The 114,607-nt window shown below is 34.7% G+C and overlaps 3 protein-coding genes and 2 long non-coding RNA genes across 5 annotated transcripts; 2 read left to right on the top strand and 3 right to left on the bottom strand.

Annotated features, from left to right (window-relative positions):
• Nucleotides 1-1,718: 1,718 nt before the first annotated feature.
• LOC100377456 (inositol polyphosphate 5-phosphatase OCRL-like) lies at nt 1,719-42,438 on the top strand. Its single transcript, XM_085504955.1, has 23 exons — nt 1,719-2,133; nt 5,092-5,171; nt 5,592-5,692; nt 6,502-6,639; nt 9,116-9,298; nt 10,072-10,128; nt 11,413-11,560; nt 16,972-17,130; nt 18,572-18,788; nt 20,077-20,193; nt 21,510-21,688; nt 24,533-24,644; nt 26,102-26,211; nt 28,686-28,821; nt 31,270-31,380; nt 32,394-32,559; nt 32,912-33,033; nt 33,264-33,374; nt 34,478-34,585; nt 35,075-35,159; nt 38,197-38,324; nt 39,040-39,151; nt 39,471-42,438. The coding sequence occupies exons 1-23, from the start codon at nt 2,077-2,079 to the stop codon at nt 39,620-39,622; spliced, it is 2,889 nt and encodes a 962-aa protein (XP_085361081.1). The 5' UTR covers nt 1,719-2,076; the 3' UTR covers nt 39,623-42,438.
• Nucleotides 7,897-8,750, bottom strand: LOC146736252 (uncharacterized). Its single transcript, XR_014930921.1, has 2 exons — nt 8,524-8,750; nt 7,897-8,036 (listed from the first exon to the last, which is right to left on the bottom strand). It is a non-coding gene; the product is annotated as an uncharacterized LOC146736252 (long non-coding RNA).
• LOC100377606 (pyridoxal kinase-like) lies at nt 42,439-71,431 on the bottom strand. The gene is made up of 7 exons (XM_006812076.3): nt 71,272-71,431; nt 60,030-60,189; nt 58,764-58,971; nt 56,947-57,095; nt 55,077-55,198; nt 54,450-54,516; nt 42,439-46,652 (listed from the first exon to the last, which is right to left on the bottom strand). The coding sequence occupies exons 1-7, from the start codon at nt 71,359-71,361 to the stop codon at nt 46,534-46,536; spliced, it is 915 nt and encodes a 304-aa protein (XP_006812139.1). The 5' UTR covers nt 71,362-71,431; the 3' UTR covers nt 42,439-46,533.
• A 20,309-nt stretch (nt 71,432-91,740) lies between these two features.
• On the top strand, nt 91,741-98,030 carry LOC144357819 (beta-1,4 N-acetylgalactosaminyltransferase 1-like). The gene is made up of 2 exons (XM_078011845.1): nt 91,741-91,788; nt 96,496-98,030. Exon 2 carries the CDS (start codon nt 96,510-96,512, stop codon nt 98,028-98,030), a length of 1,521 nt encoding a protein of 506 aa, XP_077867971.1. The 5' UTR covers nt 91,741-91,788; nt 96,496-96,509.
• Nucleotides 98,031-105,178: 7,148 nt separating this feature from the next.
• LOC144357855 (uncharacterized) lies at nt 105,179-109,762 on the bottom strand. Its single transcript, XR_013421737.1, has 4 exons — nt 109,557-109,762; nt 107,037-107,102; nt 106,236-106,366; nt 105,179-105,371 (listed from the first exon to the last, which is right to left on the bottom strand). It is a non-coding gene; the product is annotated as an uncharacterized LOC144357855 (long non-coding RNA).
• Nucleotides 109,763-114,607: the final 4,845 nt, after the last annotated feature.

The following is a 114,607-nucleotide window of genomic DNA, read 5'->3' as shown; positions in this document are numbered from 1 at the left end:
GAATTTGACAGTCAATTCTTTGATTTTAGATCAATAATTCAAATGTATTTCAATGAAATTTTGGTCATACCGGTATGTTGGCAAACAATACGTGATAAGCATTCAGGATACACGTCTTTTCAAGATTTTTGTGATTTCATCTGTATATATTCTTGGAAACACTGGTCATCTTACATATCTATATACCAATTTTGCTTTGGCATAAAATAGGAAAAATCGAGTACTCTAAAATGTTTGGTTAGGAAAGTACACAAGATGTTTCTATTTTTTCAGTGTTTCTAAATTGTTCATTTCACATGGGGCAGTCAGTCAAAATGCAGCCAATGCACACTCACCTTCTGTAATGGTCGTAAGATATCAATAAACTTAATCGGAATTTTATAAAAACATCTGCGTTTGTTGTGTTTTTAGTCCATGTTTGAAACAATGGTGAATTATACTGTAGATTCACTTCTGTTTTTCACAAGCCGGAGTTTATGACGAAAAATGCCAACAGGTCCATGAGATAAGTCACACATCTGACAAATACCTTTTTACATTTAAGAATGTGATAAAAGACTGTGGGTATATACCTGTAAACTTACACTTTTAGTGAGCATTTCTGTCTTGTATTCCAATCTGTTGCATTGCCACTCCACAGTGCTGAATGTATGTTAATTTACATAGAAGTACCTTAAAATCTGTATTAGAAGCCGCATCCCTAGTAGAAGTCGCACCCATTCTTTTTGAACAATTTGGAACCAAAAATTCATCTTTTCTCATATGTGTATATGCTCTAATAGAAGCCGCTCCCCTCTGTTGCATTGTACCATTTCAATAAAAGTCGCGGCTTTTAATACAGATTTTACAGTATTGTGCAATATTGTCATTTGCTCATGAATAATTCATTGCATAACACTTGACATTGACATGGTCCTTTCCCAGTTCTTTCCCAGAAACTAGCTCCATTGGAAATCCACTTTTCTCAGTTGTTACAGGCTATACCTGCTGTGGTTGATGTGGGTTCAAATCCCTTTCCGTTGCCAAAACACTTTGAAAATGTTTCTTTTGCAGCACACTTAAATGGCAATAGATGTCTCGCCACGCATGCATGAAATATATGGGTCTTGTATAACAAAGATGGAGACTAAATTGACTATTGCACAGATCAAAAAGTATAAACTGGGTTGGGTATTGGGTATTTTTTTGGGGTGATTGGAAGGTATTGAATAAATATAAAAATTGGGAACTATTAAAGAGTGGTGTTAAGAAAAATAAAAATGTGCAGACAAGACACTGCAGAAATTGCATTTGTTTTACTCTTACAGCCACCTCAAATGATTTTGAATGGTAGACCCGCTGATGCTGTCTTTTTACACCCCTAACCCTGCAGGTGGGGGATATTGTGGTTACTAGTGTCTTGCACACAAGATCTGATCAACATTTAATAATATATATGGTCATATGGCTCCATTAAAATGCATAAATATCATATTTGGTGCATTATTGCAGATATTCAACCCAACTATCATTTCTGGAACACAGTTGCAGATATAGACATTCAACCAGTGCTTGTAAAAAAGGTGCCAGGGGACCTGCTATTTCTGACAAAAAAAAAAATTCTTGTACGTCTATAAAGCAGACTGCAAACCACGCAAAATTGTGAACAGCGCCACTCTGATCTGATTGTGAAACAGCGCCCCCATGTGTCCTTTATGAGATGATTAATTACAACAACATGGCTGCCAACGAGTACACGACAACAAAATGCCACTCCTCCCCCTCTAAACTGTAGCTGTATTCGCGTCTAAAAGGGTAATTGTAACCTGAATCCATCCATGACTACATGTATAACACCCGGAAGATATAGCCAAAAAGTATATGTTTATCGATCTAGGATAAAAAAGTGTCAGCGGCAAAGACAAGACAGCTGCTTCCGGAGTCTATTTCAACTTGAATCGTCCCATCTTTGTCGTTATCATGTCATATCAATGTCGTTATCGGAATAATTGAGTGACACTTGGCAGATCTATAGTAGTTATTTCGGAAAAGTTGACTCTACTGTTGTCGTCGTAACTGGAAGAACAAGTTAACAGAATGGACGCCTCGTCGGCGGTTCAAGATAATTTGAGTGGGAATGAGCGTTGCCTGGCTATATCCTTTTTAAACTTGAATACTACATTACCGTTACTAGGAAAGAGTTCCTTTTGTACCCCTAACCCGCACTCGAGCCCCCCAATTCAATTGTATATGTCCTCTCTACATAATTATAGGTGTACTTAGAAGGGGTATACATAGATACAATTAAATTGGAAAGTGCTGGAGTGTAGGGGCAGTTAGTGTTAGAGGTTGGGGTAAATAAGAAACTCTTCAATATCACTATATGCAATTGTAGCATAACGATGTACAAGTTACTTACTGTTTGATATTTAAATCTTATTTAATTCTACTTGATATTGGTATCATTATATCACTTATTAACCTTCTTTTTTATACCGCAATATAAATAGAAGTACAGGTATTATTGCAGGTTCACATTTTATTAATAGTCATGTTACTGTAAAATACTTTATTTTCGCTTGGAATTAATTTTCGCTATTTTCACTGAAGAAATGATTCAGTGAAAATAAAATCCAGTGAATATACTTTTTTTCCTATATCTTACCTTCAACTTGTCAAAAATCAGTGAAAATAAATTCCATACAAAAGACCCAAAAAGTCATTTCAGCAAAAATAAATTCCATCGAAAATAAAGTCTTTTACAGTATTTGTTGAGATGTGAACTGTGTGGTAATCACATCCATCTTTAGCAATCACTCTAAAGTTTATATTCTACATGAGAATGTATGTCTTCTATAAATATTACCCAGGGACATCTAAATGCTCAACTTTTAAATTTCACCACAAGGCGTTGATTTGTTCATGTAACTTTATTGTGAGGACAACATTTCACGAATGTCATGTCCTGCTGTTTTAAAAACTTTTACTAGTTGGGTGAAATGTTCACCAAATTTTGCAATTGTCCTTGCTTAACATAATTACTATAAAGAGGTTTACCGGTACTATATTTTCAATTGCTCATAGACTACTCATTTAACATCATTATTGGACTACATGTGGAGTGACTTCACAAATAAACATGCATGCAATATGCACTTGTAAACACATATGAAATTTGACTCAGATTTCATCCAATTAGCAGCTTGATTAAAATTAACTAGTCAAAGATTATTATCAGAATCATGATGCGTGAGTTGTTGCCACCAACTTATAATGAAATAGATGAAGGTTGAAATACGAGACGATTGTAATGAATTTCTTTTTTTTTTGCAAGCTCTTGAGTGAGTTGAGCTGTAAGCAGTATCATGAAATGTTGTACCTTTCACTAAATTTCATTCTCACATTTCACATTTCATTCTGTGGGGTAAATTCAATGGTAAATTCCCTCCAAGTCCAAGACTTGTAAACTCGGATGATATTCACTGTTCGATAACCCCTAACCCTAACACCTGGTCTACGGTTGTCAATCATTGATGTGAACCAATCAATAACCAACTTTATGAAATAAGTCCCTGTATGCTTGCATTTAGAGGATTAAGTTTGTTCTGTTACAATGTAGTATTAGAAAACAGTATATTACAAATATCCAGAAAATCTTGTAGGCGAAATTTTGTTGTGTGAATCTAAAATTTATAGAATTAATTAATTAATTTGATGCGTTCCTTTTTGTAAGAATTGCTCACTAATACTAGGAGCTGAAAATTGCAATAAAATTAATAAATTATGTCAAACTAATAAGTACTTATTAATCATTAAAATTCATAATTTTATTAAATTTGTATTTAATTATTTATTAATTTATCATCCGTGGGTTATAGTTTTTTTTAAAAGTTTGATCTGTTTTTATTTTACAAAAACTTAGCAGTTTGGTATGCCTACAAATCTTAATAGGTTGGAGACAGAATCAATTAAGGTTATACTTGTAGCATGTTAACCTGTTGACCTACATTTAATCGCTGCTGTGTGTATTCACATTCTCATCGTTATCAGTATTCTGCCTGTCTCTATGTCTGACTATTTTATCTGCTTCGACTAGCTGAACAAAAAATACTTTTTGTAAAATTAGTCGTAATAATTATTCCTGTAGTATAAAGCTTACTGGGTTGAAATTTTTTAATTTAATATCCACTGATTAGTGAAATCTATTAAAATAATTTGATGTGAATAAGTAAAATTGAACTTTTGTTTTCCTAGCATATGTGTGAAATTAAAACCTAGTGAATATTCTCAAAATACTGTAAAATGACAAATTTTCGCTGGGTTTAAATTTCGCTGATTTGCCATTTTGATTTGATTTTAAATTCACGGTTTTATCATTTACCGGTAAATAATGTTTCCTATGCTAAATTTTACATATTCACTGGGTTTTAATTGAGCGCATTTTCCAGTCAGCGAAATAAGCAAAATTAAAACCCAGTGAATAATTAACACTTTTACAGTAGTGAAATTAAAAACCGGTGAAAATAAATGTTTTTACAGTATGCTATTAGTTGTTACAGTTTAATAATTTGACTGTAGTGATAGAAAACTTTGTGATCGCCTTGATTCTAGTGAAATGATTACTACCATGTTTCCATGAATTACGAAAGCTAATATCTCAGCAAATTTGCTTCTTATTTGCATTCGCTCAAAAGGTCAGTTTTGATTGGTTTACATCCATAATTGACAATTGTACACATGGATTTATGGTGAGGAGATTTGTTTCTTTAGAGTATACCGTAAAATCTGTATTCAAAACCGCATCCCTTAATAGCAGTCACACCTATTCTTTTTTAATAATTGAAATTAAAAAAATCACAATTTCTCATATGTTTAGATGCTCTAATAGAAGCCGCTCCCCTCTGTTGCATGGTACCATTTTAATAGAAGCCGCGGCTTTACTACAGATTTTATAGTACTCGTATAATATTTACAAAATAACAATTCTATATTAATATTTTATTGAATTGTCTTACGGAGCAGTGAATCTTGACAAGTTGTATTTTTGGGATTATTAATTGTACAATTCTGTCCTCGTTTGACTTTGTTATGTTCTTGACTGTATGACATCACTGTGTCGAAGGTATCCTCGTACAGGATTGGGTAAGAAGTAGTCGGTTGCTCGCTTTGATAGATTGTGAGGAAGATAAAGCGTAAGTACCGGAATTGTACATCAGTTTATTTTCCATGTGAATAGTTGCAGACGTCACTGTTAAAAATAGTGAACTGAGTCAATGTCACTTTTAAACTAAAATCTATGTGAACATAGCGCCCTCTATCAGGCATGTTTGTCTGTTATACATGTACTAGTAGTATTTGCTATATGATGATATTTAAAAAAAGCAAATGATCTGGAAAACAAGTATAGTAAATTTTTCGTAAAAAAAACAAACAAAACAGCTAATAAAAGTGAACATTTAAAATAAAACTCAGCAAAAAATAAATATTTTTTTCAACTCCTTTTAGCAAATCTTAAATATCAGATATTCTTTTGCTTGAAAAATAATTTTTGGGCGGAGAATTCATACTTGGTAAATCATTCTGTGTTCATTTTCTTTTCGTTTCTTTCTCAGCTTATTCATTTACACATGTAACAAAACGCCTGTCATTTGTGCCGATGATATCACATTAGAAGCAGCCCTCCCGATCAAAGGCGATTTTATTTGTAACATCGGTGAGTATGAACTTTGACCTACTAACCTTATCTGAGTGACTACATGTAACTTATAATGAAAACAGATATTTTTTATTTAAGTATTCAAGCTTCGGTTAGTGTTTAGCTCAGTTTTGGTCTTATTTTGACAAAAATTGTTGTGTAAAGGCTCAGAACATTGCCACACTTATTGAATTAACTCAATATCACGTGGTCACTCATTGAAGATCCCCCTAACTATTTTATTTTTGCAAAATTCTGGGGTAATTATAAAATAATTTAACAATAACAATTTTATTGAGGTCAAGGTGATGAATGCACGTAAAACATCAAACCATAACAATTGTGTGCACAGTACTAGTATTACATTTCTTTTCTCAGTCACCAGAGGGCATACATCATTCACATTTGTCTTATTTTATATATTTTCTCAAAATAAAGTACCTGTATACAAATTTTGAGTATTTATGTTATATTATAAAAACTACTTTTTTGTTTTGAACTTTGTCCATTAAATATTGTAATTCTACACTCATCATCTTAACCTTATATTGATATTGGTCATACTGTTAGGAATGGCCTGAATGCACGGGACATGAAAGCATAAAAGGCGGGTGTTCATCGCGAATAAATCCTAAGGGGAATACATTGCAATTAACTTTGTGTGTAAATACAGTGTTGATGCTGCTCTATGATGATGAAATCTCAATCACAGACGAATCTACAAAAATGATTTGTAATATGGCACGTACTACTTCCTACATCAATCTGATAATACGACCGATCGCCACAGATTGTTGACATTATTGTTTCTCCTCCAATATTTCTAGAATCAGAGTCATCAATGGCATTACCCGGTGCCGATGTACCTGTTAGGATTACGACTAACGAGACAGACGTTTTGTTCGAATTGCCATTTGGTTCTAAGACAAGTCATTTCTTCAGTCAAATCAAACAAGCTATAGGAAGTAAGTAACAAACACATTTTTGTGTTTGACCTTTCACCTTTTGTAGAATATTACACATTACATTATTTAGAATAACGTACTTGCTGTAAAGACATGATTTAAAGATTTTTTTTGTCCAAACTCTCAAGTACTGTTAAACCATTTATTTTCACTGTTTTTATGTTTGGAGCATATTCACTGTTTCTGGAGTTTGAGTTATATTGTTATTTTACATGTTCACATAGATTTAATTTATTTTACTTATCAGCGAAAATAGCTAAATTAAAACCCAGAAAATAATTAATGTATTTATTTGTACATCAAATCTGGCAGGAGAAAAAAAAAAATGATTTGTTTCTTGTCAGCATGTGGTCATGAAAAAAAAAAAAAACTTAACTCACTGAAGACCATTTATTTTCACTGTTTTTATGTTTGGAGCATATTAACTGTTTCTCAAGTTTGAGTTATGTTGTTATTTTACATGTTCACATAGATTTAATTTATTTTACTTATCAGCGAAAATAGCTAAATTAAAACCCAGAAAATAATTAATGTATTTATTTGTACATCAAATCTGGCAGGAGAAAAAAAAAATGATTTGTTTCTTGTCAGCATGTGGTCATGAAAAAAAAAAAAACTTAACTCACTGAAGACCAGATACAAATGTTCTGTACCCATCCAAGGCGTGCAATGTTAGCAATTCTAGTTGGTTTTACTTGTATGCGTTTGATCTTCATAAAAGTAGGTATGCCTGCCCCTTATTTCAACTGAAGAATAACATTGAAGTGGAAGTTACTAGAGAAACTGACTGTGGTGGAAATAATTGATGTTATTTTTTGTTTCTTTGTCATGTTGTTCTACTCTTCCCATGTTAATCCAAAAGAGTGTCAAATGACAGTATTTCTACCTTATAAAAGTCAAGTCAAAATGACTTACAAGATTGTTCCTGATTGGCTACACTACCCTCAATCTGATTAAAATCTGATGTAGTGTACGGGCTTTAATTATTTTAGCTATGAAGTTATTTTAAATTTATTTTTCATTACTTTTGTTATTAATGCCCCTTTTATTTTATTATTTTACTTTGATTTGTTTTTAAATTCCGCCCTACCTACATCTGATCCGACGCCTATGTAAGTCCCGTTCAAATCTCGCGTAAGTAACAGCCAATCACAGACGCCCTTTTATACAGGCTGTCGGTTGCTTATTTTTCAGTGTATACGGGCAATCTTTCTGTACATTATATTTTGCCCACTTGAATAAACCATTAATAGAAAATTGCTAGTATATTTTTATTTGCAAAAGGAATTCCACAGCATTTTACAATTTTTGTCATTACATTGAATATTTTTTTCACTTCCAACAAATGTGTACACTTTCAGTCATCGCTTCAATTTTACATCACTGAGCATAATTATCTAGAATGGAAGCAAAACAATAAGTAAATCGTAATGATTAGAACACTGTAAACAGCTATAGAAAACATGCAAACTGATTTTAAATTGTATAACGGCCCACGGCATCGACGCAGACAAGTGGAGCAAAATAATATTTCCTGATCAATTGCGATGTGTTCCAAATAAAAAAAATATTTTATTCCAGTCCAAATCAGCTCAATTACTTTAATAAAGAGTTATTGTATAATGTACAAAACATTGATACAAGTTGATGAATATTTACAGCTACGGCTTCAATACCGTAGACGATTTTGGCCCGATCGTCAACAAAACATCACCCGTCTCCAGGGCAGGCGACTGGAAAAAGACACCGGTATGGTCGAACCGGTGGAAACAAAATCGTCACTCCCAGAATAACTATGTAAAATAACGATCTAAAGTCGAACCATTCGAGCCACAATATTAACATAAAAATGACTTTCGTTGCATTTGACAATGATAAACTTACCGAAAAGCCGTGTCATTCTCGGTCGCTAACGTCGGTATAATCTGCCATTTTATTTGAGTCTGTTTGTTACCTGACTCTGCCCGGTGACGTCATCATGTACGCTATAGAAGGAGGTCTGTGATTCGTTGACTAAAATCGTCGATAGTGGGTCTCGTTGAAATCTCGTTACATAGGCATCGGCTCAGATGTAGGTAGGGCGGAATTAAAAAAAATCACAAAATCAAAATCAAAGTAAAATAATAAAATAAAAGGGCATTAATAACAAATATACTAAAAAATAAAATTAAAATAAGTTTATAGCCAAAATAATTAAAGCCCGTACACTACATCAGATTTTAATCAGATTGCACTACCCTTAACACCTTAAAGTTGAGCCAATCAGGAAGCAGCTTATTTGTTGACAGGCTCATTGAACAAATTAAATCATGTCTTATGTAAATGCATTTATGCATCTATCCTTTCTATTTATGATGTCCTGGAAAAATGTTGTACATTTCCGTTTGTAGTTTTACAGTAAAGTAAGTTGATAGACTTGTAATTAAGCACATGATAGCAATTTTGATGCAAGAAATCTTATTTTCACTTTTTACAGATTTTCTGCAGCAGACCAGTCAAGGACGGCCATTGTCTTTCCAGTGGGTTGAGAGATATAGACTTTGTATAGAAGAATCACAGCAGTCTGGGACCAATGATCTCTTTGGGTTCGATAAATTCCAGCCTGCAAGCACTGCACAACCACACACAGTGGAAAAAACTCCACCACCAGCACAACAAGGTAGTTTTTCTTTCGTTATCATTTTTTGCCAAAATATTCCCCGAATGTAGAATCTAAAGTCACCTGCAGTGATAGACTTATTGGTTATTCTGTACAGGTTATGGACTAGTATCATGGGATATTCTTGATGTTATGAATATGCATGAATTGCTGAACATATTGAGAATCAGCTTCTTTCTGAATTAACCAAGACTTATAGGAGATATGATTCTTCATTTCACATACATTGGAATCATAAGCACTGATAAAAAAAATTGAAACTCTGCCAAAAATCAACAGGAGCTGAAACAATTTTCTACATTGTTTGACTATTAATAACATATTTTGTGCATATTGATATCATCAGTAAATATTCCAAAACACAATTAAACTTGAAAATGGCTCCGCAGAGTACAACTTTGAGCACTGTTCAACTTTTCTGTAATTTTCACTGAATTCAATCTTAATTTTTGACCAAACAGACAAAATGTTTTGATCAAACGTTTGAGATTTCATGTGAAAAAAAACCCAGATATTAATAGAATTTTTTTGTGGAGGGGTCAATACAACTCCAAAATGTCAGTTGACAAATTTTGCATTGTGGGAAATATTTTAATAAAAATTACTTTTATCTGTATTTTCAAGTATAGAAGCACTATTACGATAATTGCATCCTAAATAATAATAATTTAAATAATCAATAATATTGTCTACTTTAGATTTTAATCTCTTCGACCTTCGACCTTTGACCTCTGCATCCTTGTTTTATTTCCTATCTGTGGGTCCTATTACAGATTGGCCGTGGTCTAATATTATCTCACTGAATACTGACGCCGTTACTCCTGTTGTTTGTAAGTGGTTGTTCTCTACTAATTCTGTGTTTTAATGATAGTAAGCTTTACTCGCACTAATCCTAAAATCTGCTTCTAGTTTTAATATATATACGTGTATTCACTATCTATTCACTATATATATTTGCATTTCTCATTTGCTTTGTTTTTTAAATGCATTGTCTCTTCCTGCTAGACTAAATGTTGTCAACCTTAGTCAAATGAATTCCTTAAACAAAAACTAGCAGGTCTTCCCATCTGTCCATTTGTCCGTCTGTCCATTCATCCATCTGTCCGTATATTTGTGTATCTTACTCAGAGATGAATTAATACCTGAATTAACATCCAGTGTTCCTCCTAGGTAAATGTCCAAGCATGGCAGCTAATTTGCATATGTATTTTTAACCATATAAATAATTAATAAATCACTAACTATTCCTTTTCAAGCATGGCATTTCAGTGGCCAAGCATGGTACTGTTAAATACTTTATTTTAGCTAGAATTAATTTTCGCTGAACTGATTTTTGATGAGTTGAAATAGGAAATAAGGTATCTTCACTAGATTTTATTTTTACTGAATCATTACTCCAGCGCAAATAGTGGTATCAAGTATTTTACAGTAAACTGATAAGCACCATACTTAAAAGTCCTAGGAGACCATTGATGTCATTTAATAATGCACAATGTGCGGGACATAACATAGTTCTACATTTCTCACATTACCTCTTCTTGAGTCGGAAGATGTGGCCTGGTGATTGTGATTGTGGTGGTTATATATTTTTGAAAACTGTGTAAACTGAACAGTTCACAGAAGTGTAGCGCACATTTACCATATCATTAAATACAATAGATGAGGACAAAAAACGTTATTTACAGAGGCTGTTTCATACCAGGAAATATATTACCCATGTTGGTATCGGTATTGTCGACACAATAACTTGCAGTACAAGTTTAGATGTATTATTTCATGCTGGGTAAATAAAATTTGCATATTTATCCTATTTATAGAACATCATTATTAGATACATACAGTACAGTACAGTACAGTTGGAGCGTAACTTAATATTTAGCTAGCTGTTAGTTGGCTTGCGTTCAAAGTCAATGTATATCTAAATTGTACAGTGTATCTGCCTAATTATGTCTAATATTTGTAACTTAGGTAAATACTTAAAAGAATAAGTTAAAATTACTGATGACAATAATACTCGATTTTATTGTTTTTATGAAACGCAAAGCCAGCACATCGCCAACTTAGGAGTTTATATACTCAAATGGTATGGTATGTGACTGTACGATTCATTTCAGATCCTGATGATCTCGCTTTTGAGGATAACTTTGCCGATCTTCGTGTCAGTCAGATCGACAGTGGCTCAGAAGGTCCACCGGGTCTATCTCCTGGCATGAGAGAAAGTCAAGGATCAAGTTATGGATCAAGAGAAAGTTTTACAACATCGTAAGTTGGACAGTTCAATTCAGTTCATTGTGTATTGCGTTGTGTCAGTCATCAGTAAAAGCATAGTTCCTATTCTAATCACCTGATGTTGTAGTTTAATTAATTAATATGCATCCCTTGTTGTTCCTAAATATATATGAAGACCCAAGTTGTCTTTTCGGTCAAAACATAAATTATAAAAATTATAAAAAAATTTAAATATTATTTAGGAGGAAATTATAATATATTTCTGTGATCTCTGGTTGCATGACTCAGGATGTCAATTTCCCTGGGTTTTATATCCAGACAAAACAATTCTCAACTCAATTTCCTGGTAAATCATTCCATTCGTGTTAGCAATACCAAGGAAATGTCGATACTAAAGACAGCAAATAGTGAGTTAGTACTATTTTACGTGAATCCATCAGTGACATTTGATAAAAATTAATAAAATCTTGTTTCGATGTCCAGAAATTTCTTGTTTATAGAGAAAATGGTATTTCGTTTATATTTTTGTTTATAGAGAAAATGGTATTTCGATTATATTTTTGGTTATAAGTTAGCAGACTTTTTCGAGACAATCAACATTTTTAAAATGTTGGGGTTAATAAAAAAAAATGCGATCTTTTTATTTTCTAAAATTAATGTCCGCAGATTTTTTGTTCTGAAATACATGTGGTCAGAAATTTCTCTTTAATTTTTTGACAAATATGCAGTGACCAAAAATATGAAATTTTATTTCAGTGCATTCAAATTTTGTTCTGTTCTTTGGACCAGAGATTCACAGTACTTTGTGACACGCAATCAAACTACCAACAGTTATTTGTAGAAAATTGAAGGTTTTACTGGCTGACCTTGCAGGTGTCTATTCTTTACTACATGCCATTATGTATCTGTGGGTCACAGTTTCACACCCAGTCTAACTCATAATGTGTGCATTATATGAATAATTAGTAAAGGTATATTTAGACTACATTCGTACAAATGACAGGGTACTACAATATTCTTAATATATTTATTTTGGAAAGCCCATTTACAGGCTCCATACATGCACAACATACTGCAATATTATACATTAAAGTGGCATTCAGCCTTCGTAATGTTGTTGTGTGGATTAAACCTTTGATGCTTACTGAATTAAAGAATTAAATTACTATATATATCAAATTCTGAGTGAGTACGCAATAAATTATTGAAATATGCATCTGACCAGTGGAGAAATTTAATTATATTATTACGGCAGCACGGCAAACAATATGAAGAGGTAAACTGTAATGTATGATTTAGTAAAAATGTAACTTTGATAAAATGATGAACTATTTACACATATAAGAATAACATATCTATAAACAATTCTAATACAGTGTTAAAAACCCCAAATAAGCACATCATGTTGAGTATTTATCAAAATCATATTTGGGTGCTATCGATAGCGCGGATATTTGAACAAATTTTGCTGTACTGTTTTAATTGAGTTTATGTCACGGATTCCACTAAACTGATCATTAATCCAAACCTTGAAGTACTAATTATTTTAAAAAGTTTATTAATTGGCTTAATAAAGCCAAGCATTCCAAGAGAATTTTTACAATATTATCAATACAATCATTAAACGTCAAAAATACACCAAGGTCATTGACCGCATCAACCCTAGAAAATAGTACTATATGTATTTCATATCTGTCTGCATTCAGAGATATTGTTAATTTTAAATATTTTAGCATCATTTGCATATAGCAAGCTTAATAATAATAATATAATAATAATAATATTTATTGCATCTTTAGAAATATAGTACTTCTATCAGTACAGTAGCAATAAATGTATAACAGTATAATGTACTTGTTGTATTTCATGTTTGTTTGTCATAATTGACATATTGTAACCTTAATCGAAGCAAACAAAATTTTGTCAAAGAAATTTGTGCAAAGCTTAGTTCTTAAATCACTTATAATTGTGATTAATTATTCATGAAGATCGAACAAAGAAAGAAGTAATGAAAACATAGAATATAGACAACCATATTTGTCACTGTAATGCTCAGTTGAAATATTTGTTTTTTGAAAGTGCTTTGTTCAGGTAGTACATGACCCTGGGACTTGTCAGGGCAAGAGTTCCTTTTGTACCCCCCATCCCTAACCTTAACTCTAACACTCACTTCCAGTTACCCAATGTATTTGTATATGCCCCTTCTCCTCTAGATAACTATAGATGTCCTTAGGAGGGGCATGTACAATTAAATGGGGAGTTCTGGAGGGTAGGGTAGGGTTAAGGTTAAGGTTGGGGTTAGGGATGCGGGGTACAAAAGAAATTCTTTTCCTCGCCGCAAAGTGACGCAAAACCGTTTCAAAACATGTTCACATTTGATCAGTTTTTGATGATGTTCTGCAGTCATGACATTTCTATTTTAGGTGAATAAGTAATTGTTGTGAATGATATTCTATTAGTTGCGGGTATTCATGTAACTAATGAAACTGTCAGGACTACACGTTTTTTTTTTGACGTATGTCTCAGGAATTAAGAGCGGTTTGCAAATTAAGAAGATTAAATAAAGCTTCAATTTGTTTATATTTTAATGACAAATGAGTTCCTGTAAAATACTTTATTTTTGTTTGGAATTAATTTTTGCTATTTTCGTTGAAGAATAATTCAGTGAAAATAAAATCTAGTGAATATACCTTTTTTCCTATATTTTACATTAAACTTGTCAAAAATCAGTAAAAAAAAATTCCATACAAAATACCCAAAATGTCTTTTTAGCGAAAATTAATTCCAGCTAAAATAAAGTATTATACAGTATGTCAATCATATTACAAAATGCATTTAAAAAGCATACACTAGTTTCTTTCCATGGAGATGTTATGAAGTATCCACTGTGTACCTCATAAACAACCATTTTTATAGAGAACTAATTTTTTTTTTTCCAGATTTTCTGAACATAATGTTATGACCCCTAAAATAGTTTTAATGTGTTAGTGTTCTTATGTTTTTATGCTCATGTGATAGAAAGAAGAAGTGTTTTCTCAACTTTTATTGTTCCATCACTTTCTGAAAAAAATGTTACAGAAGTGTTCTTATGTTTTTATGCTCATGTGATAGAAAGAAGAAGTGTTTTCTCAACTTTTATTGTTCCATCACTTTCTGAAAAAAATTTAAAAAATGGGCAGGACACAAACAATAGGCTAAAAACAAAATAAAAGGGGCTAGTAGTAGTCAACACTACTAGTAAAATATAACCAAAATAAAAAATAAAACAGGACTTAGCTTAAAAAAGGGTGAACACGACGTTTCAAATGGGCAAGCCAATTCTTCTCCAGGTGAAAGAAAGGAGAACAAGAAGAATTGCAGAATTCAAATAAAGTTTCTATAATTTTAAACTTTATGATTTTAGTACAAATTGAATGTACCAGTATTTAAATTATAATAAGACCTTCTATCTCTGATCTCATTATTAGAAATGTATTTTAAAGAATATAAATTTATTCTCCCTTACATATGGATATAATGTTTGTGTCGTCAAAATATGTACTTAGTTTAACATTAGCCACTTAGAATCTAGAGTTTTGTACAATAATTTTGGGTGGGAAAGTATCAATGACTCTTTGTGAGTGAACGGTGCAGGGTTTGATATGTAAATATATGTCACTGTGTGTGTGATATGTGAAGTAGGTAATTTATTAACCGCTGGTCGTTTGATATGCTAATTAAACCGCATACATTATAAATGGCATTTGTGAATCATTGTCATGTTGTTAATATCGCACAAGCTTTTGGACGTTGGTCATTCCTATCTTCAAATTTGTTGGATGTTGGCTTTGATGCGTGTCAACTGTACATATAGCACAGGTATTTGTCGTATGTCGTGTATGATGTGAAGTGCGGGAACTGTTTCTCGGCCAGTGTAATGTTTGATTTTGATGTAAATACCAGCGTGTCTCTGAATCAAAACTCAATTCCGTATGATAAACAAGTACATGTAATAACAAATGCATGAGAATAAGGATGCCAAATATGTCCATTAATAATAAGACAAAGATTGGTTTGTCAAATTTTTAAAAGTGTTCATTACCTCAAAATTGTAACATTTCATATTCGTGTCATTTTATAATGCACATGTGTGTTTTTCTGTTCTTTATAAAATCTGCATTTCAATGAACAGAGTACTGTAGAATACTTTATTTTCACTTGGAATTAATTTTCACTATTTTCACTGAAGGAATGATTCAGTGAAAATAAAATCCAGCAAATATATCCCTTTTCCTATATTTTAAATTAAAATTGTCAAAAATCAGTAAAAAAATAAATTCAGCTAAAATATAGTATTTACAGTACCGTATACGATATGTTATTACTTACTTTAAATATATATAAGCGATGGGCATTGGAAAGTCATTTGTTAACAATGTAACAGTCAATAGTAATAATACAGAATAATACAAACAAGAATTTCAAGTACCAGTCAATTATTTGCTCTTCCACTTGTATAAACATTATTTATATTTTTTATTCTTTGACCTTTCCCTCTTAACTTGAATGACAGGTGTTTTGATTTATCTTAAAGGGTAACCTTCCAAGCCTAGGGATTGCACCAAAGAATCATGGGACACTATTGTTTATGTTGTTTACAAAGTTAATCTATCTTTTGTTATCCATTGTAATTTTAATCCAGAAAGTAAATTTGTTGTGAGATTAGGCTTAACTGGAAGTGCCCCTTTAAATAATAATGATAGCTTTATTACAATGATAATCACACAGTCTACACAAAGACATAACAGTATAGGTCAATGTAACATCTATTTTTCTGATCCAGCCCCTGTGTGTATGGATTCCTAGAACTGCACACTCAGGTGAACATAAGTTCCTCATTATGAACTTTTTTTGCCTGCTCTCTTGGAGATATCTCATAATCATTCCACATTTGAAAATTCTTGTTTCTAATATAAATATAATAGAAAATAATAAAAAAAAAAACATGCTCAGTATTAATATTAAAATATGTGTAATTTATGTTATTTTCTGCCATTGATTTTGGTATGTCTGTGGGGGCTTGCGGCAGACGATGTATTCTCGGGCAGTGGTTGTCCTGACGTGTTGTGTTCCATACAGGTCAAACCGTCCGTAAAATGCATTGAACATATGCTGCTTGGCGACCTTCCTTTAAACCAGTGATATTATAACCCCTGGAAAAAACATAAAAAAATTGACATTATTGCCTTTATTTTGAAATCTTTGTGAAATTTGAAAGTAGCAAATTTGTTACAGGGCCAAAACTGTATTGTTTCATGTCTTTCGTGACAAATTTACATATTTTGTAATTCTATTATTAGTGATATAATTAGCATATCAATAACTTTAATTTGAGTGTGGAGATACTACTGTACTTAAATGACCCCTATTGACCTAAGCAAATATTTTTTTATATTTCCAAATAGGAGTACAGAAGAAAACCTTGTTGACGTCGGTAGTGGCAGCGTAACAGGCGTGATGAAAACGATGGGATCAGCTGTAAGGCCTGTTGGCGTTCGGGACGGTATTGTCAAACTACACATGTCAAAACGAGAATCGGAATTCACTGTTTTGAAACCATTCAGGTCAGTAAGATTCTAGTCATTGCCATGGTAATCAAATGACATGACTGGGTCAGAAATGAGTGCAGGGGTGTATGGGAGTGAGGTGGGGGAGAGGGGGGGGGGGGTTGGTGTTGGAGGTGTGGTTGAGGGTTTTTGTATTTATGTTGCAATATGATGCAGTAAATGCTGGAGTGTACTATATTGCTGAAAAATAACACACTATAACCAAATTTAACAAAAACAATATTAAATGCATACCTAATTTGCATATCAATATTAAACTGGTGTCGTCTATCATAAATTTTATTTTTCATATCTATGACAATATTATAAAAGAAATGTTGAACAAAACTGTAATCCATGGATTTGGTCAAAAGAAAGAGAAATCAGAGCAAATTACACAAACTAAGAACAAATATCTGTTATTGGGAATACAAAATCTTCTACTGATGAAAGAATTTGACCCCTTGAGTGCAAAATTAAAAAAATTAATTGTTTCCATTTACAAATTTTAAACCAAATTTTTTTATAATTTTTCGAATATTTTGATCAATACTTGTAGCCAACAGGAAATTATCGAAAGAATTTAGAAAATAACATAAAAATAGGCAAAATGTAGCATCAAATTTTGCAGAGAAAAATGACAGCACTTGAAGGGTTGAAAGTTATTTTGTGCTCAAAGTATGTGTCCAAGTTTAGATCATTAGTAAAATATTCTAAATGCTAAATACAGTGTATTTATGCCTATCGTGCAATACTGTAAAAGGGTTAATTATTCACTGGGTTTTAATTTTGCTTATTTCGCTGAATGAAAAATGCGCTAAATTAAAACCCAGTGAATATGTAAAATTTAGCATAGAACACATTATCTAAATGATGAAACTATGAATTTAAAACCCACTGAATATGCCTGAAATGGTAAATCAGTGAAATTTAAATCCAATGAAAATTAGGGACGACGTCAAAAGATCGATGTCGGATGAAAAACTTATTTCCTTTAGTTTGGGGGTGGGGGGTTTTGACCTCAAAAAGTTTCCATTCTACAAAAACGATTTTATTTTTTAATGAAGTCAAAAAAATCTTGGAGTGTTTGTAGTTTTTTTTTTTTCTATCCGATCATGGACAGAAATAACCGAAAAGGGAAAAAAACACAGAAAAATGGTTTGGTTCGAGTGTAAATCTGCGTCAAACGAGGTGCATTTGTAAAATCTTTTTACACCCACCCGACAACCAACTGCTATGCTATACTACTGTCCAATTATCAATTTGTATTTAATGGTGAATGTAGTCTGACGCCATGACCAATATTTATCAATTAAGTTTTAGTGGGGGGTAGGGGGGTTTGGAAAAAAACTAAAGGAATTAAGTTTTTTATCCGACATCGATCTTTTGACGTCTTCCCTTAGTCATTTTACAGTAGTCCCAAACCAATGATTACTTCATAAAGTACACTACATTGTAGGATTTTTATCGGCACATGGAATGTAAATGGTAAGTCATGTGCAGAGGATCTTGGTCCGTGGCTGGCTTGTGATGCAGAGCCACCTGATATCTACGCTGTGGGGTTTCAGGAACTAGATCTGAGTAAAGAAGCGTTTCTATTCAACGACTCGCCTCGAGAGGAGGAGTGGCTCCGAGGAGTTTACAAAGCACTGCACCCAAGGGCCAATTATAAGAAGGTGAGTGATAACAGGCGGTATTTCTGAATAAGATTCAAATGGTATTGAAAAGAATGTAGATTTAAATTTGACTTGGAATTGTAATTTTGATGGAGAATTGAAATTATAAAAAAAAATCACTTTTTGCAAATACCTTTTCAGTTGAAATAAGCTGTACATAACACTTCAAATTAATTGAATAGTAACGAATCAAGCAAGTTGTTTGGAAGGGAATAGCATAAGTTCATGAATGACGACACTGAGCATTATATCATGTAATTAATTATTCATGAAGCTGTTCAAGTCCGACAAACAAATAATTAAGCAAAGACGAATAATGGCAGATGTATTTATAACTTTTGTGGAATAATTTAACATGGTCTTTATTCAAAACAAATCACATCAAAGCTACATTGGGATTGAAAATATCTATATTGTCTGCACATGGTGTTCACATGTCATCTGTTTCATGCACTGAAGTTGTTTTTTTAGGAAGAACTTCCTCATGAAATAAATGGAAATGATTATTATTAGCTTGCTCGTAATGAAGGGAATGGTATATAAGGGGAAAATGTCTGTGTCAGTATTGTTGTTGTCCCCGACGTTAACTTGTTTCTTGTGGTCACAATCATTTTTAAACTTGGATATCATAATAGTGACGATAAAATCTTGTTCATTCATTTAAAGGATGGTGATCCTTGCGCCACACATTGGCAAGATATGGACGCCATATTAAAAAATTGGTAACTTGGAGTTGGGAAAATCACTGTTTGTAACAATGTCGCAATCATAATGTAAACAGTAAAATCAAATTTGTTGTTGTCAATTTTTATTTAAAGACCAGCGATCGCCGTGCATGTGCAACATTTGTGTTGATAAACGTTGATTTTCCCACAATCCAATGTGCTCCAATGGAAATCACAAGTATGAAGTTATCACCTTGGCACGCCATGCACTAATTACCATCGATGACTCCTTTGATACCTTCTAATCACCAAAGAAATTACCTAGTTAAAGCTTAGTAATGTATCAGTTTTTACTCATTGATCTGCACAACAGTCAAAGTCGCCATCTTTGTTTATATGAGACCCATATATTGGACATGCATGACGCGACAACCACTGCCTTTTGAAATATAAGCAATATGATCGTCCTTTTAAAAATTAATAACAGTTTGCGCTATATATTATTGCACATCAGATTGCAAAGTTTAATTTAACTTGAACTTGAGAATTTATTACTGTAATTATTTTTAACTATGAATCCAAATTTGTCATTCTTTCTCTTTTTGTATTTGCTATTCTTTTAGATAAAACTTATTCGTTTAGTTGGGATGATGTTGATTGTATTTGCTAAACATGAACTAGCTTCCTATATCACTGACGTTGCAGCGGAGACAGTTGGAACTGGAATTATGGGTAAAATGGTGAGTAAAATAATGAAAAAGAATTGCATAATTTAACACACTGACTAATGTGATAATGTACTTTCTATTACTGTGAAATACTTTATTTTAGCTGGAATTAATTTTCGCTGAAAATACTTTTTGGGTGTTTTGTATGGAATTTATTTTCACTGATTTTTTGACAAGTTGAATGTAAAATATAGGAAAAAAAGTTTAAATGGATTTTATTTTCACTGAATCATTCCTTCAACAAAAATAAGGTAGAGATAATTAATTCCAAGCGAAAATAAAGTATTTTACAGTATATTTTGTATTTTTATTCCCTGATCAGATGAAGCCAGAAACAGGGATCTACATTTTCACTTCTGTGTGTCTCGCATCTGTATCTCAATCTTGCCTTAATCAAACTTTACACATAACATGTACATCTTAGGATACATATGCATGTGTATTAATTATGTAATCTGATTCAAGATGGCCGATTGATGACTATTATATTGCTAAAAATTCATCATAAAAAAATGGCATTTCTATCATTTTCAAACTAGATCTTGGTCATGCATTGAAGGATTTCACTCAAACTTTGTACATACATTGGACATTGTTTTACAGATTGTATTCTGACTGGCGGTCATTTTGTGTTAATGAGTGCTTTTTCAGAGCCATATCTCTGACAAGCTTTACACATGCTTCGTACATCATGTAACACAAAAATACATGCATGTTTCTCAATCTAATTCATAATGGCCGTGTGGTGGACATTTTAATATTTAAAACTCTTTCAAGTCAAGTACTGTAAAACTATTTATTTTCACTGACATATAATTTCACTATTTTGATGTTTTTAGCATATTCACTGTTTTAATTTCACGAATTTGTCAAGGAAACAAGGAGTTTTAAAAATTTTACTTATCAGAGAAAATAGCTAAATTAAAACCCAGTGCAATGCATTTACAGTATTTCCACCATTCAGTAACTTTGTTGTGAATAGACAAATATTGTTCAAACTTTGTGTATACATTGAATATACCAGTAATAGTACATTGGTGCATTTCATTTTGTAATTTGCACATACAAAAAAAAAATCAGGAGAGACAACAGTGATGCTCAATGATCAGAACTGTTGCCTGGCACAAAAAAATATTTAAAAAAAAAAAAAATATTAAACATTCTTTGGTGTATTTACTTTTAATTACCAAATGATGTCTTATTGTTTTAAAAAACAAATTCTGAGTATCGGCAGAGAGACAAGTAAAGATAATACAACTATAATGACTTGTGTGTTCTCACACATGTATAAGCAGTATTTGTAATGTTGTTGCTTTCATTGTCCGCAGGGTAACAAAGGCGGTGTGGGTGTACGACTTGTCTTTCACAACACCACGTTTGTGTTTATCAATTCGCATCTCGCCGCTCATGTGGAAGAATACGAACGACGAAATCAAGATTACAACGACATTTGCTCGAGAATGTTATTTAAAGACTTTGGATCACCACTACATATATCACAACATGAGTAAGTGTCATCAACGCCTTCAAAACATAAATATATAGTTTTCTTTCTACTGGTATTCCACTGACATGATAGTGTGTGAGTGAGTATAAACACAATCATTTTGTAGACTTTATGAGGATTTAACAATTAAATTCTAATCGTATATAATATTAACAGCTATGTGTTGAAGTCTATCTCAGTGTATCTGTATAATGTGTTCATACCTAGGTGTGCTACAGTGGCAATGGTCATTATTGCTTCAGGGGCAGTGTTTGGTTCAATCCTACAGCTGACTTCATTCATTTTGGGAGCATAACTTGGTTAAATAAACAGGGAAGTGTTGGATTTATGGAGTGTGTTTTGTCACCAGATGTAGCAAGTTAACGGTCTCTAAGTAGTAGAAGACTGCCAATTTGTAACTAGTAGCAAGATGTGTGCCCAGTTTTAGCATTTCAAGTGATTTTACAACATAGGTTCACACATTAGTATAAAAATGTGTACACTATGTGTATGATATTTTATTTTTGACTCCCGTGTGCGAAGCACAAAAAGGGAGTCGTTGCAGTTAGTTTGTCTGTATGTGTGTGTGTGTCCGTCTGTTCCACTGATATCTCAAGAACCATACATCAGTTTTTGATGAAACTTGGTGCATAGATGCTCTGGACCAATGCGCAGATTTGATTAGGTTTTGGTAAAAATCCATGCATATTAATTACCTAATTTGCATGATAATTAGCTGATTTTTGGCTGTTTCATGACTGTTCCACTGATATCTAAAGAACCACTCATTGGATTTTGATGAAACTTGGCACACAGATGCTCCAAACTAATGCGCAGATTTGATTAGTTTTGGGTAAAAATCTGTGCAATATTAATTACCTAATTTGCATAATGATTAATCAATTTTTGGCTTTTCCACTGATATCTCAAGTACTAATCATCACATTTCAATAAAACTTGGTACATAGATGTCATAGGACACTGCACAAACCTGAAAGTTTTTAGAGTAATATCAGTAGATATTAATTACCTAATTAGCATAATTAATTAATTTTCAGCTTTTGATATTTCAAGTAGTAATTGTCACATTTCAATGAAACTTGGTACATAGATGTCATAGGACACTGCACAGACCTGATAGTTTTTAGGGTAATATGAGTACATATTAATTACCTAATTTGCATAATTAATTAATTTTCAGCTTTTGATATTTCAAGTACTAATCATCACATTTCAATGACACTTAGTACATAGATGTCATAGGACACTGCACAGACCTGATAGTTTTTAGGGTAATACGAGTACATATTAATTACCTAATTAGCATAATTAATTATATTTCAGCTTTTGATATTTCAAGTAGTAATCATCACATTTCAATGAAATTTGGTACATAGATGTCATAGGACACTGCACAGACCTGATAGTTTTTTGGGTAATATCAGTAGATATTAATTACCTAATTAGCATAATTAATTAATTTTCAGCTTTTGATATTTCAAGTAGTAATCATCACATTTCAATGAAACTTGGTACATAGATGTCATAGGACACTGCACAGACCTGATAGTTTTTAAGGTAATATGAGTACATATTAATTACCTAATTTCCATAATTAATTAATTTTCAGCTTTTGATATTTCAAGTAGTAATCATCACATTTCAATGACACTTGGTACATAGATGTCATAGGACACTGCACAGACCTGATAGTTTTTAAGGTAATACGAGTACATATTAATTACCTAATTTGCATAATTAATTAATTTTCAGCTTCTGATATTTCAAGTAGTAATCATCACATTTCAATGAAATTTGGTACATAGACATCATAGGACACTGCACAGACCTGATAGTTTTAGGCTAATATCAGTATATATTAATTAGCTAATTTGCATAATTAATTAATTTTCAGCTTTTGATATTTCAAGTAGTAATCATCACATTTCAATGACACTTAGTACATATATGTCATAGGACACTGCACAAACCTGATAGTTTTTAGGGTAATATGAGTACATATTAATTATCTAATTTGCATAATTAATTAATTTTCAGCTTTTGATATATCAAGTAGTAATCATCATATTTCAATGAGACTTGCTACATAGATCTTCTAGGATTATGCAGAGACCTAATTAGTTTTAATTGGATATTAATTACCTAATTTGCATAATGTTCCACTGATATATAAAGAACCACAAATTGGATTTTAATGAAACTTTTAAAGAGAACTATGCAGAAACCCAATTAGTTTTTGGTAAATATTTATGCTTATTAATCTCCTAATTAACATAATTAATTAACACTGATATCTCAATTACTGATCATCACATTTGAATAAAATTTGGTACATAAATGCTCTAGGACAATAGACAGGCCTGATTAATTTTGGGTTAAAATTTGTTCATATTAATTCTCTAATTAGCATAATAATTCATAATTTTTTTGTTCTGTTCTGTTCATATTAGTTACCTGATGTACATAATTAGTTTTCAGCTTTTCTATCAATATCTCATGTACAAGTAATTTTGAATTAATTTTTAATGTGTCTTCAATACTCTCAGCACACGGGAGTTCTTTCTAAGCTTTCTTTGATTGAAAAACTGGCTTCCTATCAAATAGAATAATAAAAACTATTGGTCCTGTGTGCTTTTCTGTCCTAGACATTCTCAAGAATAAGTTCATCAAGATTTGCAACTCGCTAGTATAAAAATGTGAACATTATGCACAAACCACCATGTCTATAATAGTTTACGTTTGAAACATCCGCCCTCTGTTTAAACAAGAAAGGAGTCATCAAGATTTGCAGCTTGGTGAAAATCTATGAAATTCATAATTTTGTTGATTTCATTTGTTCATCAGTGCAATTTTCTGGCTTGGAGATTTGAACTACCGAATTAGTGAGCTATCGGCAGATGAGGTTAAAGGTTTCATACGAAAGGACATGCTGAGAGATGTATATGAATATGATCAGGTAACAGACACAGATAACATTTGCCCATTCCGAATATCTGAAAATTAAATTCTTGATTACAGTGATATTTCCGTGGATGCCGGCAGTTGAGATTAGTCAGCTGTGGGGATTAGTTAGCTATGCAGATTAGTTGACTGTGTGGATTAGTCTGCTTTTGCGGCTTGTCTACAGCAATCCAGCTGACACATATTATGATACGCATGTTGGTACGTAGTAATATTGAATCCCTGTATGACCTTTCAGGCTTAACCTTTTCACCACCAGACTTTCTCGCCCAAATTTGTCAGCCCTTTTTTCCCCTATATTATTCAATATTTCTAAAAAAAACGAACCTTAAATTTGGAGCTAATAGACAAAATTTGCGTAAATTTTCAGTTTTTACTCCAAATATTTAAACTATAAACGGGACTCTTTTGTGAATTTATAATGAAAAGATGGAAATAGTGGTGAAGAGGTAAATTTACACTCATCTATATGATAATAAGGTGCTGCAAAATTACCATGGTTACCATGGTTTCTTTAACGATGTCCTGATTGGTGATATGGTGATACCTGGTACTTAAATTAAATACTGTTGGCTTTCCAATATTTCAGACTACCGGTACTGTAAAATACTTTATTTTCGCTAAAGGAATGATTCAGTGAAAATAAAATCCAGCGAATATACCTTTTTTCCTATATTTTACATTCGACAAGTCAAAAAATCAGTGAAAATTTATTCCATACAAGACACCCAAAAAGTCTTTTCTGCAAAAAATAATTCCAGCTAAAATAAAGTATTTTACAGTAAATGATTGTTTTGCCTACTTATATTTATTTATCTATGTATTAATATACAGAATAATGATTAAAATATAGGTGATATGCCAGGTCACTTTCTGCAATACCGTCTGCTTTTCAGTAGCATGTGCTTAATAATTAAATGACAGTGGTGTGTCTATGATAAACACATTGAAGGTGATAGAATCCTGTGCGAATAGCCAATATAAATAGGAAAAATGGAGCTGGTGATACGTTAAAATAAACAATATTATAATGGTCTAGTATACAGGGATTTCATTTGACAAAACACACACTCCTGTCATTTCTTAAGCATGTGTTACTACAGCTCTTTCAACATCAGCATCTGAAATTGCAGTCCTGACTGAGATAAAGTCTGATAAGAGTTGCTAGTAGAATACACAAAACCAGTAAACACCAACGTGTACTCAAGTGACTTGTGTGTTTTAATCATAGATGCGTTTACATAAGTTCAGTTATCTCAGACAAAACAAACCTCACTTGGTGCCACAGTGGTAACACCTCCCTTGTTGTAGATGTAATCTACATAATTAGATACATAGTGTCAACATCAAAGTGTGAACTGTCTTGGCTGCAATATGGATCCTGTTGCTGAAAGAGCTGTAATATGGTAGTTTGTTAACAGACTCTTAATTCTCTCACTCATTCATATACAGCTAAACAGACAAATGAGAATACAGAAAGCATTTATTGGATTCACCGAAGGAGAAATTAATTTTTTACCGACATATAAATATGATAGCGGCACAGATTCATGGGATTCAAGGTATGATATGATCTGTTTACCACACAAATAGAACCATATGACCTATTTACCACACAAATATCACCATATGACCTGTTTACCACACAAATAGAACCATATGACCTATTTACCACACAAATAGAACCATATGACCTGTTAACCACACAAATAGAACCATATGACCTGTTTGCCACACAAATAAAACCATATGACCTGTTTATCACTCAGATATCACCATATGACCTGTTTACCACTCAGATATCACCATATGACCTGTTTACCACACAAATAGAACCATATGACCTGTTTACCACACAAATAGAACAATATGACCTGTTAACCACACAAATAGAACCATATGACCTGTTTACCACACATATATCATCATATGACCTGTTAACCACACAAATATCACCATATGACCTGTTAACCACACAAATAAAACCATATGACCTGTTAACCACACAAATAAAACCGTATGACCTGTTTACCACACAAATATCACCATATGACCTGTTTACCACACATATATCACCATATGACCTGTTAACCACACAAATAAAACCATATGACCTGTTTACCACACAAATATCACCATATGACCTGTTTACCACACAAATAGAACCATATGACCTGTTTACCACACAAATAGAACAATATGACCTGTTAACTACACAAATAGAACCATATGACCTGTTTACCACACAAATATCACCATATGATCTGTTAACCACACAAATAAAACCATATGACCTGTTAACCACACAAATATCACCATATGACCTGTTTACCACACATATATCACCATATGACCTGTTTACCACACAAATATCACCATATGACCTGTTTACCACTCAGATATCACCATATGACCTGTTTACCACACAAATAGAACCATATGACCTGTTTACCACACAAATAGAACAATATGACCTGTTAACCACACAAATAGAACCATATGACCTGTTTACCACACAAATATCACCATATGACCTGTTAACCACACAAATAAAACCATATGACCTGTTAACCACACAAATAAAACCGTATGACCTGTTTACCACACAAATATCACCATATGACCTGTTTACCACACAAATATCACCATATGACCTGTTAACCACACAAATAAAACCATATGACCTGTTTACCACTCAGATATCACCATATGACCTGTTTACCACACAAATATCACCATATGACCTGTTTACCACACAAATATCACCATATGACCTGTTTACCACACAAATATCACCATATGACCTGTTTACCACACAGATATCACCATATGACCTGTTTACCACACGTATATCACCATATGACCTGTTTACCACACATATATCACCATATGACATGTTTACCACACATATATCACCATATGACCTGTTTACCACACATATATCACCATATGACCAGTTTACCACACATATCACCATATGACCTGTTTACCACACAAATATCACCATATGACATGTTTACCACACGTATATCACCATATGACCTGTTTACCACACGTATATCACCATATGACCTGTTTACCACACAAATATCACCATATGACCTGTTTATCAAACACAGAACCATATGACCTGTTTACCACACAAATATCACCACATGATCTGTTTACCACACAAATAGAACCATATGACCTTTTTACCACTCAGGTATCACCATATGACCTGTTTACCACACACATAAAACCATATGACCTGTTTACCACACATATAAAACCATATGACCTGTTTACCACTCAGATATCACCATATGACCTGTTTACCACACAAATATCACCATATGATCTGTTTACTACACAAATATCACCATACGACCTGTTTACCACACAAATATCACCATATGACCTGTTTATCAAACACAGAACCATATGACCTGTTTACCACACAAATATCACCACATGATCTGTTTACCACACACATAAAACCATATGACCTGTTTACCACACATATAAAACCATATGACCTGTTTACCACACAGATATCACCATATGATCTGTTTACTACACAAATATCACCATACGACCTGTTTACCACACAGATATCACCATATGACCTGTTTACCACACATATATCACCATATGACCTGTTTACCACACAAATATCACCATATGACCTGTTTACCACACAAATACCAGTATAACTTGTTCTATAATTTGTGAATGCCATAACTTTCAGATTTGTATTTTGACCAAACTACTAAAAATTTAGAAGGCTTTCAGCTATGTGTTGCCAACGATACAATTTTATTATTCAGGACATTAGACCAACATGAAGACTTCAGTTTTGGATAATTGCAAGAAATTGAGTAATGTCACTAACCTACAATGCTGATTTTTTGATTAACAACATTTTTAATATCAGCTGTAAAGTGGTATGTCCCTTTAATCAACATCTTCCAAACCAGCTTGATACTCTCTCAACCTTACCACATAAGTGTAAGGTTTGTATTATAATGTTTTTTTTTATTTTTCATCGTTACAGCGAAAAGAACCGAGCACCGGCATGGTGTGATAGAATCTTGTATCGAGGTGAGAGTATTCGACAGTTGAAATATAGAGGTCACATGGCGCTTAAGATCAGTGACCATAAACCTGTTAGTAGTATATTCGATGTACAGGTGAGTTTATTCTTATGTGTTTGAAATTTACACTTCATTTTGTTAAATAGCTGATAAATGGTTGTTGTCAGCAGAAATGCTGTAAACTTATAGCATTGAAAATTTCTTAGTGACTTCTGCATAATTTTGTTTTCATGTATTACAATAGTTTGAACTTGGCCCTCTAATATGTAGATCTGTTTTAGGAACGAACCACTATAATCCCCTGGCATGTTGCTGACTGGGGATATAGCGGTTACCAGTGTCTACTGCAGATAAAAACATTCACACAGTGTTGTATTTAAGACATTGCACACTAGATCTGATTAACATAATTAATAACCCTATATGGTCATATAATCTAACTAAAAATGCGTAAACATCATATCTGATCGTAATTGCAGATAGACATTCAATCAGTGCTGTATTGAAGACATTGCACACTAGATCTGACCAAGATAATTATTAACCATATATGGTCATGCGATCTAATTAAAAATGCGTAAATATCATATCTGATCATAATTGCAGATAGACATTCAATCAGTGCTGTATTGAAGACATTGCACACTAGATCTGACCAAGATAATTAATAACCATATATGGTCATGCGATCTAATTAAAAATGCGTAAATATCATATCTGATCATAATTGCAGATAGACATTCAATCAGTGCTTTATTGAAGACATTGCACACTAGATCTGACCAAGATAATTAATAACCATATATGGTCATGCGATCTAATTACAAATGCGTAAATATCATATCTGATCATAATTGCAGATAGACATTCAATCAGTGCTGTATTGAAGACATTGCACACTAGATCTGACCAAGATAATTAATAACCATATATGGTCATGCGATCTAATTAAAAATGCATAAATATCATATCTGATCATAATTGCAGATAGACATTCAATCAGTGCTTTATTGAAGACATTGCACACTAGATCTGACCAAGATAATTAATAACCATTCATGGTCATGCGATCTAATTAAAAATGCATAAATATCATATCTGATCATAATTGCAGATAGACATTCAATCAGTGCTGTATTGAAGACATTGCACACTAGATCTGACCAAGATAATTAATAACCATATATGGTCATGCGATCTAATTAAAAATGCATAAATATCATATCTGATCATAATTGCAGATAGGCATTCAATCAGTGCTTTATTGAAGACATTGCACACTAGATCTGACCAAGATAATTAATAACCATATATGGTCATGCGATCTAATTAAAAATGCATAAATATCATATCTGATCATAATTGCAGATAGACATTCAATCAGTGCTGTATTGAAGACATTGCACACTAGATCTGACCAAGATAATTAATAACCATGTATGGTCATATAATCTAATTAAAAATGCGTAAATATCATATCTGATCATAATTGCAGATAGACATTCAATCAGTGCTGTATTGAAGACATTGCACACTAGATCTGACCAAGATAATTAATAACCATATATGGTCATGCGATCTAATTAAAAATGCATAAATATCATATCTGATCATAATTGCAGATAGACATTCAATCAGTGCTTTATTGAAGACATTGCACACTAGATCTGACCAAGATAATTAATAACCATTCATGGTCATGCGATCTAATTAAAAATGCATAAATATCATATCTGATCATAATTGCAGATAGACATTCAATCAGTGCTGTATTGAAGACATTGCACACTAGATCTGACCAAGATAATTAATAACCATATATGGTCATGCGATCTAATTAAAAATGCATAAATATCATATCTGATCATAATTGCAGATAGGCATTCAATCAGTGCTTTATTGAAGACATTGCACACTAGATCTGACCAAGATAATTAATAACCATATATGGTCATGCGATCTAATTAAAAATGCATAAATATCATATCTGATCATAATTGCAGATAGGCATTCAATCAGTGCTTTATTGAAGACATTGCACACTAGATCTGACCAAGATAATTAATAACCATATATGGTCATGCGATCTAATTAAAAATGCATAAATATCATATCTGATCATAATTGCAGATAGACATTCAATCAGTGCTGTATTGAAGACATTGCACACTAGATCTGACCAAGATAATTAATAACCATGTATGGTCATATAATCTAATTAAAAATGCGTAAATATCATATCTGATCATAATTGCAGATAGACATTCAATCAGTGCTGTATTGAAGATATTGAGCTCATATATTGGCTACAAGTATCTCTACACACTAGTTCACAGGTTTCATTAGCTTTAGATACAATACACATTTAGGATATTAATCAGGTTAATTAATTGCCTCATTTTGCATATTTTAGTCTGAAGTAACAATTGTAGTGTAATAATAATTAATACTAAGTACTTCCTAATTAGACTCATCTGTCTAAAACCTGAATACATGTATGTTATTTAATGTGTGACTCCTAAATCATTTTGATGTCTTTTCTAGGTGAAAACAATTGATGAGAAGAGATACAAGAAAGTGTATGAAGATGTGATAAGACAATTAGATCGTCTAGAAAACGAATTCTTGCCACAAGTCAGTCTCAGTAAGCTGGAGGTATGTCATTAGTTGTGTGCAGTGTAGTTTCTATACAGTGAAACCTGCCTAAGCTGAACACAAAAAAAAGAGTGAGAATTCGATCACTTTACAGAGGTGTTCGGTTTATAGAGTTTTTGTACACAATGAAAGCTGTCTAAAATGGACACCAAAAGGAACTGAGAACATTGTAAAAGTGTTCAGTTTACAGAGGAGTTCAGTTTAGAGAGTGTTCACTTTACGGAGGAGTTCAGTTTAGATTGTTCAGTTTAGTGTTCAGTTTACTGGGGAGTTAAGTTTAGAGAGTGTTCAGTTTACAGAGGAGTTCAATTTAGAGGAGTTCAACTGGACAGTGTTCAGTTTACAGAGGAGTTCAGTTTAGAGTGTTCAGTTTACAGAGGAGTTCAATTTAGAGAGTATTCAGCTTACAGAGAAGTTCAATTTAGAGAGTGTTCAGTTTACAGAGGAGTTCAATTTAGAGTGTTCAGTTTACAGAAGAGTTCAATTTAGAGAGTGTTCAGTTTACAGAGGAGTTCAATTTAGAGTGTTCAGTTTACAGAGGAGTTCAATTTAGAGAGTGTTCAGTTTACAGAGGAGTTCAATTTAGAGTGTTCAGTTTACAGAGGAGTTCAATTAAGAGTGTTCAGTTTACAGAGTTGTTCAATTTAGAGAGTGTTCAGTTTATGGGGTCATGTATGCTTTTTGCATGTGTGTAATCTTGAAAATAGTAAATTAAATGTAAAAATGTACACAGGCGTAGGAGCAGTGTAGAGGTGTATTAAGTTGTTCTTAAATGTGTATAGTTTTGAGAATGAATACAAAGTATGTGCTTTGGTCATTTTATAAGTGACGATGATTATGAATAGGAAATTTATACTACCATGTTTTTCTAAAATATTGCCCTGGGCGATCATTCCAATAATGGGTTATATTTTGCTCCAGAACCAAAATCTTTGGCTCTTTTTTTCCACAACCTTGTTTTGTAAAATGCTTATTAATTTGACATTTACTTTGTCTTTTGCATCTCCCCCCAGTTTGTCTTCAGCAACGTTATGTACAAGGAAGAACAGCAACAGTCACTGTCTGTGACAAACTCAGGACAAGTTCCTGTCCAGTTTGAATTTATTAATAAATTAGATGAAAATAAGTATTGTAAACCGTGGTTGGAAGCAGAGCCCTCTATGTGTTTTATTATGCCAGGTAAGTTAAAATTGCATTCTGGGGGTGTTTTTTGTGGCATTGTATTTGTATTCCACTTACTTACCTACCATCTACTTTAACTTAAAAAATCATGATTTTTAGGGGTTTGCAGGGCTTGAACTTCAAAGCCAAAATTTATAAAATGGCCTTAGCACTTACAAGAATAATAGATGAAATATCAAAAGTGACAAAGTCAACTCACTGTGAATTATGGGAATTGGCTTTGGTGCCTCTATGAAGTTCAAGCACAGGGTCGGTTCTTAGTCAATCACGCCCCTTAAAAAATTAATTAAAATGACTATATCCACACACCATGTTAAACTCAAACATTTTTGTTTGTTTGTATTTACAGGGGACAAGGTAGAAGTCAAGTTCATAGTTCTCGTTGACAAGATGTCTGCTTCATCCCTTAATGCTGGAGAGAAATTGGAAGATATACTAATACTTCACTTAGATGGCGGAAAAGATTTCTTCATATCCTTTTAAGTTTACCTGTCAAAAAAAAAAAGAGAAAGAAACACACACACAATTTCTTTGACATTCATTTTGGATATTTATATCACTTCAAATTGCATTTCCAATTTTATTTTTAATTGTAGGATATTTCATTTTTTTTTTAAATTTATTTTTGCTCAAAACATCATTTTTCAATGTGTATGTTTGTAACCATGGCTACCATGTTTTTTATCCTTAACTTTGCAAACATCTCAATATCAGGAAACTACATACCCAGTAGTTTTGGCGCTTCTATTGAAGCCTTGGTTAGAATGCATGGACCAATCAGAGAAATACCGATAGAGTTACTGTTTCAAATGGTAATGGGAACACTTTTTACATAATTTAAGTTATAATATGTGGAGATTAGTACTGATAAATGGACAGTATGTGATGTATTTTATTTACTGGCAAAGCTACGTCACAGAACGTTCTACATTGCCAAAATAAGCACCAGTGTACCATGTATTTCTATGGTCTCTGTGCAAGCTGCTGTGGAACACCGGTCAAGTCGAGAAAACAGCACAAACTCAACTTTGAAGTAATCCTGAGCAACCAAATTTATATACATTACACATGTAGGGATAATCTAGTTACGCTGTTAGGAGAGTCTCAGCAACTATCCCAAAATACAGTTTTCTAGGAGTTTTCGATCTTTGTTTTCACCATGATGGTTGCTAAGCGATGAAAAAGTCCGCCCTCAAGAATAGTGGAATATTTGTTGTAAAACCTTTGTTTTTATACAGATTGTTATTTTACTTTAGCTAATTTATAAAAAAACAAACAATTTTTTGCTTGCCTGTAATGAATTAAAAGGAAAGTTTTAGTATTTAAATTTGTCCAGTGTTGGCATTGTGGTCATAAACTTTATGAACGTGATAACTTAATATTCAGCCGATTACTATCAAAATATATGGTTAATCTGCAGGGGTGTATAGTTGGCCTGTATAGATTTTTGAGTTGATCTTCCAAAAATTGTATTTTGGGTCATTTACAACTATTTTATAGTTAAATAAATACTGTCAAAAATGCATTTTTAGACAGATTTTACCTAAGCTAATTTATGAAAAAATATATATTTTTTTGAAATTGCTAAGATTTCAGTCAATCTTCACCAGCCAAAGTTAATTTATGTAGACCACCACGCTACTGTGAATCAATTTCTGATGAAACTTACCTGGTGTACCAGATAAAATTGTACTACCATTACCGGTACCAATTTTTTGTGTAACTCACAATATGGATAAAGTATTCAGTCAAATGAATCAAAGCTTTGACAAACCGTTGCCATGACAAAATTCCATCATAATGTTCTGATAAAAAATGGAATACCGGTACAAAGGATTATGTGTATATAAAACATGCTTGACTGTTATTTGACTGATCACCACTGACTGGAAAACTTTCTTATTTTTCATGACAGGAGAGTGACCCGTCTAATTCCCAACAAGTAGAACCATTCCAGGCTTTTGATATTCCCAAGGAAGTCTGGATGCTGGTTGATCATCTCTTTCGAAACGGAACCAAAGTCGTAAGTTGACCTATCTGTCAGTCTCAAGATTCAAACCTATTTTTTTGCGTTTCAATCGTGTTCATAAAATCCACAAAAACTGCCTGAACCAAGAAAAAGGCTGACCAAGTTTAAATAATTTTGGGGCTGTCAAGCAGCATTTAGAGAATATTATATAACAGTTTTTGAAGTTTGAATGTTTCTCTGTCTCACATTAAATAATTTGAGAAAGATCCTACCTCACTCATATTGTACATTTACTGACACGTATAGAGAATATTACAACCTTTTGGATGTCTCATTTTGAATACAATTCATAGTCAGATTTTTTTTGCCTGTTGATTTTTTCTTCTCTTAATTTATGCATGAGTCAAGTTTGATCTGTCCAAATTAATTTAAAATGAGATTTTCGAATGTTCTTAGTTTTCAGAATGATGTTTTAAAAATAAGATTTGTGACAATGATACATTAAAACTATATGAAATAAATTTTTCTCTCCATATTTTCCAGGCACATTTGTTTGACCAGGGTGGACTGCATCCAGAGTTCATACAGATCAGAGACTGTCTGGATACCAGTGTACCGGATGAAATGCGTATCCTTTAACTTCAAAATTCAGTCAATGAAATGAATCCAAGGACCCAAGTCATATAACCCTATTTAAATGACCAGAATCTTGGAACTCCCTAATTAAATCATCAGAATCCTGGAACCTTGACCAGAATCCTGGAACCCCCTCGTTAAGTGACCAGAATCCTGAAACCCCCTTGTTAAATGACCAGAATCCTGGAACCCCCCTAGTTAAATGACCAGAATCATGGAACCCCCTCGTTAAATGACCAGAATCATGGAACCCCCTCGTTAAATGACCAGAATCATGGAACCCCCCTCGTTAAATGACCAGAATCCTGGAAACCCCCCTAGTTAAATGACCAGAATCCTGGAAACCCCCCTAGTTAAATGACCAGAATCCTGGAAACCCCCCTAGTTAAATGACCAGAATCCTGGAAACCCCCCTAGTTAAATGACCAGAATCCTGGAAACCCCCCTAGTTAAATGACCAGAATCCTGGAAACCCCCCTAGTTAAATGACCAGAATCCTGAAAACCCCCTCGTTAAATGACCAGAATCCTGGAACCCCCTCGTTAAATGACCAGAATCCTGGAACCCCCCTCGTTAAATGACCAGAATCCTGGAAACCCCCCTAGTTAAATGACCAGAATCCTGGAAACCCCCCTAGCTAAATGACCAGAATCCTGGAAACCCCCCTAGCTAAATGACCAGAATCCTGGAAACCCCCCTAGTTAAATGACCAGAATCCTGGAAACCCCCTCGTTAAATGACCAGAATCCTGGAAACCCCCTCGTTAAATGACCAGAATCCTGGAAACCCCCCTAGTTAAATGATCAGAATCCTGGAAACCCCCTAGCTAAATGACCAGAATCCTGGAAACCCCCCTAGTTAAATGACCAGAATCCTGGAAACCCCCCTAGTTAAATGACCAGAATCCTGGAAACCCCCCTAGTTAAATGATCAGAATCCTGGAAACCCCCCTAGCTAAATGACCAGAATCCTGGAAACCCCCCTAGTTAAATGACCAGAATCCTGGAAACCCCCCTAGTTAAATGACCAGAATCCTGGAAACCCCCCTAGTTAAATGATCAGAATCCTGGAAACCCCCCTAGCTAAATGACCAGAATCCTGGAACCCCCTAGTTAAATGATCAGAATCCTGGTACCCCCCTAGTTAAATGATCAGAATCCTGGAACCCCCTAGTTAAATGACCAGAATCCTGGAAACCCCCCTAGTTAAATGACCAGAATCCTGGAAACCCCCCTAGTTAAATGACCAGAATCCTGGAAACCCCCCTAGTTAAATGACCAGAATCCTGGAACCCCCCTAGTTAAATGACCAGAATTCTGGAACCCCCTAGTTAAATGACCAGAATCCTGGAAACCCCCCTAGTTAAATGACCAGAATCCTGGAAACCCCCCTAGTTAAATGACCAGAATCCTGGAAACCCCCTAGTTAAATGATCAGAATCCTGGAAACCCCCCTAGCTAAATGACCAGAATCCTGGAACCCCCTAGTTAAATGATCAGAATCCTGGTACCCCCCTAGTTAAATGATCAGAATCCTGGAACCCCCTAGTTAAATGACCAGAATCCTGGAAACCCCCCTAGTTAAATGACCAGAATCCTGGAACCCCCCTAGTTAAATGACCAGAATCCTGGAAACCCCCCTAGTTAAATGACCAGAATCCTGGAAACCCCCCTAGTTAAATGACCAGAATCCTGGAAACCCCCCTAGTTAAATGACCAGAATCCTGGAAACCCCCCTAGTTAAATGACCAGAATCCTGGAAACCCCCCTAGTTAAATGACCAGAATCCTGGAAACCCCCCTAGTTAAATGACCAGAATCCTGGAAACCCCCCTAGTTAAATGACCAGAATCCTGGAAACCCCCCTAGTTAAATGACCAGAATCCTGGAAACCCCCCTAGTTAAATGACCAGAATCCTGGAAACCCCCTCGTTAAATGACCAGAATCCTGGAACCCCCTCGTTAAATGACCAGAATCCTGGAACCCCCCTCGTTAAATGACCAGAATCCTGGAAACCCCCCTAGTTAAATGACCAGAATCCTGGAAACCCCCCTAGCTAAATGACCAGAATCCTGGAAACCCCCCTAGTTAAATGACCAGAATCCTGGAAACCCCCTCGTTAAATGACCAGAATCCTGGAAACCCCCCTAGTTAAATGATCAGAATCCTGGAAACCCCCTAGCTAAATGACCAGAATCCTGGAAACCCCCCTAGTTAAATGACCAGAATCCTGGAAACCCCCCTAGTTAAATGACCAGAATCCTGGAAACCCCCCTAGTTAAATGATCAGAATCCTGGAAACCCCCCTAGCTAAATGACCAGAATCCTGGAAACCCCCCTAGTTAAATGACCAGAATCCTGGAAACCCCCCTAGTTAAATGACCAGAAACCTGGAAACCCCCCTAGTTAAATGATCAGAATCCTGGAAACCCCCCTAGCTAAATGACCAGAATCCTGGAACCCCCTAGTTAAATGATCAGAATCCTGGTACCCCCCTAGTTAAATGATCAGAATCCTGGAACCCCCTAGTTAAATGACCAGAATCCTGGAAACCCCCCTAGTTAAATGACCAGAATCCTGGAAACCCCCCTAGTTAAATGACCAGAATCCTGGAACCCCCCTAGTTAAATGACCAGAATTCTGGAAACCCCCCTAGTTAAATGACCAGAATCCTTGAACATTGTGCAGAATTACAGCTGCAACTAAACAAGGGTTTTGTCCTATTTGAATTTTATATTCATGTTTCAGTCATATTATAATAAAACTATTGAGTGTTTACCAAATCAGGGGGATAGTGTAGCAAGCAACACTCACATGACATTCACATGGCAATCTGTGTCTGAAACAAGAATACGTGCTTACTTACTTGTGTCTCTGCCTTCCTCTGTTGGTTCAACCCAGCAGGTGAAAGCAACACATTGTATTTTGATTGCATACCTCTGTTACATTGTATCTTTTTCCATTGGATTTGAAGAAAGAATTTCTTTGTTGATCACGCCTGTATTCACCTTAACCTTCATCGCTTTATAGCCGGTAGCATTCATTCTGTTGCGGAAGCTTTATTGGAGTTCATTGCGGCGTTACGAGAGCCAGTCATACCATATGTGTATTACCAGAAATGTCTGGATTGTTCCAATAACTTTGTACTTTGTAAACAGGTCAGTGTTTTCTCTGCTACTACAATGTATATACATTTAAATGACAGGTTTGAGACGTAATTGTAACTGTTGTACATTTCTGAGCTTTGTTGACTTTACTGGTGTGATCTGTTTGATACTATTTATAATGACACCATTTTATTTCACGACCAGTTGTACAAGATATTAACTTACCGTTCGTAACATGTGCTGAGCTTAGTAAAACTGTTTTTTATGAATATGCAAATGTGCCAGGGGCGGATCCAGCAAAATGTATTGGGGGGGGGGGGGGGTCCAAGCTTCGCTTAAAATTTATGAAGCGTAAATGGCAGAGAAGCTATGCGTAATCCAGATGCATTTTCATGCGTGGTTGGGGGGGGGGGGGTCATGCAATGTTAATATGTTAAAGTGTGGTGCACTCTGTGCGAGATATGGGTCTCATATAAACAAAGATGGCGACTGTTGCACAGACAAATGAGTACAAGCTGAGACATTACCAAGCTTTACTTCGGTAATTTCTTTCGTGGCTGGAAGGTATTGAACGAGTCACCAAAGATAATTAGTTGACGTCGCACACATATCAAAAACTTGTGATTTCCATGAGAAGAGCACACTTGATTGTGGGAGAGTCAATGTTTATCAGCATAAATGATACACATGCAGGGTTTGACGACCACCACCCTTTAACATTCTGACATTAAGAACCACGCCTCTGAATCTACCTTTTTGATGACAGGTGCTATCACAGATTCCTAGGAGCCATCGGAATGTTTTTAAATATTTAACAGCATTTGCCAGGGAGTTACTGCTATATAAGGAAGAGAGCAAACTGCATGAGAAAACACTTGGTGAGTATAATTTGAATTTAGTGTAAATGATGACAATGATGATGATGATAATATTGATGATGAGGTGGTGATGATGATGATGATGATAATGATGATGATGATGATGATGATGATGATGATGACAGTGATAATGATGACAGTGATAATGATGATGATAATATTGATGATGACTGCAAAAATTATGGGGCACTAATTTATATCTTCATGAATCTGAGAATATGATGATAATAAATTATGAATACATTAATGAGATGATAAAAAGTTGAGAAATGATTCAGCTATTTAAACTAAATATACTATTCTTTGGTTTTTCTTGTAGCTACATTGCTAGGTGAATTGTTCTTGAGACCACCACCGGGAAAGGAAGTTCTCCAAGTACCCCCCAACAGAAGACAAGCAGCTATACAACAAATTGCCAGGAAAAAGGCATCATTTGTTTATAACTTCATTGTTAACGAATATGACGAGTAACATTACTACAGTGCCCTCACAGGTTGATTGTTTAAATTATGCAATTCACCACTTAGTGGCGCTTTTTATATAAAGGTGAAACGGCCAAAACTTATAACCTGAATAATTCTCAGATTCATGAAGATATAAATATGTAAATATAATAAATCTTATCTACAAATCAATAATTAACAAATTCTAGTTGTCATGGAAACCAGAAATAAAAGTTAGTGACAGACACATTAACAATACAGAACATTTTTTAGGGACTTTTTTTTTTTTTTTTTTTTTACTCCAACTCATCTATTGGTTGTGTCCAGTTTTGCAGACATCCAGTACTGATCTAGAAAGAAATATGAAAAATAAATAATCAAGTTTAAATTTGTAATTCTGGGTCAATTATCAAATAGCTGAGTGTCAAATATTGATATTCAACAAAACTGTAGTAGTCGTTTTTAATTTTAAAGCAAGAATAATCCTTTCATCAGATTATGTACATTTCAAAAAATAACTCTTTATCCTGACATTAATTTACTATTTCTGGAGTGCTATAATAATTTTTTTTTATAAAAAAAAAAACTTAATTACTCACCAGGTGTATACAATTAATAATTCAAAAGAATTTAAATTTTATATTTATGCATTTTTTGCCGCTGCTGTTGTGTGTGCAGAGCACAAAATAGGGGCTAATGTCATGATGACATCTGTATGCATGTTTGTATTATTTGTATGCTCAAATTTGGTCCACTGATTTCTCAAGAATCTGGGCTCGACTAATATGATATACAGTACTACTGTAGATTATTGAATTGTTGCTTGGTGTAATTCGGTGAATACAATGCAAGCAAAGTAAATACTGTAAAAGACTTTATTTTCACTATTTTTGCTGTCACTATTTTTGATTCAGTGAAAATAATATTCAGTGAATATACCTTCTTTTTTTTTTATATTTCACATTCAACTCGTCAAATATCAGTGAAAATACCATAATTCCATACAAGACCAAAAACTCAATTTAGTGAAAATTAATTCCAGCTAAAATAATTATTTTGCATCTCAGAAACCTACTAGAAATTTCATGTCATATGTCAAATTGCTTTTCAGGAATATCAATTTCTGTGCCAGTAAATGATTTCATAGTTTATAATGGCCAGTCAGATTAGTTTTATTAGTTTTCTTATATACTAGGTAATTGTATCACTAAAACTATATCTCAGTTTCAACTTAATTTGCATTACTGAAATCTCCATGAGTTTGTATTCATGTCATATGTTAATTTATTTGATAATTAATTCAGTTTTATGGCTATTCCCAACAATGCTTTCATATCTATCATCAAGATATCTTAGATGTGGTTTATTTACATTTGTTTGCACCCATGGTGATTGTTTTCATTCATTTTGTATTTTTCTGTTATTAGAGTGAATGCATAGTAAAATTAATGTACCAGAAAATATTCGGCATAGCAAGTTTCTAATTTGCATATCTGTCATTTGAATATACAATCAAATAATGGTGGTTTTCTTTATATTCGTAAATCGTTATTTTTACTAAAACAATTGTGATTGTATGTTACGTACCATAGAGTGTACGATATGGGACTCGTAACATATGTAAAATACATTGTTTGTTTAAATGCAATTCGAACATGTGCTGTGTGACAACCACAACCCTTTAATTTTATTTTTGCTTATTGCTGCATGGAGTACAATCACCGCCATTTTGTTTCGGGCATTCTAAACAAAGTTGTTGACTGGTTTGCCATGCGCGTCTCAACATTGTTGCATGATTAGAACTCAAAAGGCTCATAAGTTGTGTATCATGTGGGTGTAAAATAATAAATGTTAATTTTTTTTTTTTTTAAATTGATTAATTAAAATATTAATTAGCTTGAGACATGATCAAGGTGATCTTAGAATTAACAATAATCTACATGTATGGCGCTTGCTGGTCACTCAAAAAAAATCAGTTCTATTTAGTCAGATTTTTCTTTTGATATAATCTTTTTATTTATTGCTTTCACTCATTTATTTTATCGGTGAATCTCAACTTTGTTTTTATCAATATCAATATACATGCTTCATTTCATGCCTTGACAACTAGTAAATACACTTCAGTTATAATATTTTGTATTAATTATTGAAGTTGCTTTACCATTTATGTTGCACCATATAAGGAATGGCTTTGCACACTTCATGATTATAAACTTGATATGACTGGTTCATCTGCATAATGTTACCTTATAAGGATGTGCATGACCATATAAGGAATGGCTTTGCACACTTCATGATTATAAACTTGATATGACTGGTTCATCTGCATAATGTTACCTTATAAGGATGTGCATGACCATATAAGGAATGGCTTTGCACACTTCATGATTATAAACTTGATATGACTGGTTCATCTGCATAATGTTACCTTATAAGGATGTGCATGACCATATAAGGAATGGCTTTGCACACTTCATGATTATAAACTTGATGACTGGTTCATCTGCATAATGTTACCTTATAAGGATGTGCATGAGCATACAAGGATAATTTTGTACAGCACTCGAAAACACGAGCTGACATGGTTATCAACTTCAGAACCACTTTTTTTTTTTCATATTTATGATTCATAAAATTACTCCATAATTTCAGAATTATGTATCCTGTATCCAAGAACTTGTGCTTACATTACGTAAACATTTAGAATATTTTTTAAATTCTGTATGTGCAGTGTAACAACTTATCTGTTGTAAATAATTTTCCTTTAAAGTCCATAAATAAGTTTCTTGTAATTACATTCATGGAATCTGTTTACGAGTGGCAATAAAATGTACACAAAATCAATGGTTTTAGAATTCATTTATTCACATACTTAATAAAAACAAATACTATTATTCATCATGCAAGCACTTGAGGGCACTGTCAGATTTACTATGTACACAAGTTAAAACATGAAGCTGATAATTTGCAGAGAAAAGCTGACATTATTTCAATTTTTTATCATTTCAAACCAGGCAATTATTGCTTTAGAAAAGTTTTGTAATTTAAAAACATTTGATTTGACAAAAATTAGCATCCCGTATGCCACTTCCAGCACCTACAATGCTGCATGATGTGACTTCCAGTACCCACAATGCTGCATGATGTGACTTCCAGTACCCACAATGCTGCATGATGGCACTTCCAGTACTCATAATGCTGCATGATGGCACTTCCAGTACCCACAATGCTGCATGATGGCACTTCCAGTACCCACAATGCTGCATGATGGCACTTCCAGTACCCACAATGCTGCACGATGTCACTTCCAGTACCCACAATGCAGCATGTCATTTCCAGTACCCACAATGCTGCATGATGTCACTTCCAGTACCCACAATGCTGCATACCACATAATTATACGATACACTACATTCATTTTGATAAACCAACAGGAAAGTGTTAAGATATGAATACAGCAAGGCGGCCATTACTTTGTGGATGTAGATGACTGCACCTCAATACTTTTAAATACTTTATTTTCATTGGAATTAATTTTCGCTGAAGGAATGATTCAGTCAAAATAAAATCAAACGAATATTTTACTATATTTTACATTCAACTCGTCAAAATCAGTGAAAATAAATTCCATACACCCAAAAGTCTTTTCAACAAAAATAAATTCCAGCTAAAATAAAGTATTTTTACAGTAATAAAACTAGTACAAACATCTCAAGTTACTTATTACAGCAGATGTTGAAATAAACTTCTAAGGAAAATATAACCTTCAATCTCCTGCAAAATTAATAGAAACATGATCAATGATGCCCTAAAATGTGGTCAATCCATCATGGTTCGAAATTCTGACTAACTATTTTCTGTGGTGGACAAGTATTAGAAGATACATCATGAAATAACTTTGCTTATAAAGTGATATCTTGAGATCTTTGCAAAAATTTTAGTTTGTCAATTTAGGGTGTAATCTGAGAAGTCCCTCACAAAAAGAAATTGGTACCCAGTAATTTGTAAAAGCTTCTGAACAAGTGTTGCAAAAATGTCACTCATTTTTAAGAGTGAGAACAGAAGTACACCATATTTGCATTTTACGATTATATATCGTGTTGTATCATGCATTCACATTCTACAGTGGTTTTTGCAACAGAATAGAATCCTTAGAAAAAATATTTCCTTGTTTATTTCACAAAAACTCCCCGTTATCGTGTTTTCCTACATTCACTTTTACAAAAATACATTTTGATTTCTAGAAATACTGTAAAATACTTTATTTTTGATTTTTTGCTTGGAATTAATTTTTGCTATTTTCGCTGAAGGAATGATTCAGTGAAAATTAAATCCAGCGAATATACCATTTTTCCTATATTTTACATTCAACTTGTCAAAAATCAGTGAAAATAAATTCCATGCAAAACATGCAGAAAGTCTTTTCAGCGAAAATTAAATCCAGGTAAAATAAAAGTATTTTACAGTAGACAACTCCGGAACATAGCCCATTCTATTCCGACTACATAGGTAAGGATGTGTACCAACTATTTTTGTGAGGTATGGGTTGTGATATTGGTACATAAGGGACGATGTCAAAAGATCGATGTCGGATAAAAAACTTAATTCTTTTAGTTTTTTCCCCAAACCCCCTACCTCCCACTGAAACTTAATTGATAAATATTGATCATGGCGTCAGACTACATTCACCATTAAATACAAATTGATAATCGGACAGTAGTATGGCATAGCAGTTGGTTGTAATAATGAAGCGAAATATACGCATGCGCAAACTACTTTCTGGGTTCTGCGGATGCTCTAGGTCTGCCCTGAAATTGATTTCATTTGACGCACATATTTACACTCGGGCCAAACCGTTTTCTCGTCTTGGGTGTTTTTTTTTCACTTTCTGTTATTTTTGTCTATGATTGAACAGAAAAAAACGAACTATAAATACTCCAAGTTTTTTTTGACTTCATTAAAAAATAAAATCGTTTTTGTAGGATGGAAACCTTTTGAGGCCAACCCCCCCCCCCCCACCCCCAAACTAAAGCAAATAAGTTTTTTATCCGACATCGATCTTTTGACGTCGTCCCTAACGCATATAACACATTGTTTATGCAAATTACGTAGCTACCATTGCTTTATAAATGTTATTCAGACTGACCATCTATACTGAAGGAGAACATTAATCTGAGTGTGCATAAATTAACTTAAAATGTGCATTAAAAATAATTATACAACAAAAATAGTCTTCTAGCAAATAATTACTCACACCTAATTGCAGGGAATACAAAAAGCAAATTACCGGTATATTAAAAACACAGTTTTCCAATGAGTAGCATCAGCCTACTTGGAACTTGAAGGCTTAAAATTTGATCAGTTCCAATTTTATGCATATACCGGTACCGGTACTGACAATTTTACTATTTTGAGGTTTTGAAAATATTCACTGTGTTCTAAGTTCACGAATTTGCCAGGGGAAACAATGATTGTTATTTTACATGTACCTGTAGATTTAATTTATTGGATTTTACTTATCAGTAAAAATAGCAAAATTAAAACCCAGTGAATAATTAATGCATGTACAGTATTCACTCAAATTTGATGCGTATCAGTTTCAATGCGATATATAATAGCGACATAAATAGATACATATTGAAAACAATTTCATATATAATGACTCAAATTTGAATAATATTATAAATATATCATTTTTATACTTATCGGTTCTGCAAAAATAAATGTAACAGACAAACTATTTGGGACAGAAAAGCACAACACTGTACTTGTTACTGTATCCATTTGAATTGTTCAGTGCTGTGTCCACTTTTCGTAAAATTGACACAAGTCCATGTGTCCGTTACAATACTTATAAACAGATAAATGACAAGCGCTACCGATGTACTCCTGAGATATGCTTCAACGAAGGAAATCCAAAAAACACACACAACAAATAACTTTTCTTGCATTACTGGAAATACCATACATCAACAAGACTGAGAAATTGTTCAGAATAAAGTGTTTTGTTTATAGAGTTTCATTTGACATAAAACAAGTCCATAGTCCACTTGTGTTCTATTGTTCTCTACTATAGGTGTTTTAGGGTAGGTCAAGTTGTATTTTACCGGTATACATAGATATGTGGACAAGAACTTATGAGATAAGGGCATGTGATTGGTGGTATAAGATGATGATTCACTGTATTCAAATTAAAGATGTAACACAAATTTGCAAGGCAAATATACATTTAAAAAAATAAAAATTCATTTTTGAATCTTAACGATAATCTCATCTTTTTCTTTTGTCACACCATCAGTTCAAATACTGGAAAAGGAATAATTTTGACTGGGTTTTAATTTTGCTTATTTCGCTGACTGGAAAATGCGCTAAATTAAAACCCAGTGAATATGTAAAATTTAGCATAGAACACATTATCTAAATGACGAAACCGTGAATTTAAACCCGCTGAATATGCCTGAAATGGTAAATCAGCGAAATACAAACCCAGTGAAAATTAGTCATTTTACAGTATATTTGATTGCAGCAAATACTGGAAAAACTCATCTACTTTAAAAATTCAACCACCTAATTATTTGGCGAATTTTTGTAATTTATTTGTAATTTTATTGAAAATCCCAACAGTTTTCCAAAAGGAAATATTTAAAAGTGGTCGAAATTTTAGAGTTTTTACGGTGCATAGAACTTCTCAGATCATACCTCTTGAGATCATTATTGCAACATACGTGAATATTAAATTTACATACCGTTATTTCATAAATTTCTGGCCTGGCTCATGCCTCACTCTTTCAATGCATTTTTTTAAACTTTGATGTGTGATCCATTGTGGTTCTGTTTTTCTAAAGTCCTGAATAACTAAATGATCATATACACGTATGTATACAAGTCTATTGTAATATGTATTGCCATGATTGTAATAATTCAGTGGTAATGAGGGCGCTATACTTCCATCACTGTAGCTTTCACGTTATTCCCCGGATGCTCAATATCATCTTTACAACTAATGAGTCTTAATTCAATCTGTCCTACGGTTGGTTTATTGCCGGGACCAGCTCGCTCTAGAAAAAAAAAAAGTCAAATAAATCAGTAAAACACTACTGGTGTCACAGACAAAAAAAAAACAATTTACTGCAAAGAACAAAAAAAATGGCTGCTAGTCAGCCATCCTCAATTGGATCACAGAAAAACAGATACATGTAGGTTCTATACCACTAAGTAGATTTTTCATAGCATTTGAACCAGTTTCAACCCCAAAACCAGGTTTTAAAGATCAAAATACTGTTTTAATTTTGTTGAAACTACATGTGTGTGATAAAATTCTAGCCAGAAAACAAATATGTTTTTTCAGTTCAAACTTCTACAAAATTGATATAAACAAGTGATTGTTCCTATTTTGGACTTTCCATGATGGAGACTAACAAAACACAGATTTGCAGAAAAAACATTTTGCCATGTTTAGTCAACACTTTGTCTTCACACTGACATGATTGAAATGCGCCCTCATACATTGCATTTCAGATAAAACACCGGGAATAAAAAGTCCATTGACTAGCGACCATATGATTTATGAGGACTGATATGCAACTGTTAATCAATATGTAATGTACGTAAAGTCATCAATTTTAGATATTTTGAAGATGTTGTGTGAGCGCCACCTATAGGTCAGAGGAGTTAATCTTTTGTTTAAGTTAGAAGCCATAGGAATGGCGCCAGAGACTGTATCAAATCCCCAGTGTTGTTACAACCGTGTTTGTGCAAGGTACGTGATTTAGGGAGTAAAGTCAGAATAAACAAGCCAAGGCATGATTTGAGTTGTTACGACCGTGTTTGTGCGAGGTACGTGATTTAGGGAGTAAAGTCAGAATAAACAAGCCAAGGCGTGATTTGAGTTGTTACGACCGTGTTTGTGCAAGGTACGTGATTTAGGGAGTAAAGTCAGAATAAACAAGCCAAGGCGTGATTTGAGTTGTTACGACCGTGTTTGTGCAAGGTACGTGATTTAGGGAGTAAAGTCAGAATAAACAAGCCAAGGCGTGATTTGAGTTGTTACGACCGTGTTTGTGCAAGGTACGTGATTTAGGGAGTAAAGTCAGAATAAACAAGCCAAGGCGTGATTTGAGTTGTTACGACCGTGTTTGTGCAAGGTACGTGATTTAGGGAGTAAAGTCAGAATAAACAAGCCAAGGCGTGATTTGAGTTGTTACGACCGTGTTTGTGCAAGGTACGTGATTTAGGGAGTAAAGTCAGAATAAACAAGCCAAGGCGTGATTTGAGTTATTACAACCGTGTTTGTGCAAGGTACGTGATTTAGGGAGTAAAGTCAGAATAAACAAGCCAAGGCGTGATTTGAGTTGTTACGACCGTGTTTGTGCAAGGTACGTGATTTAGGGAGTAAAGTCAGAATAAACAAGCCAAGGCGTGATTTGAGTTGTTACGACCGTGTTTGTGCAAGGTACGTGATTTAGGGAGTAAAGTCAGAATAAACAAGCCAAGGCGTGATTTGAGTTGTTCACTTTTGGTCTTTTCTCTTTTTGACTCCATATCTAGCTCACAAGCAATGACCTGCAAACCTATATCTTTTTGGAGAACTGTGGAAATATTTTTTATATGGTTAAAACTCTTGGCCACAAGTAGAATAGATAACCCAATCAATGATTGTTGCAAAGTACCAAGTGCGTCCATTGAAGCCACACAGTGTAAAAGTTGTTAGACATCTCTTGGTTCAATATTTCCCTGTGCTGAGTCTTCACGGTTAAGGTTGGCTGTTTGTGGCTTTACATAATAATACAGCATAGCATAGATTATTAACAAAAGGTAAAATAACTCAAGATGGCAGACAGCGATTGTCACGTGTGGAAGGGCCAAGCAGTCTGACACGTGACTCGCAAGTCACTAAAGTACACGACCGAATAGAAACGGTATGGTCGCAACCACACAAAACAGAATTTCACCTGCACTACTCAGGAATTTTCTACAAACCTTATTAAACTGTCAGACCTGCCAGATTCTTACCACCCGTGTGCGTGAATTCTTTCAGCATATATATATATAAAAGGACTGGAATAGGCACAGATCTAGAAGCAGTACCTACACACGAATTGGTGACGTCATAAAATACATGACCTTCAATCGGGGTCGTTTCCTCGGTATATACGAATTGGTATATACAAATTACAATAAAGATACTTAAAGGCCCAATTCACTTGCCCCGGGCAAGTGTGAATTGGAGGTGTGGCTATTCTAATGCATGGTAGTAAACACTTGCATAGCCTATGACGCATCCTGTTCCAGCGGTCCAACATCACGTGACTTTGATTGACAATAGTAATTATTCAAGATTAGTCGCGCATCCCTTTCCCCGGTTCATGTTTTTTACTTTTATCCGCCAAAATCTCAGCTCGTACACTATTTATTGTCATAAATACTACACACAGTCACTGCTGTGATATTCATAGTCACATGCATCCACTTTGGCACGACATAATAGACATGTAAGTTCGAGAAAACGCGTTTTTACTGGAGCTTGGCTGGAGCTGTTTACTACAGCGTAACAAGCAAGGAAATAATCCCTATTGTTTAGGAGCGTATTTATAGTATACCTGGGCCTTTAAGACATTACACATAAGGTAAAAAAAATCGCGTGACAATATAATGATAATAACGGTAATAAATCCTAGCTTAACAGTTGAACAGAACGCTCATATAGTCAGTCGGGTGACGCCGAGGGTCACTAACTGTGTTGCAAAATGGCTGTGTGGTTGAAACTGGGTCATGGCGTGACGGGTGAGGAAGACATCATTAAACACTCAAAATCACAATAAAACGGGGAAGTGGTTGCATATTACGGCGTAGCCAACATGGGAAATAAAAAAACGCCCAATACAAACGACATGGGTTCGAATCACACTAGATACACACTCACCAGAACCGAAGCAATCAGAAACCAGCAATCGTTTTGGCTTTTCCGTTCAACTCATCGGAACACTGGAGTAGTTAGAAAAATGAACACCACTTAACGACCAACGTCGTGGCGTGGTACACAAGCGTGCCATCAAAATAAAACAAAATTAGCTTGAAAAGACAGTGGGTTCGAGTCCCGCTCAGAGCTACCGTAAAAACGTAAATCAAATAAACTGAAATCTCTCAAACTGTAAACAAGTAAACAAAGAACGTCGCAAAAAAATAATAAACCTCACAAAACTCCACCATACAAAATTGAATGAATAAATAATAAAATAACTAACGTCTTAAACTGGACGACGCGCGATTTGTTCAACAGTTTCCAGATTGTGACAAGAGATAAACAAGACCCAAGTCAAGGTAAGTTTTGTTAAAGTGTCGATGGCGTTCCCTATATTACGAAAACAATTCAGGCAACAGACGAATATCTTCTGTGGTGTTGTTGAATTTATACTGTGTCTGCGGAATTGTTGATTGAGGGTTCGAAGCCAGCAGTTAACATTTTGTTAGAAAGTTTCACAATTAAATCAAATATCCAATGATACCAGTATATTTATTTCATTATTTTAACAACTTGCAATGGTGGAAGTTGGTCAAACACGAGTTCTTACACCTAAATAAGTATCAAATATTTGTCGACACATTTATTCTCTCAACCTTGTAGAGGTGGAAATTAATTAAACAACAGGTATTTACTCACAAATATAATGGTCAATATTTGTCCATACATTCATTCTGTCAATTTAAGAACTTGTAATTGTGGGAATTAATCAAACGCGAGTTGTTTACACCAAAATAAGTCTCAAATATTAGTCCATACATTTATTCTCTCAATTTAACAACTTGTAATTGTGGGAATTAATCAAACGAGAGCTGTCTACACCAAAATAAGTCTCAAATATTAGTCCATACATTTATTCTCTCAATTTAACAACTTGTAATGGTGTAAAATAATTAAACGAGAGCTGTCTACACCAAAATAAGTCTCAAATATTAGTCCATAAATTTATTCTCTCAATTTAACAACTTGTAATGGTGTAAAATAATTAAACGAGAGCTGTCTACACCAAAATAAGTCTAAAATATTTGTCCGCACATTTATTCTCTCAATTTAACAACATGTAATTGTGGGAATTAATCAAACGAGAGATGTCTACACAAAAATAAGTCTAAAATATTTGTCCGCACATTTATTCTCTCAATTTAACAACTTGTAATTGTGGGAATTAATCAAACGAGAGCTGTCTACACTAAAATAAGTCTAAAATATTTGTCCGCACATTTATTCTTTCAATTTAACAACCTGTAATTGTGGGAATTAATCAAACGTGAGTTGTTTAACATCAAACTAAGTATTAAATATTAGTCCATACATTTATTCTCTCAATTTAACAACTTGTAATGGTGTAAAATAATTAAACGAGAGTTGTCTACACCAAAATTAATCTCAAATATTTGTCCACACATTTATTGTCACAATTTAACCACTTGTTAATAGTGGAAATTACTTAAACGCGACTTGTTTAATCAGTTGACATCAATGCAACTTACCCGCAGACAGTGCACAACAGAGTATCATTATTGAGCAATTATAAACAGGAACGTGTCTTGGCATTAGGATTAGGGTCGGGTCAGGTATGGGCAACGGAATTATTAACAGGAACGTGTCTTGGCATTAGGGTTAGGGTCGGGTCAGGTATGGGCAACGCAAATGGTAAACACCCAATTGGCAAGATGTACACTAACGGGTTATGGCATGCATATAGTTTACACAAGTAAAAACACAAAATTGGCAATTTTTTGGACAATTGTAACTCAATAATAGAAATATGTTGTATTTCTATATATATACACACTATATAGTCTTATCAAATGCAAACACATCCAGTCAATCCATTGTGGTCTTGTGGGTCAGTTCTCTACATAGTGATCAGGAGGACCTGGGTTCAATTCCCTTGCCTGCCCATCTTTTTCTCGCAAACACCATTTGGCAATAAAGCTAAATATGACAACAAATTATTTAATTTGCATGACTACCCACATAGCTCAGTTGATTTGTACTATGTCTGCAATGTGAGCGATGGCTGGTTCGAATCCAGTATGTTTAGTTAGATTTTTGAATGCTAGTGAAGACAGTGCTCCTATGAATAGGACTTAAATCCTAACTCCTGTGTGAAGACACTCGTGGTACAGTGGACAAGACAGTGCGCTGGGAACTCAAAGATCGCAAGTTCGAATCACGGATTGGACACTTCTACAAAAGACATGAAAGACGTTAAACTCATAAACAGCGGATTCAAAAACTCAAGTCAGGAAAACAGAACACAAGAATACTACCCCACATGGAAGCCAGTCGAAGTCGTCGTCGAAGAACGAACACAGTCGAAGAACGAACACAGTTGACAGCTGTAGGTCACGTGCAACAACAGACACGAGGAGCATGGCTGCTCTCCAAATGGGTCCCTTATTTTTGTATTGACCCCCTAAGGATTGCTAATCCCCCTTTCTAACTCTTCCCCCCAAAATAATATATCGCCCCTTTTAAAATGTATTGACCCACAAATTAATGAATATTCATGAGCACAGAAACTGCCACGTCATGAATAAATATAAATTAGCATAATTTTAAAAAATTTGCATAAAGTGTAGGTACTCCTTCTGGAGCTCTGCCTAAATAAGAGTTGAGCTGCACCTAGCAACAACCAATACATGATAAATTACAAACAATGAAATAATGTACTTTCAAATAAATGGCTTCCAAATTAATGCACACAAGGTCCACAATAATATAAATTGTCCCGTAACTTTAACCAACCTAGTAACTTCCCGAGTGCACTCACAGTTCCCGACCTTCACAGCGCTGGACCATCTGTGTTTACGCGAATCTTCTGACTTCTACTCGAATCACGACGAAGTTGTCCTTTTTGTTGCAGATAACCGCATACAGCAAAGTTCCGACTCAATGTCCAACTTCACGGAACATTGTTTTCTGTTGACTTGACATCTCCCGGTGTGGCACTTATGTAGAGTCTTAGCATGTTCGTTTCCACATCACGCAACAGGCCCACTTTACATACCAGAACAGGAACAGTTCATAAACCAATGTTCACATAAACTCAGGAATTGAAGCAAAAGCACAGGACCCTGCCTCACTTGTGCAAACCAAAACGAAATGGGAAAAAAGGAAGCACATGGCTAAGGTGTGACTGCCTTTTATACCCATACCCAGGTGTACATAATCGCATAGTTAAATTCAGCCAATCATGGTTTGCCACTAGCCACACTTTGGATAATGGCGCATCCATTTTAAATACGAGGGTGGCCCACTCTCCTACACTGTGATAGCACCACCATTGTTATGCAAATATACATGACTGCACTGTGTACCACTATATAGATATATACAAAAAAAAGACAACTAAAGATTGACCTTGTGACAGCGATAAAAAGGACAATGTGGTACACTCAAAAGGCCTGACGGCATTTGTTAATGTACAAGTGATCTAAAACATGCCTTTGTTAAAACAGAGAAGATTGAAGAGCATGAGTATAATGCTCTAAGGGCGAGAAGGTAAAGTTACCATGGTGACAATTCTTATTAATGAAAGAAATATGTTAACTGATGATCCCAGTACCAGTCCAGTTGTGAGAAGCAAACTGAAAGAATGTGTGTGAACTCAAAAAAGATTTACTGTAGCTGATAACAATTACCAGGATTCATAGACAGAGGTCAAAATCAGCAAGACTTTAGTGAGTGGATCATGCTATGCATGACTACACTTGATGAGTTTATAAATCAAATTGATGTTTGGTTAATAGAAAATGGTGTACAGGACACAACACTACCTGAAGCTATACTTTGATTAAGTGTTGGCGTGTCAGACACTGGCAGCAGACTTGAAAAAAGTCATCAATGTCAATCACGTGCCCCAACAGCCATTGAAAAGGCAGGGCTTTTGGCGTGAAGCAAGTGCTAGAGGAACGGAAGATGCAAATACAAGTAAAACAGAAAAAAGTTGCAAATGCAGCAAATGGAAGGACAATTTAAAATATAAACTTGTGCTGGACGAAATCCGTAAACAGTAGCAAATAATAGCCTTTAAAACCAAATCCGCTGAAAAGATGCAAAATAGTAACTGTAGTATACTAGTAGTATGAATCCTTGACAGATGATCAGTCAAAACCTGTTTTTATGGTTGCATAAAATAGTTTGTTCGTTTTATGGCGTAGTAAATCATCACAAAAACTTGCATATGTTAGTATAGTATACAAACTGCCATGGAGAATGAGAGAAAGGTGGCATACAAAAACATACAACAAACTACGAAACAGACCCGTACGATTTCAAGACTTGGTGAATTTTGTGGATAGGGAGGTCAAAGTAATGAGTCAGTCAGTTATTTGGTAAGCTGAATGAACATTTCACTTTCCATTACAGCATATACAGAAAATACTCGTGAGTTACCAAACTGTAAATGATTTGGTGCCAAGATATATTCAAATACTTTTTTGTTCACATTGGACCAGGGGCAGGCAGCAGAAGCGTTATATAAGGGAAATAGAATCCTGCTACTGAGACAAATATTCGCACACTTTTTGTTTGTCATTTCAGGTTGCTATCGCTCATTAAATTAGTATTTAAAAGAGGAAAATGATGTCACAAGGATACCACAAAGTATTCACTCAGGCAATATGGGAACACATCGCTGTACTTCCTTTATGCATATTTGTGCAGTACAAAACATTTTTTGTAGTCATTTTGGTTGTTTTAAAAGGAGAAAAAGATGTCATGAGAATACCGCAATGTATACAGTCAGGCAGTATGGCATTGCATCAACATACTGCCTTGATGTATACTTGCACTATTCTCATGTTTAACCTTATATGACACTTACTTTTCGCCACTTCTAATGTTTTCTTCAACACACTCTGCATTGTTGCTATAGTTTTCTCACACGCTAACTGAAAAAAAAGAAGAAAGAATATCAAGGTCAGGGTAACCTACCATTAAAATTAAAGGGCCATCATAGTGATATTACCGGTAGTCTGTTGGTTTTTGCCAATTTTTATCACATTTTTGTAATCCCTATGAACATGTCTCAAGTAGTAAGCATGATATTAGGTAAGTAATATGGAATGAATAATAATAATAACAGCATTCATAAATGAGTTTTTCCTCTTACATTGTATTCTATTGTAATTCGACATCCATATGACTTTTTTTAACATTTATGGGTTCTGTATTTGCGCTACTAGTAGTGCATGTGCTTACGTAAATTACAGAGGTGTATCGATGGTCAAAATAATTTTAATGATTCACTATATAACAAATGTGCATATCAGCAAATCACTTCAATCGGAGATGCACTTTTAGAGCAAATCCAATACTTTGCATACAATTAGAAACAATTCCAATGTTCAATTTGCTTGAATATTTAATGCAAAATCTTTTCTATCAATTATTGTTTTATTTAGTTATTTGTTTAATTCTGTAACTCATTAAATTAATTCCAAAAACTTACTGCTAAATTATCAGGATGTGTATGGCTCCACACAAGCAGCAGCGCAGTAAATAAATCACCCGTACCGGTGAAATGAGCATCAAATTTATGCATTGTTAGACGCAGTCTTTTATTTTTCTCACCTATGATAAATAGAAAGAAAACAAAAAAAACATAAACTGTATGAGACAACATTATCACTGAAAAAAGAATAATATGAGGTTATCGTAAAAAACGTATACTCGAGGGTAGTACAGCTATCTTATTGACCAATGCGTCTAATTTAAATGTTTGAATGTCAAATTCATAACTTTGAACGCAACTATGTTTGTGACAGAGATTTTACCCTATATACCGGGCAATTCAAAGTGCTGATACGATGAGGTTATTACGAGGATACTGCAAAGTATGCACTAAGATTGTACAGTGGGAGTAACGAGCGACGCACAGCGGAGGTCGATGCGACAGCGTACTGTCTGAGTGCATACTTTGGTATCTTCGTAATAACCTTATTATTATACATCTTTTCCTACCAAGGATACATCATGGGAATGCCGAAATCCAAAAAGCTTAGAAAAGAATCAGAGAACTTCTTCGTATGGAGTCCGGTCAAATCCTGGTGGCAGCCATGTCTGTTTTTCTTATTAGAGGACGCTTAGGCGCGTAATCATTCCATATTTGGAATTCACATTTCCTAATACGGTAGGATGAAAATACCCCGTAAAATATCGCAAAATTACCGCATGCTGTAACTCATGGCGTTACGATGACAGATGTATAATAATAATGTATACCGGTAAATATTTTTAACTTAAAAGATGATCATAGAACATTGTCATCAGGAAGTGCACAGTTAGGCAGAGATAATAACATACATGAAGTTTTTTTGTCTCAGCTTTATTACACATTCTTATATATATGTTATATACTATAGACACAACAAACCCATTTCGGTAATTTTTATAAATATTTATGAATTCAAACTGAAACAAAAGGTTTCTATTAGTGATGGAATAACAGTGGAACAATATTTAATGACATCAATGCACACGAACCTTTTTAATTGCAAGGTTGGATTCAACTGCCGATGAAATTTTCAAATATTTATCAAAATAAAAGGAATAGGTTTGTTGTGTCAATAGTATAAATTTTGATATATATATATATTTTCTAATATACCGATGCAGCAGGACAGTATATTCTGTATTTGTACATTCCATTCTCACTGACAAGTAAATCTATGAAATCAATGGGAGCTGTGAAAACTGGTGAACTGGCCATGTTAAACAAGAGAACTTTAATAAAAGTTTACCGGTGGCGAGCTGACAGACATGAACTATTGATCTATTATTGCAGTTAAACTTGCATCTTTGCCTAACTCTGAGTTGCCTAACTATATATCATCATCTGACTATTCCTCCATGTAATGAGATCACATTTGCCTAACTTTGCACATCAGCTGCCAAACATCATTTTCACCTACATAGTGTCTGCCTAACTGTGTAAAAATATATATATTTATGGTTTTCCCTACAATGTCATATATTCACATTTTTGTCAATCAGCATGTAAATGTTTAATAACAAATTTCGCTCACTGATCGGTGCTACCTTTAGATCTGCTTTGACAACAGTGACTGTATCGTTAATTTGTTTTATTAACAGGGACACACACTTGAATATTTAATGACAACAGCAGCGAACAACGCCATTATATAACTTTGGGTGCTAGTACTAGCTTTTAGCAGCCAGTCACAGTGCATGTATATGCACACGACACGTGAACAAATACGACGACCTATAGAGGTTTATCGTATCTCTGTAACCTTGCTCAGGCATTGCAAGTACATTAATCTCTGCCTAACTGTGTATGTATTTATTGCTCTCCCTACCTGTCAATGAACTGCCTAACAACACAAGTGTATCATCTTTGCCTAACTCTGTACTGCTTATGACAATGTTTTTACAACCACTGCAATGCATGAGCTCCATCGCTTTAAACGCATCCTCTTCAGTTTTGATGGTTATACCAGTTAATTCCCTGCAGAAAAAAACAACAACATTTTATTTGAAGGATTTAAAAAATTAAACAAGAAGTCGAAAATATCACTTTTTACCAAAAATTACAAAAATATTCACCAAAATTAGAAAATTGAAGATATCACCATGAAATGAACAAATCTGAGAGATGTCCACCTGACGTACCTATATGTATAATATCAAAGCAATTGGACTTGCGGTTTTCAACAAGAAGTCAAAAATTCCACTTTTTACCAAAAATGACAAAAATATTCACCAAAATTAGAAAATTGAAGATATCACTATGAAATGAACAAATCTGAGAGACGTCCACCTAAGGTACCTTTATGTATAATATCAAAGCAATTGGACTTGCAGCTTTCAAAAAGTAGTCGAAAATATTACTTTTTACCAAAAATTACAAAAATATTTCCCAAAATTTGAGAATTAAAGATATCATCATGAAATGAACAAATTTAAGAGAGGCCTACCGAAGGTACATATTCACCAAGTATCAAAGCATTCAGGCTTGTAGTTTTCAAGAAGAAGTTGAAAAAGTAAAACATTGACACGAACGATGACGACGACGGACAATCACTCATATGATAAGCTCCGTTTGACAAAGTCGACAGAGGATGTACAGTCACCTTGCCATACAAATTCAAACCACAATGTTGTAGGGATCCTATATTACAGTGGGTGACGAATTAAACTGATCAGACAAACTGCTACATCTATCTTCCTAACAATCTTCCTAGCAACATTACAGTATTATTAAACCATTGGAACATTGCCAGAGTGTTTATTTTCACTTTGGCAAGCCAAACATTCTTGGAAAACAAATCATTTTTTATGATAGATATGTACCGTATATTAAACTAGAATGCAGAGAAAGTGAGTGGATGAAATGTAATCTCAAAAGGGATTTGGATTGGAAATGAAATTAAGATTGTGTAGAAAAGAGTCCTGTGAAATATAAAAATGATGAATTATTAAATTTATAGCAACTAAAATTAACTGCTGATAATTGTGACAAATGATGATGGTTTAGCCACAAACTTGTAAGGAAATGAAAAAAAAAAACATTTCAAAATCCGAAAAAGCGTTTGTAATCATTACAGATTTTTACTAAAAACATGACTGACATAACCATAATTACAGAAAACGAATTAAATGTGAACATTTTCAACCTCAATTGCACCATCCCAAGAAAATTGATTGACCTAACACAGTATTTGGGAAATAATTTTAAGACTTATAAATTCTAAATTTGTCTTTCTTTATTTAACTTTTTGGTTACTCATTAGTTTGTCCAAATCAAATGTCTACATGCATAATTAGGCATATTATGTAAATAAAGGTAAGATTATTGAAAACAAATGTTATTTATTATAATTCTACCACAAAATAAGGAGTCATCCAGCGAAGAAAAGTACAAGTAAGTAAGAAAAGTTTCACTGATAGGCAGTAATGATTAGAAACAGAATTAGCTGGGTGTCGACTAAAATAAATTTCTCGCTTTCTCTATGCACCGGAAGACTGTGAAAAATTAGTAAGCTAGGAAGACATTCCACACAGTTTGCTCTAAGTACACACTCATTCAATACAATCCAAATTATTAAATAAACAGGATACCGCCGTACCATATTTAATATTTCAGAAACACATACATGTACACGGTTTTACTTACTCTGCTTCAAACTGGTTAGGCGTGATAAGGTCAGCAAGCGGTAACAACTTCTCCCTGTATATTGGCGTCAATTCTTTTGGCACATAGTAACCAACGCCAAAGTCACCGAGTACTGGGTCACATACAAACAGCATATTTGGATTTCTGGCTTTTAGTTCTTTTATGACATTGACGACTTCTAATAAAAATGATTCTGAACCGACAAAACCTGTGAGTAAGAACAATACAAGATTGTGTAATGCGAGACATCTAAAATGGGAGACAAAGTTGAAATGACAAATTAATTACAAATGAAAGACCCAGATGGGATTTCAGAATTTTAAATTAGTGGATTTGGTGTAAATAACATGCATCTATAGAATATGCAAGGTCATTATCCAAATTTTGAATGGAATGGAATTCACAATAGTGCAGAGAACGTGAAATAGAGAAATGATCACGAGAAAACAAACTACTTGTATTCAATGCAAAGTTTGAGGCATCTATTTGGAATCAAATCACAATACAATCTGACGTGCATCAGTAACCAATCATGTGCGATGTTCATACTACTGTAAGTTTAGATAAAATTGGCCAGTGTCCAGCAATTAGCTAAATTTCATGAAAATTAGAAAATAAGTAAACTGTAGAAAACAGTCAACCAATTATATCTTCAGATCAATTTTGAACTAAATTTGTTTAAGAGAGCATGTTTGTACATATACGCTACAATACAATTGAATATAGTGAATCTATTTCCACAAAACTTTAGTTTTGTGTGTCCCTCAAATACTCAGTTTGATATTTTCTTTTAATGTTGGTTTAACCCAACTAGGTCAAATCTTGGTTGCGTTTAAAAGTGCCTGAGCATTTCTCTATTTAATAAACAAATCATTTTTCACGCTGAGGTAACTTGCATGTGTAACAAAAATGGCGGAAGATTTCCCATTTTGTGCTATTGAAACATACCCAATGTACAGTGTACTGTAAAATATTTGATTTATATTTTATATTTATAAATTTTATTTATAGTTGGAATTAATCTTCGCTGAAAAGACATTTTCGTTGTTTTGTTTGAAATTTATTTTCACTGATTTTTGAGTTGAGTTGAGTTGGAAAGTAAACTATAGAAAACAATGTCATTTTCATAGGATTTTTTCCACTGACTTGTCTCTTCAGCAATAAATTAGTGAAAATAAAATACTTAACAGCAGTCAGCAACTTAGCTCGCAATGTTAATGTTTTGGTGTCTGAAATATAGCGGTAATGTAGGAAATACACTCGTACCTGTGAGTACATGCGAATAATGATCTATGTCGTTTTCTTTTAATGCACTGTACAGCGTCTGGAGTTCAGTTGAGTTTAAAACTTGACCTTTGCATACATTGTAACCAGTATGGTTTGAAAACTGAACAGAATTGATAGCGTCTACTTCAAAACCAAGTACCTAGAAAAAACAAGGCATTATTTTTATTAACGTTGAAATCTAATCATGAAAAAACAAGCATTGACAAAGCACATCCCCATTTGGTATTACCATTAATCAATCTCAATGTTCATTACAAGTTACACACACGTGAGTAAACATATTTAAGATGTACCCATGCATCCTGTGTATATTAACATTGAACACAATTCCACAGAAACTAGCATGGATACCATAAAAAAACAAGCAGCCTGTCGGCTGAGATAGCTCCGCTGTTAGCAATGCACATGGCAATTAAAGAACAGAAGATATCATTAGAAAATGAACAAATCTGAGAGAGGACCACATGTAGTACCTATATGTATAATATATCAAAGCAATTGGACTTGCGGTTTTCAACAAGAAGTCGAAAATATCACTTTTTACCAAAAATTACAAAAATATTCACCAAAATTAGAGAATTGAAGATATCATCACGAAATGAACAAATCTGAGAGAGGTCCACATGTACCGTAAAATCTGTATTAGAAGCCGCATCCCTAATAAAAGTCGCACCTATTCATTTTGAACAATTGAGAACCAAAAATTCATCATTTCTCATACGTGTAGATGCTTTAATAGAAGCCGCATCCCCTCTGTTGCATTGTACCATTTTAATAGAAGCTGCAGCTTTTAATACAGATTTTACAGTAGTACCTATATATGTAATATCAAAGCAATCGGACTTGCGGTTTTCAACAAGAAGTCGAAAATATCACTTTTTACCAAAAATGACAAAAATATTCACCAAAATTAGAGAATTAAAGATATCATTACAAAATGAACAAATCTGAGAGAGGTCCACATGTAGTACCTATATATGTAATATCAAAGCAATTGGACTTGCGGTTTTTAACAAGAAGTTGAAAATATCACTTTTTACCAAAAATGACAAAAATATTCACCAAAATTAGAGAATTGAAGACATCATCACAAAATGAACAAATCTGAGAGAGGTCCACATGTAGTACCTATATATGTAATATCAAAGCAATCGGACTTGCGGTTTTTAACAAGAAGTCGAAAATATCACTTTTTACCAAAAATTACAAAAATATTCACCAAAATTAGAGAATTGAAGATATCATCACGAAATGAACAAATCTGAGAGAGGTCCACATGTAGTACCTATATATGTAGTATCAAAGCAATTGGACTTGCGGTTTTTAACAAGAAGTCAAAAATATCACTTTTTACCAAAAATGACAAAAATAATCACCAAAATTAGAGAATTAAAGATATCATTACAAAATGAACAAATCTGAGAGAGGTCCACATGTAGTACCTATATATGTAATATCAAAGCAATTGCACTTGCGTTTTTAACAAGAAGTCGAAAATATCACTTTTTACCAAAAATGACAAAAATATTCACCAAAATTAGAGAATTAAAGATATCAACATGAAATGAACAAACCTAAGAGAGGTCTACCCAAGGTACATATACACCAAGTATCAAAGCATTCAGGCTTGTAGTTATCAAGAAGAAGTCGAAAAAGTAAAACATTGACACGGACGACGACGGACAATCACTCATATGATAAGCTCCGCTCGACAAAGTCGACAGCGGAGCTAAAAAGGTTGATTTTGTCTGAACCTCAAAAAATATTATGCGTACCTGTAACCAGTTTTTACTTTTTTTTTTTATAAACAGGGTCAAAAAATACCCAACATGTACCTTTTTTCAAAAAATTATACCCCTGGTTAATGAAAGGATAATGAAATAAGAAAAATATTTTTAAAGAAAAAAAAATATTTCAATAAACAACAACCATTTTCGTAGTATTACAAAATTGTTTGCGTCATATTTGGTGCCTCAGGTGGAAATATTATTAGGATACATACATGTACAAGGTGTCACAAGAATACAGCTATACATGCACAAAGACAGTATAGTGGGCAAATTGACTTACTCATAGCAACAAGTGATGTAATATTACCATATACTGCCTGAGTACATACGCTGCTGTATTTCTTGGGATAACCTTATACATCTTTTTCTTGCTTGTAGGTTTAATTTAACGAAAGAATTAGAAATGAAAAACGTTTTGTGCAGTGCAAACTTTTGTTCTCAGTTTCTTTTTCTGTCCCATGCAGTAGTATTTCTGCATCCAAGGTAAACAAAGTGCTTGAATGTTAACCCAATATAAAAGGAAAATTTGAACATAGAGAAATGTTTTGAAATGTATGCAGACTTTATCCGGCTTTTCATAAAACAGTAAATTCTATTATTTTCAGAGCTACGTACATATACGGTAGATGTATAATAATATGCCATCTTTCACATTGTTTACTAGTAACACAGAATGGAACAAATTGTATACCAGGATTTATGACCAAGCAATAAAAAAAAATATTATATTTAATAATTTGCTATTAATAGGTATTGTTATATATCAAATGTAGTAGGCTTCTACTATACTTTATTTTAGCTGAAATCAATCAAGTTTTTAGGTGTTTTGTATAGAATTTATTTTCATTGAATTTTAGCGAGTTGAATGTAAAATACAGGAAAAATAGTATATTCGCTGGATTTTATTTACACTGAATCATTACTTCAGCGTAAATTAAATCAAAGCGAAAATAAAGTATTTTACAGTATGTTTTAACATTTACATACATGTATGTACAATAAAAATAATGCATGCTTTTGTAAGAGCGATAACAATGCAGAGGAGTCCGGATTGGCATTAAATGTTTGCATAAATTATTGATAACTCTTGCAAATAATTCTACAATCTATGTGATCTAGAATTCCCTATTGACTTTGGAGTGAAGCGCATACTTGGCAGTATTCTAGCAGGGTCCATAGTACCAAGAGCCAAATGATTTCCAAGACTTTTCCAGACCTTTCCCAAACTTTCTTGCATTTTTCTAAGACATCTTCACCAAGGCTCATCAAAGTTCTGAGGATATGGTAGTTCCCTGGAGAAAATGGGCCTTTCAAAAATGAATTAATAACTTTGAAGAAATTTAAAGACTTCACATTTTTTTTTTATTGTTCCTGTAATTTAAAGACAACTCAAAGAATTTCCAACACCTCAACAAATCCAAAGACTTTCAAAGGATTTTCCCAACACTATGGACCCTGTCTAGTGATAATCTTATTATTATACATATGTATCCTGTTTGTAGTAATAATTTACTAATATTTTGCACTGTGTGAATGTTTTCGTGAGTGACGGGTTCTATTTCCATTGAGCTAAAGTGTTTCTGCATCTAATGTAAATAGAAGAAAGTATCTGAATGTGACCTCAATATCCAGTCAATGTTGGTAATGTAGTCCACCCCATATAAGGAAACAAGCAGCCACTCGGCTGAGATAGCTCCGCTGTTAGCAATAAACATTTCAATTAGAGAATTGAAGATATCATCATGAAATGAACAAATCTGAGAAAGATCCACCTGTAGCACCTATATGCCAGGTGGCCTCAGTCACGTGGGTTTGTGACGTAAGGGTAAAAGAATCTTGAGGTCATGGGGCTTCCCCTGACCTAGATTCTATCTCTCCGTCACCGGCAGAATCGCTGATTAATGCCTACAGTTCAAAATAGTCATTTTGACTGACCAGAGTCTATGGTGGGTAATTGAACGTAGTGAATATATCACTTTTTACCAAAAATATTCACCAAAATTAGAAAATTGAAGATATTTTCACAAAATGAACAAATCTAAAAGAGGCCTACCCAAGGAACATATACACCAAGTATCAAAGCAATCAGACTAGCAGTTTTCAAGATGAAGTCCGAAAAGTGTAAAAAGTTGACGCGGACGACAATCACTCATAAATGTATCACTCGATATTTGAATACTGAATCTGTATAGTATGTTCAAATGAATGCTGAGATGGCAAATTCTATTGTTTCCGGTGCTAGGTATACATGTACCATGTTTGCATGTATTGAATTTTCTGCTTCTTAGGGTGTCATCGGTGTTTAAAATGCTGTTTTCATATAATCGAAGTGCGATTTATCATTGTTTCAACAGTAATGATTTAATCATATTGGAGGCGGACATCTTAGATTTACAACAAGCAGCCTATCGGCTGAGATAGCTCCGCTATTAGCAATGCACATTTCAATTAAAGAACTGAAGACATGATTAGAAAATGAACAATATGAATAGTATCAAAGCAATCAGACTTACAGTTTTTAACAAGAAGTCGAAAATATCACTTTTTACCAAAAAATTACAAAAATATTCACCAAAAATAAATTAATTAGAGAATTGAAGATATCATCACAAAACGATCAAATCTGAGAGAGGTCCACATGTAGTACCTATATATGTAATATCAAAGCAATCGGACTTACAGTTTTCAACAAGAAGTCGAAAATATCACTTTTTACCAAAAATGACAAAAATATTCACCAAAATTAGAGAACTGAAGATATCATCACAAAATGAACAAATCTGAGAAAGGTCTACATGTAGTATCTATATATGTAATATCAAAGCAATTGAACTATTGGTTTTTAACAAGAAGTCGAAAATATCACTTTTTACCAAAAATTACAAAAATATTCACCAAAATTAGAGAATTGAAGATATCATCACAAAATAAACAAATCTGAGAGAGGTCCACATGTAGTACCTATATATGTAATATCAAAGCAATCGGACTTGCGTTTTTTAACAAGAAGTCGAAAATATCACGAAATGAACAAATCTGAGAGAGGTCCACATGTAGTACCTATATATGTAGTATCAAAGCAATTGGACTTGCGGTTTTTAACAAGAAGTCGAAAATATCACTTTTTACCAAAAATGACAAAAATATTCACCAAAATTAGAGAATTAAAGATATCATTACAAAATGAACAAATCTGAGAGAGGTCCACATGTAGTACCTATATATGTATTATCAAAGCATTTGCACTTGCGGTTTTTAACAAGAAGTCGAAAATATCACTTTTTACCAAAAATGACAAAAATATTCACCAAAATTAGAGAATTGAAGATATCAACATGAAATGAACAAACCTAAGAGAGGTCTACCCAAGGTACATATACACCAAGTATCAAAGCATTCAGGCTTGTAGTTTTCAAGAAGAAGTCGAAAAAGTAAAACATTGACACGGACGACGACGACGGACGACGGACAATCACTCATATGATAAGCTCCGCTCGACAAAGTCGACAGCGGAGCTAAAAACATGTACAGAGAACGACCGCTGGTCATAGCCTCATTCTGGCTCTATGCTAATACAAATATTAAATGCTAAAACAAATGAGCATCAATAATGACCATGAGTTGAATAATGAGGGCCATGTGTTGATTCCATGTTTTTTTTGAGATCAACTCTGTTTTGTGTCTGTATATAGCATCGGATGATTCAACAAAGATCTTTCGTCAAGACAACATGTTACAACTACTTTGGGTCATTTCTTATAGTATGACAAAGGATGAATGGCTTCATCTAATAATATCTCCATCTTCCAGGGTGGCCAGGTCATGAGCATGTTTGTTGAAGTATTCAGCCTGTTTAATTTTTTTTTCTTTCATTTTGTTCTGCACTTGGTTGCCTTGATCACAGTTGTAGATTTGGTGTTGCATAGTTTGTCTAGTTTGTGATAGTCACTATAGTAATCAACGGTGACGAGGAAATCTGCATTGTCATATGTGAAGAAGTCTGAAAATTACGCACCAAATGCATCACGCACAGTAAATTTTGAACAACGATTTAGAAAGTATACAATATAATGTTAGCCTGACATGTAGACTTGAGTGGCGCCCTCGCCGATCGAAGGGCATCAGACCCTACTGGCACCTGACAGAATATTGTATGTTTCGTCGGCAAGATCAACACTGCAAATTCGCAACGATCCTTGCAATGAGTTTCAATAAATATTAATTTTGGTGGTCATGGTAACACCATCAATCAAAGCCATGTTTGCATTGTCGGCAAAAATCATAGACTGTTTTCAAGAATATGATAAACATTGGGCAGAAATTTGTCAAAACCTTATCACACATCATGTCAACAAACAAATAAACTCTGCTGAATGGTTACTCTTTAATGGCTGTCACTATCTGACGTTCCTGCAAATTGATTGGTACCAACCAAAAATCGTTGAGGGGAAGTGAAAAACTACATCGTTCTGTTAGGTGTGTGTTGGGTTTGGAGCACCGCAGAGGGCGCAACTCATGCAACCATGTCAGGCTATATACTGTAAAAGGAGTAATTATTCACTGGGTTTTAATTTGGCTTATTTCGCTGACTGAAAAATGCGCTAAATTAAAACCCAGCGAATATGTAAAATTTAGCATAGAACACATTATCTAAATGATAAAACCGTGAATTTAAAACCCATTGAATTTGCCTTAAACGGTAAATCAGCGAAATTTAAACCCCGTGAAAATTAGTCATTTTACAGTATATTATTCTGAAATAGTTTTTTTCTTAAGGTAGAAGCCTACTCATAATTTTTGCGAAAGTTGGTTATAAATCACATTATAATGTTCGTTGGTTTAGTACATGTATGTGCAGTCATTGAGCTACTGTCCCATGGCACCATAAAATAGCATAATTTTTAAAACAGCACCATAGAACACAATGTTGAAAAAAAATTAATTGTTGGTACTTTTTAAAACCCAGATTTTAGAAATAATTCATGACAACAAAAATAACCTTATCATTCACAATATATAATTTTTTTAGCCTATGTCACTAGCCTACAATTTAAGATATACATGTACATATGGTAAAAACATTATAATACTGACAAAATGGCTACTTGGAAATTTGGCCTTTTTTTAGTCAATATCCTTATATTGTGCAGGAGTACAATCTTTTGCAAAATAAATAAACTCAGGTTATTTGCATTTATGAGTAAGCTTTTTCTTAATACATGTACTGTACTACCCTCATATAAATGTCCACACTAAATTTCTAAATCCGTCTGAATGTATAAAAAATATCAAAGCCTCTGTTCATTCTTTTTTTTTCATACAAAAAAGGCAAATTGTAAATGTCTCTATTTTTATTATTTTAGATGTTAAATGTTCAGAAAAAAATGATATTTTTACTGAATTCATGCATGTGGCCTAATTGCTACAATGGAATGGAGTTATTTTTAATGTTTTACTGTGCGAAATATTTTCTGAGAGAAAAACCGCCTAAAAATGACAAAAATAATATTTTCCATAGGATAGTATCATCAGAATTTCCTAATATTTTTTAACAACCATAAGTACCATTACTCGACTTATAAAGTACGAGATTTTTTACATTTTTACCTGAATTTTGAGATACAAGAAGAACCTTCTACCATAAGCCCCCCCAATGATAAATGGCCCAACAATCATCATTTCAATAAATGCTTGTTTTTTATGAAGATTAGTTTGATGACCCTATATTTTTATTTGGGTTTTTTGAACAAAATTTAAAATAAAACCATATTACGTAAACATCAAGGAAGTTCTATCTTTGATTTCAAAAAAACACCAACTGCCCCATATAATGAAAATTTTATTTGAACCCCTCAGCTTCTTGTAGATTTTATATGAACCCCTCAGCTTCTTGTAGATTAACTTACAATGAGAATTTATGCAATTCTAAATAATCCAAAGGGAGGTGTGATATCAGTGGACGAAAGCTGTAAAATCAATGAGAACAAGCCATGCATGGCACAGTCCCCATGAGTTATCCAATTAAAGATATATAGTTTTGTTTATAGTAATATTGCTGGAATATTACCATGTTAGGAATATGATTATGATGATTGTTTAACATTAAAATGATTGACATTTGTATCTGATCGTCAAATGCATCAAATGTATCTGATCGGAACAGCATTAATTAAATGTATCTGATCGGAACAGCATTAATTAAAACAAAATCAGCCATTTTGAATACATGTATACATCTATAACATGATGTATAATGAATATATAAAATTTGAACATAATCAGTCAAAGCATGTAAGAGATACAATGCATGGACGCCAGTCAGCCATTTTGAATCTGATCTGAAAAATAAAATGATGTGCATCAGGAACCCATAATGTATGTAATGTCTAATGTATGTACTAAGTTTGAACGAAATCCATCCATAAATGCTTGATATTTGATGATTTTTTTAGCACAAAAATGGCCACTATTCGGCCATTTTGAATAGGGTCATCAAACCAATATACAGTTGTATCTGTATATCTATGACATAATGTATAATGAATATTTAAAATTTGAACATAATCAATTGAGGCAAGTCAGAGATATAGCACTAGAACCACATTTGATAAAACAAAATGGCCACCAGTCAGCCATTTTGAATCTTATCTGAAAAATAAATGATTTGCATCAAGGACCCATAATGTCTAATGTATATACCAAGTTTGAACAGAATCCATCTGTAAACAGCCGAGAAATGCATGATTTTGATGATTTTTCAGCACAAAAATGGCCGCCATTCGGCCATCTTGAATCAGATTGTGAAACAAATTGATGTGCATATGTATAATATTATGTATGATGTATGTGTGAAGATTAATTGTGATTGGTCCAGGCATGTCTAAGATACAGGTCTGACCGGGTCAAATCATAAGTCCCCGTTTTCGGACTGCGTCTGAACAAGGACTAAAAAGTTGGAATGGACATTCTCCTCATACCGTCATACCGCAAATTCCTATGCCGAAACAACTTTCTTCATTCATAAAAGAACAACATGGATTTAAAGAAGAGAGAGAAATGTCAGGTAAGTGTTTCAAATGTTTTGGTAATCTGATTAATGTTTTGTAGAGACCATATACCGGTAGTTTGTGTTATGTAAGAGGTACATGTAGCAATGACGTGACGCAAAAACAGAAACATGAGTCAAATAGGACATTTGTCCTCATCGTGACCCAACACATTCACCCATTTCAACAGGATGTCAATTCCCTTGCGGCTATCATTTAGTAACTGATTTACAAATCATCGACTTTATATTATATCATTTTGTTATTATTTCTCTATTTCATTGAATGCTATAGTTCAATGTTTAGAATGTTAAAACATTTTCTCTTTTTTTTTACGTAGACGATCGATGGAATACATCAGTATATGAACATACCCAGTAAACGGACAGATACATGTAACTAGAAAAAATAGATGTCAGCACTTCAACCGACATCGACCACCATACATAATAAGTGACTGTGATTGTGTATTACGCTGTTGATCGGGGTGACCAGCTACGACAGAAAAGAAATATTTCGTATCTTACTTAAACCTATACGATAAACTTGATAATATGTGGTCCTTATGGCACACTCTTCCTCTAGGAACATGTACATGAATGGCAATTTAGTCAAAGACAAGAAAATTGAATAAGAAATTTGCCTAAGATACATTATCGGCAATCCATGCTAACCAGCAAAACCCTTCATACGTCACCAGGGATATTTATGTATGCAAAGGAGAAGCTAAGAGCCTCATGTTAAAATACATAAAAATAAAATTGGTGTAGATTGAGTTGGAAACCCATTTTTTTAATTTATTTTGTACTTAGTAACATAAAAAATAATAATATTAATGTACCAATAAAATGTTTTTTGGCCAGAAAATAGCAGGAATTTCACAGGCACTTTAAGCCTCTCTCTCGTCTATTTTTATACCATCATGAATACAGTAGGAAATAGTTATGCTGGTGCTGATATCTCCCTTACACCATTTTTAAACCTCTTTACATTGATGTCACATGTTAATTAATACAATTTTTTTTCGTATGTGACTGCAAATTACACCAGCATAAAAGGACACAAAAAACGAACACGATACCCACACAATAATAGACCCTATAAGTGATAAGGGATATGTGCAATTAATCTACCGGTAGTAGAGGGGTACTGGAGGGATATGGTTAGTATTACAGTTTTTTTTTGTTTTTTTTAAATTGTTTTTGTGCTAGGCGACAGATCCAGACTTTTGTGGCTGTTGTTTCTCCTGACTTTTTTGTTGTTGTGAAAATTGCAAGTGCTAGTGCTGCCACATAGTGCAATTTTGCCACAGAAGTCATATTCATGTTTGGGACTACATGAACATGACAGGGCTGTGTGGCCATCTCTCTATCAAATGGCAATTTTAATGCGATATCCTGGCGTCAACCAGGCTCAGTCGAACACAAGCACCTGCTGACCTTAACCAAGGTTCCCCTAAAGTAGCATTCATTTGTGAATGAATCTCAGCCAGTGGAATTGGCCTTCCCATTGAGTCTGTGGCACATTTTGATGTTCAGCCTAAGGTAGGATTTGAACTAGGGTCTACCGGACATGAGTCTGATGTGACAACCACTAGGCTACCAGTGATCAGTAGTATTACAGTTATGGATGAGAGGGACCTAAGAAACTTTTACCCAAAACCCCTCCTTGAATACCTTCCAAATCAAACACTGCTTCTATGATGAGATAATATAAATTACTTTAGTATCACAAGAAAAAATTTCATAGAAACATGTTTAGCAACAGAATTTCAACATACACAATGTAGTTATATTGCTCCATATACCCTATTCTGGACACTATAGTTATCTTGAAGGGGATTATCGTGTACAATTACATTTGAGGTGGGGGGGGGGGGCTACTTGGTTCGAGTGGGAGGCCTTATAACTCTTTCCGAGTGCTATGATATACAATGTACTAGTAATTGAATTCTCTGACTCTTTTTTCACTTAATTTACCATATATTGTTTGAAAGCCTGGATACAGAGGAACACATTTGAACATAATAGGAAGTCACTAGTTAACACACAGCGTAACTAGACAGAGGTAATACAAGTATTTTTGACTAAATGCCGGAATGGAGGTGCCATTATTCTGTGGCAAGCATTGCATTTCAAAACCTATACTCGCACAGCGTACAATTAGTTGTTTATCTAGAAATCCCACCTAACAAGAGTCGCTCAAAAACAACTGTGTTCGGGTACATACACACGACTGACGTGACAGTCTTATTAGGGATCAATCGTAAAATAAGCGAACGCCTGATCAGTGAACACGCCGTGACCCTGGACCGGACAGTGATCATTTCATACTCTAGTGAGCTCATGATCATGGCGTCTAACTAAACAACGTTGCGATGCTTACCTGCATTGGGAAAGTGGCCGATTTGTTTCCGACGTAACCACTGACAACGTGGCTCTGGATGGATAGTACCCTCTTTTCACACGATGACATTTCGAAGCAGAAAATACAGAAGTTTAAAACGAGCAAACTAATATACCGGTGACCCCGACCCAATGTAAAATATCACGTGAGTAAAGTGACCTTTTAAACAGACCCCCTAACTACATGAATAAGATCAAGTTAGCTGGACACATAGGGTGGTATGTAGACTGGCAAAGTCGGGACTTCTTTTTTGTTCTACAAAAATAAATATAATTAATTGTCTATTTGGCCTTTCTAGCGTGACCGCGAAAGAAATTCCTAGGTGGTATAGTAAATCATGGTTAAGAGAAGCATTTAGTAACCGTGCTAGAAGAATAACCGTGGGTGGATGTACCACACAAGTAAACGCCCACAGACGATTTAGAATTTAGAAAAATAGATTTATTTCGCATATCAGATAAATAGAATGAATGAAGCAATGAATGCAGCTGACTCGGGATTAGCCTGCGTACAGTGCTGTGTGTACGGCGGGGTGTACGGGGACGCGTTCGGTTGATAGATAGTGCCGTCTGAGATCAACCGAACGCGTCCCGTACACACAGCACTGTATTCAGGGCTAACTCGGGATATGGTATTCCCTTTAAAGCGCGGCTCCGCGATCTCCGGGACTGCATCAGTGTTACTTCCGTGTGCTGACGTTTTAGGCCACACTATTGACTGTTTTGAAAGAGTTATGTACGTGGGTTAAAATGGGTTGGTTGCAAAATGCGAGTGGTTAGTTCGAGTAGCACTAATCCAAAGTAGTACTAGTAAAAATGGTAAAATGGCACTAGATCTAGAGGTGAAATGGCACTAGACAGGCCCGTAGTTTGGGGGGGGGGGTTCGGGGGGTTCGATCGAACCCCTAAATTTTGGAAGTGAATAGATTTATGATCGTAGATTAGAACATAATAAAACAAACAGTATTAATTAAAATAATTATCATTGTTTAAATCACTTGACTCCGTGAGGTAACTATCAGAGTAATGTACTGAGTAATGTATAGTAATGAGCATTTAGGTGGCAACGAGCTTTAAATGTCAATCGTGAAGTTATGCCGTCTTGGCTCAACAGCAGCCAACCCAAACAGGTTGTTATAAATAGGCAAGCTTTTATTCGTTTTTTCCGCGATGGGGTAATGAAGATCGCGTTCAAGCACCTGATGTTAAATATTAAAACAACATTGAAACAATAATGTAATGATAGTCACTCTCTGAATGATGGGGTGGTCCTGAATAGGGCAGTTTGTCTTGTGCTAATGTTCGCTCAGTTAGTAAAGTGTGGGGATCGAACGGGATTGACACGACAACACCGTGACCACTCTGTACTTTCCTAGTTTGGTTCATTAGTTTTGTATTCTTCAAGTTAATGATGGCATATATACTGTTTTGTTCCAAGTGTATCAGCCAAATGTAGTTAACTTATTGTATTAGTATGTGTAGCCTGTGTTATTGGCAATAGTGTACAGCTACGGGTTGAACATATCATTAAAAAAATGCCGAAGATTTATCATCACGAGTTGTATAGTTCGAAGATCTTCTTGCAGCTATCAGGAGGTAATTCTTCGGCATCGGGGTTCTCCACACGTGCCAGGGGGGAATATCGTCTCGTCTCTCTATCGCGTCCCCTTGAGGTACGGGATCGGGAACGTCACTTAAACTTTACAGTCATATAAGACATGCACAACGAAATACGTTTCAGCTTTCGTCTTAGTCGGTCAGTCGAGCACTCTATAAGACACAGCGCCCTGGGGAAAAGTCCCCAAGACTATCGCAAGACTGACCCAAGACTCTCTCTAGACTGCGTCTCAAGACTCGCCCCAAGACTCTCCAGGACTGCGTCTCTCCTCGTGTACTCGCCAAGACCAACTCAAACAACTTTATTCACTTTCAAAACTTTAACCAATTACAAAACAGTAAAAAGACTCTAGGGCGTAACCTTCAATCATACAGCCATTCACACTAAGTACTGAACACGTCATATCTTTTGATTAATCGTTCACTACATTAATATCTGCGAATACTAAATGTCAGAAATAGTAGTCCAAATAGCGACGGTTATCTCGTAATTAGTTCCAAATCACTGAGTCGAGTTCCGTCCAGAACCTCAAATGGGCCGAAACAATGACAGACATAACACAGCCATTCGTTAGTAATCAGCTAATTAAGTCGATTAACAGATACGTGCAAACAATTTCATCATACATCCAACAATTTACCGCACAGTGTTGCTTCAGCACTGAAACTATGCGATCAATCATAAATTGCAAACATATATTTTTACACGTTTTTTTTGATGTCTCAGAAAAATTACTATATTTTTAGTGGGTTCATAAAAGAAGTTGTAGTCATTGAAGTCTATTGAGACCGCTGCTAAACTGCCACTGTATGCATATTATTTTACCGCCCTCTAAAAACAGATTTACAGTGAACCAAATATATTTACATACTGTAAGAAACTTGGTAGTATGCTATTGGTTAGTGCATTTAATTTGTTTGATGCAATCATTGTGCCAACTATTTCTTATGGTAGCGATATGGGGGTACGTAAATTCGGAAATCGAGAGGGTACAGATAACATTTTGCAGATATCTACCCAGTACTTAGCATTAATAGTTGTACAAACAAACGAATGTGGAAGACTGCCATTATTTCAAGCGTTGTATCTCATATTGGTTAAAATTACTGAAACCCCAAAACATGTTATATCATGCTTAAACGATTAGACAAGACCGACAGACTTGCTTGGGAAACCCACATAAAAATCTCCTGTTCAAATATGGTTTCGGCATTGTCTGATTTGAAAGATACTGCAAATTTCTTAGGGATATGTACTCAAAAAATAAAAAAAATAGTGGCATGCCTCAATTTCACAATCATCCAGGCTGTGTATTTTTGGAAAAATCAAAGTAGTATTATAACCTGGGAGATTTATTGGCAAGCAATTATAGACCAAAATATATACTGACGAGTTTTCGCTGTTTTGGCCATAAACATAATGTTGAATTAGGCAGACACACAAAAATACAGTTAGATCAATATTTTTTTAGTTTTTGCAGTGATACGTTCGAATTTAGCATGGTAGAAAATGAAATTCACTTTGTTTTTATATGTCCATTTTATAATGATCTAAGGGCTGATCTTTTGTCAATAACCCTATGCAATTATGCAAATACTGACAATCTAGGCTTACTTCGTCGCTACACAAACTGCCACACCATATATCAAATACCTCTATAACTTTTAAAAGTTTTCAAGCGACGAGATGAATATGAATTCAGCTTAACTTAGTACCATATGTTTACATGGATGTTGTATTGTGTTTAAAACGTGCTACGCACTTTTCTACCCACTACATTTTGTACGATAGGCTGAGGCCCTGTACAGAAATAAAATTACATAATACAACATTTTGCCGTAGTGGATCAATGGTGTGGATGTGTTTGTCTGTAGGTGAGGAATGGCTCAGGACTCCTTCTCTAAAATGGTAAAATAGTTCAAAGATATTATGTGAAATATCTTACTAATAAAATTTAATTTAAAACCGATAATATAAAAATGTCTGTAACAGAGCTCAAAAACATTTTTTGAATATTATAAAGTTCACACATTTCACATCAAATATATAATTGTTGTTTTCGAACCCCCTATTCAAAAGTGCTGGCTACGGGCCTGCTAGATCTAGGGGTAAAATGGCACTAGACCTAGGGGTAAAATATACACAATGCGAGTGGCATTGTTATCGCATTGTCAACGACTTTGAGAAAATGAGCGAGTATATTATTGTCTGAAAATAAATTAACATTTACATGGAATTGTATATCATTTATTCATTGGAAATGTCATTCTCGCCGCCAGAGTTTATTTCCGCTTCGTAAAAGAGGCCAAGGCCGTGGCGTACGATGATGTGGAAATGTGTGACAGTGGAAAAATAGAGAGTGTACATATTTTTCATTGTTATTCACCTCCTCGTTTGTCGTACACTTTTGAAACACTGGGAAATCGCAATGTTTTCAAAAACGCGATCGACCGGGAAATCATATTTAGTTTCATGGATAGTGAAACTGCTGGTTGAATCTCGTAATTTTCACAGACTGTGAACAGAGACACTGTATGATACAGCATTTCATTGCATATTAATACAATAGTATTTTTTTTATGTGAGTGTGTATTTAAGAAAATATTCAAGGAAATAAACGAATTGTCATTGTAATAATAATAATCATCGTTATCGCATCCTCTATGGGACTTTGATTATAAAATACATTAAAGGTATAGCAATGAAAGAAAAAATAAATGAGATTAAAAGAGTATAAAACAAAGTTAATAATAAAATATAATAAATTAAATAAATGTTTTTATTTATTTTGAGGCAGCTGGTAGTACTTTTTTCAAGTTGTTCTCTCGGATTTTAAAACAATCATGTATGTACTTAGCAATTTGAGTAACCAATTTTGTACTACCACTGTTTAGTATTGAAGTTTTGTAGGTAGCATCGAATTTTTGAGAAGCTCATTTCTTTCTTTTTTTTTTATAGAGACCGCATTTAAGAAGGAAGTGCTCTTCATTTTCTATTTCGTTTAATTGACAAAACTGAAATTTTCTTTTTGAAATGGCAATGTTTTTATGTCTTCCAGTTTCTATTCCTAACACATGAACACTAATTCTTAGTTTGGTCATGGATGACCTGTGGAAGGGATTTTGCACTGTTTCTAAATATTTTTCAAAAGTGAATTTTGTTTTTAGATGTCTGTATGTGCGGAGTTTATTCTGATGTTTTGTTACTGTATTATCATCATACATTGAATCTTAACAGTATGTTTGAAAGTTGGCTGCAAGCTTTTCAGAGACTGATTTAGGCAGCTTTTCATCCTTGTAATCGTTTTCTTCCCAGATGTGACTCATGTTTAAATGAGTCAACAGATTCTTTATACCAGATGTCCAATTATAAATGTTTAAATTGTCTAAATGAATGCCGAGTCTATAGGCTTCTGAAAGAAGTGTGTTGTTCTTTGTTTTGTTTTTATTTTACACCAGTATTTAATTTTTTGTTTTATACTAGTAATAGCTAATGGATATCTTCCTAGTTCTAGTAGACAATCAAGATTGGTAGCTTTGGAGTTTACTCTTAAAAGAGATTTACAGAATTTTACATGCATTTTTCTATAGGTTGTTGTAATCAGTTCACTGCAATAGAGCAGTATTGGTCTTACCACAGCATCAAACATTTTTATATGTACTTTTAATGGAACTGCAGTGTCGGAATACAAAAATTGTTTCATTTTGAAATGGGCTTTTAGAGCTCTATTTTTAAGGTCCTCTTGGGCTTTGTGGAGCTTCCCAGTTAGATTAAATTTGATTCCTAGGTTGGTATAGGAGGCTACATTTTCTAATTGCTGGCCAGAGATTGTGAACTTGAATTTATTGAGAACTCTGCCAGATTTGTTGAATATCATATTTTTTGATTTTGTTGTGTTAATTTTCCGATTTTTAAATTCCACTTTTTGCAGTATGTTTCCAGACTTGTTCATGGCATTCTGTAGGCCTAATTTAGATTGTGAAATCAGTACCAGGTCATCAGCATACATCAGGCAGGAAAGGTTATGATATGATATGATATGAATTTTATTCAGTACGATGGCCTCAGGTCTATGGTACAATAAATCAAAAAATAGAAAAATACATACAGAGGGATTCCTTTAAATAATTGTTGGATCAACTAGTCACAACTGGTTAAGTAGATTGTCTCTGTGTTTAGAAGCGTAGAATACAAATTTCGCAATTTTAAGCACAGAAAGGTTGTCAAACTGCATTAAACGAAGAAATCTTTCGTAAGTCTGATTTGACAGATAAAATATAGGTAAATATTTTTTCTAAGATTTACATAACGTGGACATACAAGGCAAAAATGGTATTCATCCTCAACCAACCCTAAATTACATAACTTACAGATTCTCGTATTCCTCGGTATGTTTAGTTTACGATCAGATTCAACCCGAAGGTTGTGGGATGATGTTCTAAGCCTACATAGCGCAGAACGTAACTTGTTGTCTTTTATTAAATGCAAATATTTATCACATCCAAATTCGATCTTAAAATCTCTGTATTTATCGAGTTTAGGATAATTATTGATATCTGTAAACCAAGTTTGTTTATACATATCATGAACTCTTTGGGTGAATAGAGACAAAAAAGAAGTTATCTTCCACGCCTTGGTTTAACCAAACAAAACCAAAATCGTGCGAAAATAGTAGTTCTTTGACTTGGAAAGCCCAACATTTACGGTTGTTTTCCGCTTCTTTATACTGGAAAAGGTAACATTGGTAAACATAACGCTGTGTTTGCATTTTAAAATTTTTCAACCAAAATTTAATAATACGTATGTAACGCAAATGGATTAGTGATAGTCTGCCTAATTATCCATAAATTACAGGATTTGCTGTGGTTGTAAGCAAATTTTTTTTTTTTTTTACAAAACTTGCGATGTGTTTCCTCAATAACATTTAAACATACTGGATTCGAACCAGCGATTGCTCACATTGCTGACATAGTACATATCAACTGAGCTATGTGGGTAGTCATGAAAATTGAATAATTTGTTGTCATATTTAGCTTTATTGCCAAATAGTGTTTGCAAGAAAAAGATGGGCAGGTACGGGAATTGAACCCAGGTCCTCCTGATCACTGTGTAGACAATTGAACCACAAGACCACAATTGATTGTTTGGATGTGTTTGCATTTGATAAGATTATATAGTGTGTATATATACAGAAATACAACATATTTCTATTATTGAGTTACAATTGTCCAAAAAATTGCCAATTTTGTGTTTTTACTTGTGTAAACTATATGCATGCCATAACCTGTTAGTGTACATCTTGCCAATTGGGTGTTTGCCATTTGCGTTGCCCATACCTGACCCGACCCTAACCCTAATGCCAAGACACGCTACTGTTAATAATTCCGTTGCCCATGCCTGACCCGACCCTAACCCTAATGCCAAGACACGTTCCTGTTTATAATTGCTCAATAATGATACTCTGTTGTGCACTGTCTGCGGGTAAGTTGCATTGATGTCAACTGATTAAACAAGTCGCGTTTAAGTAATTTCCACTATTAACAAGTGGTTGAATTGTGACAATAAATGTGTGGACAAATATTTGAGATTAATTTTGGTGTAGACAACTCTCGTTTAATTAATTCCCACAATTACAAGTTGTTAAATTGAGAGAATAAATGTGCGGACAAATATTTTAGACTTATTTTGGTGTAGACAGCTCTCCTTTAATTACCGGTATTTTACACCATTACAAGTTGTTAAATTGAGAGAATAAATGTGCGGACAAATATTTTAGACTTATTTTGGTGTAGACAGCTCTCGTTTAATTATTTTACACCATTACAAGTTGTTAAATTGGGAGAATAAATGTGCGGACAAATATTTTAGACTTATTTTGGTGTAGACAGCTCTCGTTTAATTATTTTACACCATTACAAGTTGTTATATTGAGAGAATAAATGTGCGGACAAATATTTTAGACTTATTTTGGTGTAGACAGCTCTCATTTAATTTTTTTACGCCATTACAAGTTGTTAATTTGAGAGAATAAATGTATGGACTAATATTTGAGACTTATTTTGGTGTAAACAACTCGCGTTTGATTAATTCCCACAATTACAAGTTGTTAAATTGAGAGACTAAATGTGTGGACAATATTTTAGACTTATTTTGGTGTAGACAGTTCTCGTTTAATTATTTTACACCATTACAAGTTGTTAAATTGAGAGAATAAATGTATGGAGTAATATTTGAGACTTATTTTGGTGTAAACAACTCGCGTTTGATTAATTCCCACAATTACAAGTTGTTAAATTGAGAGACTAAATGTGTGGACAAATATTTTAGACTTATTTTGGTGTAGACAGTTCTCATTTAATTATTTTACACCATTACAAGTTGTTAAATTGAGAGAATAAATGTATGGACTAATATTTGAGACTTATTTTGGTGTAAACAACTCGCGTTTGATTAATTCCCACAATTACAAGTTGTTAAATTGAGAGACTAAATGTGTGGACAAATATTTTAGACTGATTTTGGTTTAGAAAAGTCGCATTTAATTTACTTCCACAAATTACAAATTGTTTAAGTGGGAGAATAAATGTGTGGACAAGTATTTGAAACTTATTTTGGTGTAGACAACTCTCATTTGATTAATTCCAACAATTACAAGTTCTTAAATTGGACAAATATTGACCATTATATTTATGAGTAAATACCTGTTGTTTCATTAATTTCCACCTCTACAAGGTTGTTAAATTGAGAGAATAATTGTGTCGACAAATATTTGATACTTATTTAGGTGTAAGAACTTGTGTTTGACCAACTTCTACTATTGAAAGTTGTTAAAATAATGAAATAAATATACTGGTATCATTAGATATTTGATTTAATTGTGAAACTTTCTAACAAAATGTTAACTGCTGGCTTCGAACCCTCAATCAAAAATTCCGCAGACACAGTATAAATTCCACAACACCACATAAGATATTCGTCTGTTGCCTGAGTTGTTTTCGTAATATAGGGAACGCGGCCATCGACACTTTAACAAAACTTACCTTGACTTGGGTCTTGTTTATCTCTTGTCACAATCAGGAAACTGTTGAACAAATTTGTCGCATACGAACTATGTACCACTTCCGTGTCACTGAGAATGTTCTAGAACCGTACTGTGTCTGGGTGGAATATTCTAGATTTTGTTTAGAAACTGGCTGAATAGGTAATAGAACACTGTAGAAGGCAATAGAAGGTAATGGAACATTCTCGAAATTGGTAGTAAGTTCCAGACTCATTATGTATGCTGATGTAATGGTCTATTTATAGACAGTGTGGGTATATAATCTAATCTATCTATCCAATCTATCTAATCTATATAGTTGTTCAGCACTGAGATCAGATCGGAGATCTCGTTGAATTGTATTGGAGTTTAAGTATCTAGTTATTGGAGTAGTGGAGTTTTACCGCGTTATTGTACTTGATGTTTGCAGAGTATAATAATACCAGTACCAGTTGAAACCTCATCTGTTGGCTCCGTGTTCGTATTTTATCATCGCCGCCAGGGAAGTCTTTCTGTTACTGTTGCCATTTTGGTATTTGAACCACCACACCTGTACTATACCAATTACGGTAATATTACGTTGCGTGTGACAAAATTGCGCGTCGTCCAGTTTAAGACATAAGTTATTTTATTATTTATTCTTTCAGTTTTGTCACAGGGAGCCCAGGAACTATGATCAACTTTACTATGAGCGGGGGGGGGGTATCGGCTGGTATCCAGTGTAAGAAATAGACAAGGGATGAAGGCTCCAGCCAGCTCACATTTTTTAAACTCGAAAAAACAGACGAAAAAAATAAAAAATAAAATCTAAAAAAATACCAGGTTGAAGAATATTAGTTGCTCCTTCGAATTTCGCCAAAGCCTTACCTATAATTTACCGATATCTGCAGAATAAATCAAGAAAACTACACAAATTGACTCCATTTAGGAATTCCTAACGGTTAGTCCGAACGCACGACACAGTTGGAGGCGTGGCCTGTTCAGCATTTGTTAACAACCAATCACAATACTGGTTACGAACCAGTTGAGCAAGGCTAACCGAGTCGTGACCTCGAGGGGGTAAGGGGTCGAGGTGTCTAACTTGGGGTCGAGGTGTCTAGGGTCGAACAGGATAGGGGTCGAGGTGACTTGATTTCCGCTTGTGTACCACGCCACGACGTTAGTCGTTAAGTGGTATTCATTTTTCTAACTACTCCAGTGTTCCGATGAGTTGAACGGAAAAGCCAAAACGATTGCTGGTTTCTGATTGCTTCGGTTCTAGTGAGTGTGTATCTAGTGTGATTCGAACCCATGTCGTTTGTATTGGGCGTTTTATTATTTCCCATGTTGGCTACGCCGTAATATTTATTTATTAATGACCTACCATTATTTCTTGAAAACAGTTCCATTGATATGTACTAGTATGCGGACGATCAAACTCTGTTATCGTCTGGACCAAGTATCAATGTAGTCACAAAGTGCATTAATGATGATGTTTGGTCAATTTTGCGTTGGGTTAATTGCAATTACATGTCAATCAACACATCTAAATCAAAATCTATGCTTGTTGGATCCCGTCAAAGGCTAAATAATAATGGCGAAGAGTTTCTGATTAACTTCAATGGTGAAATAATTAAAACAGTCAGTTTCGAAAAGTCGCTCGGGGTGGTTTTAGATAAAACTCTATCATGGGATTATCATGTTGATATGCTTTGTAAAAAGCTTAGCCAAAGAATTGGTGTTCTTATGAGAGTTCGCAGCTTCTTACCTATTTCCGTCAGAAGAACATTGTATTTTTCATTTATTCAGTCGTTATTGGACTATTGCTGTATAGTATGGGGAAATACAAGTCAATCAAATTTATGTCGGGTGTATAAGCTTCAGAAAAGGGCAGTTCGTGTGATTTCCTCTGACAACTTTAGCCAATCGTCGTTTGAACTGTTCAAAAAACATAGTATCTTGCCTATCGATTACAGAATTTCATATTTTCTAGGTATCGTAATGTATATGGCAACCAATGGCTTGGCGCCTTTATATATAAGTGAAATGTTCAGTCCTATCTCCCAAACCCACAAGTATAGTACACGTTCCTCTCTTAAAAATAATTTACGCATTACTAAATGGAAAACATCCATGGGGCAGAGGACGTTTCAGTATAGAGGGGTAACCCTATGGAATAACTTGCCATTCCATATAAGAAATTCAGCCTCTTTAGGCATTTTTAAGAAAACCTACAAAATTTATCTGAGTGAAAAATTTGTTGTAAATGGCTCAAGCCTATAATATGTATATTGTGTTTTTTGTCCCTACAGAGGGCCCAATGAAAATTACTTTATTGTATATTGGCCTACCCTCTTTAAATAAAGTGTTAAATAAAATAAATAAATATGCAACCACTTTCCCGTTTTATTGTGATTTTGAGAGTGTTTAATGATGTCTTCCTCACCCGTCACGCCATGACCCAGTTTCAACGACACGGCCATTTTGGAATAGAGTGTGTGACCCTCGGCGTGACCCGACTGACTATATGAGCTGTTAAACTGTTAAGCTAGGATTTATTACCGTTATTATCATTATATTGTCACGTGATTTGTTTTACCTTATATGTAATGTCTTAAGTATCTTTATTGTAATTTGTATATACCAATTCGTATAAACCGAGGAAACGCCGTCGATTGAAAATCATGTATTTTGTGACGTCATCAATTCGTGTGTAGGTACGACTTCTAGATCCGTGCCTTTATTCGTTTTGATAAGTCGGTATTATCTGTGGACAAGAATCTTCTGTTTGGTTGCTGTTATATTCGTATCAGGGGGAAATTCTTTTACTCTCAGGTTCTCCACACTTGTCAGGGGGGAATCTCGTCTCGTCTCTATATCTCGTCCCCTTGAGGTTTGGGATCGGGAAAGTCACTTTAACTTTACAGTCAAATAAGACACACACAACGAAATACGTTTCAGCTCTCGTCTTAGTCGGTCAATCGAGCACTCTATAAGACACAGCGCCCTGGGGAAAAATCCCCAAGACTATCTATCGCAAGGCTGACCCAAGACTCTTTTAGACTGCGTCAAGTCTCGCCCCAAGTCTCTCCAGGACTGCACTCGACTGCGTCTATCGTGCTGTGCTTCCCAAGACCAACTCAAACTCTCTTTATTCATTTTCAAAACTCTAACCAATTACAAAGCAGTAAAAAGACTCTAAGGCGTAACCTTCAATCATAAAGCCAATCACACTAAGTGCTGAATACGTCATATCTTTTGATTAATCGTTCACTACATTAATAACTACGGATACCAACTGTCAGAAATCGTAGTCAGAATAGCGACGGTTATCTAGTAATTAGTTCCAAATCACTGAGCCAAGTTCCGTCCAAAACTTCAAATAGGCCTAAACGATGACAGACATAACACAGCAATTCGCTAATAATCAGCTAATTAAGTGGGTCAACAGATACGGGAAAAACAAATTCATGACATTCGTTCCGAAAATGCTTCTCAATATATCGATAAACTAAATGGAAAATTAGCTGAGTATATTTCAGGAAACCCAGAGTTGTATATTATGTTAATGGGTGATTTTAATGCCAGAACAGGTATCATTGCTGACTATATTGTGGATGACTCGATTTCTTATCTTCCTATTAAAAACACTGTTTACAATGCAGACAATTTTCGCATGCCACGCTCGTCAAATGACAAAGTGGTAAATGCGCAAGGTGTATCTTTAATCGAGTTGTGTAAACATTTTGATGTTCACATAGCCAATGGCAGATTGGGAAATGATTCGGCTGGAAATTTTACTTGCATTACGACAAACGGGGCAAGTGTTGTCGATTACTGTATTCTGCAATCATCTCTTTTCAGTTATGTAACCGATTTTGACATACCATTGCGTCATGAATCAGACCATATGCCAATTATTTGCAAGTTGAATTGTGTCCCAGATAAGTCTAAGGTTATGCAAACAAATCCATGTATTACGTCGTCTGCTAAACACGTTCGTTTTAGATGGAATGAAAAACACAGTGATGAGTTTTCAAAGAAAATCAAATCCGAAGAATTTCAAAAATTAATTTTGGATTCAACCAACGCCTTGCCTGATGTTGAAATTGCACTGTCCAAATTAAATTCAGCGTTGAAATTTGCTGGGAGAAAAATGGAAATTAAGAATGTCACAATTATCGATAAACAACCTAACAATCAGCCATCATGGTTCGATAAAGAATGTCATCAAAGAAAACGATGTATGTATAATAAGCTGAAATTATTTAGACGGCTGGGAAATGAGGTGAATTTAAATGAATTCGTAAATGCGAAGAAAAAATTCAAATTAGTCTGTAAAGACAAAAAGAAAGAGTGGCAGGCATTCATCAAAGACCGTTTAAATGATGCAGCTGTGTCGGGTTCAGTTGAATTATGGGAAATCCTAAAGAGTTTTATTCAGAACATAAGTAAATCATTGAATAACATCAGCTTGCATGAATGGTATGTCCATTTCAGTAACCTGTATAGTGTGAATCATGGCAAATCGAGGGATCTTGTTTTCATGAATACAGTTGATGAAGCAGTTTTACATGGGGAAATTTCAGGGTTGTCCGTCCAAAATAATGGTGGGGTTGATCATTTGAACCAAGAAATTACGGAGGATGAAATTTTGAAAAGTTTAAATAAACTCAAGCATAGTAAAGCGCCAGGTGACGATGGGCTTCCAAATGAGTTTTTTAAATTTTCGGCCCCAATTATTCTTCCTGTTCTAACCCCTCTGTTCAACTTTATTTACAATTCAGGTGACTTTCCGAAAGAGTGGGCATCTGGTGTTGTTATTCCCATATTGAAGCACGGGGGGAATGATGTAAACAACTACCGAGGGATATCATTATTAAATGTTTTAGGAAAGATTTTTACAGCAATCTTAAATGAAAGGCTAAGTTTATGGGCAGAACATAATGGCGTGTTATCCGATTGTCAATCGGGTTTTCGAAAAAATCACAGTACTATAGATAATATTTTTGTTTTGTATGCTATTGTGCAGAAGTATTTGGCTAAAAGGGGTGGTAAATTTTATTGTCTCTTCGTGGATTTTTCTAAAGCATTCGACAGGATAAATCATTCACTATTATTATATAAATTATTAACAATCGGTATCCATGGTAACATGTTTTGTATCTTGCGTTCTATGTATAGTAATGTTAAGTCTTGTGTCAAATCTGAATCGAATCTTTCAAGTTCCTTTGAATGTCCGACAGGGGTCAGACAAGGATGTATGTTGAGCCCTATTGTATTTAGTTTCTTTATTGAAGAATTAAATTTGATGTTGGTTAACTCGGGAAATTTGGGGATTCAACTAACACAGGACATTTATAATCTGTTCGCTTTACTTTATGCAGATGATGTAGCCATTTTTAGTGACTCAATTCCAAACCTGCAGAATTTGATTAATATTTTATCTCAATTTTGTATCAAGTGGTGTATGAAAGTTAATTTACAAAAAACAAAAGTTATGGTTTTCCGCAAAGGCGGTCACGCTTCACGAAACGAGAAGTGGTACCTTGAGGGATGCGAGTTAGAAGTTGTCTCCTATTATAAGTATTTAGGTCTCGTGCTTTCTTCCAGGAATATTTGGTCTAAAGCAGTTTCTACTTTAGAGGACCAGGCTGAGAAAACACTTAGGATTCTTTCATCGGTATCTGTTAAACTTAATGGGGTTCATTTTGACACCCATTTCAAATTATTTGATTCAATTATATCTACTATTCTGTGTTACGGATCTGAAATATGGGGATTTCATTACTACGACCAAATTGAAAAAGTACATAGAAAATGGTGCAGGAGGCTTCTTGGGCTCCCTCAAGGTACTGCCAAAGAAGTTATAGTTGGAGAGTGTGGGCGACTTCCAATCTTTGTTTCCACACTTAAACGTTGTACCGGTATTAAGTATTGGCTTAGACTCTTAGAACTCCCCCCCCCCCGACGAGAATTCCCAGGCATGCCTATTCAATGTTGCGTAATCTCAATGACCTAGGTAGAAATAACTGGGTGACGGCAATTAAACACATTTTGTATTCATATGGATTTGGGTATGTCTGGCTAGCTCAAGAAGTAGGTAGCAAGGACGTTTTTCTTTCTGAATTTGTACTGCGAGTCTCCGACACGCAGAGACAGCTTTGGAAAGCAAATGCGTCCTTGAAACCTAAATTACGTAATTACATTGAGTTCAAGAGTACCTTACAACCGGAGAAATATTTATCTTTAAATTGCAATCTGAAACTCGTCCGCATTTTTGCCTGTTTTCGTTGTGGGGTTTTACCACTTAGAATTGAAGAAGGTAGGCGCGAAAGGTTTGCCTTCAACGGAAAGATTCTGTAAAGTATGTCGTGCTAATTTTGTTGAGGATGAATATCATTTTCTGTTGATTTGCCCAGCCTATAACACATTAAGACGAGAGTTAATCCCCCAACATTTTTCATTCCAACCAAGCATGGATAAATTTCAAAGGCTTGTTCAAGCAACAAATGGTGTTATTCTACGAAATATTTGTGTGTTTGTGTACAGAGCATTTGAAGTTATGAAACAAATTAATTATTATTTAATTCCATGTGATCAATAACCGAGAATATTATCATATTCTACTTGTACCCGTTACATTTTAAGCATTGGTTTGATATGTTTGTATATGGGCCGGTAGCCTAGGAAAGCAATAAATACTTATTATATAATATGACCCTAAACACAGCCACGGCAAAGCTTGGCCGAGCAATTTCACGACAAAATGTACTCTGTCCGTACATTATTTTGCGCTTATTCCATTATTGTGTTATTACTGCAGCATCGTATTACATTGTTACAATATTATTTTGTCATTGTTTCAATTATTTATGTTACAATTATTTAGACATTATCTTGACATTCAATTGTCATAAGATTTGGTTATTTTCACGTCCAAATGTCGTGATATTCGGTTCGCTTGACTTGCGATTACCTCAACATTCGATTACCTGACCTACATTAGCTAACCCCGCTATACATGCAGTATTCAATACATAGTCCCGGGCCGCCTCCAAGCATTGTTCGTGATGGCAATGCAGCCTTTGTAAAAGTTAGCGGGAATTTCTAAATGATGGCCGTTTCATCAACATACAGGGAACTGACTGAGGTCGTCAGAGCCTGTCGTGACGAAGTATCAAATGCCGCACACTTGTAGTTGACACGACGCGCTTCTAGCGAAATTCGCGAGAAATGATCCGACTTTATCATCAGACGATGATCAGAATGTGTCAAGAACCAATCACAAGACTGGTTACCGTGTCGTGAACTCGCGAAATTTGAAAGAACAACTAATATTCTTCAAGCTGGTATTTTTTTTTATAGATTTTGTTTTCCATTTTTTTCGCCTGTTTTTCCAGTTTAAAAATATGAGCTGGCTGGAGCCTTCATCCCTTGTCTATTTCTAATACCAGCCGATCACCCCGCTCATAGGGACCGCGTACAGTTGATTATAGTTTCTGGGCTCCCTATGGTCTAAGCTGTGAAAAGTGAAATTAACAGTTCGTTTCTGGTGACGAGGCAGCTTGTTGGGACTGGAATTACAAATGTGTTACAATCACGCAGGACTGTGTTACAATGTGATAACGAGGTCACGCAACTTCGAACTTTGCCTGGGGACGTTGAAACCCATCGGAGCAGAGAAAACTATAGAGCTGTGAAACTGCTTTGACTCCCTCGCGGCTACAGGTTACCGTTTTCTCTTTACAAAACTAACAGGAGTTCCAACTGTTCCATTCTAGTCAAACACAGTAATGCGTAAATGTTTAGTTTTTTTATCGGATATATTTACTGTAAAATACTTTATTTTCGATTGGAATTAATTTTCGCAGAAGGAATGATTTAATGAAAATAAAATCCAGCAAATATACCTTTTTTTCTATATTTTACATTCAACTTGTCAAAAATCAGTGAAAATAAATTCCATACAAAACAGCTAAAAAGGTATTTTCAGAGAAAATTTATTCCAGCTAAAATAAGGTATTTTACTGTATATCATTTTTTCTTTACGAGCCCGGAATAAGATACTAGTAGTTGATCCTAAAGTACTCCTAACCCTAAGTCATAACATCTCGGACTACTATAGTAACATTGACATGCGTGCATCGGTGTTTTTTTATTTCATTGAAAAGATTTAGGGACACGGAAAAACACGCAGAAATATTTTTTCCATGTTTATACTCCACACAAAGAGTAATTAATCAGTTGTGGGGAGTTGTGTGACAGTTTATAAGAATTTACTCCAATCTATGGCCCGCGTATGGATTAGCCTACCTTGTCACAAAATGTGTGTGTGTGGGGGGGGGGGGTCGATCTTCTTTGTAGTGAGACTGAAACGGACACGTCTTGAAAAATACAACCTTACCTCGATCTATTCTTCAATAGCATACATACACAGCGGCAGCGGTCGCCCCAACAAAATCGAGCTGAAACCTTTTGTGGCAGCAATATTGTTCCCTCAACATGCAGAAAATAGCGTTTTAGAGGGTCTAGAATTCAAATTCTTGAAGGGGGAGCATGCCCCCGGACTCCATTGTAGCTGGTAGCAGATCTCGTCCCCCACGCGAAATTCCGTGCCGCCCCATCTGAATTACAGATGTGAACTAAAACGCAACTGGTCCAATACGAGTACCAAAAACGTACAACGTTGCCATAGATCCCGTCAAGTAAAAAATATTAGGGCGGAGGCGTTCTCATTGACCCAATAGAAATACGGTTTTTACTCCGATGTTCGAACAAATATTGGTTAAATTAATGCTCGGTGTGCTTACTAGTAGTTTCCCATAAGATTACATGCATACAATGAAATACGGAAAAAAAACGTATGGTTCTGAAATGATAATTCTAAGAAGTATACTGTCAATAAATGTGATATGAATAAACACAAATATATATTAACTTATAAACAGTCAAAGTTATATATAAAGACCGATAAAACGAATGAATCCCGCCCACACATACTGATATTTCTGGAAATAACGTAAATACATTGTGTGGTGATACTGAACAACAAATGTTTATAACCACAGTGTCATCTATCGAGAACCTTGCACAGCAAGCGAAATTTCGCAGTTAAAACTGCAACACTTCTCTACTACCGGAAAACCTAGTTTATTTAGTCCATTGCACAACTTATGAAAACCCGTTGCAACCGGGACATGCATTTCGATGGAATTCAGCTCCCCATCTACCAAATAGCAAATTGTTAGTCAACTACAGAATTGGGTTTTGTCTACCGTCAGAATTTGACAGAGAAGACATTCAGCATAATTATGGTTACTGCAGATGCGAGACATGGCTGGCGAAAAACTCTCGTGACACTGACGTGGTTGCTATTGGCAATTAACCCCACAAATTCATTGCCAATGCAGTTGTTGCCAACGAAGACATCCGATTTCGTAGCGCCATGAAATGAATGGCGCGCTACAAATCAGCCGTACAAATATATCGGCATCTTGACAATAATGGAGTGAACGTAACAAATCACGTCCATAACAGGAATATGTCTGTCAATAAGTACCTGAAATAAGAGAGGCCGGGGAGTGAGAATCAGAATGATACATGGTACAACTGTTACTAAAAAAGAACCGTGATGGCACTACCAAGTCCGCTGAAAAGGCCGGTTATTGACCGTGTCAGCCGTGTCATGATCAACTGTGTAATAATTCTTCCTCACTCCAGTCATCGCATTTAGAGAAGTAATATTCTCCAACCAAGTTTGCGGCATATGATATTTCGTCACGACAGGCTCTGACGACCTCAGTCATTTCCCTGGATGTTGGTGAAACGGCCATTATTTAGAAATTCCTGCTAAGTTTTACAAAGGTTGCATTGCCATCTTGAGCAATGCTTTATGAGAGACGGCCTGGGACTATGGATTGAATACTACATGTATAGCGGGGTTAGCTAATGCAGGTCAGGTAATCGAATGATGAGGTAATCGCAAGTCAAGCGAACCGAATGACAAGACATTTGGACTTGAAAATAACCGAATCTTGTGATAATTGAATGTCAAGATAATGTCTAAATAACGACACAATTGTAACATAATATTGTAGCAATTACACAATAATGAAATAATTAAGAAATAAAGTTGAAATAATGAAACAATAGTAATACGATGCTGCACTAATAACACAATAATGGAACAAGCTCAAAATAAAATTTAAATTAAGACCAAATAACTAAATAATGACCAAATAATAACCAAACTAGTTTCCAAATAAAGACCAAACAACTGAACAATGTTCAAATAATGACACCAAGCTAATTTTGGCGGTATTCCTCCCCCTATAGTTTTCAGCCAGACACTTTACACTCTGTCAGGTTTTGACAGCCTCACGCCCCACTTTGCAAAGAAGCTCGTCTGTGTTTTCTTTCATGTTATTCATTCCATTGTATTCTCTAACATAAACAACGCACAAAAGACGTTTATTTCGTCTCATATGCAAAGTAGGCATTTTGAATATGAGGTGTGTGGAGCTCACAGTGCTGGCAAAATCCAAACTCGACGGGTTTGAAACCAATTTTTCCGCTGTCAAATTCACTACTATTTCTTATTTATGGCTTCCCTGAACATTCATGGCGCCACTCACGTTTGAAAAATAGAAAATATAATGCAATGAATCACTGTTTCTCGTGTTTTTGTGGAGCTTTTATTCACCGTTGTTGCTGTGGGTGAGGGTGACTTCATTTGAATAATAAACTCCTCCCGCGCCTGTTTATATACCATGTCGGTCTTTAATTGAGCAATATAAATACATTGGTATTAGATATATCTAATTTATAGTCACTCTTAATTATAATATGCAAATTTTTCGGTGTGAAATATGTCTAATCACAAAACAACTTCACGTGCATAATTATTCATTCATGACATGTGTATCAAAAATAAAAACTATCAAAGCGTGTACGAAATATGACACGAACATACACAATTTCCCGAACGGGAACTAAAAATTAACCATCGATATCGACCAATTACTGCATCATTCACTATTTGGTAGTGGATGGAGGGGCTGCTGTGTTTGGTGGATGTTTAAAGGAAGCCTTACTTTGTGAACTTTTCCCGAATAAATGCGACATTCTAGCACCTTAGTTTAGTGTAATTTTTGTAAAATTAAAAATTATGAGATGCAAAATCCAACTAGAAGGTGCACAAATGTAGATGACCAAGTTCAGTTGCGATCAAGCAGTTTCAAAAGAAACACAATTTTGGACAAGTTACGCGATATACACACATAAAGCAATAAGCTACAATGCACTTTGGTCGTTAAAAATCCACTTGGAACACATTTTGGAAGGGGTTGTACAATTATTAGACAAAAATGTGCCTGACAACTTATTGTTATATTGAGTAAAGAAAACATTTAAGTACCTACTAGGCCGTTACGATTATTGTGAAATATTGTAATTGTATTATAACACGGACATGAAACTGAAAATTATTATATACGTGATGTTAGTGGAGAAAAGTAAGGAAAAAGCTAACATTTAACTGGCATGGTCATAAAATACACAGACAACAGACGAACGAACAAGATTGACTGTCACGTGATCAGGGTTGGCTGACAAATTGAGAGAGTAGAAAACATGTTACCCTAAGCTATTTCACGATACGAACACATTGCACAATTAGGATTGAACTAAAGTTTTGAGAAGAAACAAATATTGAGTAAAAGAGTTGACAAACCAGAAGAGGCACTTTCGGCAAAACGCGTTCTGATTTTAGTCAGGCCTAGGGAGACCATGTATCCAGCTAAGGGTGCTATTTTCGCCATATCAAGTTTGAAAAACGGGTGTGGAAAGCGAGGCTGGTTGTAAGTATGTCTAATTTAAGATCGTGTTTTCAATTATACACATAGGTAACACATGGGTAGGCTAAACTACTACTGGCATAGTCTCTAATATCTATACTCGACAGCAGCAGTTATAGTGAGTGTACAACAAGCATCGTGTTCGGGGATCAGAGAACTTCGTCTCGCTTGGCTGATGTTACTTACACGTAGAAATACCAGATTCGACCCAAATGAATACACATAAGTTAATTACAGATAGTCGAGCTTTATTCACACAAGCAGTCAGCTGAGGTAACCCCTCGCTGCACCGTTGTCTCGTTCTCCCCCTTACAAAGGTTGCCAACTCTCTATATTAAAATTCTAAACACTAAGGCGTGGCAGAGTAAACATACGATAAGCCAATCGACAATGAATTCGATTGGAAAAACAAAATAAAGCTCATCTGGGCCCTTAATGGCTAATGTATGTATGTTTGAATAAATCTATCCATACAAGACCGAGATCCTGTTCTGGAATGCCAGAAATGCTTGATTTTCGGATCATTTTTTAGCACAAAAATGACCACCGTGACCAATACGTCTGTATATCGGGGGACGGTCGATTCGTCCCAAATCACATTCGTCCCAAGTCGATTCGTCCCACAAGTCGATACGTCTCAAGTCGATTCGTCCCACAAGTTAATTCGTCCCAAAGTCGATTCGTCCCACAAGTTGATTTGTCCCAAAGTCGATTCGTCCCACAAGTTGATTCGTCCCAAAGTCGATTCGTCCCACAAGTTGATTCGTCCCAAAGTCGATTCGTCCCACAAGTTGATTCGTCCCAAAGTCGGTTCGTCCCACAAGTTGATCGATTCGTCAGATTTAAGGTTAGCCCACTACTAACTCGCCAAATAAGCACAAACACATCCAAACAACGAATTGTTCACGTACACGTCATGCACTGGCATGCGTAATTGTTCATTATGCCATTTTGTTTTTGCCGACGTTATAAACAAATACACCGTACACGCAACGTAGAGTTATTAGTTAATAAATACAAATACATCGTACATGCAACGTACAAGTTATTAGTTAATAAATACAAATACATCGTACATGCAACGTACAAGTTATTAGTTAATAAATACAAATACACCGCACATGCAACGTAGAGTTATTAGTTAATAAATACAAATACACCGTACACGCAACGTACAAGTTATTAGTTAATAAATACAAATACACCGCACATGCAACGTAGAGTTATTAGTTAATAAATACAAATACACCGTACACGCAACGTGGAGTTATTAGTTAGCGTGTCAGTAACAGTTGGCATAGAAATTGGCCCTGCTCAAAATCGTAACGCTGACCAAAAATTGAAAAAAAATGGACGAATGTGAAATGGAACGAATGTGAATTGGGACGAATCGACTTGTGGGACGAATGTGTTGGGACGAATGTGAATTCGGACGAATTGACTGTGAATCTGTATATCTATGACATGATGTATAATGAATATATAAAATTTGAACATAATCAATCAAAGCATGTCAGAGATATGGAACTAGAACCGCATTCATTAAAACAAAATGGCCGCCTGTTGTCCATTTTGAATCCAATCTGAAAAACACCAAAATGACGTGCATCAAGGTCCCATAATGTTCGATGTAGTTACCAATTTTCAACGAAATCCATCCGTATACATCCAAGATCCGGTTCCGGAATGTCAGAAATGCTCAATTTTGATGATTTTTTCAGCACAAAGATGGCCGCTATGAATCAGATTGTGAAACAAATTGATGTGCATATGTATAATATGTGAGTGAAATTTGAATGTAATCAGTTCAGGCATATCTAAGATACTACCCCAGGCGCCCGCACAGTTGCACGCATGGATGCACGCCCAGGGGTCAATCCATAGGTCCCCGTTTTCAAACAGCGTCCGAACGAGGATAAATAAAAAGCATGATCATTTGAACACTGCTAAACAAGACTGATAAAAGGTGATACATTTTGCGCGAAAGTATTACAAAAATCAGTTTTTTGGCCGTTGCCATGTAGATACATTTGGCGCGCAGCTACTTTGAAATAAGTTTTTGGCTGTTGCCATGGCAACAGTAGGCCAGGATTTTTTTTCAGATTTTACCACTCAACTAGAGTGAAGGTGTAACTCGCCTGCCAAGTTTAAGCAAAATCGGGCCAGCCAAAAATTCACACAAAATTAATACGTGAAGACAAAGAAAATCTCACACAATCACGCAATCCTAGCGGAGCGGATCGTAAATAAATTGTTTGATGTCTGCAGTGGTCCAGAATAGTATACGAATGCCAGAAATGGTGTACAATTGACGTGGATATTACACGAATGTCCGGAACGTTATATGATCGGCAATTTACGTAATTTATTCACACTATGCTAATCAACATTATTTAACACATAAATGTATTCTGAAAACAGATTAAAAATTCATTAAATGACATTTGACATATATACTTATTTCGTTCAAGGTGGAAAGGGATGTAGTGTTTGTATACACTGCACAGCTTTGCAATGCTATAGCGCCATCTATAGTTCGTAAGTACTTGTGTTTAAATGGTCATAGGTCTGATTAATTGGTTCCACACTGTGTCATTCATAACGCCTGGTTATATCATTTCATGTACTCCAATCTGACAATGTTTATCGTGCATATCGCCACGTTTAGAGTGAAATGTCACTACTGTGAATAATATGCACCGTGATAACACTTTGTGTTGTAATTTACATCAGTATAGGCTTGTTTGTTCATTAAAGTGTCTTTATTGCCCTGGTGAGTGTGTTTGATTTGATTTGACATTTTCCCCCAATTCGATATTTTGTCGTTAGTGTAAACCCTACCTGACCTGACCCTAACCCTAATGCCAAGACACGTTTCTCTACATCTCGTGTGCAATCGTTTTCTCTAATTTTGCGTTGGTTGTTGCATAAACCTTACCTAACCAGACCCTAATCCCAATGCCAAAACGCACTTGATTACATCTCGTGTCCAAACTTGATTCCCATTTTGGTGTTTACCGTTTGTTTAAACCCTCCCTGGCCTGATCCTACTTTTAATGTATGCAAAGATTTTCTCTAATTTGGGTTTTGTCGCTTGCATGAACTCTGCCTGAACCGACACCTAACCTAATGCCGTGACATGTTCATGTACATCTCGGGGCAGACATTACCTCCAGATTAGATGTTCGTTGCTTGCACAATAACAGTGGTCGATGCACTTTTTTGACACTGTCTGCTAATACTTATTCACTGAATTCCCTCAAGTTCTATTGCAAGTTGTTATTTTTAAAGAATAAATTTCTCTACAAATTGTGATCATGTATTTGGAATTAAATACCTGCCATTTAAGTAATTTCCGCCATTACAAGTTGTTAAATTGAGAGAATAAATATCTCAACAAATAATTGTGAATTATTTTATTGTGAATAATTTTTGTTTAATTGAAGCGGGAGGGTCGTCCCCCGCGCACACGCTGGAATTGAGTTCCAAGCGACGATAACAACACACGCTAAAAACGCAAAGGCTCATGGTTAGACGCTTGTTTGTAAACAATGACACGCTATGAATCCTCAATCAACGATTTCACAGACAGTATCACTAAACTACATATTCATTTATTCCTAAATTGCTTCCGTAATATAAGGCACACCAAGTTGACACCCAATATCTAGCAAAGTCTTCTGTTTTTTTGTAATGATCTGGTAGGAAAATGTGCGCGTTTTTTGATTTACGTTTTTCCCTCTGAGCAGCTTCGAACCCACAAGCTAATTTTGTTTTACCTTGATGTCATGCTTGTTCATCATGCCACGACATGGGTCGCTGAATGGTGTTCATTTTGCACACTACTTCCATAATCCGATAATTGACTGAAGTTGACTTCGGGTGAGAGTACACTTGGCGTTTGTACTAGGTGGTTCTACAATTTCCATGTGTGCCTCGTTTTATTTAGATTTTGTGAGTATTGAATAATGTCTTCCTCGCGTGTCACGCTATGGCCTAGTTTTAACCAAATGCCCACGTCGCAACAAAGTGCGTGACAACGAGTTTGACAATAGGACTGTTCTGATTAACATGCTCGGATTTGATATCATCATATTGCCACGTGATTTGTTCCATTTCATTGGTAATGTCTTAAAGCGTCACCTGCGCATTTGTCAGATGGCCATTGCGTTTCGTTGTTTACAAACAAGCGTCTACTCATGAGCCTTTGCGTTTTTTGCGTGTATTGTTATCGTCGCTTGGGACTCAATTCCCGCGCGTGCGCAGGTGACGACCCTCCCGCTTTAAATTTCTTTTTTGTCATTTGTTAGTTCGTATATACCGGAACTTGTCTTCAGATTTCAGTTGAGTGTTACACACTAAAATACGCTGTTTGTGACGTGGAACCCAATGATGTTTATTGTCTATACAGCTTTTTTTTTTAAATTTTCAGACAAATCACGATTTCTTGAAAAATTCTGGAAATATGAGATCGATACAGTTTTTTATTCTGTCATATTCCATACATTGAGCCGAATAATTTGACATGTTACAACACTGTTTCCCGAGTAATAAACACGTGACGTTCTGTTAGTGGTGATAAGATAATTAAATATGTACAACATAATGATGCATTTAAAGTATTTTAAATATGACAGAAACCAATCTAACAAACATGTATACTCGACCATGTTAACATCTCATCAATCATCTGTATTTCTCTTTCTTCAGAACTAAATATTACGATGAATTGGAAAACAAGATATGCTACCTTCTGTGTGGTTGGTCTCTGCTTCTTTGGAGTTTATCTGTTCATACTAGATATATTCAGCTCATGTACACTTGAAAGTGCAGCTATCTGGGAGAAAACAAACAGTACAAGTATTCTACATTTGAGAAAACAAATGGAATTTGACAAAACCAGAGACTGTTCATGTCCATCTAAATCGATTGGGCCTCTTGACAAGAACACTCGTCAGAGGCAGAAAAAAGAATACACAGAATGGGAACACCAAGAAAGCAAAATGGCCGAGCCTATGACACTGTGTCCCGCCATGTCCCCGATACAATACCTTGGATCCGGAATCACTGTTGAACCTCTAAAATATGTTCGCATAGTTGGAATTAAAATACATCCAGCACTACAAACGAACAAAGAGGTAACTATAATACTAACTTCCAGACATTCTTTAGGCCAGCTTTATGTTGAGTCTTCCACTATAACGGATTCTCTACAGATAGCAATACATGGGAATGGCAGTTGTCAACTCTCAATAAACACGGAAAAAATTAACGATATGAATACCGCCCTCTCCCATCTTGCCTACTATAGTACAGAACACGATATAAGACAGCGAGATTACATTGACGTCTCCATACAAGACTTCGTTGTCGTCATCAATATTCTTATACAAAGACACCATGTGCCAAGGCTATATGATCCAGGACCTGGTAATGACATCAATAGAAAAGTCACCATTGTTGCAAAAACATTCAACCGCTATGACTGTGTCAATAAACTTATTTCAAGCATAAATCACTTCTATCCGAAAATGACAATATTAATTGCAGACGATTCTGAAACTAAACAAAAATTGAATGGAACTAACGTAAAGCACTTTTTAATGCCATTCAAAGAAGGCTATAGCGCTGGAAAGAATTTACTGGTCAGCCAGGTACGTACAAAATATTTTGTGTGGGTTGATGATGATTTTGTTTTCACCAATTATACTATCTTGGAACGATTTGTGGAGAAACTAGAATCCCCCACAGCTGAACTAGACTTGGTGGCTGGGCTAATCTCGAATATGAAAGGAATAGCAATGGAAGACATAATCAAAGATGGATGGTCCGATGTTGAGTATGTTAAAGGTCAAGATGGTGGCTGTCTTTTCAGACGAAAGCTACCAGTTACAAAAGTTAAAGAGTTTCCGAATTGCAAATTAAAGGATATGGTTATTAACTTCTTCATGGCAAAGACTGATGCAGTTAGAAATGTAGGGTTTGATTTAGTGTTCGAAAGAATTGCTCATCGCGAGTTTTTCATAGATGCTCTGGGCTATTTAAGAATAGCTCAATGTGACGATGTCATCATCCAACACAGAGGAGAAGGCAAAAATAAAGATTACAAACATTACAGATTAATGGAAAACCAAATGAAGGCCCGGGCAGCATATGCAGAACGTATACTATTCAAGAACAACCTACAATGCTTTCAACCTTGGAATCCCATTTTCAGTTCATTTATGAAAAATAAGAAAGTCTAATTAATTGGTGGAAGAAGTCTCACCAATGCAATGTTGTCTATGATGATACCATGATCTAGTGACTCAGGTAAAACATAGCCAACTGCATTTTATTATATAGCCCAATACCGTAGACGACCAATATAGTTTACCATGGACTTTCATATATGTCATGGTTGTCTGTGAACTACTATGGTAGACCATGCTAAATATGAACAAGCAATTATTTCCTGATGTACTATTCTTCTGATTTCTCATTTATTTTAAACCGTTGACACGTAATAATATCCACGAAAATTTACAATGCACTCCTCAACCCATGACAAATGTACATATAGTATATACTAATATATGGATATTAATTAGTGACCGGTAATCAAGTCAGACTGGGCGGAACGCTGTACATGGTATATATAATCATCACCCCTTTCCCTAGATAGTGCAAACTGTGCTCAAACCAACAAGTTATATATATAAAATATTGCTTTTTATCATGATATAATTGAAGTGACTATATGAAGTATAACTATGTGTCTTTATAATTGAATACTATTAGCCACTATGGTTGACCCGAGTTGAATGTAAACTATTGCCAACCACGACCGTCTGTGACTGGCGATCAAATATAAACCATGCTTTGGCAGTCACGAAGTGAAGGTAAAAAGCCAATTCATAAACGAAAATACACATTTTTTGTTGGTTATACTCACGATAACTATGAGGATATTGACTCTAAAATACTGATTCGGAATTCGCCTGCCTATTTTTCGTCAGCATGATAGTTGCTTTTTGTCAGGAATACATCGCTTTAGATGATGGATATAAATTGTAGGCTGTGACATCAGGTAAACACATTTCGTGACTAATGGGATACATTTAGCAACCCTGAATCAATTCATGGCAGAATATGCAATTCTAAAATATGGAATTCTTCTGCAATAATTATTTTGAAAGATACTGTACGATAAGACGCAATTGCAACGGAATACTGTTTCACTTTACCATAAAATTATATCTCCCAAACTGATGAATAGTGTCATGTGATTTATGACCAACGTTCTCTAAAAAATATGAGCAGGCTTATACTTTGATGGAGGAGAGTTTATGTACATTTTCTTTGAATAGTATATTCAGCAAAACTAGAAGTCGTTTTAAGTCACAATTATTTATAGGAAAACAATGGTTTTATGAAAAAGTACAATGTTAACAAACACTTGGAGGTAAACAACGAGGTGTTCCTTTGATGCTTGACTGTAAATTAATAAATTGTGCAAATTGAGTCCAACATTTGTTTAAAGGGCGTAAATGCAGCTGACGTACTTTTCGACTATTGAAAAAATCATCACAAATATGTCAAATTTTGTTTAAAAAATATTATGGCTATAATACGGCGTTGAGGTGTTAATTAACCATTTAGGAATTTTTTTCTCAAAACGTATAAACAGAGATTGCATGATTATATCCACTGAGGCAGCACTACAAGTGTGTTTTTGTTAGCCTCTCATTATAAAATACTAGTTTGAGCAAGTTTGTATAGCGAAAATTCCACATTTCCTTGTTCTTTGCTCGAGTTTGCTTCTCATTTTAGGGTTTTATGAGGAAATTATCGTTTCTATTGAATACTATATTGTACAATGAAGTTATAATTACTTGTTTGGTAGAATTTGTTAATAGTGAACTTTCAAATTCAATAAATTCACGCAATGTACTTTTGGATGTTGTCAGCAACCTTTATTCTATTTTTTTTATAATACCCCAAACCTTGCAAATAAGTGTGCACGGAATAATGGGGAGAATCATGTGCATTGTCGTGTGATAACTGTCATAGAAGTGATTGACAGGTTATACTTGTTTACAACTCTGGAAGGAACATTGGAATTCACCAGGTGCGCTTGTGATTTACATAACAAAGGATGTTTACGATCTACTGACCTCATTCTGATTGGCTCTTGTGGAGACCAAGGTGGTGTATCTGAAACTGGACCATTTAAGCTCTATAACTAAGCTAGATTGAGGAGAGATCAACCATTTCAATTGAGTACTCAGTGTGTTGCTGCTGCGATATTGTGAGACAAGGGATACAGATTTCAACCATCATTCTGTGAGACTTGTATGAACTGCTCTGCGATCTCCTGCTATCAGCGGTGCCCTCTAGAATAACAAGCAAGCAAGACTCCTGTATCTCTTCGTTATTGTGTTGCAGAAGTCATTTACTGTCATCAATTTCCACATTCTGGATGTTATCACCAATGCACACTTCCCTAGGCAATCTCTTGTTTTAGTGAATTTATGCATTGTATTATTCTGTGTTTGTTTCTTGTAATTCTTTTGAGGAAGAATTAAAGCCTTGAGCTTGGTGTGTGTGCATTTCATTTCCAGTACTATTGTTTTGTCTACCCCACTCTAGCAGTGAAAGGACCCCCTGCCCAGTGTGAGGTCTGTGGGTGTCCATCTCAATAACACGAAGTAGACCTTACATCGGGACAACCACCCATTCATTGTTTATTGGACAAACATCTAGATATTGTTATGTTGCATGGGTCCATATTTACAACTGGAAATCGGAAAGCTTCAAATGTTGTTGAGAGACATCCATGGTTGCTGGTAATTTCTCACTTGTTTTATTTCTCTTAGAGATCAGCTAATAATGAACAACATCCACGGATGTTAACATTTGACAATATTCTCAGTCGCTGTTTTGACAGTAGTTTTTCAATGATTGGTTTTTAAATTTCTTGCACTGGGTTGTTTCGCTGCCATGTTCTCTCATCAGATTTGATTGCTTCCTTATTTGTATAATTGTCTCCAAAACCATAGCAATGTGTACAATGCAATCTTAGAACTGATCGTACATGTTGCATTTGGTTGTTTCTGTGCATACCGTGCAGAGTAACACATTCAAATCGATTATTAGTGTTGGTTTCAATGGTTCCACAAGTTGATATGTTACTCTTCCTTTTCTTAATGAACCATTTAAATTAAATAATGACAGGGGAAGGGGTGTATTCATATTTTAGAAAATTTGCAGATATCAGCAGAAAAGTCACAGTTGTTGCAAAGACATTCAACCGCTATGGCTGTGTCAATAAACTTATTTCAAGCATAAATCACTTCTATCCGAAAATGACAATATTAATTGCAGACGATTCTGAAACTAAACAAAAATTAAATGGCACTAACGTAAAGCATTTTTTAATGCCATTCAACGAACGCATTATCGCTGGAAAGAATCTACTGGTCAGCCAGGGACGTACAAAATATTTTGTTTGGGTTGATGATGATTTTGTTTTCTACAATTATACTATCTTGGAACGCTTTGTGGAGAAACTAGAATCTCCCACAGCTGAACTAGACTTGGTGGCTGGGCTAATCTCGAATATGAAAGGAATAGCAATGGAAGACATAATCAAAGATGGATGATCCGAATATGTTAAAGGTAATAGTGGTGGCTGTCTTTTTAGAAAGTTTACGAATTGCAATTGCAATGTTTTCAACCTTGGAATTACATTTCCAGTTCATTTATAAAAAATAAGTCTAATTAATTGGTGGATAGAATCTCACTCACTCAATGTATTCCATGACGCTACCATGGTCTAGTGACTCGGGTAAAACAACTGCATTTTATTATATAGCCCAATACCATGAACAACCATAATAGTTAGTCATGGACATTTAAAACATGGTTGACCGTTAACTACTATGGTCGACCATGCTCAATATGAACTGCTCAATATAAATAAGCAATTTATTACCGATTACATATCTTATGATTTCTCATTTATTTTAAACTCTCGGCATTATTTGACACGTAATGATATCCATTCTGGTGAATGACAGTAGTGCACAGTACACAAATTGTGTATTATGGCACAATACTGACACTGTCTGGTACACTATCGCTTCCTGCATATTGTTCATTCATTAATAAACAAGACATATGTATTTTAATTTGGGCTCTATCACGACTGATTAATGTGTGCCTGCTTGGCACATGGTAGTAGTATTCAAGTAGAAGAATATAAGGCAAGTGTAAATCAGCAATTGGAAACTGAATCGGTAATCTGAAGTTGAATTTGCAATTCGAACATGAGTCAGCAACCAGAAATTGAACCGGCAATAAACAATGGGAAGCCAGCTTCAGGTTCCTGTCAAAATTCACACAGTAGCATACTCGACAATACTGTAATTAAAGCGTATTTATGACGTGTGGATGATTGAAATAACATGATTATAAAATAATAATTTACAACTGTGAATATATGATTTATTTAATTTATTTTGCATTTACTTAGATATAAAAAAAATAACTCATTACAGACTTAGGATTCAACTTGTAGGGGCCTTTATTCATATATTACACCAATAGTGAAAGTAAAATAAAACTTACCCCAATAATATTGAAATCAATGAAAAACAAATGCATACATTTTGAAAGAATACTGCATTGTTTTTAAATACTCGGAATTAGTAACTGAAAGTGGAATATTTGCGTTAATTTAGAAAATTCATGATAGTAATAGTTAAAATAAAAATGTAAGATAAAAATGTAAAGCAAATAATTCATATGTCACAATATGTGAGTTGCCGATTTGCCGAATTGTAGTTAAAGGTATAGATGCATGTTCGTGGGCACTTGGAGTGATTTTTTTTTTGCTTTTCTTACCCAGACAGTCTTGGCTAGATAGTGTTGAAATTTCGGAGTATTGTCAATGCTGGAACATGCCCAAAAATGGATTTTAAAATATACGGAATCGAGGCACGCGTATGTGATTAAAAGTCCCAAAAGTTTGTTTACGTTGCTCTTTGATTGACAAGTCACTGTTGATGTTATATGCAAATGAGTTGCTGGCCTCAGTTACGGTGCGGCGATGTGTAACTTCCTGTCCGCGACCCTGTTTAACTTACCTCAAGCGCTACCAACTAGTCTTGCAAACTACAAAAAAAGGACAAGACGTAGACGCTTCCAGCAATACAAAAAACATACAGTTGTAAATGATAAGTAAACTTTTTCAACATGTCGACAACTTCTAGCCTGGCAGCTTCCAGTGGAGTACTGTTAAATATTTTTTTTTCACGCATATTTTTCTCCGAAAGCATTATATAACTGACTAATTTTACATTTGTCGTTTGGCTTTAACGACCACCGTGCTGATAGCATTGCGATGTAGTAGTGGATAAACACCATTCAGACCATTGCTGTGCTGTGCTGTCATCGATAACTAACTTTTCAGTGGCAAAATACACAAACGTGAAATGCTCGGTTATTTAAAAATAAAAAATACCCCGAAAATTACAGAAACATCGGCAACGAGATGCTGTGTTTAAATCACGCACTCTACGATGCCGTCTTGGTTACCTTAATCGGAAACCCCCCTTGTTAGCTAGCATGCATCTGTAGCGATGTCGCAAAGTACGTTTTACAGCCGTGCTCGGTGACCTCTGGTACTATGCCACTCTATGAATGAGGTATTTCCAGAGGTCAGCGTTCGTTTTAATTTTTATCGACCCATCGCGTCTGCTCGTAGTTGAATGAAACCTGTTTTGATTTACAATAGTTGTCTTTCATTTCAACTTTTTCTCACCGGCGTTTGAGCGATTGAGTACAAAAACTGTGAATAGCCATGTGTAGCAAAATATTACGGCCCATTTCAACCTGGCCGTCTAACTTCGCACGATCCATTTCACCGGAGATCGTGAAAAACTGCGTCATACAGAGTATTTGTTAAAGGTTTGAAGAAAGGTAAATTTAGACTCAACCCACCCAATGAGGATCGCTATGTTTGTATAACTGTATGAATATCTCATCGGCTTTACGTAATCTATTGTGCCCCTCCAAAGTGGAAAAGATAACACGACGCCATGACAGTTTTCACGCAAGGTTTTGACTCCGCGGACGATTTTACATCCGTTTCCCTAGTATTCTAAATATTTTTATTTTATTTTTTTATCTGACGATTGAACATCAGCAAGCGTCGGTGTATGATGGATTTTGGCATGTCGTCGTGATGCAATAGCCATTTTTGTGGACGATTAACGTCACTTTTATAAAACGTTCATTATCTCCGTTCGTGTTTTCTGGTTGGTCAGAGAGATTGAAAATTAATTAGCTCCCACAGTTTTTGTCAGTTTGTCTTGACATTTTTACACTATTTTGACAACGTCTCTACGATCAAAAGGACGTCTGGGCTTATTTTTAAAGCTTTGCATTCTCGGACAATGACATTCGAAGTGTGAAATACTGACCGGGATTGACTATACGGCACACATCCTGCTTGACAACTTTGTAATATAAAAACAAAACATACTGTATATACGCCTGTCATGTAATTTTTTTTCACATAATGTCTGTTAGAGATTCAAGTAAGTTTTATCTATTCTGAAAAAAAAATCTTGAAGTACGACATACAGCAGCGAGAAGTTGCTATACGCATTTACGAAAATAACATATTTTCATCATCTCAGAATAAGGTGAATACATATTCTGCGGCGTTTTGAAGGAGTGTAAATGAGTGTCAACTTTACTCTAGTGATACTGAAATATGATTTATACTGTGGCAATGCATACCAGTATTTTCTAATGGCAAAATAAATTACCACAGTGTCGCATTTTTGTATCAGGCTTCGGGCTCTGAATTTCAACATCAATACATCATAGATTGACTTGTAACATTCTAATTCATCCAGTTACATTAAAGATTAATAACATATTCACTGAAATACTTATGTTGATGTTGACAACTTGGTGTTACTACATGGTGCTCATTAATAGAAAGATACGGCTGCCCACTTTATGTGAAGGCAAAGGCTGAAGGTGACACTTTTGCAACTCAGTTTGAATAGACGTCACATCTTTCAATAAAAAAAATTAACTTAACAAAAAATCAAAATTAACGTCTACAGCTTCTAGAAAATAACATAATGGATGTTCACAATGAACGTACTAAAAACTAATGACGCAAAGATACCTTCCACGACGATAACTTTACCTTATTCTAAAGCGCATAGCCGTATATAGTGTCACCATGCTACAAAGTTCAACTTATAGGAACAGAACAATTTGTAGCTTGATCATGTTATAATACTTACAATCAAGTTGGTTAACTTATCTAACAGTATCAATTACACAGATATCACCAGATAAACATAAACAAATGTCTGCTAATGTAATATTACAGTATATTTTAGTTATATTCAATTATAAAACATTCGTAAAATAATTTGTAGTTTTAATCATAGTATCTCATAGTTAAAAATTCACCCTCTTGCTGCTGTAAATATTCTAGATATAAATAGAATCACGTGCTTCTGCAGATGTCTACAGCAAACAGTGTTATATTGATTTCAATCGTTACGTCCAATAGCCTGTAATTACAGGAAAACAAATCTAGATTATTTACGTATATATTTATTGTAGAAGCTTTGAATAAACGTGTATATACATCGGTACTCTACCTAGGGGTCGAGGGTCGATTTGTACGTTGGCCGTAGAATCCTTGCTTCTCAACTCCGCAAACAAAGCTTTACAGTGTTTACACAATTCCCAGTTTATGTTCAATGGGTTAGGAGTGGTTTTTGTACATTTTTGGTGAAGAAGAAAAACGGGAGACTGGATATATTGCAAACTATATGATCGGCTATGGTGGCGAGGCAGTCTAACGTGTACATTTATACATAAATAGCTAACCATGGACAAAGCACGAACCCCGCACGGATCGTCTCAAATATTTACATAGAATAGAATAGAATAGAATAGAATAGAATAGAATAGAATAGAATAGAATAGAATAGAATAGAATAGAATAGGTGTATTTTAACAGTTGGTTCAAGTTAATATATAGCTATTTTTGAACTTAAAGCGGGAGGGTCGTCACCTGAGAACGCGCGGGAATTGAGTCCCAAGCGATGATAGCACACGCTAAAAACGCAAATGCTCATGAGTAGATGCTTGTTTGTAAACAAATTACATGCCATGGCCATCTGATGCATGCGCAGGTGAAGACTCCTCCACTTTAAAATACGTTGATAATATATCTCTTCATACTTGATAAACATTATATTTTATGTGATTGTCAGTCCGAGTAAATTCAAACCTAAAATGTTCAGGATTATATTACGAACTTCAGAGACCACACACAATGTTAAAAAAATAAATGATTTTGAACAATTGAAAGTTAATTATCAACAACATTTTATTGTTTGTTATTCAAACAAAAACTCTTTTTTTACCTCTATCTTCCTATTCTTTTTTCTGTACTTGACACATAGTATCACTATCAGACAAATACCGATAATCCATAATATACCATTTGAGTCCTAAGCCCAAATCACCAAACTTCTCGTTGATATGTAGATGCTGCCTAAAAACAATTTATGAGCATATGTCTGTGAGGTATGAATACAGAATAGTCACACACGTCAACATATACCACATACAATTATACTTACTGTACAGATACAAATATCTTTAGTCCGATGAGATTAAGCCAATCCAATATAATATGTTAATCATCGAATTTCGTAACCATTGCAGAAATGGTAATTATTGTATAGAGATATTAACTTAAATGGCATATACATAATCTTTACTCTTTTGAAGATATCGACATTGATATTCAATAAAAATATGAACATAATTTTCTCTATAATAACACGTCCATTTTCAGATATGCTCCAATTTAGTGGAGGCACATGACGATGACGAGATAAATTTATTTTCATATCATTCTGCTCTATTATAATAAGATTGGTATTAAATACATATTAGATAGATAGTTTTCTTAATTTCACTTTGTGGTTCTTGCACAGTGTATTTTCCATCTACTGATATTTTTACACTGAGGAATCTTAGTGGATATATTCTCTATACATTTAAGATGCAATTGACGTATCGGTCAATTCTTAATGCAAATAGAATGAACTGAAACAGTTGATACGGTAACATTACAATAAGACATGTTTCTTTTTGGCACACTATAATTGCACCAATGAACATATTGATATAGAAATGATGTTATTGAGCGCACGTACCATCCCATGAGTCTGAATCAGATTCATATTCAGTTTCATAATCATATTCATATTCACTCTCATATCCTATATAAAGAAACATGATAAAAACCTATAGTATAAAACAATATCCAAATAAATAATCGAATACTATAATGAAGAAAATGCTTAATAATGCTTTGCCCCAGTCATATCCAAATTCAGGTACATAGCCACCCTCATACCCATATAAATAGTATCATTAAATAAATATACTATAACGAAATAAAACAGCAACTAGAATAGTTAATCAACATCTCCGGTTTTAAAAGGAATGTGTCATTAGGATTCATACTGCACTTAAACTCTCTACAGATGATCATGTATAGTCGTCCACTGTGACTACATAGTGCCCACATGTCATGTACCTGTCAGTTTCGAGTATTAGTTGATTAGTCTATCAATGTTCCAATCATACTCTCAATTTAGTGGAAGGACATATTCTTTGTAATGAGATTTCCCGCTGGACAATGACCCCAGACCAGATAAAATTAGTTCATACCAGTCTGCCCCTTTAACTCCGCCTGTGGTTCGTGCACTTGTGTAGTTTCCATCTACTAACATTTTTACACTGAGAAATCGTAATAGTTTTATTATGCATTTAAGATAAAATTTACGTCTATGTCAGTATTTATTGTGAATAGAATAAACTGAAACATTTATTTTTGAGTGATTTGAATTTACAAAGTTACATTATAATAAGATTTTTTTGGCGCTCTTGCTTTTTGCTTCAATGAACACACTGACATAAAATTGGTATTATTGAGCACACAAACCGCTCAATGGGTCTGGATCATAATCATATTCATATTAACTCTCATATCCTATAAAACGAAACATGATAAAAACCCATAGTATAAAACAATATTCACATGAATCTTCGAATAGATATACTATAATGAACGCAATGCTCAATAATGCATGGCCTCAGACAAATTCAGAATCGACGCCCTCTTCTTATACTATATAAATGAATATGACGAAATATTATAGTACCATAAAATAAATACCATAACGAAGTGTACTATAATTAAATAATAACACATGTTTGTGAAGGCAATATCACGATTTGTTGCTTGCCCAAAGGATGGTGGTCAAGACAATAATATGGATGATGCCAGAGCCAAAGCAATCATCAATATTATGGTCATGGCCAACAACCTGAATACTTTCTTGGATGGAGTCTCATGAACTGGAATAATTATGAAATAATTGTTATATAAAATTGTGCTCTATGCTATTCATATCAAATAAAATAAGCTCAATTCATATTGAAACCAGGTATGCTAGAACAGTATACGTCTGTGGCAGAACATTTACTGCATATGTACACTTGATTGTTTTAGTTTTCCATGTGGTTTATCGAATGTTGATTTAAAACAAGTTTTGTCATTTCGGAAATTTGTTTACCATTGGCTACTCTGGTGCAGATTATGCCGTATCCGAAACTGTATGATGGTGACACAATATATTCGTAGGGTATTTATTGGGTTTCATTCAGTGGCAACAACAAATGATAAGTTGCTTTAACATAAATAGCAATTTTTCATTAATATTTGCCAATTTTCTTGAAATACCGTAATGCGATATACAATTTTTTCACCAATTTACATAATAAACCAATAAATATTGTTATGCAATTTATGGCCAACGTTTTCAAAATTATGAGTAGGTGTCTACCTTAATAGTCATTTTCACTGTTTAAATAAACAATATTCAAAACGGTACTTCACACTATATTACACAATGTATATACATTCAAAAGCACAATCGTTTAGTATACTCTGTTAACAACATTTAATAGAATATTTAAGCTTTTAAATACAACATTTTCACATTTGTAGTGCAAAAATAGTCACAATTTCTGAGTATAATTCGATTTAGTTATACACACAATGATCACAGTCACAGTTTGGCTAAATACATGTAGGATACTTTAACTAAAGTGACCTCTTCAATCAAAAGAAAAAAGTAAGTGTCTCTGCGAAATACCAAAACTATATCTTGCTTTTGTTTTTATGACGGGGGTTAATTATTTACATAACTGCACACCAACAGAGCACGCTTACGTGGTTGTTAAGTGATCGTTTACGTCACACGTTATATTACAAGAATTTTAAAATTATTAAAAATTTTACTGAGAATTGACTAGGTAAAAATCACCTGAACACACGTTCAAAACAACATAAGTCAAGTAGGGGCTTTGAAAAAACAGTAATCAAGCGAAATTTCGATACGATGCACATCTGTTTTAATATTTGCAAATCTTACACATTATTTCCATTGATACCATTTTGTTTTCATAAAGCGAAAGAACATAAATTCATTCGCCACATATTGCAAAGTGCAAAGTAAGCGACATATCTACTGTACCAGTACAACACTGTGCACTACACTAGAGTTAGATATAACTATAACATTCACTAAACCTTGTGTGCATATGTCATCAAACTGATCAAAATATACATGGTATTTAGATTTCTATAAGTAATGGATACTCACCCTACAATCAATGGATCCAGCTTCTGAACCATTCCCCAATTGGATACATTGAAAATTATTTAACGGGTAAAAATCTCGGTGAACTATCACCAAACAAAAATTAGTGTATTGCACAGCACATAGCGAACTATCAAACTCGATGTAACTTGTTGACCATGCATGGCATAGTCACACTGGAGCAGTCTCCGTCGTCGTAATCTGTATAACGCCCACTCACATATGCACTATAATATTTCTCCTTAGCAGAATTGATTGAAGTTGTCGTCAGTTGTGAAATATAAAGACATCGAGAGAGTCACAGGTTCTACGGCATATGTGAATGTGAAGGTCACGTGATAATCCACTCCGGGTTTATACACGATATTTGCTGGGTCGAGTATCTTGAATGTATCTAGCTTTCGATCTGCTAAATGTAAAGTTGAAGCACTTATCAGTATTACATGTCAAATTAAGGTTGTATGCGCGGAAATGCACTGCGCATACGTTCTGCGCATTTGAAGCAGACTTTCAAGATGGCTGCCACAACAAACAAGTACGCTTCGCGATCGCCGAATGCACGTAAATTTGAAGGATTTTTGACCGAGAAAGACAAGAGAAGAAGATTGGCAGTTATCTAGGCGTATCGCCAACATAAGAAAGTTGCTGAAGTAGTTTTAGAATCAAATTCAGGTACGTACGTACGGTGTCAGTATACGACGTAAACTTTGGTTGAGTCGTCTGCAACTGTATCCACAACTCGAATCAATATATTTTCGCATTTTATTTGTTTTTATGGACATCGGATTATGCTTATTTTTGGGGAAACAGTGTTTATTTTTTCCTAATTCCTGTTTCACTAAATACAGAAATTGTGATAAAAAAAATATTTGACAACGAAGTTTGTCTGTCGCGTCGTCTGCAGCTTTCATTATTTATGACGAGGTGCCTTCAACCGCGAACTGATAATTTTAACTATACGCACAAAACTCCCACTTTGAGGGCATGATTGTCCTCACACTTCCATATAACCAAGGGGATACAATTTTAACTATGAATAAACAGCATGTTCAAATATTTTCTATATTTTGCTGTTTTGAAATCCATATTTATTTTCCTAGTGTTATAAATTTAGAGCATTGAAATTTCATCTGTTTACTCTTCAGAAAAAAATTAACATGCAACATGGTGAACTTGCGGTTGTGTTAAGGAAATTAAATTTAAAGTACTTGCATATTATAGTAGATACTTGAATTTTATTTTTTCTATTTGTTATTGTGTCAAATATTTTTGTTTTAAATACATTGTAATATATATTTTTGGACATTTTTCTCCCAGTAAATGTTTTTTCTGAAAATAAGCCATGACCTAAACATTTTCATTATTGTTATTTTTTACATGTACCTTATCTGAATGTGAGAGTTTCTGTTTTGCCTATGGCTCCTTTAGAAATGATGCTTTTGGAATAATGGTTTCTTTTTATTTCTGTAAATATTCATACATTTCCTATGAATAGCACAGATGTATGTTAACATCTTACTGTTGTCAATATCTGTTAGCCAGTATAGTAGTGCAAATTGCATGAAATTAATTTACATGATGACTGTAATGATAATGTGATTTATCTTTACAGAAGTTACTTCAGAAAGTGCTATAAATTGGAATGTTGGACGCAGAATAGTACAGCTGTCTGTTCTAGCTGAGGGATTAAAAGCCTGTGCTGTGTGTTGTGAACACCTTGTTCTGATGGATTGCCAGGAAGAGAGATGATATGGTCTTGGTAGTGTACTGTATATAGCTTGCCAGAGATGTGGTGCTATAAACCATGTGTATACAGGTTCTACACATAGGAATGCCAAATCAAACCAAGGATTACCTATATTTGATGTAAATACCAAATTAGCCACCGGTAAGATTTACAGCCAAACTAAGGATTCATCTCAATTATTAACCTCTTATGTTCATATATTGGTGATCATACTTTTAGTAATGTAGGGCAGCAAAAACTAATCTTATAAAATGTTAATCTAAGTTGTTTCTTATTTCATAACATAGGAATGGTACACAGTGGAATGGGAGAGACTCATGTGAATAACTTTCTTGCCTCACTGAATATACCGGGTATACACCACAAGACATTAAAGAAAAGGGAAAGAGACTGTGTGTTAAAGCTCTAACTGAAAAACAAAAACTTAGTTCACATGAAAATCAAGTTGATATTTCCTTTGATGGTGCATGGCAGCGCCGTGGCTCTGGCAAAGAATATAACAGTCTGTCAGGTCATGGTGCTGCTATAGGGGAAGCAACTGGTAAAATTATGGGATATGCTGTGCGTTCAAAGGGATGCAAAATTTGTCAAAATGGAGATATGAACACAAGAAAACATGACTGTCGTAAAAACTGGACAGGGAGTTCCAAAGCTATGGAAGGAGATATTGCTGTTGAAGTGGTAAAAACTATTAACAAAACTAGTGCTAAAACAGTATCTTTAACTATGGATGATGATACAACAACCATTCATAAACTAAGAACAGAAATTAACCAAGATATTGAAAAGAGACCAGATATGAACTACACCAAAAAATGTCTAGGAAATAAACTATATGAACTTTCAAAAACTCACAAAATATTAACACCACGTGTTATCAAGTATTTTCAAACATGTTTTTTCTATGCTGTTACTCAGAACAAAGGTAGGCCAGCTTTAATCAATCAAAACTTGATTGCCATTGTTCCCCATGCATTTGGATCTCATGAATCATGTGATCGTAAATGGTGTGTTTACCAACGTCAGCCAGATACTTACTGCCACAAACGTCTTCCATATGGTAAAGATCTTTCTGGGGTAGAATTGCGTAAAGATTTAAAATCTATTTTTGAAATTTATGCTGCATGTGCAAATAAACTTTCATTTCATACATTACAGTAAATCAGAAAGTTTAAATATCCGCATTGCAGCAGCAGTTTCACAGAAAATTAGTGGATACACATATGTTTGTAGTGTTAACAAAGAAAATGGACTATCTCCTGGAGTTGTTTCACAGGTGAGGGGAATAAAACTAGACAATAAAGCAAGAAAAAGAAAGATGCAGACAGAAAACAAAAAATACAAACTTAGACGCATACAATTAAAAAAGGAGCGAAACAAAAAAATGTAATGCTACTGAGTTAAGAGAAGGTGACACATACAACACAAACATTGCAATTAGAAATGACATTTTATAGAATGGATTCCATTAAATTCTGTGTTAGTTGCACATAACTGTAAGAATTTTGATGCTAGGATTCTGGTTAGTTCTGTGCAAAGATATGGTCTTTTAGACAAACTGAAACATAAACATTGCTGCTTTTCTGATACCCTCTCTGTATTTCGTGAAATTTTACCACCTCGATCATCTTACTCTGAAGAAAACCTGGTTAATGATCATTTACACACTGAATACAGTGCTCACAATGCAAAACATGATGTACATGTGCTTCAACAATTGATTGGTAAATGTAATGTTGACATCAGCCATATTAGTAAAAATAGCTTCTCTGTTGATTTTATTATAGAAGCTCTTGAATTTCTATTGTGTAAAAAGAAAAATCTGTCTTCTCTTAGTCAACTAATATGTAAGAAGGTAATTACAAAGTGTATGGCTGAGAAAATAGCTGCTTCTGGTCTGGCTTTTTGTCACTTGAACTTGGCTTATAACAGAGGAAGGATAGATGGATTGGTGAAGTTGCTTAGTGAAGATTATTTTGGTCATCCACGGGTAACCAAACATAAAAAACATTCTTGTCACTATCACAGTTTTTTGAAAAGAAGTAACTATATTTAAAACAATGATTAATGACTCTTGTGCTATTTTTTTAGTTCACTAATCCATCCATTCGTTACATGACTTCTTTGAGAACACTAGACTGATATTTGGTATGTAAATGTCTCATAGGGTGAAAATGGGATTATTCATGCAATGAATGACTTCCTTCTTAGTCATGGGCCGAGGAACATTTCTAACCTTTTTTACATTATCCTCATGTGGACTCAGAAAACCCTGACCAACTGGATGACCGACGAAATCATTAACATCAGAAGCTATTATGCACTTGGATGGTCTAGCAGTAAGCTGAGCATCAGCCATTCTGCTGAACAACTCTTTGAGTGCAGTTATATGCTCACACCAAGTGATGGTGTGAACCAAAGTATCGTCAACATAACAACATAACTAACCACCTTACACATCCCACTCAACATCTTTCTGACACCACGGACCAGGGTTGCACCAGAATTCATCATTCCGAATGGCATTTTCAAAAACTCGTAGGTACCATCTGCTGTAACAAAAGCTGTTTTGTGTATGTCCTCCCCCGCCACAGGAACCTGCCAAAACCCCTTACTAAGATCCACCTTCAGTGTTCTCCCCAGACTTCATGTCAAGCATCACGGCCAATTTGCATAACAATGCATCTAATTTGCATAATTTTTATTTGCATAATAATCAGTTTGTCCCAACAAATATTGTCAATCTACAATTAATTAAAGACAAGATATTTTTATATCTGATAAATTTTATATCATTTTACTGCATTGTATTTTTTGTTTTTGTATCAAGTCAAATAAAGTTTGAAATGGAACATCATAAAAAGGAAAAACAAATTGAAAAACTTGTGTTATAGCCAGTTAGTAAAGTACTTGTCTTTACTGAGATCTTGGGACTATCATCTGCCGTCACCATTGGCTCTGGATCAAACACTGTTACCTTGTTTAGCTTTCGGTAGTCAATACATATACGATTCGATCCATCTTTTTTGCGTACTATCACGACAGGTGATGCATATGGGGATTCGGTTTCTCTTATAACTCCCATCTTCAACATACTTTGAATGTCCTCTTTCAAAGACTCTTGTACACTATATGGCACCGGGTAAGGCCTCGATCTTATAGGTTCATCGGTTCTCAGTTGAATACGATGCTGGATAAGGTTGGTAGTGCCAGGTAGGTCTGTAAATATGTGCTTATACTCGTGCACTAGACAGCGAACTGATTGCTCCTGATCATGAGTCAGGTTCCTGCCATATTTCACGTCAGC

Source organism: Saccoglossus kowalevskii, chromosome 11 (genome assembly GCF_978046115.1).
Source record: "Saccoglossus kowalevskii chromosome 11, keSacKowa6.1, whole genome shotgun sequence".
Lineage (NCBI taxonomy): Eukaryota > Metazoa > Hemichordata > Enteropneusta > Harrimaniidae > Saccoglossus > Saccoglossus kowalevskii.
Note: the sequence above shows the minus strand (reverse complement) of the source record. Positions and strands in the feature narration are given on the sequence as shown.

What these genes read in the sequence shown, in the direction of transcription:
- LOC144357819 (XM_078011845.1), top strand. Translation starts at nt 96,510, where the DNA reads ATGAATTGGAAAACAAGATATGCTACCTTCTGTGTGGTTGGTCTCTGC.
- LOC100377456 (XM_085504955.1), top strand. Translation starts at nt 2,077, where the DNA reads ATGGACGCCTCGTCGGCGGTTCAAGATAATTTGAGTGGGAATGAGCGT. An exon ending in ACAGATTCATGGGATTCAAG is followed by an intron (nt 26,212 to 28,685) that starts GTATGATATGAT and finishes TCATCGTTACAG; the next exon opens with CGAAAAGAACCGAGCACCGG. An exon ending in TTCGAAACGGAACCAAAGTC is followed by an intron (nt 34,586 to 35,074) that starts GTAAGTTGACCT and finishes CATATTTTCCAG; the next exon opens with GCACATTTGTTTGACCAGGG.
- LOC100377606 (XM_006812076.3), bottom strand. Translation starts at nt 71,361, where the DNA reads ATGTCATCGTGTGAAAAGAGGGTACTATCCATCCAGAGCCACGTTGTC. An exon ending in GTTAGGCAGTTCATTGACAG is followed by an intron (nt 55,199 to 56,946) that starts GTAGGGAGAGCA and finishes TATTTATCATAG; the next exon opens with GTGAGAAAAATAAAAGACTG. An exon ending in AACATTAGAAGTGGCGAAAA is followed by an intron (nt 46,653 to 54,449) that starts GTAAGTGTCATA and finishes TTTTTTTTCTAG; the next exon opens with AGCGAGCTGGTCCCGGCAAT.